Below are 143,150 nucleotides of genomic sequence, written 5' to 3' on the forward strand. Positions count from 1 at the left end.
GTTGCACAAGGAGAGGCTGAGAGCGTTGGGTACAGGAGGCTTGGTGGATTTTGCCAATGTGCCTAGATAACTGACAAGAGGCTATAAAGAGACTGGAGCCAGCATTTTCCCAGTGACAGAACAAGAGGCAATGGGCACAAACTGGAATACAGAAAATCCACCTTGAACATAAGAAAAAGCCTTTTTACTGTAAGGGTGATCAAATGTTGTAACAGGTGGCTCAGATAGTATAGTCTCTGTCCTTGGAGAGATTCAAGACCCAATTGGGCATGGTCCTGAGCAATCTGGTCTAGGTGACCCTGCTTTGAGCAGAGTGTTGGACTAGATGGTCTCCAGGGGTGCCTGGAGAAGTGATGAGCTTCCTGTAAGACCAGATAGACAAATCATGATGTAGTGTGTTAGGATACGTGTGGAGTCAATAAACCAGACTCTGAAAGATTTAGAAAGCTCTTCAGACAGGGGCACTGATGGCGTGAGGAAAAGCTGTAACGAACTCAGAGTGTTGCTAATTGTGTGTGATCATACAGAGGCTACTGGGTCACTCATGATTTCAGATAGACAACAGCATCTTTACCTTACCTGCCTGGTTGAGTGGCAAGAGGGACCGAAATCAAAGCAGGCAACATGGGAGGCTTAAGCTGTTCTAAGTCAGGAGTGGGAAAAGCAGACACCCACCGGGAAGCCTCAGAAGCAAGGTCTGGGAAGGGGAGTGGAACTGCTGGAACTGGGACAAGGAGCCAGACAGGCTGAGTAGGACACGTTGCAACACAGGCAAATTAGTATCACACATCTCAGGAGCAGCTTGGCTCTTGCATCATCTGTGTCTGTAGGGGACTTTGTTACAAGGAAGGCTTCTGTCGGGGTGCTATCTCGCATCTTTCGAACAGCTGGGTGATGGCTGGGTGATGGCTCCACGTTACCACATTAACTCTCCAGGAGAGAAGGAGCAGGTTTGGCTGTTTTCAGGCCATAATGAATATTACTTACAGAATAATGAGTATTACTTACAGAAGCTCCTTTTGCCAAAGTTTTTAATTGTTCTCAAGACACTTTAAAAAAAATCTGAAGCTTCAAGAAGCAAAACAATGAAGTTATCATGGGAATATATGCTAAATTTCATGCCTATGCTAAGAAATTAATTCATACCAAGAGAATAGTAAGAAACAATGCATCTTGCCTAAGAAATAAACCTAAGGTTATCTCTTCAGGAAGGCATCCAGAGAGCAAAAGCCCCTTGCCCTTTCTCCATTCCCTACATCTAGCTGACAAGCTGTTAAAACTTCCTAATAAATACATTCGGATGTTTGGTACTAGGGTACATCCTGTCTCTTTAGACTGTGTTCAGATTGGAAAACTTCAGCCTGGGAAGTTAACTCTAGCTTTCATATTTCTCCCCACATTTATTAAGGTGCTCTATATTTATCTCCATTTTGTTATATTTAGCTCCATTTTGTATTTAATGCAGGCAACTGGACCAAATTCTTCTATTTATACCCTCTCCCTCCCTGTCAAATACTGATCAGAGATCAATTTCATCATTCCCCATTGATCAGCCAGGCGCAGCCACCTTCCGGGCTTGACCCCTGATATCACAGGAGGATTAAAACTGCTCGCTGCCTTTCTCAGCAATGTGCTGACCTCAGTCTGAGGAGTGTCCTCCCTAAATGTATAGGTATGTGAGCTGGTGACCGTGCTTCATGCACACTTGCATCTGGGATCCATACATTGAGCTCTTGATAGAAACTACATCCCATGGTAGCTAGTCGCTCTGATTGACAAAGGGTGTGGAGCAAGGAATGTTCTATTAGAGAGGGACCGCTGCAAACACCGGGTGTTTGTGCCACGTGGGTAGGCAGCTCAGATGTTTTAAAAGGCTCTCCAGAGCATAGAAGTGTTTCAGCAGCAGTAGTGTGCTTTGCCCAGAAGCAGAAATGAGAGGACAGAAAGTTCTTCATGTTGTGGAGACCTCAGTAGTTAATTACCAAGAGCAAGGCGCTCCAGATCGTGGCCCTGACCACACCTTCGCCCTCTGGGCAAAGCCTAGGGAATCCAAGGGGACACAAGACAGCTCATTGAGCTGCAGTATGCATACGTGGAAAACTGCCACTGAAGTCATCCTTTTTTGTGCTAAGATCTGTTCAACTTACTGAGAGAAGTTTAATTCTTCCCATATACACATCAACAAACAACTGGATCCCACCCACGAATATGCAAACAAACGTATAAGTTACGCCAAGTATTTCTCCTCCGAGCTGCCAAGTAAGAAAGGGAGATTCTTACCGTGACTTCTATTTTTAAATACTTGGGAGGTACTCCAATACTACAGCTAGGGGGGCTGGATAATGCCTAGACTCAAGCTGAAAGAACTCCAACAGCGGCTCAAAGGCTTGCTGGAATAGCTGAGGGGTGACACTCTCCATCTAAATGAAGTTAGCAGGACTGTACCTTCTGCTTTAAGGGAACGCGTGTATCGACCTCCTGAAGCGTAGCCACCTTGTTAACTGCTAAGGGGCTGCAGGCATCCTAACTGCTGTCCTACAGCTCTGTTGCCTGTGAAAACCATCCCATGAAAACCTAGCCCAAACCTTGCCCAGCCATCCCCCTCCTTACTCCATTCTATTTTGGGCTGTGGCTAGGTGTATGGACCAAGCTGTGTTGCTGGACAGAAGCTTGAAGAAAAGGGCTGTTGTTCTGAATGGGAGGTGCGTTGTGTGACAGGCTGTGTGAAGGATGTGGGCTTGGAAGGGCTGATGTGCAGAGATCATTAGTAGGGTGTGTACAGCACAGTGGGGGGAACCCAGACACAGGAGGAAGGAGCCAGGGAGGGGTGAGCAAAGGATGATGAAGGTGGAAGTAGCAGGGGTGGAGGGACAAAGACAGTTATTTGGCTAGCGAAAGTCACTGCTGGATGTAAAACACCTGAAGATAAACTTACAGGCCTCCTTTAGGGTTCCTAAGGGTGTATGAATTGCTCTTAAATGCTGATTTGATCACCTTAGAAGAGCTAGATCTTCAGGCCCAAGTGAGCTGAACCGAATGCACAATAATCTGTGGTGAGAGTTAAATCTGTCCAAGACATCGTTCTGTTCCCTTAAAACTGCAGGGCTGGGATCCATTTGGCTCCAGAGTATTTAATCCCATAGCTTCTTAAAAATGGTCTAATATGTGTGGTCCTGCTGCAGAGGGTGCCTGAGGTCTGGCTCAGTCAGCCTCCTAAAGACAACCCAGTCTGGGTTGGGAGCAGGTGGCATGAAACATCTTTATACCAAACCTGGATGTCTCAGCATTAAGAAAACACCAGTTACTTGTTTAGAACAGCCCTTTGCCTTGCTGTTACAACATAAAGAGGTTAGCAGTAGCAGCCAGGGCTCAATTTGGCCCACAATGTTAACAGGAGTCTAAATCACAGAGGGAAGATTGTGCAGCAGGAGCAAACAAGAGGGTATAAGTTAAAAACCAGAAATGGACCTTGCTGTTTGCTCTGCCTGCTCCACACCTTTTCTGCCCCACTGCTTAGCTATACAGTGGCTCAACTCCTGGAACCACTAATTCAAATCCTGGCAGGGCTGACTCAGCCCCTCTGTAATTTTGAGGTTGAATGAAACTGTAAACCCAAAGATTTTGTGGCAAAGTGTTTGACCCAGTATGCTTGACCAAAATTGTCCTAATGCTTTTAGTACGTGGCATGCTGAGCTCATGGGTGTCCTCTCATTGGTTCTTCATTTCTTCTAGTGTATTAATTACTTTAATTACTTCCCTGCCTCAGTATTTCTGAATTAGGGTCGCAAATAGAGTCATGCACTTCACTCAACACAGAAGCAACATTTACTGATATAAACCAGTGAGTTAACAAAGTTCAATGGCAAATGGGACAGTGAATTAACAAGATGTGATGGCAAGGTACACCTGATTATTTACTGCATAGAGGATGGGGTCAGACAAAACTGTCAGGGAGACCCTCTTGTTGAGTCACAAGGGTCAGAAAGGATCCTTTGCTTTCTAAACACTTTCTCAGACAGGAGTCCATGTGTGGCTGGATCCAATCCTAGTCCCAAATTTGATCAACAGTTTATGTCTACAGGATTGCATATGTGCAATCAGCCCTTTATATCACTTAGCTAAGATTTCAAAGTCTAGCATACTCTTCATCACTGAGAATCTGTTGCAGCAGAGGATCTCTCAACCTCAAGGAGTAACCTTGAGAGCCGTTCCTTCTCAAGGGGAGATCCTGGCATGCTGCCCACTGCCATGCAGGAGACCTCCACTCTTTGTAGAGTAAAATGATTGACTTACAGTCATACTTGCATACCAGCAAGATGTCCGGGTCACTGTTCCAGATGGCTTTTGGCTACCACATTGCCATCCATCCCCCACAGTTCATAGTAAGCCGGATGCAGGCATCATGACCTCCACTGGTGGTTATGGCTTAAAGGGAAGGGGGGGAAGAAAGCACGCTGCCACAATTAATCATGTGTTTTGAGGGAGGTGGTGTAGTATATGTTTACTATCCATATCTGCAGCGAGTGCTAGCTAATGTAGTTCTACTGCCATTCCTGGAGTTATGATGGCTTGTAATGAGCTGAAGTCCTGCTCATTAAATATAACCATTAAAATTCACAACAGTGACTTGATTTCCGTTTCTAAGGATTATTACTCTTGAATATGAAACAGGCCTGCGGACACTTTTAAAAGGATAAATCTGAAATATCTTTTATTATCTGTCAGGTTGGAAGCAGGTTGGGTGGGGATTTTGTTACTCTTGTTTAAGGGGAAAAAAAAACCCAAACATGGTTGTCAAAATGTGACCCAACCCATGCTTTTTAAGCCTCTCTTTTAACTTTCTAAACTTAAAAACAACCTTCTATGTTTTTTCTTTGTTTTAATTAAATAAAATATTGCTAAAAATAGTCTCCTGACCTGAAAGCTTTGGCTGCCAAGATTCAAGTCTTCAAGTACATTTTTATAGCCAAGTTACAAATCCATGAAAAATAGATTTATCACCTAAGTAGAAATTAAGTTGGACATCCCTAAGCCAAGATCCACATGGTTCCTTTACATTTCAGGATGAAGTGTCTGCTGTTCTCCCTTTCCCCTCCTAACTCTTATAAAGCCTGTCTGTAAAAGCTGGGTATATAGACAAATGCTTTTTAAAAATATGTCATAACTCATGTTGTTAAAAGATAAAGGTCTGTAACATAAAAGCAACTCAAAGCAACTTATCATTCAGTTCTTTCTCCAAAGGTTTTCCAGGCTCTAAATGAAATGATGAAACCTAACTTATGATGTGGCCAAATCCAGTTGTGAGTAAGTGGACTCCTGAGCAATGGCAGCAGCAGCAGTATTTTACTTGTTGCTCAGGAGTCCGTTTAGGTCCATTTCTGCAAATAAACTTCTGGCCCAGTGGGCCAAAGATTTCACTCTCTAGGTCTGTGGGACTCCTGGTTAGAACATCTACATCACTCTTTTAATGTTCTCCTTGGGGGGATCCTGGCTGTGTACCAGAGCCTGAAGCCCCTTGGATTACAGTGTTTTTCCAGCACATAAAGCTATCTTTACACATACATGCTCCGTGTCCCAGTCTAGCTCATGTTCAAGTCTGAATTAAGAAATGAGCAGAGTCATTAACAATCAGCTTTGTGCACTAATAGGCAGCTGACAGAGCTCCTGGGGAGGCCCAGCACCCCTGCGGCCACTCCCTAGAGCCTGCTGCAACAAGTCCTTTCAAGTCAGTCGCCAAGGTCCTCAAAGTTCAAAGAGGCTCCACCAGCAGTAATCACTCAGATTTGGACTGAGCCACGGCGTTTCTAACAGTAAAAGTGAGGATTAGGAAGGTAAAGGTAATTGGTAGGCCAGTAAAATAACCCTAGTTACCTCCCATTAGACTCAGGTGTAACTGGGAATGCCCATCTTGTCTTGGAGCTCTCCTGCTCTTCCCAGCCAGAGCTCCTATCTACCAGTGCTCCAATCCCCTTCCTCTGAATAAACCCCAGAAGCTCCAGCCCCTCACTTGGCTCCTTGTCTTGGCTCCTCCAGCTCTGCCTGCTGAAACACTGTTGCCTCACATGTTGGCTCTCCTTGCCTGCTACCTGCTGCTGTCATACTACTGCCTGCCAGGCTCAGCCATAAATGCCAAAACTGTGGACCTGCTCTCATGGGAACTGCAGAAAATTTGGCTCAGCTTGTACTTGCTGTGAGTGTGCCCAGATGGGACGCTGGGAGAAGAAAAGGTGACATGAGAGGAGGAATGAGACCTGTGGTAGTTCTCTTCAAGAGCCTTGTTTGTTGGTATGAAGCAGCTTTTCAGAGTTGTAAAAGCTGTAAGTCTTTGTCTTTTATTTTCCCCCATCACAGTCCCTGCAGACTAAAGCTGTTTATAAGTATTTAAAGTATTTCTATAGCAACACCTCATCAGCATTAATTTTGCTGAAAAGGTGTGGTTTATCTGTGACATTGCGGTGAAGCTTGTGAAGTATCACCCACTGAAGGCATTTCGAAAAGCTTCTGAAAAAGGGAAATTGGGGAAGATCGCATTTGATCCAGCTGGATAACATTGCTGGCAGTTGGTAGCATAAAGGAGAGAAAGAAAAGAGAGGAAATAGATTTTTTTTCACATAAAACTACACAAGATTTAAGTAAGTGATTGTAGTTAGGGTGGGAGTAACTGTCTCTGTGTAGGAGGTAGCGAGGAATACAAGCTACTACAAGCTGTTTTTCTGTGTCGATGTGTCCATGTGGCCTTGGCATAGGCTGCTTTGGAAATGCATCAAGTTAAACCACAAAAAAAGGCACTTTTAGTACTGAGCAAGGGTGTCCACGTGGGTTCTTCAACCACAATAACTGGCAAGTGTCACAATAGCTTCCCCAAACAGTCACGCCTAATTCTTGCAAGCTGGGACAGAGGCTTGGAGGGCTGCTGCGATGGAGAGGTGGCTGGTGTCAGCTGTAGGCTAAAAGGGCTTGAAGCGACGGAAGAGGAAATGACTCAGGCTAGGAGAGGAAAATCATCCGATGGCACTGTTTGTTAAAGGAGGTGGAGGAAAAAGAGCCATAACATCATCAGGTCTGTGCAAAACATTTCCAAGGTATGAAGTGGCTAGTATGAGTTACGTATCAGTAGATCAGAGGATCCTGTATTTAGAACACAGATAGACAACAGCTGAACTTTATTTATATTTTCCTCCAGCCTGCCCCCCCCCCCCCCCCCAGCCTCCTTTTCTTCTTCTCCCACCCACTCTTTTCCTTCTCTGTAAACTTTGGTGGTTCAGATAAACTGACACATGGATCTCCCCTCATCTCCCATTAAAGTTTGCAAGAGGAAATATCTGCAAGCAAGATGTTGTAAACCCAGTACACAGCCATGTGCATCCTTCCTTTATAGTGGTGACTCAATTGTGGATTCAACCTTTTCAGGTTTTATGTTCTCAGTACCAGCAGAATATAAAATTTGAAAATGAATGTATGAACAGTTTAATTGCTATCTATTCACACCCCAGTTTGTAAATACACAACAGTGGCATAACTGCTAATGATAGCCTGAGATTATAAGCCACAGAAAGAAATGCATTTGAGTAAACAGAAATAGATACATAAATCATTTACAGAAATTCCTTCACACAAAGAGATTTCAGAGCCATCACTGCACACAATGTACACCTTTTGACAAAGGGTCGGTACATTTGCATTGCACAGACTTTGTAAAACACAGCAGTGTAGAACCTGAAGCATAGGGGTGTTTTTGAAGCTGAAACTAAGTAGGAAAGCTAGGAAGGCAGAGTGCATTTATTTGCTAAAGTTTGGACAGGATTTTGAGACTAAAGTTCCTCCTGCTAGGCTAGGAAAGGCTAGGAATAGGCTCAGAAGTAGGATTTGGGTAAAGGGTACAGTGATTTTTATGTAGGAGCCAGCCTCCTACTTGACAGGCTAAAAGGCAAATAGACAGTGAGTGCTCATGGATAAAAGCTACATCTAAGCATAAAACGCTGTGCCTGGAAGTTCTCACTGACACAAGCACTTAACACCAGTTTTGGTCAGTCTTTGCATATGGGGTAGCACACCCAGCTTCATTAAAATGAAGCTGGAAAATTGTCCTCCATGCTTTAATTAGACTTTGTAACAATGGCTTCTTTCCTCAGTTTTCTGAGCTACTTGTTTGCCACAAAACCCAGAAAGTTTCATTTATCCAAAGTTTTCTCTGTCTTTCATGCTCATTTTTTTCACGAGTAGTTGTGCCAGTGGAGGAGTGCGCTTCGGAAAAGCATGTTTGAAAAAGACAATAGCATCTCTTAAGGGCTGAGGAGGCAGTCTTGGTGTGACTTCATTAAATGCCACACAAAATATTTCAAAAATTTGTGAGAACTAGTTCTTGAAAAGCTGCTAAAGAAAAGATACATTCTTACCCTGCCCCCACACTGCTAAAACTCTGCTTTGCTAGGTTTAGCCTTTGTAGCTCATGCATTCAGTGTAGGATTTGAGTACCTCAGTTTACTCTAAAATACTCCAGAGAATTCAAGAGTAAAATTCCTTCTCATAGAACAGTTTGTTTGAATCAAAATACACAGTTGTTATTCTCAGCAAAAAAAAAAAAAAAAAAAAAAAAAACACCTTATTTCTACATTCTCATCTTCTACTTCTGTTCAAGACAGATTTTCCCTCACTACCTGCTTCTGTCCTAGTAGAACTGTTAAGACACAAATGCATTTCAGGAGAGTGGCAGCAATTAAACAAAGTATGTATTGATTTCACTGCCAAGTGGAGCCTGGATTCTTACTTTGGTTTGATCACGGTGTACACTGCTGTGCATATATAGCATCACTCAGAGACTAGCATCACGGCTGATAGATCACTGGAACAGATTGCCCAGACAGGCAGTGGAGGCTCCATCCCTGGAGATACTCAAGGTCAGGCTCGATGGGGCTCTGAGCAACCTGATCTACTAAAGATGTCCCTGCTTACTGCAGGGGAGTTGGACTAGATGACCTTTAAAGGTCCCTTCCAACCCTACACATTCTGTGATCTGGGTAAAACATGTATCTAAAACATAGGCGGAGCAAATGTCTGTGCATATGTGTGCACACGTGTGCATATGGACACAAGTGATCTGAAATCAAGGGAAGTCAATGAAGAGGCCAGTGCTGACTTTTCTGTGCTCCATAGTAAGATCTACTCCTTTTAAAATGGATTCATTCTCCTTCTTGCCTTTAGTGGGTTGCCAGGCAGGAACTGTATTTGTCTTTGTACAGTGTGTTGCACAACAGGCCTTTTGAGTAAGATTTTGCTATCTGATTACTGTATATTAATGAATGTGATATAGGTTTATTACTCACCTAGGCAGCCTTTATCTTGTTTCTCCTCGAAACAAAGAAACTGCAGATCAGAATAGGATTGAAGTCAGCTGAATTAGAGTTCTGTAATGCACTGTAATTGTACTATTTGATCATGTATATATACACACTGCCTTTGTTGCTGTCTGTAATGTCGTACGATACTAATACTTTCTCTGCCTTTGGTAAGCGAGTATTTTACTAGTGAACACTTAATGGAATGGATGGGCATGAGCTACAAAGTTCAGGTGCTAATATGAGTTTCTATTTTCAAAAACTAATGTTAATTTTAATTCAACCAAGTTTTCTTGCAAGTTTAAAAGACAAACATTGACTTAAAACCAGAAAAACATTGACTTGAGCATCATAGCAGAATGAAATTCCAGGCTGATTCTTCTCACAAAGCTCAGGGAAACTTAGATTTGCACTTTTTTCTAAGGAGCATCTCTCTGTTAAAAGGAAAGCTTTGATAAAAATGTAAGAGTGATGTAAGATGATACTGGTCCATAAGAAGCAGGGGCTGGAGAAGTATCTGTGAGACATGTTAAGGCTAAAGAAGAAGAAAATCAAAAGGCTTATGAAAGCAAGTCAGAAATTACTCTTTCATTTAGGACTATATGTGGCAAGGAGGAATTTTCATCTCAAAGAGAGCTATGGAGGAAAATAGCAAGCTAAGCTCATTCCCTGCTGCCTTCTCTCAGTCTGACTTCAGTATCTCAAAACCTGTTTGAAATTGTAAGATCTTCTAGCTTTAAGATGATACAGCAAGAATGAAGTGGAAGGGTGGAAGGTAGAAGGGAATGTAGGAAAGTAATCCTGCATAGCCTGCATGAGCTGTCAAGAAAGCATGAGTTAAGGGAACTAACTGGATAGGGGTGGGGTTCGATTTGTTTCTGGGATAGAAAATCTGAGAGAAAAAAGCCAAGGGAGGAGAGAAATTATTTTATTGCTTTGATTATTGCCCACTCCCCCAAAATCCCTTTGTTCTGTTTTTCACAACCACAAGCCCTAAACAAACACCAGCATCCTCACTAATTATGTATGTCAAGGTGCTCTGAGAAATGCCTGGAGGCTAAATATATTCCATGGTGTTCTGTGGTCCACAGTCACTCCCTCCCCATAATTGTAGGGTGATGACAGGGGTAAGTCTTCAGGGTCTTATTTTTGGTGAACGACACCATTTGTACAATAACATCTTGCAGTTCCACATCATCTTCCTTTCCTGACTCTGAAACAGATTTGTAAGCTTTGCCAGCAGTGATGCTCGAGAGGAATTTCAGAGGAATTCTTCAAGTCAGGAAGTGACATTCCTCGTATGTGAAGAATTGTTCTTTACAAAAAGCAGGGCTGTGCTGCTGTGTTTCTTTGTCTTCTCGACAGAAGATATACCAGTCGGCTCATACACTTCCACTGATCCACTGCTGTCTCCGCTTTTCACATCAACAGGCTTTTGCTCTTCCCCTTGGCCCATATGTGCCCCCTGGTGAAGCTGATCTCTCTCTGCTCGCCAAGAGCTGTTCCTTGCATTGGCAGCGCCGGTGGCAGGTGAACCTTCCCTGCCAAGCGTGCCGGAGGAAGGAACCTAAGAAATATATCTCCTGCAGAGATGTGTTTGCCTCGGCAGCTTTATCCCTTTACACCGCAAAGCCTAAATCAGTCCACGGCAGGAAGGAAGATTTAGGAGCACTGGTAGGCGATGCCTTTACAGGCGTGTAAAGCCTCCCAGACAAGCTCCGGGCTCGCTGCAGAAAGGCCTGGGTGAGCTTTGTTCTGCGCTGTGCGAGGGGTCAGGCTGGCCACCGCCTGCGAACTGCGGCAGCCGTATCGCTCATGCCTGTCAATGGTTTACAGGATTACTGATTACAGAGGGCTGCTAACCCACACACAGGGCCTGCTGGGGACAGAGAGCGTAAACGAATCATGAATGTCCCTTTCAGGCTGATCGGGGAATGTGTGTCCACGAAGACTCACGTGTGCAGAGTGCCACAGAAATGGTCTTGCCCCGATAAACCCATGTGGAAGCTCAAAGGGGGCTGTATGGAGCCTCTGAGTCCTGTTGCTGCCAGTGTGCTCAGGGGCATGCATCTTTATCTCCCTTCTCAGCTGTCATGATCAAGGCTTCCAAACACTTACACAGCACCAACGATACACAGCTCATCCCAGTCGAGAGCGAGGCGGTTCCAATAAGAAAAATAAACACTTGAGGCGTTCGCTAACTCTTTGGCTGTGTCCTCTGTAAAACTGCACAGTCTCTGTTCCTTAAACACCAGTTCACGTTAGTAACCAGAGACTACATCTTCCAGTTGGGCCAAGCGAAAAAGAAGCTCCCACAGTGAAGTCCACATCAGAAGCACAGACACTGTGTCTACACAGACGACTTAGCCCGACTCTCAGTTCTACAGATTGTTTTAACACTGTTTGCATCATACGAATGGAGAAAAGCTCCAAACTGCATGTTTAATTGCATTGCCTCAGCCAGTCCTCTCTCCCCACATCTGAGGTGCAGCAGGCCTGCGTCCTCCCTGATGGCCACAGTCAGGACTTGAGTTCCCACAGGACCAGCAGTGCCCCTCAGGGAAGTGCCCTGCTGCTTCCCACTCCCGGTAAGGTCTGGGTTCAGCCTCCCCGCAGAGGCAAGGCACAGAGGGGAAGAAGGTTGCTTTCTCAGGTATTGCCTGTGGGATCCCACTGCTCCTGTTCCTGGCGCGTGTTGTTTTCTCCATGATCAGCTGCCGTGCTCATCGGGAGCTGCGTGCGTCAGGAGCCCTGGCCTGTCACTGAAGTCAAGATCTTGCCTCTGTGAGGAGCAGGGATGCCTGCCATCTGGACAGACTTAAGACATGGCCAGAAGAATGGCTTGGCCACAGCTCGGTCATGCGCAATCTCAAGCTGAATGTGAGTGTGAACACAGCAGTTTGAAAGCTGTGTTCAACAAAACAAACCCAGCAACTCATGTTTCTTCCTTAATCACAACCTTTTCATCCTTCTACCTGTTCAGGGAAGGCCCACCCACAAGGAGCTGTTCTAGAAACAGAAGTTCTTTCTGACGCGAATTGAGATGGCAGCTGTTCACATGGAGTTACTTAGATGTCTTTGAAGAGTCAGGATGTGAATCAACAATTCAAAGGACAAATTTGGGATACAGATGGGCTTTATGGCAGGAGGACAATGTAAGGAATTAAGGGTTGACAGGCTAAAGCCTATGTTTGTAAAGGTGATTCCTCCAGACTCAGTCTTATGAAAACTTTAAGTGTGTGCATCCTCAGTGTATCTCCTGCAAAACTAAATTAGCTTATTTATGGTATTTCCTGCAACATATGTATTTCTATAAATGGCAAGTTTTTCAGGAAAGGCTGATCAACATCTGACAAGTAGTAGAGGAAATGTATTAGAAAAAAATTCATTCCCCCCACTCATTCTGGTGCACGAGAAATTTAACAGTATATTACTACAGTTAGTTCTGATCACACTTATGGTAGCATCATGGACTTCAATATCCTCACTTTAGCTTATACAAACAGATTCTGATGTGAACTTAATTCTAGCACATTAGTGTCAGTCTTCTGTTTCTTGATTATAATTGCAAAGTTTCTGCCTGCACTGATAGCCAAAGGCAGTGCAGTGGTTGTGTGTAACACTACAGTTCACAGTGCCTTTCTGGTGGCTTTTTCCCCCTTCTGTATTCTAAATGGGTACTTAAAGAATATTTTGGAAGTTACATTTTTCCAGATGTCACCAGGTTATGAAAACCTCTTTAGAGAGAAGTATTTCATTGAAGCTCCTGTTAGAATTACTGTCCCAAATACCATGTCAATTAAAAAAACTATACTACAGAAACTATTTCTGTCAGTATTAAGAAAGGAGGAAGACTGTCTTGCCTATTCTTCTGATCAACTGCAACTCTACCCTCATTTTGCTTAACACACTCTCTGGTGGTTTGTCTTGTCTAGTCTTAAAAGATTCATAGAGTAAGGCTTCAGTATCAGATAAGAGAGCAATAATTTCCTGGGACAAATATTTGGGAATATATATTACAATATTTAACAGCAATCAGAATAAATGAGGAATCTATAAACAAGTCATTTATTTGCTCGTTTCCTTCTTGCTTTGCTTAGGAAGCAGCTCCTTGAGGCTTGGTTCTTTTCTCATTGCCGCTTGTGTAATCCTGGAGCAACTCCTCTAAGTAACTGGAGTCACCCCAGAATAAAACTGACACACGTGAGAGCTGAACCAAGCCTGATGGAGCTACCTCTCCAAGAAAAGCAAGCAGCAGTCAGGCCTCAGCTAAAATATTTCTGCCCCTTCGCCAAACAGCAGCAAAGTTTGATGCCTTGTAGGTCAGGTTTCCTCTCCAAGAGCAGGATACAGAGGTGCTGACTTGGGTATTTCCTTAGGGTAATGTGTCTATTTAAAGAACATACAGACACTTGCTGATTACCCCAAGGATGCTTGTAAACAGCACAGAGTCAACTCCCCTTTGCAGAAACACCACAGCCTCATCCCACAGAATGGATACTTCAGTATCCCTTCTTCTTTCAGGGTGTTCACAAAACCGAGAGGCAGCTGTTGAGGCACATCCTGCACCCCTCTCTCTCTCCTCAGTCCCTGACTTTGAATGGGGGAAACCTTTGCCCAAAGCTCTGACCCCATGGTGTGGAAGAGTGGCTGGATCATTCAGCCTGGCTTTTATGTCAGTGCCCTGTTACACAAAGGCCGCTCAGAAAGGTCTAAATGCTCAGACAAAGAGGGGAGCTTCAACCCACAGAGTATCCTTTGCGATGTTGTGTGCGTGGTTACTGCTTGGGATTTTAAACTTTTCTGTGAAGAATTTTATCATGGGTGTGATACATCATGCGCAAACCATTAATTCCTTTCACCATAGCCATATATTTGCAAAAACAATAGTGCTCTTTATTAAAGCACTTAAAAATAGCATTCTAGTGCAAAAGGTTATCCAGTGCCTTTCTACTGTAGAGCATGTCAGCAACTCTGACAATTTGCAGTGCAAGTCAGTGATTTATTTGTGAAATTCCTAGAGAGCAGGGGCAGGCTGCGTAAAAAGTCTTGATGTGTCACATTCAATGAAGTGTAATAAAAAAAAATGTAACAGCTGATAATGCAAACATATTGAGGGGGTCATGAGGAATACACTTTTGGTCTGCAAAGCTGTTGAGAGTTGGGACCGAAGGACAAGCAAATGGGGTGTTGCAAAGCTCAAATTCTATTTTAAAGTGGTCAGGGAGGGACTTGCCAGGGTGCTGGAAAGAGAGGAAGAGGCTGACGTTCATTGACACGTGACAAGGGACAGGGGCCACTACCTGGCTGTACAGCTCCACTGCAGAGGAGAGCTGGACCTGATGCAGGAGCCCAGTAATGCTGACTCTTCGTAGGGCCTCAAATCGCCAGCTCTTGTAAATCGACACTGCTGTATCGCTTCCTATTGGTACAGGCCATGAGCTGGTTCCAGTCGTTTTAACGTAGCCTGCAGATTTGCACCAGCTGAAAACCTGGCTCCAAGCAGCCTGTGAGGGAATTTCCTTGACTTTTCTCCCCCTTCCCTTTAGAAATAAATTACTGCTGCATGTTTTCCATTTTCCTATAAGCTTTCTATCCAATGATCCAAACACTCCAAAATAAACACGTACATTTCCTTCCTTGGTACTCTGTGTCAGGATCTATTTAACTGCCTCTGCAAGAGCAAGCGTTCCTAAAAATCCCACCGTTGTGATTAAACAGAAGTTTCTTTTTATTTTTAGATCCATCTCTGAGTCTACGTGTTACACCTCAGGACTGCTTCCCGCCATTTTCGTATTCCTGTGGTGCTTCCTAGGCCTGTACACCACTACTGGATTTACTAATCACCATTAGGCAAATTTTCCTGTAACTCATTGGAATTCAAGCCTGGAGTAAATGCAGACATTCCTAGGTAATTCTGAGTGTGCAAGCTGTAAGTGTACAGTGGGATCTGAAACGAAATGGGATGAAAACCCAATTACAGGGCGGCAAAGTAGGACGTGATCTCGAGTACCGTGACCTTAAAATGAAGTTTCTTAAAATGAAATTCTAGCTTTGGATTGTGGGTATGTGTAAGGAAGCAGGTAACCAAACTGCTGCTGCTGCAGATGCAGATTGCTTCTTCCTGTGTTTATTTATTTATCGCTTGTATCATAGTAACAACCGAAGGTCTAAACTGAGATCGAAGAATTTTTAGGCTGCTATAAAATATGTACATTAGCATATATAATTTATTTGGGCTGGCTCTAGATGTCGAGTGAGGATGGCAGATCAGGATGTTAAGGGAAGAGTGTGGCCTCACTGTCTTCTTTTGCCCATGGCTCTGACAGCGTGTGGAAGCTGCTGTGCCAAGAAAGAGCTAGAATACGGCCCATGGTTATTGCGGATAAAGATGACTGATACTGGCATCCCCAGCAGTAACCACCGCCCCACACCTCCCTCTCTGCCTTAGCTGCAACAGGAACACACACTGCAGCTTGCCAGAGGTTTCTGTCCCAGTTACACATCCTTGTCTCCCACTGCGAGGGAGCAAGGCCCCCTCTGCCTCTGGCTGCTCTATCATTTGAGTTGCACATCTCAGTTTCACCTATAGCCGTGGGAAGCCCAGAACTGACTGCAATGGGCTATAGTGGTATCACTCCACACACACTATATTCCTTTATGCTGGTGGAGGGACTGGCCACGGGGATAGTCCCAGGCCATCTGCCATCAAGCTTAATGCATTATGGAACCAAGAGGTGCGAGCACAAAATTTGATATATTCAAACTCAGTTTTTGATTTATGGGATAATCTTCTCAGAGACCAGACGTGTTTTAAGTGCCCCATGACTGGGAACTTGGGTGCATGCTTGCTTCTCCTCCCTGGGCAAAATATCACCACTTTCATTTCGTGGCCTTGTAAATGGACCCTGTCCTCACAGATTTTGGCACTGGTGTGTGAATGCCGAAGTCACAGGGCACAGGGAGTCCAGGCCTGCGTCATTTGGATGGGCCAAAAATATCATTCCATGGGCCGTAGTCTAGCATTTGGGAGCACACTGAATGAAAATCACTGACAGGTCGTGAAGGTGCCGCAGCAAAATACGTGTGCTTCTTTGTAGAAAGGGCAGGACCACATCTGTGGGAAAGCCTGCACGAGATGAGGCCAGCATGCTCCTTGTCATCTGCATTCAGGGCATCCCAGCAGGAGTTAACACAACCCTGTGCTGACCAAGCTTCATCTGGCAAACAGCGGCATCATGACAATGGTCCCCATTGAGAAACAAGGATTTGCCAACCAGGAGTTTCTGTGTGAAAGTGGTGATTGCAATTTTACCTTCTTGCCTGCCTGTCCTTTGTCATGGGAGGATCTCGGGCTCCAAACAAAACCGGCAGTTCTCTGGACTGCAAGCCTGGGTCCCTCAGCTTTTCAGGCTCCAACATCTTCTGCTCTCTGGGAGGTCTGTGTACCACTGAGATCAGGGGGCTTCCATCTTTCCTTGAATCCACAAATTTTCCAGTGTCTCCAGTGGTTTAGTCTCCCAGGCTGGTTAATGTCCCCAAAATAGCTGACTCCCAAGCACAGCGGTTTGTGAGGAGGGCTGCCCTGGGATTCTGCTTCGAGTTCTCAGGGGAGCTGGGGAAATACATCCTGTCTGAGAAACATGTGAATTCCTACTCCTGCTGGAATGCTTTTTACTTCTTTGAAAAATGCTAGGTCTTCAGGCATTGTCCTGAGCTGTAGCAGCGTGCTCGGCTTACAGGTTTAGGCAAAATAGGCAAAAGACTGTTGGGGTGGGAAAAGGGACGTAGTTTCCAAAGTGCTGACAACATTTTGGGTTTTTTTTCCTGAAGTAAAATGTCTGCAGCAAAAGAGTAGCTGTCTTGGAAAGAAAATATTTGATTATTTTGCTCCTTATGCACCGTTTTAATATTTCTCCACGTGTTTCTGATCATTTCAAGGAGATGTATAGTTTTACCAAACTCCAGAGAAACAGAGCTCTCGGTGAGCTAGAAATCAGCTAGATCTCCAAGATTTCAAAAATACCAAGGGCTATGCGTGGAGGCTAGTGATGCAGAAGGGTAGGTGATGCTAACCTGTAAACCTGGGCATAAGCACGTGGCAGAGCTGCCATGTACTGAGAGCAGGACCGGACTCTAGGTCATGCCAAAAGGCAAAGTTAACCCAGTGCTTTACCTGGGTGTTGCTCCCAGGGTGGCTCAGCCATACAAGCAAATTCCTCTTGCCTGCAGACAGGGTGCTGTTAAGCAGGGTGGACTTAGCTGCAACCAACTCGGTGGTCCTCGTGCTGGGCATTGCAAGGGGCTGCCCAGGGAAGTGGTGGAGTCTCCATCTCTCGAGGTATTTAAACGGTGGTTATATGTGGTGCTGAGGGACATGGTTTGGTAGCGGATGGCAGGTTAGGATGATGCTTGGACTTGATGATCCGAAGGGTCCCTTCCAACCAAGACAATTTTATGATTCTGTGAATCTGATTCTGTGATTCTTCCTAGCACCCGAAAGGCATGGGTACAGGAGGATGGTGAACATTCACTGTGCCTAACACTCTCTTTCTCTCCCTGGAAGGCAGCCTTCAGTCCTTCAAGAGACCTGCTAGATATGCAGTGCTGCACACTCGGTGGGGTTTGGGTGCTGAACTGTGGTTTAGAGAGGTGATTTGGACACCCCAGCCATTTTTCCAAACATTTCTGGGCCTAATCGGAAGCCCATTAACTGCAGTGGGCTTTGGATGATTTCCTATATACACAAGACTTGAAAAATTATGCTTTAAAAGAAATGCTGAAGTTAAATTGGGAAGATTTAACAATTCTCTTTGTATTTTAATTTAGTGGCTATATGCTGATGATATAATTAGAGAGATGCTATGTTAATTAAAGCCAGATGACATTAGTAGGATGGCAAAAGCATCCAATTTTCTAAAGAACAGTTCACAGTTGAACTGTTCCTCTCTCCCCACCCCATTTCTAACAGAGGACTATTTGCAAAAAGTCAGAGACCACTGAATTAAACCAGAAGTCAAACCATTTACAACTCCCAGTAACGTGGTGTATCTTAGCACATAACTTTCAAGCCAAAGCTAATGTTGTTGCAGAAAAACACATTAACCCCATTTCCTTAGTGCCTACATACAGAAAAGCAGGAAGATTCCCAGGACTTTGCACTATTCTTGTATTTCAAGCAGGTAGTGGACAGCCTAGCTGGCACTGAAGCACAAGGAGCAGAACCTAGGCTCATGCTTTATCTAGCTGAGCATCTGAAAGGTAATTTTTGTCTTAGGGTTTGGGGATTTCTTGGGGTCCATCAGATAATTTGGAAAGGATTTGCACTGGCAAGGCAAAACATGTTCATGGTTAGTGTGAATGGATATAGGGTGTGTTCATATATGGTGCGAGTTCACCTATGTTAAGCTTTGATCTATATGAGTAAAAGTACTAGAAGGTCCATACCACTACAGGAAGTTTCATTTGGCACAAAAATGAACACCTCATGAGAACTATGGCCTTTACTTTAATATAAACTCACGTATTTGAAATTGCATATATAGAGATGGTCACTGTCTGCTGTCCTATGTATGTCTTGTAGGTCCTGTATTGAGTAGAGGTCGTGAGGTAAAAGTCTTGAGGATTGCAATTGCATCCTGCTGTCTCAGCAGACAAAAATCTGTAAGGGTGTTTGCAGTGCTCTTCATGGGGTGTAAACCCCTCCTTTGGGTGGTCTTAACAATGACAGGGCAGCACAATGAAGTTGGCAGGACTTACCTGAGTCTACATTTTCCTGGACAGAGAAGAGGAAAAGGTAAAAACTGATGGCTGGTGCATCCCAAATGACAGGAGCGCCTCGAATGCTGCTCCTGGGTGACACGTGGCATCTGGCACCAGAGCAAAATAACATGCCTGTGTGAAACAAGCCCCACGGCCAGCTCACACGGCTCCAGAAACTTTGCCACGTAGCCCCTTGGCGTGCACAGGCTGGCAAGGCAGTGTCTGTCCTTGTGCAAGGTGCCGTAATGGCAGCCTAAAAGCACGAAACCACCATGAACACCAGTATGGCGGCCTTTGGCTAAACCAGCCTTGGTACAACCGTCTGTTTACACGTGGCCAGGACGGAACCTGCACTGGCAGTTATCTGACAGCGTACGCATCGCTAATGGCCTCCTGGCCAGGGGCCCCTGCCCTACCTACGTGTGACAGAAAAATTCTCCTTGCTAACATTCCTAATTTGTGGTAGGCACCCTTGAAGTTGCACAAACCAACTCAGTTGTCTTCCTGCAGTAACTCTGCATTCACTTAGCATCTGCTTTGCATAGAGTCCAATGCCTGGAAAAGCCACGGGAAAATTAACTCTTGTCTTGGCTTGCTTGACACTCTCTGTTCACAGGGAAAGCTCACTATTTATGTGGAGGCTGGAGCCACATTCTGCATTTCCTCCCTCCACCACCACCACCTCTCAACTGCCAACAAGCGGTGAAAGCTCCTATATTCCCAAAGTTAAAATGCCACTGACTTTACTGTACAATATTTAGGGTTGGGCAGATCCGAGCTGTGTAAATATGTGGCTGGTGGGACTATATTTGGCCTAGCGCTTGATGTAAGGGATGTGTCTTGTCAGAGTAAGGAGCTGTGCCTGCTGCTTTGCCCTTGAGGATCCATATCCAGAGAAGATCCAGAACACTTGGACCGAAATATTTTAATGCAAATGTGAAGAAGCCTTTCACTTGATGAATATGCTTTAACTTAACAGAAATATTTAGCGCTAGCACATGGAAATGTTTTGGGATTTGAGGATGTGCCTCTTCTTTGCCCGTGTTCAGAATTCTCTGTGCAAAATGTACTGAAGAAAGCATCACTGGAATGACATCAGTAACTCATACAATGGCACCTCTGCAGAATTTAGGAGGTTTTTGCATCGCTTGCTCTGACTTTTCAGCGGCTTTTGTATCAGTGCAGTGTATGGGCTGGCACGTACTATTTTTGGTCAGCTCCTTTATTTCAGCTTGTTTTCAAACCACTTTACACCTAAGCCCAAGAAGATATTTCTAAAAGAAATTTGAACCAAAGGCAATTTTACAATAGACATTTACAAACCAATCTGTGAGCACACACAATTGTTTTAAAAAAAAATAATAATCAGGCTTTGCATTCTGTTTTTTCCAGAATCACAACAATTCGTTTTCCCTCCCAACTATACGCAGAATGATTGTTTGCACATTTCGTCTGGAGGTACAGCAATTCAAGCTGTCATCGGGACCTGCCAGCTTTCACAGAGGAGGTTCTGCTAAAGGCAGCTGCTCTTCGGATACTCTTCTGATCCGAGCTGGGACTGTGTGGGTTTAAAGATGAACAGCTTCTCCCCGTATAAATCCCTGCGGATGAGAAGAAACCATGAAAGCCCTTTGTGGAACAACAGCATTATGTGCAGATCTGGGCAAGTTTTGCTGTTTTCCCTCTGCATCAGGAAGAACCACAACACGCAGATAGTTTTCCTCGTTGCAGGGTGCAGGGAGGGGATGACACACAATGCCAAAGAAGTGAGGTCTGGCTATCCTAAAATTGCTGATCGGGGTGTTTACCTCCGTTACCAAACATCTGCCTGCAAATCCTCCCTTCTGCTTCCTTCACACCACAGATGGGAATGTGGGTTTCCCCACATCCCGAACTTGTGGGTTTAGCACCAGGCTACTTGCTCTTTGAACACAGGTCTGTCTTTCGGTTTCCGCATCCGCTCATGTGAGGTACCCACCTTAATGAGCAAACTGATTGGCTCAGTTCTAACTCTAACCTGCACGATGGTTTCACGTCACGCTGTCATATGTATTTTTGCAAGCCTTTTTTATTGAGGCTGTTGGGAGCCAATCTAATAAGAACATTTAAATCAAGAATGACCAGGCTACTGACACCCAAATCACTGGGAGAGGAGAAATGGGAAACATAAGGAGTTTTCCAGTGTAATTTTTCACATGATTCATGGCGATATATACCCTCCCAGTGCATACGAGCATCCTTACAGAAGCTCCCATAGGAGTCCATAGGACTTTAGTCGCCGATTTCAGTGACAGAGAAGACTTGTTTCAAGAAGAAAAGCTCATCTGATCTTTTGCAGTCTCTGCTGAAGAGATACCATTTTTCACACAACAGCTTGAAGACATGTTTGTTTTCCACCCGAGCCTTAACACCTCAGCATCAGGGAGCAGTGCTGAACACCACTGCAGGGGCTTTGGCTTATTTATGGGAATTAATCATGGGAACATGCTCTCTAGATTAGATGGCACCGTCCTGGAGGGTTAGTGCCTTTGGTGCTCAGCTGGGTATGGCCCAAGAGGAGAGCCCCTTAGATACATGCTGGGAGTGAAAAAAGCTGGAAGTCGTCGCACACCGGTTGCAGAGAACAAAGCTCCAGCCTCTTGCATCAAAACTCTTCTCGACCCCAGATGTGCAGGCACAACACATTCATTTTCTGACCTTCCGATTTGAAGAGGGAAAGTGAAACTGGCCAAACGAATCCCTTGCGTGCGCTGGTCAACACTGCCAGAGTTACGCTCCAGTAGGCCTTGTTGGGACGCAGTTCCCTTACCTTGGTCTCAGGGCTGGTGACATCTTTCAAAAAAAACCCCACAACAAACACCTCGCTGCTTGGGATGTTACACAGGCTTCTAAATGACGTCACAGGATATTAACACACGCCATTAGTGCCTTTCAATTACAGGGAATTATGTTTTTGGCCTTTTAATAAGAAAACGGGCCTCACTGCGTAATCGTTACATCACTGCCAGAAGAACCCGCACTCAGGAACTTCTCACGTGGGGCACCCCGGGAGCTAATAATACAGCCTTTCTTGTGCAACGGGTGCAGGCCAACCAGCTCTAATAGGCACCTAAGTTTCACAGCAGTTCTGCAAGGCCTCTGCTGACTTTTCTCCCCCTCCACTCTGCCCTGGTCAGGCCCCACCTAGAGTATTGTGTCTAGTTCTGGGCTCCCCGATATAAAAAAGACAGGGATCTCCTGCAGACAGTCCAGAGAAGGGCTACGAAGATAATTGAAGGCCTGGACCATCTCCCCTATGAGGAAAGGCTGAGTGAGCTGTGGCTGTTCAGCCTTGAGAAAAGAAGACTGAGAGGGGATCTGATCAGTGGTTTTAAATATCTGAAGTGTGGGAGACAAGGGGAAATAACCAGCTTCTTTTCAGTGGTCTGTGGGGACAGGATAAGGGGCAATGGCCTCAAGTCTGAGCATAGGGAGTTCCACACCAATATGCAGACAAACTTCTTCACAGTGAGGGTGACAGAGCCCTGGGACAGGCTGCCCAGGGGGCTGTGGAGTCTCCTTCTCTGGAGATATTCAAGATCCATCTGGATGTGTACCTGTGTGACCTGTCCTAGGGACCCTGCTTTGGCAGGGGGGTTGGACTCGATGATCTCTGGAGGTCCCTTCCAACCCCTACAATTCTGTGTGATGCTTTGATGATTCTCCTAACCGGCCACGGGTGAACACGCTTCCCGTGTCCAGACAGGCACTGCCTGGCGCCAGCACCGGCCCGGCAGCCGAGGCGCTCCCACCGGGACGAGCCGGTTAAAGAGCCTTACGGCAGCCGCTGCGCCTCTCTCCTCGGCCGCCGCGCCGAGGAGCTCCGGCGGTTCGCGCCGCGTCCCCTCCGGCGCCGAGGGGAGGGGGAAATGGCGAGGAAACGCTGGAATTGTACTTATTTCCCTTCACCGCCCTCGAGCGCTCGCTTCCCGGCCAGGCTTTCCGTCACGCTGCGACGCAAAACACCTCCCCCGAACCGCCGGTGCCCGCGACGGGCGGTCCCAACCCTTTCTCCGTCCTCCTCCTCCCGCCGCGCCGCGCCCGCGGAGGAGGGGGAGGAGGAAGACGAGCGGGGGGAGGAGGAGGAGGAGGAGGAGGAGGAGGAAGAGGCGGGAGGGAGGGGCCAGGGCTGCCGCAAGGGGCGGGGGAGCGCGGAGCGCATCGATCGCGCCCGCCCGTCCATCCACCCGTCCATCCACCCTCTCGGCGCTCGGCTCCCTCGGCAGCTCCAGCCCCAGCCCTCCCCGTCCCCCGCCATTTCAGACCGGGACGGAAAGGGACGCGGAGCGACCGCCGCGGCGGGGCGGGCGAAGGGAGGCGCCGGCGTGCTCCCGTCGGCCCGCTGCAGCGCCAGGCAGGTACCCGCCTATCCCTGCCCCGCTGAACCGGGACGAGCCGCCGCGCTTGCTTTCTTTCCCCCTCACCCTCCCTCCCTTTCCCTTCGAGGTGGGGCAGGGGAAAGCGGCGCGGCTTCCCGGAGCTGGGCACTCCCGTCCCCCTTTCCTCTTCCCGGCGTCGCCCCGCGGAGGGGCAGAAACGCCGGCAACCCTGGGGGGGGAGGGGAAGGGGAGCGCCTCCCGGCGCCTGTCCCGCTGCCGCCGCCGCCCCGCTGCCGCCCGCGGGGTTGCGCCCTGCCCCGCTTCCCCTTTGCCGGCATCCTCTGGAGCAAGCCCTCGCCGGAGCAGCTCTCGCCTGCCCCTCCGCCGTCCTTCCCCCGCGGCGCGGGCGGTGGCTCGGCGGCCGCGGGAGGGGGCGGCGGGACAGGTGGCCAACGCCCTCCGGGAGCCCGGCACCCGGCGGCTTACGCCGAGTCAAACCCCCCACCCCGCCCCGTTTCTTCAGATGTTATTTTTTTTCTCCTCACCCCTCCATCCCTTCCCCCCCCACTGCCCCCTTCCCAAATCCTTTAAATCACCCTGCGCGGAGCTGAGGCGGCGGGCAGGGCCGGAAAGTTTCGGCCGCGTCGCTGCCTCCTGGCTGAGGGGAGCCCGGGCGGGGCGGGCGGCGGCACCCCGAGCCCCGGGAGGGAGAGGGGGGGGAAGAGGAGGGGTCGCGCCGGGCTCGCCCGGGAAGAAAAGACCCCCACACCCGGGGTGGCGAAGCTGTGGTCGCAGCCGCCCCTGTCCCGGCACAGCCGTTTGCGGGAGGCGGGTTCCCCGGTTTGTGCTTCAGCGTGAGGGGCGCTGGGTTTGGGCCGGCTCTCGGTAGATTCCGGGGGGTGGGGGGGAGGGTCTCCCCGAGGCAGCGGGGCTCTGGGGAAAGCAGTGGAGGACGAAATCTTTGCCTCGCCAGAAATACTCTTTTCCCCCTCATTTTTTTATTTGTTTTTTTTTTTTTTTTTTTTTTTTTTATAATTTAGCGTATCCTCGGGTCTTTTTTTTCTCTCCCCCTAACCGGTTCCTTTCGGCTCAGCGTGCACCCTGTGTATAATTTTGTTTGGGAAACAGCATTCCCTCATGAGCTTTTTGTCTTGTCTTTCAGGGAGGGAGTTGCTTTCCGGTAATAGTAAAGGAACGTGATACTGAATGAAAACGCACCAACAGCATCCTCATTAGCCGGAGCCTGACTCTTTCTGCTTAATGTTGGTTTCTTTGTCATCAGGTCTGCTAAAAAAATGACAGAATATAAACTTGTTGTCGTTGGAGCTGGTGGTGTAGGCAAGAGCGCCCTGACAATACAGCTAATTCAGAATCACTTTGTGGATGAATATGACCCTACCATAGAGGTAAACAATTTCATCTTACGCTTTCTCTGAAGAGAGATTATCAGTAATAATGGTAGTTGTTTACTTTTGAACAGTTACCAGCACAAATGCACATTGAGGCTTTATAATAAAAAAAAAAAAAGAGAGCTCAAAGATAATGGTCAGCATTGGAGCAGCGTGGGAGAAGAAATGGCAGTGCTTCTTGATCTGGCTGTGGAGCAGCAACTGCAGTAAAACATTAACAGTTATAATCAGTTGAAGCATGGTGTTAATTGCCATATTTTGTTGGACAGTGTGGATGCATGTCTTTAGGATCATGGTGGTGACAAAGTGTTTGCCAAACTGACTTGAAAATGCTTGGCAAAACTCTTCATGGCTTTGCATGTGACCTCTTAAAAACGTGACTTTCTTTTCTTGATACTGAGAGGGAAAAATTGTAGTTCTGAAATGGATGCGACAAGCTTTCTCAGCTCCTGTCGTTAGGCTCTGTTTTACATGGTGAGAAGCGTGTTCTGGAATGTTATGGTGAATGAGGCAAAAGATTGGAGCCTGATTTATTTTTATTTTTATTTAAACAGACCAGTGTGTGTTTCTGTACCCATGAAAAATGTTCCAAGATAGCTGCTGTAGTGTATTCTTTGAGATACATGGCGCAGTTCCTCAAAATTGGAAATTGTATTTAAGCTTTAAAAGCTGCGATATTTTAAAGGTTTTTAATGAGCAAGCAAGCTCTGCCTTTTCAGACAACGCTAGTATTTTTCTTGTATTTAAGTCTCATGTGGATCATTGGATTTAATAACCTCAGACCATATAAAAGGAGAAATGACACTGTAATTTGCCCAAGATTTTTATGTTCCCAGCACTGAAGCTCTGTAGCTTATGACTTCATTTATATGTTTATACAGTGAGGCACTTGCAAGCTCACTTGAAGGAATCGCAGGGGTTTAAATCCAGGCATAAAATGGTGACTCGGAAAATGGCTGCGTGGTCATTTTCAGGTAGATATAAGCGAAAGGAGCCAGTGCCCTGTGATGGTAGGAAGCCGCCCTTAGCAAAGTGCAGGCCAAGTTAGTGTGCCCCAGGGAGAGATGTGGTGGTGCTGGAGTGTGACTTTCCCTTAACATGCCAGCCTGTTGCCGTGCGCTGTTGTGTGGCCAAGTCCCACCAGTGTGTGTGCTTGTAGAAGGCTTTGTGACCAGACCTATGGGGGGTGGAAGTCTTTGGCTCGTGCTAGGAGGGCAGGTCTTTGGATTGCTTAAGAGGTGAAATCTCAAAACAACAGCAACCCAAAACACGCTTAAAGACCAGCAAACACACAGAGCTCATGGAGAGGAACAAGCGAAGCGGGATCACGCTTTCTCCTGCAAAAAGAATGTTCAGGGATGTTGGTCTTTGTAGTGCCTGTCCATAGTCATTGGGGTTTCAAGTTAGAGGTGTGTTGGTGCGTCAAGAAGTCCTATGGAGGTTCTGTGCTGCAAGTTGCCATTTAAAGCTGGAACTGTGTCAACAGTTGAGGAATGCAATACCTTAAATGCCAGTATTCCTAAATCATTTCAGGCATTTTGGTAATCAGCAAGCTGAGTGATTTGAGGACTGCCAAATACATTTTAATGTGAAATAATAACATTGAAGTGCCATTCCTTATAGAAAGAACCTAAAATCCCAGAAATGTGGCTTTTATTTGGTAGTGTGTGGGATGACTCTAACGCTGCAGTGTGGTCCAGGATCAGTATGTTCTTCTGAAAGAAAGAACCTTTCATCTAATGGGTTTTACCAGCATCAACAACTTGTCGTGTGCAACAGTGTCAATCTTCTGCAGCTCCTACAAGTTCTTGTCTGAGCCCTGTCAATTTTTGTCTTGTAAAAATTCTTAAGACCTTGGGGATGGATACTGCCTCTTCCTCTTACCTGGTGAAACACCGTGTGCGCCCACGGTGCCGTAGGATAATGATGTGGGTAAGCTTCTAGGGGAGAAATAATTCAGCTCCAGTTCCAGAGAGTGGGCTTGTAATTGGGTTGAAGTGCTTCAGCCCTGGCCTGGGCAGCATCCCGTTCAGTTGAGAAGGGTTGCTTGATTGTGCTTCCTGCGTGGATGCAGTTGTCGTGGTGGGGGCTGATCAAGGAACAATAGCTGTAGGGTGTTTTCTATGCACTATGAGGAAATAAGGCTAAATTTTCTTTGACTGGTAAATAATAACGGCTAGGAGAGTTGGGAAGCATCACTACTATTGTTTCTCACTCACTGCTGTTTCTTTCTTCGCCATATGGCTTTTGCCAAAATGCTAATTTCCCCTTGTGGATAAATAATCAAGCTAAATATTTTGGGGTAGATAAAGAGTTCAGTGTTATCTGTGGTGGATTCTGTGACTACAGAGATACTGAATAATTTTGAATCTTTCCTGCAGTTACCCAAGTGAAACTCAGCCCCTCTAAAGTTCTCATGTTGTGAAGACATGCTGCCACTGAGGAGAGGAAAAACTCTGCTAGACTGAGGCACAGATGCGCTTACAGTCTTAACATTGTTGCAGGCCTCAGTGGAAACAGCAGACCTTAATGATTCAACAGATAACTTCTTTGGGAAATGTCAAGTTTCACAGGCTGCTTCAGTCTTTTATTTACTTATATCTGAGCATAGCAGATGATGGGCGGAGGGGAGGGGGGAATTAGGGAGTGCATGCTTGGGTGGCTGCTGTCATTCAAATATACGTGCTGTCTGTGTGTTTCACAGTTTCATACCTTACCTCAAGTACATGGCCAAGCACAGATTTGTAGCCAAGCAGTTTGAAGTGGTGCTTTTGTAACTGCATGGACACTAACCCTTGTAAGTCTGGCCTGATGCACAGAGTGGTTGGACTGGTGCCCTCTACTGGCTTTAGGTCTGTGAAATCTTTACTGGTGCTATCCTGCCTGGTAATTTCTTTTAAAAATATTATTATTAATTTTTAAAATTTTAGGGTTTTTTACAGCTTCAACATGTTTTAGGGCCAAATATATGCCATTATGTTAAATGGCCTAGAGAAAGAACAGCCTTCTAGCTGCCTGTCAGACATTTTTCAATTGGATTAGGGAAATCCCTTGACTGGTTTAGGAATACTGATATTTAAGTCTCTGTTCTTGGATGACCTGTGCACCTGTGAAACTTCCACCGGTACTTAGTAATAGCTTAGGTACCTGTGGTATTTTTATATTAAATCACTGATACAGTGGATCTTTACAAAATAATGGCTACTTGCTTAGAAGGGGTTTTTCAGATAAATTCCATATGTAACATATAGCTGAGATTTCCTATCATATTTTCATATCAGTTAAGAGAGAGAATTTTTACTCCTTTATAACATAATTTCTGCTAGGCTGGGGTGGTTTTTTTAAATTGCTTGCAAAAATCTGATAAAAGTAACTTAAGTGAAATTAAACTTTTTGATACAGATATGCTGCATCTGCATACGGGGGGAAAAATTGCAAATTCATATTTGGAGTCATGTTCTAATTCAAAATTAATTTATAGTTTGCATTTTGTTCTTATTTAATAGCCTTATACTGGGGTGTTTCTTCATTGTGCTCATTAAAGCTACTGGATTTTTATGAATTAGGAAATTTGTGGATTAGAAGGTTGGGTTTTTTCAGAATTGTAGGGGAGTTTGGTCATTTGGGTTCCACAGTTGTGTTTTGAAGCAGAAGTGCCACAAGTACTGCAGAGGCGTAACTTTTTGGTACTTTCTGATTTGCGGGGCTTGATTAAATTTTTACAGTATGGTAGCACTTAAATAAACAACTTTTATCTTGGGTCTGTTTACACTGATATTCACCATGATGGGGGTGGGAGTCCCGGTAGCCTGAGCTTTTAATGTGGTACTTCAGTTGTCTTTCCTACTGTGACAACTGTGATTTCAGGTTTGATGTTTTGCAGAGGGCAGGGGACAAAAAATACCCCCAAACCAAAACACACAGGCAAAAAAAGCAAAGTGTCTATTCTTTCAGTAGTTTGGAAGGAAATACTAAGCTTGAAATTTTTCTCCCATGTTTTTCTTTCCATCTCAAATCACCTTTCTAGTTAGTGGCAAAAATTTCTCTCCAGAAGTGGGCAGAAGAAACGTCATCTTAAAGTCTTCTTGCACCTGTGCTGTGCTTTGTGCATCTTTGCTACTACTGCTGACATTGTAGGCGTGCTAGAGCCAGCAGTTCATAAAAGTGATTTTCTTTTCTCTTAAAAAAATTTCTTTGATGAAAATTACTTAAAGCTTTTGTTTAGAGCTCAGTTGAGGGGAATTTCCTTGCCTTTGAAGTGCTAAGATGTAAAGGAATAATACAGGCTTTTCAAGAACTGTTTTTCATGTTTTTAAATCAGCAGTCAAATTGCAAGAAGAGAAAACGAAAGCTTTGCAACTCTGCCTAGCCTAATGCTAGAAGTTCCACTAGTGCTTCACTCTGAAAAAGGTGTCATATGGAAAGGGGTGTCTGGTATTGAATTTAAGGGACTTGGGATAAAGATGCATCCTTTGGGGGCGTGTTTGGGTTCCTGCTTAGGCTTTTTATTTATTTATTTAAGTGAGGAAGTAGAATATTAACCTTATTTTAATACAGGTTGTAACCTGTGTATTTTTCGCAGCTGTATCAATATTTAAACGTGGCTTATGTATTTCTAAAGGAAGTTACCTACTTCTTCCTTGAATGCTGAATGTGCACCTCTGTCACATATTTCCAAAATCATGTTGGAAGTAAAATTTTATCTGTAAGGTAAACAGTCAATGTTGTTCTACCTGATAGTGTTAAATGTCATCCAGGCTCCAGATAAATGGGAGATTACAGAGTTTGTTTAGTTCATGGTACTGATTCTATACAATTATCTCCTGCTTTGTTTATAGCATGAGCAACAGGAAAGAGAGCCTTTTATAAAACTGCAAACAGATAGAAAGGGCACAGGAGTAGGTGTACTGTGCCTTAAAATGGACACAGAGGAAGGAAGGTTGCTCTGAATTCGTCTTGAAGTTGGCTGAAGTTGCAGCTTTAATTCCCGTCCCAGTAGCTTAGGTTCGCTTCTGTGTCGTGTTGGAAAGAACAATGGCAATATTGTGTTAATCTCTAGCTAAAGGATCTGAAAGGTAACACTAAGATTTTATGTTTATGCCTCTGGTTTGTTACGAGTACTTTTTTATTGAGAATAATCCATGGCACTGCTCAATGACCTATATTTAAAGCTGATTGACATGCCTTTATTTTGAATATATAGATGTTGATAGAAAATACAGTTACTGGGAAAGTAGAGGGCTTGTGTTCTTACTGCTAAAACTATGTGCTTGTAGAAGCCTAGCAGCAAAAAGAGCTGTAAATAGGCATTAATATCTAGTGGCTTGGGAATTTGTACAGATTTTAGCCACTTGAATCAGTGACCTGAAAAGTTTGAATTGATAGCGTTGAAATAATTTGTTCCAACGTCGCTGCGAACCAGCCCATCAGGGCTTTTATGTGGCTCTGCAGTGGTCTGTCTAGGCTAAAAAGCCTGAGCGTCAAACATATCAACTCTGCTTTGGTAACTTCATAACAGATATCACTACACTTACATGCTTAGGCACATGAAACAGATTTCCAGTCCCAAACACTGTTGATCTCCTTTCAGTGTCATGGATTTTTGGAATTGTCTTACTTGTGATTTCGTTCTATTTTGTTATTTTGTGCCTTACTGTGGCACAGTGCTTTCATAAACCTCCATAGAAAGCAAGTCAAATTTCACTTAAAAAACAATCAATAAATTGAGGAAGCTTAAACAAAGCAAAACCTTTTACAATCAGATTACAAGTTTATGTAGTTTTTCTATTAACAGAAACAAAGGGGAAATGCTTTTGGTCTGGATCCAACTTGTGCTTTTTGTCCTTTTGTGCAAAAAACCTGAAATAATAACACTTTCCTCTGTGAGTGTGTGTGCACATGCACACATGTGCTGTTACTCATGGAAGGTCCAGTATACAGATACAAATGTGTCCTTTCAGTGCTCTTTCCACTTCTGGGTTACTGTATGCATGTAAACAGGCCACATCATTTTCCTACTCTCATTTGCACCTCTGTAAAGATGAATTTTAACTCTTAAGTGTTTTCAGTCCTGCTCAATTACTACTGAACAGCTTTAATATTCTCTGAGCTACAGGTGTTTGAAACCTTACTTGTTGTGTTTTTAACTATGGTTTATATGCTGGTTTTGGTTTGTGTTTCCTCAGGATTCCTACAGGAAGCAAGTAGTAATCGATGGAGAAACCTGTCTCTTGGATATTCTCGATACAGCAGGTCAAGAGGAATACAGTGCAATGAGGGACCAGTATATGAGAACGGGGGAAGGCTTCCTGTGTGTATTTGCTATAAACAATACAAAGTCTTTCGAAGATATTCACCATTATAGGTGTGTATATTGAAAGATAATCGACTGACTCATGTATTATCATAGATTCATAGAATGGCATGGGTTGGAAGGGACCCCAAGGATCATAGAGCTCCAACCCCCCTGCCACAGGCAAGGCCACCAACCTCCAGGCCTGGATCTACACAAGGTTGCCCAGGGCCCCATCCAACCTGGCCTTGAACACTTCCAGGGACGGGGCATCCATCACCTCTGTGGGCAGCCTGTATTAGGTGGACACGTTGCTTGCTCTTATGCTAGATAGTAAAACAATCTCTCCTGAAATAGCATCTGAGGGGAAATTTGCAAATTAGTAATATTGCAGCGTGTTTGTGCATTTGTACGTCTGTGATTTTTGGTAATCTGAAAATCAGATGCCTTGTTCACAAGTATCTGAAAGCTCTTCTGTTATAAACTATTGGGATTTAGTATTTCTGCCTGTCTGTAGTGAAGGCTTATCTAAAGATAAACTCTGCCCGTTCCATAAATAAATTTGTCTGTGAAGATGGAAAAATGTATGCAGTTGAAATTGTATGGACAATAATGTCAATTGTTAGCTTTTGTTCTGGGAATGGAGGGGAAATATATGTGCAGTGTTACTAGTGGACTAACAGGTGTGAGCCCTGAAGCTGAAGAAGTGGGGAGACACGCAAAATCTGAGCTCTAGGATACCTGCTAAAGAATAACCTCTTAGCAGTTTCTTCACATTCTCTTTAAAAGCTCATGGGCTGTTTGTCAGCTACACTAGTGTAGAAGTAGAAGCAGTCCCTGGTGATCACCATACCAGCTAATGTACAACTTAGTAGCTTGCTTTTCATACTGAGCTCTCCCTGGGCCTTTGGTTAGAAGGCAATGCAAATCCCACTGGAGATGGCAGAGTTTATGAGCATTGGTTTAAGGTTAGTCCCCAAGTGCATCGTGTCAAGCTATTCACAGTTAGGCATCTATAACCTATGTTGCTGTATGGTGGAGGAGTGTCTTGCTGTCAGTATTACCAGTATTATCCACAAACCCAACATCTACTCACAAGCTGAAGCTGCACATTTTTGTTGCACGTGGAAGTTACCATTCCCCCTTTAAGTTGGGATACCCTGACAGTTCCGGGTAGTTGAAGTCAGCAGTGTGGCTGCCCTGATGGTGTGATTTCCTTTTCTCCTGTATGCCAACGAGTCAGCTCATTTGACTGAGTAGTGTGCTGATGTGAGTGACTGAATGGGCAGATGTGGGCCTACAGAAATAGTTGTGCTGATTGCATGTGTTGGTACTGGTGACTTCAAAGAAAAAAAGACAGAAAGTGAAGAGTTAGCACAGCAGCAATAACAAATAAAAAAAACCCAAACCCAACCAGTGCCTATTGCAATCTCAGAGACTGTGAACTTCTCCTTGTTACCTAACCAGATCATTCCAAATGGAATTCCTCTGGTTGTAGAGGAAGAAGGGGAAAAGGTAAGATAGATGTTTATGTAAGGAGAGGAAGGAACATAGAGGCTTTTACGTGGAATTTTTTTGTTGCATGTTTGTGTAAGAAGGCCTTCCCTGGCTGGTTTTTTTTAAGAACGCTGTGAATTGAATGAGGGGAGTTCCTACCATGTGTCCACACACCTTACAGACTGGAGCTGAAAGGCTTCAAAGTTTAGAAACACCCTCCTGAATGCTGAGTCTGTAATGCTACGCTTAATTTAAAGAAAACAAAACCCACAAAATAATTCCATTCTAAACTGAAAAGATGTAATGATATCAGAATCTAAGTAGCTTGCAGAATGTCGGCTGGGGTGGGGTTTTTTATATGAGGTAATAAACTTGATGGTGACAGGATTGGTCAGATCTATTTTGTTTGTTTCTTTGATGGCTTCTAATAATGTATATGCAGTAAATAACACCATTTTATTCTTTATGTTGGAACTGGTTAAATTTTTTTCTTGTTGTTTTAAAATTACCATATAAACTTAATACCTGATAAGTACAATATGTTTCTTTTTCCTTTTTTCTTTCTTTTTTTAGGGAACAAATAAAGAGAGTTAAAGACTCTGAAGATGTCCCAATGGTGCTAGTAGGAAACAAATGTGACTTGCCTTCCAGAACAGTAGACACAAAACAAGCTCAGGATTTAGCAAGAAGTTATGGAATTCCTTTCATTGAAACATCAGCAAAGACAAGACAGGTAACGCTCGACACTTCCCAGACACAAATGCAGATCTCCCATCTTCGTTATCGTGACGTTAATTATTCTAGGTATTGACACTTGCTTAGACACATCAATAGATACATTTCTCCAGAGCAGAAATTCTGGTGGTTTCTCTTCCTTCTGTCAGCTGGCTGATAACTGGTAACTGTTTATTCACGAGTGATTCGCTTCAGTTGCGCAAACTCCACCAATGAGACCTGGGCCGCGGTTGCTCTCCTCTGTCAGGCGGCTGCACTGTTCTCAGCTGTGTGATAGGTTTTAGTAGAATAAAAGGCATCTATCTCTACTTAGAAGTGAAAGGGTTTGGGCTTTTTTTTTTTCCCTCAGCAAGAGGGTGAAGCAGACAAGCAGCTGGTTAGTTTATTCTGTCCCTTCATTTAAAAACAAAAGGAATTTTTCTTTGAGGCATTGACTCTGCCTTGGTGGGGCGTGCTCGATGCACCTTTTTACAGCAAAGCAATCGACCATAAATCTTGGTTTTTTGCAATTACCAGATTAGTTTCTTGTGTGAACTGATTCTCTTCTGAGACTCTTGAGTTCGCTGTTCGATTGTTGTACGCTGCTGGTACAGGTGGAAGAGGCAGGTGTGAGGGCCCTTTTAATGCTCCTCTCAGGGTTTGCTAGGACACAGGCACCTGTAGCGATACATCTGTGCATTCAGGAGAAGATAAGCTGTACACTTACAGATGAAACTGGCTCTGTACGTCTGGAAGAATTTTTTGAAAAATGCTGACTTGACATTTTTCTTTCAAGAGTAAAGACTTCTGTCAGTCCAAATCAGATCAGGCCAGAGTGGCTGAATAACTCCATGTTCTCTGCATAATCTGAGGTGTTATGTGCGGGTTATGAATTGGGAGTTAGGGGTAGCTGGAAGAGGCAAGCAAGCAGAATCCTGCAATTTGAGTAACTTCTAAATAGGTTCAGCAGCATCACTTGGCAGAGTTTCCTCACAGACGGTACACAAGTTATTTTTGGATGTAAGAAATGAATATTTTATTAGTGTAAATTGGCTACACCCACCCAAGTTCCTGACAAGTTGAAACCTGGACTAATTATGACTTTGCAGAGGAATTGAAGGAACGCTAACTTTTGGCACTGGAGAAAGTCTCTGTTAGGTAGGATTAAAAAAACAGAAGGGAGCTGAGTGGGAATTAGGCCACAAGAGCGTTTTGAAGATCATGGCACATAAGTGGACTGAGTAATCACAGTGTTCTTGTTTGGAAGGCCCTGTGTTAGTGGCTGTCAGCAAGGTGTTAAGATAAAAAAGCAAGAACTCTCTGAAATTACATTTGAGATTTGAAATAATAGTTCTGACTAACAACTAGATTTTGCTTTGTTCAGCCTGTTTCATAGAGCATCAGGCTTTGTTGGGGAAATGTTGTATTTGCATGGCCACTTTTATTAAAAGTATCTTGATTATGGTGGAGTATTTTCAGCTCTTCTCCCTGCCCCACCATACCTAGCCAAAAATCACTGCTGCTGCCCAGTGTTATAGTCTTTGTTTACACATTAGGATGTGCTTTTTTTTAATCTTTCACACCTTTAAGAGGTCTGCTGGGGGTCTCTACTTGTTTCACAGGACAATAGATCAGTTATTTGTGAACTGTCATTCTATAATCTGACACCTCTTATCCATGACTTTATATTTCTGGTGGTGCCAGCTGAAACGTTATGTAAGGGATGTGACCATTGGCTTTTGGTTTTCAAAGCTGAGGTTTACGCCCTCTACAGAGAAGTTCCTAAAGGTGTCTCCTGGATTTTAAAATAAAGATGCCCAATAGCCCCTCTTGAGGATGTTGCTTCTAAAACCTGGAACCACTGGGTACGGCTGCTGATTCTTTCGCAGTGCTGCTCATAGTGTGTTGTGTTAGGAGACTGCTTCTTAAGGTCCTGTGCTAATAAAACATTTTTGAGAAGACAGAAGGGAATTAGAGAAAGGACCCTATCTTTAATTACAGCAAGATCACCTAAATGTGTAGGTGATTGTGTGCATAAATGTGTGTACATATGCATTTATGCATTATTTTTTTCAGTCACCCATCCTATGTTAAAAATAGATGCATATATCTGTATCTTCTTCCAAAATAAGTTTTCTAACTGGGGGGATTCAAACAATTTTGTGAGCTGCATGCAGCCCAGGGACTATATTTTTATTGGGCAGAATTCAGTCTTTGGCTAAAAATAAATAAACAAAACCAAAGAAAATCGGTTCTCTCTGGTTACATGCAGAGCTTCCAAGTATGAACAGATGCAGCTGGTGCTCTGGTAACTTCTGGAGTCTGTAGAAAGTCTGATGTGACTATTTAGAAAGTGGGAACCTTCTTTTCTTGTGTGTACCTCCTATTGCACTGACACACCAGCACTAATGCACCTGTTGAAGGGGCCCCCACCATGTTCTTGCTTTAGCCCTTCCCTGCCACTTCTGCTGGAGCTCAGAGGGAATCAGAAGGGTTTGTAGGGAAGGAAATGGGAGATGGAAGGGAAAAGGAGTTGTCCATGTAGTCTGTTCAGATTGCTGAGCCACTCTTCAAAAATGATGGCATCACATGCTCATGGAGAAAGGTCTCTCAATTCCAACTAAGTCAGTTTGAAATTTTGCAGAAGTTAAACAGACAAAAGGTCAGAAATAAGAGAGAAAAATGACACTGAAATGAAGCGCTGAAAGAAGTAGTTGTAGAAGTTGTTGTGTTTGTTTCTATTCGGCTCTGAGTGGCAGTACAGATGTAAACTTCAAGTTACTGCAGAAAGGTGTTCTAAGCCAAATCACTGTGTGAGAGTTCATGCAAAACACTGAACTCATCAGGTCGCTTAGTGGACACTACAATTTGGGTATAAGGCTATAGACTATTATCTTTTTTAATTAGACTGCTGGCTGAAATGAATATAGTGTAAGTTATGAAAAATAGTCGTAGTCCTATTTCTAAATGTAAATATGTGTCAATACTGGTGGTTTTGTAAGGCATATTGCATGACACACACTCATACTTTCACAATCCTTATGCAGAAGGGTATGAATTTCTTAGGTTTATTCTGAGAGCTGGTTTTGCTCTTCTCTGTTGGACACCAGCTTTAAATTCAAATTCTTCCCTGTCCATGTGAGCCTATAGTTCCCAATATCATTAATAGTATCCCTGAGAGGCAAGCTTGATTGATCCCCACCAAGGCTGGGTCCTGTGTCCATTACTGGGCTCTATTTGCCTCTGAGTTACAGAAGGAAAAGCCGTAAGGCTGCACCCCAGATGTGGCTTGGCTGGAGGATTTTGTTTTCCTTGGAACACTTCAACTGTCCTGTTAGTATTGAATTCAAAGGAAAAACAGAGATATGGGCATTATTTTAAGCATCATAAAGGATTCCCCAGAGTATTCAGTCTCACTTTTGAGAATATATATGTAAACACACTTTTGAAGTGTTTAGTGAAGGAGTTGACCTGAATCGTCAAGGATGCCTTTAAAAAAGCGTTATGGTTATTTCAGCTGCCTGATGTACAATAATAGATCAGGCCCCAAACTTGGGATGAAAATAAGAGCCTGTGCTTGGAGTGATGAAGTAATCAACAAAGTGTTTACAGAACTTCACTTCCTACATCTCAGTTGTGTGATGAGCAACTGATAACGTGGTTTGCATCAGCCAAGGTGCCATTGTCAGGGGTTTGTCGTAGCTGTTCGATGATACTCTGTGTGTGTTTCACTCCCAGACACTTTCAGTGCAGTTCACTTTAAAACTTTGGTTTCCACTAGTTACAACTTTGTCAGACTTTCACAATGGAGGCTTGAGGCTTTTCAGGTCACTTTGTTGTAAGGTAAAACTTTTCCAGAAAAGCTTAGTCCCTCCCAAGAACGAGGCCCCGTTTTTGATTAATGTTGAAACAAATTCTGGCATCCAGTGCTTTGTTGACTCCAGGATGCTGGGGAAACTGGTTTATTACTTACCTAATGTAAAGAGAAATAGGTGCAGCAAAAATAAGGTTACCTGAGTACAATGAGTGAAATTCATGTAGGACAGACAGCTGTAACTTTGGCACGTCCTACTTTTGGAGTGATTAACTTTGCAATTTTAATCATGATTTTGTCCAGTATTTAATATGAATTTGTTGGTCTATGTCTGGTATTTAACCATCATGAGATGTGATCAGCTTAACACTAACTAGTGGAGGTTCTACATGTAGCTGAGTTGTAGCAGCTCTTTCCCAACACTCCTTTGAAGTAGTATGTCTGTTCATATACAGACCACAAAAATTAACCTTTAACCTGTAAGCTTAATGTTACAGGAGCTAGGAGATGCTTGCAGGTTTGTGTATTCTCCACTACTGGTGAAGCTGACTTCACCGCTGCAGAGCTTTATGTTGAGAGTGATTTAGGCAAGCGAGTAGCATTCTTTTTGCTCGTGTCCTCATGGGCAATTTTGATGTTTAGTTGTCTTAACAGTTGGTTTTAGGTGACCAACACTGATAAAGTGTATAAAGGTGGACACAGAACACTTGAGATTGTTCAAAGAAAGACTGTTCCAAATACATAGTCAGATTTTAAGCTGAATGTTTGGCCAAAAGCGTCTTGAAAACGTTTCCTCAAGGTCATGGGTTCCTTGGACTGTTCTTTGGATTTTGAAGTTTTTAATACCTGACAAAGGATATTTTTGCTTCCAGATCTGCCAGCTAAAAGACTGGTTAATTACATTTTAGATATATGGTCAGTAGTAACTTAAGGGAAAAATACTGAACATTCTTTGTATTAAAATGACTAAAGTTTATAAGACTGGCACCTGGCCCTTTAAAATGGCACCTTGTGACAGTGAAATTAGAAAATGTGTCTCTGTACAGATTTCTTTTTTTTTCTTTTTCTTCCAGAATAATTTCTTTCAGTGGGATTCATAGGGCTGTTCTTGGTGGTGGTAGTAGTAGCAACTGCTTTTCTCACTCTGTGTCTCTCTCTGCATTGCTAAAGCAAATTACAGCTCATATTGGTGATGGGAAAGTTGGCAATAAATAAATAAACCAAAGAATTGTTATCTAATTATTCATGTGAAAGCTCCATAATCAAATTACCTATTTCTACTGCAAAACAGTGGATTTGCAAAAGTGTTGATTCTTGTACACCTTGTGCTTTGGCACGTAGCAGTTGATCAATGTTTGTTGCTTCCTCTTCAGGAATAGACTTCCATTCCTTTCAGGAAAACATGGAAATATGAGCTTTACTTGGGTTTTTGGTTTTGTTTTTTTTTTTAATAGTTCCCTCCAGATTTTGCAAACTCTCAGACCTAGAACGTCAGACTTGTCACCTCATCAGTACTTCACTACATCCTAACAGGGCACCTTGGATATACCAGAGAAATACAATCCAAGAAATAATTCCAATGCCTTTAATCTTTAAATTCCAGTGGCTGTAGTTCAGAAGACCCCTCAAATGAGCAGCAGTGTGCTAAGATTGAGTCTTAAACATGATGATCTACAGCGCAGTCCATGTAACGTCACCCAGCAACCGTGGCAGTAAATGTTACGAACCTGATAACAAAAATAGCTAATGTGAAGATGAGTTGGAGAGGAGATTTGTGGAAAAAGCTGTCCAATACAAGCCCAGATTGTGTGTTTGGGTAGTAGTGAAGCTTTGAGGCCAAAATGGTTCTACTGTTTCCCGCGATCAGTCTGTTCCGGTTTTATTTTCAAATAATGAGTTTGCATTAATTTAACAACCCCCTTGATCTGACTGAGGAGACGAGTAATGAGATTGACAGTAAGGCAGAGGAGAAATCTGCTCTCCCCTTTAAAAGCTCCTGCTAAACCTTTTGCATCTTGTAATGAGAACATCCTCACAGATTTATCTCCATTTTTAAGGTTACGCAGTGGTACAGTCAGTGTAAATAACTTCAAGTTGGTGCTGTACCTCTGTATCTTGTATTTGCTTAAAGGTATCTTTGATCCTTATAAAACACAGGCCCACAGAAAGGTGGGGTGTGAGACCAAAGAAGTGTCATCTCTGGAATACTTGAAGAGCTCTTAAACCAGAGAGAAACCTGAGCAGCAGAACTGCATGGGGTGTTTGCACGTAGTGGCTGTGAGGGGACCCTTGTGGGTGCCTGAGTCTCCCTCTGGCTTTTTCTGCATGGAAGAATAGCTTCTTTAACTTCAATAAGTAGTTACTTTTAAAAGTTACTTTGAAACATGCTTCTAAAAAGTGTCTTGTCCTGACTCAAATATCCCATTTCCTAAATGTAATATAATAGTGCTACTTAAAAGCTTTAAAGGCCAAATCAATATTGCCCAAAATGTAGTATTTTTTGACAATTTTCTTTATAACTTCCCAGAGAATTACCTGGTTAGACTATTTCTGTATTCCATTAGTTTGTTCCACAGACTTTTGCAAAGGCAATGTCCCTTTCCTGTATACAGAACAGAAAATAAATGAACTGAACTTTTCTTTGCCTGTCCAAACAGAACAGGTTCTCACTTTGGCTAAGTCGTGAAAATAGATGTTTAACTGTGTGTGTTTATAAGTACCCCCTGGTTACCAATCCAATAAGGTTTTGTGCCTGCTGAATGCATCCACGCCCACAAAAACACCTGAAAAGATGCAGTACCACAAGAGGTATTATTTTCAGCACAGTATGCAATGGAAGAAAATCCTTCTTGATGTTTTGTTGTTAAAGTGTTACCCCACACAAGAAAAAAGGAGGGCTTGAGGCATAGATACTCGTAATAATTGGTAATCAATAAATTGAGTGTGTGTCTGTTGCTTATGTTAAAAAGTACTTGTCAAGCAGCAAATAGGCAAGCCCAGCATTTTAAATATATTTTCAGTGGTCTGTGGGGACAGGACAAGGGGCAATGGCCTCAAGTCTGAGCATAGGGAGTTCCACACCACTATGCAGACGAACTTCTTCACAGTGAGGGTGACAGAGCCCTGGGACAGGCTGCCCAGGGGGCTGTGGAGTCTCCTTCTCTGGAGATATTCAAGACCCATCTGGATGTGTACCTGTGCGACCTGTCCTAGGGAACCTGCTTTGGCAGGGGGGTTGGACCTGATGATCTCTGGAGGTCCCTTCCAACCCCTATGATTCTGTGATTAATGGCCATCCATCAGTTTCTCTCAAGTAAAGCTCATAATTTCAGTGGTTTTGTTGTGGGTGTTTTTCCCTGCTGTGGGTGTCCCATTACATCCTGATTGTTGATGAAGCAATTCTCAAGGAGTTGTGTTTTACAATGCAGAGAGTGGAGGATGCTTTTTATACATTGGTGCGAGAGATTCGACAGTACAGAGTGAAAAAACTCAGCAAAGAAGAAAAGACTCCAGGGTGCGTGAAAGTTAAAAAATGCCTTGTAATGTAACAGGGTAAGTTTTGTAATGTAACAGGGTAAGTTCTGTAATGTAACAGGGTAAGTCTTACCAATCACTTGCCAAATAAAAAATGATTGATATTTGTCTTGCAAATCAGACATTTTACGGTTAATTGATGAGATAATTTAAGATACAAACCGAGTGGGATTTCGCTATAATAGTCCTGAATGATATTCCTAGCAAGCACCCGGTGGATTTTCTTTGTTTTGGGAGGTTTTGATAAGCAGTTTAACAAGAAGACTTTACTGCATACTGAGCTCTCTGTCTGGGAAATGGAGTATGGAGAAGTTAAGTTTTATTTCAGATACAGTGCAGATATTGTTGAAGCAAATACCAATTGAATCTTCAGGTTGATGAACTGAGAGGAGAGGTTCATAGTATTTATAGTTGTTCTCCGGTGCAGAAACAGGAGGTCTCTGGCTGGCAGCTGGTATACAGGGTTTCTGAATTCTCAGGCCCCTTCTCTATGCCATTCCATTTTTCCCTTGTCTTCCCCCTGCTTAAAAAAATCACTCTTACTGTTCCCAGAAATGCATTAGTTTGTCAACTATGACACCATGAGTGATCCAGGTGTGGACAAAATGGTAAAGTGTCTTTGAGAGCCTTTACAAAAGGTGACAAAGGAAGCAACAGTGAAGTAAAAAAAGGCAAGGCATGGTGGGGGAGGATGACAACATGACCAAAACCAACAGGAACAAAAAAAACCAATACCCAAATTTTCACAAAAATCTGTTTCTTTTTTTTTCTTTTTAAATCCATACGCTGCACTACAGGAACAACAGGGAGAAGAGGGAAGAAGAAACTGTGATAGGGAATAAGTGCTAGTCAAAAGCACTTCCACTGCTTTTCTTTGAACAAACCATCAGACTAAATAGCTCTTTGCACATATTAACTATCCCATTAATTCCTTACCTCTAACTGCACCAGTGCAGAGACTGGGCTGTTACTCCTTGAGCCCTTGTCCAACAGCAGGATGACCTGGAATTTCCCATTGTGTAAAAGAAAATCTCTTTCCTTTTCAAGGTGTGTTTTCACAGAGATAGTGGGATTTGACTTGTATCCTGAGAGATTCTCACCGCTGCAGGAATATTCCCTTCAGTAAGGGGGAGCGAGGACGAATTTTGTATCAGTTTTTACTAGCTCTCAGGCTTGTTACATTCTCAGCTTTTAAGTGTTGAGTGACTGCTCTGAGATAATTCTTTAGATGTTTCCTTTAAAAAAGATACACCTTGTGATATTGCTTGTATCAAAGATTTCCTTTGCAGGAAACTAGAAACTTAATGAAACTCCCCGGTCTTGCATCCAAATATCAGTAAAATTGATGCCAATAAACCACCCTCTGTATTCTTTTCTTAGTTATCAAAAACCAACCTAACAGCAACTTGGCAACATTAAGTTAGATGAGAGTGTTGGATTTAAATTGCCCAAGCCCTGCTCACTTCAGCCTTCTGGAAACCAGCAGTGCCATTTCCTGCTTACTAACATAGCCAGACCTCAAAGTGGGATTTCTTTTTATATACCAGGACTTTAAAGATCCTGAATTCTGCCTGCTTTTCCTTTCCGTGGGCTTTCCTTGGGAGAAGGAGAACAGGATGGTGGGAATTGTGGTTTTGATTATTTTTCCACTGGAAGCATCTTTTCAGATTTTAAGGATTCTTCTTAATAGCTCAGCAGACACAGGCTTGCTTTCTCCCAGCTTCCTACTTTCTGTCTGTGTCCAAGAGAAGCGTGACTTGGGGTTTTTCTGTGCCAACAGTGGGTAACGTTGGAGGGGGTTTTTGTTGATTTGTTTTCCCTCCTCATACCCTGTTCAGAAAAAAGCCTTGGATATAACACTCTAAAACTTTAAGAGTGGCTGCTCAGGGGAGGAAATGTTTATCTGTATAATCAAGTGAATTCTATATACTGTTGCTAGTCACTCCAGCAGCTCTGTGTCTGAGAGGTTAAACTGGAGACTGTGTATTCCAGGCTGATTGTGGCACAGCTCTAGGCCAGCGCTGACTGTAGCGCAGTCAGAAACCTGGCATTTAAAACAGTCTGGCTGGTTTTACTTCCCATTCAGTTAGCAGATACGTTTTATTTCAGTCTGATCCCTACTGGATAGCAAAGGAGAACAGCACCTATTAATGTGAGTCTCTCAGATGGGATTTTAGATTTCAAAAATATTAATTATAGCACAGTTTGCAGTGAAAGTATTTATTTCCTTTTTCTTTTTTGGTCTGTGGACAGATAGTACTTTGCTAACTCTTGGAGCATTCAATTTATCTTACTTGCTGCTTGGGGAATACCTTTTTAGTTACATTAATCTGTTACAAAGTAACTGAAAACTTTGACTACCCAGATTACCAGTGCTGATGCTTTCCAAGAGGTTGGTGGTGTGCAGAAAGTACATGACATCTTTTGCTCCATTTGTAATTTCCAGCTATCAAGAAGAAATCTACAAAACGATGTAAAATCCTCAAAAGACCCCTCTTTCTTGGAAGCATTAAAGTTTTTAAGATAAGAAGCATAGTATAACAACGTTTCTCAGGGCCATAAATTAGACCTCTAGATAACGTAATTCATGCTGAGCTGGGTTAATAGTAAAAAGTTTGAATTACAAAAGTTCTAGATTTGAATTAAAAGCTTCTGAATTCTTGATTAAAAGTGGAATTTCATGATTTTTCCATAGTAGAACAGGGCGTAACAAATAATTTCTCTTCCTCAAGACTGATATATGGTCGTATGTATATATGTACTATATGTTAAAGTATATTAAGAAAAGACTCTGCAACCTAAAACTTTGTTTAAGGTTCTATTCTGGGGGCTGGGGTGTTAAGGAATTCTCAATTCCTTATGAATTGAAGGTTTCTTGTTGATAGCCGGGTTAGTTGCCAAGTCTCATCCGTGCCTGTAACCATGCAACCACGAATCCAGATTTCTCTGTGGCCAGGGGGCATGGGGTGCGCTGCAGAAACCCTGTAGCCCAGAGCTGGCCCTTTCTCTCAGAACGATTCTGATTCTGTTCATTCCCTTTGCCTTTTGTAGTTGCCCTTTGGAAAATGAAGCGCCAGGAGCAAGCTCTGTCAGGGCACCTTTTATTGAGGCAGAGTGGTAGATAGTCCTGGTTATGCACAGTGAATTTTGAGCTTCTGATCCCAAGCCTGGGCTTAAAGTGCTCATCCAGTACATTGAACGCTTTCCAAAATGCTTGCCCGCAGTAACCCCATTGGTGGAGGGAGGAAGGTCAGCTGCCTGCGGTCCCTTCTTACTGAAGGAAGTGGCCAGAAAGGTTGGCTGTTCTTTGGTCTTACGGTACCGATGGCTTTTGGGACCTTCTGTAAACAGAGTACCCGGTGCTTGTGTTTAAAACTTCATCCACAGTCTGAAGAGTGAAAGACTTGAGTTTATCTTGAGTTCTCCGGTCCTGGTTCACAAATACTCCAAACGTAGTTCTGTACGTCCTGTCGTGTTCGTTACCTGAATGTAAGAGGGACGGTGGCAGGGCCAAACTGCTCAGTACCTAACTCCTGATTTTAAAGGCTTCATCTACAGAGGCGTAGGTGCAAGGATGGAGGCTGGCTCAGTTCCCTAGTATTTAGTAACATGCGCTGTAAGATTGTCACCTTAACAGATAGAATAAAGATTTCAGCCTTAATTGTGAAGTCATGTGTTTAAAGGCACATAATTATCTCCAGGCATTACTTTGTGCAAGTTTGCTCTGTGTTTACTTCAAAGCCAGCTTAATGACAGGGGAGGTTGTTGGTCTGAAGACCTAAATTGCAATTTTTGTTTAGCATGTCTCATTTGAAGACACCACTGAGAGCCAGGGGGTATTCCTCCAACACATCAGGGACACCTGTGAAACGCTGGAAGGTAGCTGTGTAAGGAAACGGGAGCTGTCTTGGAGCAGTGCAGTGTGCAGAGGTTTTTCTTAGGCCATTCTTGTGTTATAAGAACAAAACTGTTGTTCTGCCCATTGTGTTCTGATTTGTAACTCTGTCCTCCCAGCTTGGCCGTCCAGGATGAGAACCACAGCAGATAGGATTGGAGCAGGGTGTTTTCCCTACACAAACGTTGTACATTAATGCTGAAGTAACAAGCAAAACTCACTAGCTCTTGGTAAAATAATACCAAGCGTTTCCAGTTCTCTGAAGACTCATGGGGGATGTGGACCGTTTCCAGAACTCAGGCTACTCTTCCATTAGCCATGCTACAGAAATGTTGCATTGATCAATAATGTTTTAAAATGTAGAATAAGTTATTTGCAAATGGATTTTGTACATTACAAGCCCTTGCAAAGGTGCACTGTTAGTCCTGGGAGACAGGCTGCCAGGGACTCTGATCCAGCACCTGTTACTTGTCAATGTTTGAACTTGAAATGGGAAGGTTTTTAAATAAGCTTACGTCATGCTAGGAGCATTGCTTTGTAACTGAAGCTATTCTTAACCCCTCCCTGTTGTTTGGACTTGCTGTATTCCACCACCATTTATTTGGTGTTTGGCTGAAACACTAATGAATTAGGTGGGTTTTGGCTTTCTTCTTTTTTGTTGTGTTTTTCCCAGAGTTCACTTGCAGTTCCCTTACTGAAGGGGGAATACAGGAGTAAACATACTGCTAATTTTTATTGCCAGCTTGAAGGCAGACTGTAGCCGAGGGGGTAGGAAGCTGCCTGCCAGCTGCAGGGCTGAATTTCTAGACCCAGTTCTGTAGTGGGGCTTTGAGCTGCTGTGATACATTAACATCATCCAGCTGTTTCTCGGCTGCCTGAAAGGTAATACAGGGTGTAAGGCAGCGAAGAATTAAGATTGGTTTTTACCATAATGTAATGACTTTATAACTGTACTCAAACTATTAAATGTAAAGGCAGCATGGGTACTTGATTGGGATTTGGAAGCAACCTGAAAAGTGGGTAATGAACTGGTTCATATAAATAGGTTGTTAAAAAATACACTGTGCAGTGTGGTACTTGGTAATGCTTTGTACCAGGCTTTTAGGTATGCTGGTCTCTTTTGACCAGAGTTAATCTTTGCCAGCTATAATTACGCCCTCTCCACCTTCCCTCACCCCTTCCACCCTCCCTCCAAAATATGAGAAAGTGCTCGATGTGAAGCACCATTATTCACTTTGGTGTCTGTAGCGTACCTATTGGAGCTGTGGAGATTTTTAAGTGACTCTACGTGATACAGCAGCATAGACAATGTATCTGTGTGTCTTTAATTATGTAAGTTAACGGAATGATTTGTTAAATGATAATTTGTTGGAAGATGGGATTGATTTGACTGATTTAAATCTGTAAATATTTAGAAAACTGTGGTGTGATTACTGTATCAGTGTGCCTGACTATGTAGATTAATCATAACTATCTCTCTGGTATTGAATTCTTGCTACAAATACCTATATTTACTTTTTAAAGCTGCATGCAGATTATTAAGGTGTAAACAAAGCTAGCAGATGCTTCACAGCTTTATTCTGTGGTAATAATATGCATAATTAAGTGTGTGGTACCTACAATGTTCTAGTTTGAGGTGGGGTAACACGCGTCCTCTTTGAGATGGAGAAGAGGGCCATACACTAGACTTGGAACTGGACCCATGGAGTATCTGTGGTCAACCCCTGGTCCCCTGGAGGCTGCTGTAGGCCCGGTTTGGGGAGCAGCTGAGAGAGAGGGGCGGGCAGATGCGAGCTGGGGCTGGCATCAAAGCAGTTGGTCCCGGTGGTTGTTTCGGTGCTCCTTAGAACTCCGGAGAGGAGCGGCCTGGAGTCAGGACAAAGTAATTGCTCAAGCAGTGGCAGCCCACTCCTCACAGCTGCTGTTCTGAGGGCCCCTCTGCCTGTGCCTTGCAGTGCAGTCAGGCACATTCCTTGCTCCCATTCCATCTGAACATCTTTTTCCGCCCACCCCTTCCCAAAACAAAGGAGAACTGTTGCCCTGATGATTCCTCTGACTCCAGGGGACGTGACAAAAGCCTCAGAAAGGAGAAGACAGCATTGGTCTCTCAGGGCAGGCACCAAAGCACACACTGCTGATTGAACACACTTCACCTGCTCGGGTCAGATGAAAGCAAGGCTGTACCTGACCAGGTATGTATGTCTGTTATCATGTGATTTTTAATGTGTGTGTGTGTGTTTGTGTCTTTTCAGGGTGTTGACGATGCCTTCTATACGTTAGTTCGAGAAATCAGAAAACACAAAGAGAAGATGAGCAAAGATGGTAAAAAGAAGAAAAAGAAGACAAAGACAAAGTGTATAATTATGTAAATACAATTTATCCTTATTCTTAAGAAGTACTTAAGTAATTTTTGTACATTACACTAAATTATTAGCATTTGTTTTAGCATTACTTTACTTTCTGCTTCATGATCCTGTTAGCTTTACCTGAATGCTTGTTTTAAATGACAGTGGAAACTTCATTCCTCTTAAAGTGCCAGTATTCTTTGACTGTTGGTTCTTGAACTAGCAATGCCTGTGAAAAACAAACAAACAAACAAAAAAAACAAAAACCACACACAAACCTGAGAACTGTCTTAGGACTCTTTGGTGCATGCACAGTTGCTAACTTCCTCTTTTTCTTACTGATTGTGAACTTCTGTTCTGTGTGCAAACCAAACAGTGAAATGATGCTCTACACATTCTTAACACCCCCTTTAATTTTTTATTTTGTTTTTCTTTGTTTTGTTTTTAAATCTGGTTGGGAAAAAGGACTAGTTAGCGAAAGAGACTTTCATTTCAGCCTTTCTTTTATTTTAGACTGACTGCAATAGAGAGAGACCAGAAGCCTTTATAGTCTTCCTGTAGATTTTGCTTCTAGGCATCTAGTCTTGTAGCATTTCAGATCAACTTTAATGAATGTAAAGATAATACTTTCACAAGAAGATTTTTCACCGCAATTTGTCACGGTCACTCCTTAAATACTCTATTTTTTCTAAAAAAAAAAGAAAAAAAAAGAAAAATTAAAAAAAAAAGAGACAACGATGCACATCTGGCAATGGAAAAAGTAAAAGTTCTAATTAGGTTGATTTGCTATTGTTAATGCATTGCTTTAAGACTTTTGCTAACTTTTTGTGTCTGGAGACCAAGGTGAAATCCTAGCTCTCCTGACCCCCGGTGGCAAACCTTTCAGTAGCTTTGCTCAGTAGGTACAGGATTTCACCTGTAGTGTCTCTAGGGAATACTAGAAAGCCTTAACAGATAAGTTGATTCAAATTCTTAGGTTAATTCATACATGGATCCAGAATTTACCGTGAGAATTAAATCAGAACGAATCCTAAATTCTACAGCAATGTTAAACCGTTCTTTTTTTACCCCCCAGAGCGGCATGAAATATTTCTGGGTGCCCATTTTGTGCAAAATAGGGGAGGAATTTTAAATTCTAGCAACATCAGATGAGCAAATGAATGAGTTGAATTTAGCTGCTTCATGCAAATAATTTGGAAATCCACTATGCCATAGAAATGGTGTGGAATTTGCACAAGCCGTCAGCATAGAACATGGTTTCCAGAGTCAGTGTTGTTTGTGTGATGTTCGTGAAGTACTAGTTTTGTTGCACAGATTAAATGGTTGGTGAATGGCATTCCAGTGTCTAGACTGTCATGAAGCTAGACCAAGATTTTAATGTTGTCTTTCTCTGTGATTAAGTTCTCTTGTGACATGCCCTGTGTCCCCCGCCACCACACACCTATTTCACCCTCCCGCCCCCAATTGGAATCAGTGCAGACTTGTTGCAGCAGCTTTTGTATTTGGTACTGCAGTAGTCTCCTTACTCTGCACTGAAGGAAGAGCCAGTCATTCCAGTGTTGCCAGTTCCTGTCACTGTCTCACAGTAACTGTTGCTTTGTGTGATGTTTCTTTGGGGTCCCAGCTCCTGAAGGTAGGCTGCTGCTTCATGCTACCTGACTCAGCTGCAGCGTAAAAACTGAGGCTGTGGCTGTGGTGTGCCCCAGAACAGAAAACACAAGGCACTGAAACAAGATAGCTCAGGACACTGGGAAGTTTGGAACAGGGAGTGACAGCAGCATTGCCCTAATTTAAAAGTATACCTGAACAATGGGGTGGAAACTTTTCACAGACCTGTGTGATTTGGACCGTCTGTATGATGTCAGAGGCGCAACTGCGTGAGAACAGCTCTTTGGCTTCCAGGGAGAAACCCAACCCGGTGCCTCTCGCTGGGGGAGAGCTGCCCGCCTTGCTGCGTGCTCTTTGATTTCAACGTGGCTGAGAGAAACGATGCCTTTCCCTGCCTCCGCCCCCCTCATTCCCCACCCTCCTCCAAAACCCAGGCACACACACCACCACCACCACCCCCAACCCCTCTTACAGCTCCGATGCGAAATTAACTATAGATGGTGAAATATTCTGAAAAACAGTAGTAGGAGAACCTGACGTTGTATTGAAAGGACCAATGAGGAATAAGAAGAGATTGGGAATGTCACAAAGCGTTTTATAGCTTCCAAGGTAAAACCGTTTTGGAGACAGGTATTTGCACATTTTGAGATGCTCTTGGCTATAGACGAAGAACGTAGGAAGAGTGGGTAGGATACCTTGAGCCAAATGAGAGTAATCTTAAGATTACACAAAGATTTTTGGTAACTGAGTCACACTGCATGTAAAATTAGGGCTGGTCTGAAGTTCTTCTATTATTTTAACTAAAAATGTTGGAGAAATTTTAGCTGCAATATCTTAATCATCAATTGCGGATCTATATAGCTCTGATGAAAAGCTATATATATATATATATGAAATAGGTTTTGTTTTGGGTTGGGTTTGTTGGGTTATTTTTTTCAGTAAATGTGATCTGTAGCCACCAATCTAATTAAATCAGTACAAAATCTATTTCGATTAGCCCTTTTTTACTTCAAAAACCAACCCCAATACACACATCCTTGCCACTGTTGTGCTGTTTTGTCTTAATATTTGTTGAGATTTGGTGAAGCATGTTGGATTGCAGCTTGCACAAGTTGATCTCCTAATTATTCCGTCTTTCCCTATTTGAAATGCTTTCGAAGAACATAACTGGGATGCTGTCCGTTCCGACAGCAACTGCTAAACAAACATGTGAATCGCTTACCACGTTACTACATCAAATTGCCATGTGTCAGGGAGTAACACCTTCTTGCAGTAGCTTTATGTAACAGGTAAACAGCTCTTACCATTGGTTGTCTCAAAACTGAATTCGAATTCCCTTGACCCAGCCTCCTCGCCCTAAGGTTTTTCACTAACTGAACGTTTCACCGCGTCGGGTCTCGTTACGGTAATGGGTTCTCTGTAACGGGTCAACAATGACACACAATCTTCTGCTCCTGTCTGTACTATGAAGCAATACAATTGTTACCTTCAAAGACCATCAAACTGTAAACGAATCGTTTTGTCTCAAGTTTACATAAAGCTACAGAGATGGTAAATCTTTCCTAACATTTCTTTATTCCACTGTCTTGTGTTTTCATGTTGAAAATACTTCTGCTTTTTCCTCTTGAGTGCCAACTTCTTACTAGAATGACTTCTTAATGTAATATGTTTACCTGGAATGTATTTTAACTATTTTTGTATAGTGTAAACGGAAACATGCACATTTTGTACATTGTGCTTTATTTGATGTGGAACATATGCAGTGTGATCCAGTTTTTCCATCATTTGGTTGCGTGACCTAGGAACGTTGGTCATACCAGACATTAAGTTAAAAAAAAAACAAAGCAAAAAAAGACAAAAAAAAAAAGACCACTGTTTGTTTTAAAATTTTTAATGTTTTTAGGAGTATGTGCTGTGAGGTGATCTGGAATTTGTCATTTTTTTGTCAAGCTGTACTGCTCCTATTTATTGTAATGTAATAAAAAAAATAGTTATTGTGAGTTTCTCTCCCAGTTCCCTTTTTCCCCTCCAAGACTTTCAGCGCCTCAGCTCTGTATCAGACCATCCCACGAATCGCGCGTCTCGGGCAGCTGTTCCCATTTTCGCTCCTGTACTTCTCATGGCTGGTCACAGAGCTGTTGGCTTTGCCCACTGGTGTTCCCCTTCCGATGAGAGGGGGGGCTGCCACGCTTTGACAACATGCTGTATCCTACTGACCCATCACCACCTCTGGCTCGTTCCGTGCTCTGCCATGAGCAGAGCCTCGCCCAGGGTGACGCTGCGCTTCTCGTTTGGCTGGGGCGGGCTGCTTGGCCTGCACCTTGTCCAGTGCAAGGGCCCCCAGCCCTTGCTTCCCTCAGCGGAACAGCAGGCTTGGTGTGAAGATTAGCCTATGAGTTCAAAGTACTCTGCGCTCCACGTGCATGTCTCTCTCTTCCATCAAATGCCTGCCATGAACTTAGAGAGAACACAAAAGACTTTGTATGGAACAGCAAAACTGCTGCTGTTCTACAGCTCACGCTTTGTTACAGCGTCTGGATAATCTTCTGTCAGTTATGGGCTGGCCAAGTTTTGTATAGATGTTCTTTGTTGGGAATAGGCTTAACTGCAACATGTTGTAGAAGAGTTGAGTTGATGTGGTAGGGCTGGGTTTTTTTCACACACACTTCATCACAAACTAGTGTACAGTCTAACTTGCCTTCCTTTTTATTTACACATGTAAAGACTGTTGCTATTCCCACCAGTTCTCCTGCAGCGATGTCTTACCTGTATGCCAGAGATTGTTTCTGTCCCATCTCCAGTATCATTTACTTCCCTGGAGGAAAAAAATTACACCCCACAACGTAGTATATGTGGAGTATCAGTTCCGGCACAAGTTCATCTCTTCTCCAGCCAATCCAAGGTCTGCAGCGTTAGCCATGGAGCAAACGCCCACAGTGGGGCTTGTCTTCTGGGGGAGAGACTGAGCTGCACAGTCCTGCTGCATTAGTTACACAACATCATAAACCAGCAGCAGCAGGAGTTGTCATTAGGGTTTCAGTGCTCAGTTGCTCAAATTCACCCCTCTCCTGACCCCTCAAGTCCTCTGGCACAGGAAGACGGCGCTGCCCACCAACCTACCGAGAGGATGCCGAGCACGTTACTGCAGGTGTAACTGAAAGCTTTTAAGCAATTACTCTTTACTTTGGAGAAGGTGTTTGTTTAAGGTGGAAACAAATCTTTAAATGTGCAAGACTTTCCAAAGCAGATTACTCTTGTGAAAGAAGTGCAGCTCCTTGAGTCAGCGTTCAGTCGCACGGCCATCAGGTGGTAACAAGCGGCACAGCGATACCCCTGCTCCGCATCTCTCAACATGAACCACAACAGACTCACACTACCACTGCTCCCTGCAAAACTGTTCTGGTACATGAGGATTTAGTTCAAGGGGGTCAAAAGTAGCTGAGAAAAACCTGTTTCCCAGAGAAGACAAACACCACATCCTTCAAGCAACTACTTAAGGGGGGGAAGCAAAGTCCCAGTTTGTACTTTGGATGGGTCAGAAGGATTTACATTTCATTTCTTCTGAGGTTGCAGCTCTTTTATTGTTTATTTTTACCGATTTGTAGTGTTACAGGCATGGTCATTAACACCAGCTACTGATTGTCATCGCTGTAGTACCGCTGCTTCATAGCTCTGTATTTCCTGAGAAAGTACAAAGCCTCCAACTCTTTTATAACAAACTCTCCTCGTGCAATCAGCTGCTTGATTTTTTCTGGATCTTTCACATCCTTATTTTTTAGAAAGGCTGCTTTCAAACGGCTTCTAAAGTAGTCTGCTCCTTGGGGATACTCCCTTCCGAGGAACAGCAGCTTGAAGGTGGGGGGAGGGAGAAAAAAGTAGTTTTTAATAGATGGAGCACACAGCGAAGGGGTTTTGTCTGGTTAAGGACAGCGCATTTGACACTTACATTTTTGTACAGATTCAACACTTCACCTCTTAAAGATTTGGCCATTCTCACATTTCGGTGAACTCTTTTTTTTTTTTTTCCTTGTCTGATTTTTTATTTTTTTAACCTGAAGAATAACGTTTGGCGTTAGCCTTCCGCGGGAGCCAGCAAGTCCCAGCCTCATCCTCCACAGGAGCTACGTGGCTCCTCACCAGACTTTATCCCGCCGCAGCCTCCCCCCCCCCCCCCCTCCCAATTCACTACAACTTGGTTATTTCCTGGGTTCTACCCCGCCTCTTCTTTTAATTTTTGTCTTTCCCTACTTTCTCCCTCTCGCCTCCCCTTCTGCCCGCCCCGGCCCCAAGCGCGGAACGAGCGGCCTCCCAGCCCTTTCGCTCCGCTCTCCCTGCGCTCGCCCCCGGGGGCTGGCGGTCCCTGCCCGGCTGCCTCCCCCTCCGAGGCCTGTCACAGACAAGGGAGGCAGCAACACACACAAACGCTGCGCTCACTATGCGTGTAAAAACGAACCCGCAGGAATCGCGGCTCTTTATGCTCAGAGGCCAGCGAGCGCGAACCGGAGCTTCGTTCTGCAAACAAAGCGCCCGGGGCTCGCCCGCCCCGTCCCCGGCCGGCACCAGCCGGGACCCAGCTGCCCTCCTGAGGCGCGACGGGGCCATGGCCCGTCCCTGCGGGCTGCCGCCTCCCCCTGCCTCGCCTGCGGGGCCGCTGCCCGCCTCCCTGCCCTGCCCTTGTCCCTGCGGCAGTCGGTGGCCCCCAGCCCGGCTGCCCCCAGGCCCAAACCCCAAACCCCTGGTACAAGGGGGGGAAGAAAAGGTCAGCAACACCTTACCGACCCCAAGCCGTAATCCTCGCCAGCGCCGCTTTACGACACAGTCATAACACCAGCCACCGCCCTTCGGCCTGCCGGCCGGCGGCAACGCGCCTGCGCCTGAGGGCGGGGCGGGGCGCTGGAGGGGTGAAGACACGATTGGCGGCGGCCAGCGCGCGGGAGGAGGGGCTGGTCGCCTAGGCAACGTGGTGGCGGCAGCGGCAGCATGGTGAGAGCGGGCCGGGGGGCGGCCCGGGGTCCGCTTACGTAGGCGGGTTGTTGCCGCCGGCGCCTGGCCTGGGCGTCCGAGCTGCCCGTGCCGGCCGCGGAGCCGCACCCGCGGGTGGCAGCGGGCTGGGCCCGGGCCGTTTGCCGGTGCGGCCGCGGGGCCTCTCGGGCTCCTGCGGGTAGAGGGGCGAGGCGGGGGCGGGCGGCGTGAGGCGCTGGTTGCGCGGGGGAGAGCCCGAGGCTTGGGCTGAGGCGTTCCGCGCGGCCTGCCGGCGGCGGGTGGCGGAGGCGAGATTTAAGGGCTTGAGAAATCAGTCCCCTGATCTGGTGCTGCACAGTCATGGGCCGGGTCGGGTTCGAAGGGGCCTCAGAGCCCACCCAGTTCCAACCCCCTGCCATGGGCAGGGACACCCTCCCCTAGCCCAGGCTGCCCAAAGCCCCATCCAGCCCGGCCTTGAGCACTGCCAGGGAGGGGGCAGCCACAGCTTCTTGGGCAGCCTGTGCCAGGTCCTCACCACCTGCACAGGGATGGATTTCCTCCTAATGACTAATCTGAACCCACCTAATTCCTCATGCTGTGGTTTGTTACTATGGCTGCCAGCTCAGAACAACTCTCCTGGGCTCCTGTCTCCCCCTTTCCCCAAAGTTAGAGAAACCCACCTGGCAATATTTAGACATGGCACAGAAAAGGTAACTGTTTGGTTAAACAAATAGGGGATTTGCTGTTGGATCTTTGGCTTCCTAGGATCTGTTTGCAATCCCCCAGTCAGTCAGAGAAGTTTCCTCTCGCTTTTTTCCTCCCCCATTTCGTGTGTGGTTTCCCCATGACTAAAAAGACCCGTGGTGTTTCTCTGCTCTTCGAGGTCATTAATTTCATGTTATCAGGAGTAGCACACCGTGTCAGCTGAAAAGTTCATCTTTTTTTGAAGTAAATTTTATCTGGAACTAAATTTGTTGTACATTAATATTCTCTAATTACACCTGAGTCCTCAGTACCTTGTTCTCTGATGTTCACTTTCCCTTTTTTTGTTTGTTTGTTTTGTTGGTTTTTGTTTGTTTTGTTGGTTTTTGTTTGTTTTGTTGGTTTTTGTTTGTTTTGTTGGTTTGTTTGGTTGTTGGTTTTTGTTTTGTTTTGTTTTTGGCTCCTCCTGATTTTCTAGGGTCCAAAAAAGAAAAAAAAGGTAGGTAGGCAGAAATACACTCTAGTTCACAGGCAGTGTTTGGTGCCTCATGGTGCTCACTGAGCCAGCGTGCCAGCACAGCTCTGGTACTCTGGAAGTTAAAGGAGTAAAATTACAAAGTGCTTCATACTGAAATGAAAAGAAACATCAGTTACTTCTGGGCCTAAAGTCTACAAAATGTTATTTTTAAGAGATTCTTTCCTAATAAAGGTTCTGTGACACAGTAACTGTATGCACATGTGCTTTTTAAAAAGAAAACACACCTTTTTTTTAAAATCTTCATTTCTTCTGAGCCACTTGGTCAGGCTTGGTCGAATTTGAGAGAGGACCAGGTGTCTCCAGGAGACTCCTCCTGGAGTCATGTTCCTGCAGATCTGCTAGGGAGCAGGCAGCAGGCGCAGCGGCTGTGTGTTATACTTGGCAGCGGATGTCCAGGGCAGAGGACCAGCGTCCTGGCTCTGAGCCACAGGGTGGATGCAGAACATGATGGGCAGTGGGGACAACAGGTAGAAGACCACAGGAATCTGGGTTGCATAAATTCATGTCGTGGATTATTCTTAATTCAGTGATAAGTATGTATTCCTCCTCCGAAAGAGGACACATTCAAGTGTATTCCTTAGGGAACTCTGCATCTCAGTTCGGTCAGCATTATGGTAAGTCATGAGTGTGTGAAAAGAGGTTGACTAAAAAGTGATTATTAGTAATTCAAACAAGCAGATTTTCCATTTTCTCTGGAAGAAAAGCAGTAAAAAGATTATTTTACTTTTTTTTTTTTTAAACTGGAGGGAATTGATTCTTCCCTGAAGTCTTAATGGGTGGAATTGTGATTTTTCTGACTCTATTCTGAAAGTTTTGCAAATAAATGCTTTGGTAGCAAATGTGACTGCATTCTTGTTAACTCTGCTGGATGTACATTTCTTGTTGGCCCTAAATTCTCACCATTGTTTTTCTGAAAGCTCGGTGATAACCTTTGTATTCAAAAATACATTTATGTATATAATCATTGCCTTGCAAAGTAGTTTAAAGTGAGTGGCTTTCCAAGTTTGATTAGTCACTCCAAGACACTGTCAATTCCACAAATAAACAAACACAAAACCCAGAATTAATTATAATAGAAAAATAAAACCTCATCCAGGAATCTTCTTGTTTGCTGGTGAGGAAAAAAAGCAAGAGGCTAAATCTAAGTCTTCAAATCCAAAGAGATTTTTGCTTTCCACATTGTAGATGTTTGAGTCACTTGAAGGCAACATGGCCTCATGTGCACAGATCCAATTATCAAAGTTTTATGTGTTTTATCAGTGAGGAACCTATGAATGCTATGAATTACAGGGCAAAAATGAATGTTCTATTTTGGTTTATCTGTTCCATGTCAGTAGATTTTTGCATGTTACTTACCTTGGCTTTTACATTTTTAAAATGTGTGCCCAAGCTGAGGATAATTTATAGAGGAAGATAATCTTTGAGAAGCCCCAGTTTAAAACAGTTATTCTAGGCTTAACCTGGAAGTTGAACAATTAACTGTCTTGAGTTATGGAAGGATTTTCTGACAGTAGAGGACTCTGCTGTTTTGTCTTGTGAATTAGACTTCTAAGTGCCAGGCTTACCTATATCCCAACATACATTTCCAAATATGTCCCAAAATGTTTGATATTCACTTCATTAGTAGATCTGCCTGATGTTCAGTTTCCACATTAAAACAAGATATTTTAATATTCCCCTGGTGTGGCCATGTTCAGGAGTGTCTAGCACAGACTAGTATATTAATTGTAAGAGCATATATTGCATCATGAAAACGAGGGAAAATTGAATCCAGGCTTTGGGCTGCCATCCTGGAGGCTTCACTGACTGTGTAGGGAGTCTAAAATCTTAATTCAGGGATCCAGTTAGAAGGGCAAATGTCTCCCAAAATGTATTAAACCAATGTTGACCTGTGTTCTCTTTTATTATTGCAAACATTAAGTCAGGAGGCAAAAAGAAAGTTAGCAACGCTGAACAACTGAGATTACAGAAGGAAGAAGAAGAAAGGAGGCTCAAAGAGGAAGGTACTGTGCTCTTAACTGATGGGGAATGTGATAGCACAAATCATGTATTTTATTTAAAAGGACAGAAAGTAATCCCCCAAACTATGTATGCACCAGTATCTGTGGCTGTTTCATCCCTGTTTTCTTGTGTGGGCCAAATTCTGTGTTACTGGTTGCCTACCACCTCCCACATCTCCCTTCCCTATTAGGGCCCTACCCTTTTCCCTGGTTATTGCTGCTGCGATTAGGAACTTGGGAAGGAGAACGGCTGGAAGAATTGGATTTTATTTACTGACTTATTTACCTTTTGAAATATTCTTATCAAGTTAGACCACCACAAAATGTTGGGTTTTTTTCCTCCATCTCCTCTCAAGTTGCCAGTAGTCAAGAGAAATTCTCTGAGAAGTACTTTTTCCAGAGAAGGCCAACAGAACGGCTGGTGTTCTCAAGGGGTGAGCAGTTAAGGTGACTGTCAACTAGGATAGATTGAGGTGTAGCTTGCTTGGGCTTCTGCAGCCTCTGAGTGAGTGATTCTCCACCCACTTCTTCAAGATTCTTCCGTATCCCTTCAGATGAAATCCCTGTTGCTTGTCGTACCTGTCCTCACCACCTGAATGTGTCTGCTTTTGCAGTGTAGGCACCCCCTTGCCCCTCTCCTAACGTCAGATCCATCTCTTCTACTTCCATTTCTGCTCTTAATCCAACCTGGTGTGGGCCTGGGCATGCTGTGACTGCTAGTAAGGGACTACTAATCACTGGTAACCTTTGCAGGTGGTTTCTCAGGGGAAGGCAGAGGGCTTGCTGATCCTTGTCTCCACTTATCACAGGCTGAGAGGGGTAGTGCCACCAATAGTGTGTTTTAGGACTATGATTTGAATTAATTTGGCTCATTTGGAAGATTCCCCCACAATGTAAAATACACATTTGTGTTGCTCATTATTATGGTTGTTTTCACATTACAGCTAATAACAAAATAATTTGTCTGGGTTTATTAAGCAAAATGTACTTATGCACTTGATGTATTTCCCAATCTTCAGAGGAAGCCCGGCTTCAAGCTCAACAAGAAGCAGCAAGACTTGAAAAGGAGAGAATTGAACAGGAGCAGATGGAAAAGCTTGAGGCAAAAGTTAGTTTGTACTCACTGAAAAAAATCTAATCCTGTTTCTAAACTTGAGACGAGGTCTGTAAAACATTAGTAATTGAGTGTGAGAATGGAAATTAATTTCCTTATGTCCTTAGGTTAGGAACAATATAAGGGGAAATTTCTAGCATCACTAGATTAAAATTAATAATGAAAAATCTGGCCAAGGTACTTTTATATAAGTTGAGAAGGTGGTGAGCTGGGTTAGTAGTAGAACATAATGCATGTAAAGCCAAGGGAAAAGGTGCTGATTTTGATTATTTTTATTTCCTATAGTGTTCTTTCACTGAGCAAAATATTTGGCTTGGTGTTGCTTGGATTCAGAAAAATTCCCTGAGTAGACGTAGTCTTACCTGGTTTTGATCCATAAAGATGCTGTGGTTAATTAAATGCATTAACTTTTGTGATATGTGATACTTCAGTTTGAATAAATCCCTCTTCTGTGTTTTTTCCATTTCCACTCTCCTTTCAACTGAATGTATTTTTTGTGTGCAGCTGTGGCAAGAAAATAAATTCTGTAAGTGATTACATGCTAGGGCAGATACATTGAGTTGTGTGTCTGCATGTATATGTGTGTGTGTGTTAGAATACATATCTATTTTTTCTGAGAAGATTGGAATTCATAACAAAAAGTGATTGTTAATATCTAAACATTTTTCTGGAACTTTTAAAAATAAGGAGATTTACTACAGTTTCCCCCCACCCAAAAAAAAAATCACTCTTGCCTGTGCCTTTTGTCCTTCACAGCACATTTGTTTTACCCTGGGGAGGAGAGGAATTTAAAATAAGAGAAATTATAAGGAAAAACATCACAGCATTGTGAGCATTATTCCAACATGTGCTTACACTTTTTTAGCAGCTCTCTTTAGAGCTAGCTCCAGGGTGATGCTGTAGAAACTGTTCAAGTGAGAGGTTAACAATCATATGACACTTTATCATATGGATAAGCAACTAATGTGATGGCAATAACATATTGCTTACTGCTGTGATCTTCTTAATTGTTTCATAAAACCCCCCCAAATTATCAGTGATTGTTTTTTATAACTCATTCAAATATCCTATTTTTTTTAATTGATATAAAGTAATTATAAGGACTAAATCAAATATTTTAACTCCTGATTGATATATGTGTTTTAACAGTATCAAGAACAAAGGGAGTCTGAACTAGCAGAACTTCGCTCCCTGGAACAGAAATTTTTGTCTGCACAGCAGTGGAAAACGGATTATAGAGCCTATGCAAAGGTAAGCTTGCTTTCCAAAATCTGCCCACTATTGTCAGGGTTCAACAATGAAGGGCTTTTTAGCTGTCTCTCCATTACAGGATCCAGGAGTTTCCATTTCTTGAGTGCTATGACAACATTTCAAGTTCCATCTCAAGGTAGTAACTGTCCATCCTCACTGTCAATTAACTTTTAAACATCTACAAAAAAGGTCTGCTGGGAGTTAAAAGTGTTTTTGTAGAACTTGAGATTCTGAGATTCCTGGATATCATAGGTCATCATTCAAAGAGTGGTTGGCCAGAATGTTGAAGGACATGGCACAGGTGTGGGTTGGATATCAGGGCTGGAAATACGGGAAAGTGCAGCTTAGAGTTAGTGTCTGCAGTTTAGGGTGACACACGTGGTGGTTGAATCATCACCCTCAGTACTATGTTCCTGTAAAATTAAATAGCAAGGTATGGGAATACCCTAGTAGAACCTTTCACTCGTGTGACTCCTTCATGCAGAAACATCATTCAGGAAGAGTCTGACAGGAGGTTTGCTCAGTTTGGTTCCAGGTGAGGCTGAACAGACTCCTGGGCACAAGGATTTTCTCCTTGCCTTGAGTGTCGCTTAGTCCTCTGTGGAACATGTTTAGGGTCATGGGATAAATCACGTTAGAAGGGATTCCTAACATTCATGTAGTTCAACCCCCTGCACAAAGCAGGGCAAGCTCTGAAGCTAGAACAAGGTGCTCAGTTGTGTTTTGGACATTTCTAAGGATACCACAGTATCTCTGGGCAACCTATTTGACTCTTTGTAAAGATTTTTCTGTAAATCCAATTGGCATTTCCCCTGTTACAGCTCGTGATTGTTGCCAGATTGTCATGACACATCATCCCTCTGCAACTCTGCCTCTAGCTTCCCTATAAACCTTCTCTAGGTACTAGCAGATTGCAATTAGTACCTCCCTTGGCTTTGTTAGTCCTCCCCAGACTAACAAAGCTCTGTCTTTCCTCACATGTGGTTTTCCCGAGTACCCAAAGCACCTTAATGTCCCTCCTCTAGACTCTCCATGGTCCTGCTCTTTCTCTTGTCCCATGGGACTCTGAACTGGATACAGCGTTCCAGATGTGGCCTCATCTGGAGCCCAGCAGAAAGAACTGGCAGGTCTGGGCACGCCGGTTAGGCTCTTCCAGCGTGCCCATTGCATTTGTTGCCACAAGGGTGCAGTGTGGGCACTTCACAGTTAGGTCTTGACATCTTTGGATGATTTTTATTAGTTTTTTCAATTGATGACAAGCTCTGACTTTATCATCCTTGTGAACAAGCAAATCAGTCTGTCATTTGGTAAGGCAGCAGTTGTTATTTATGGACGGCTTATGAAGAGGAGTCTCAGAAGGAGAAGCATAAGAATTTTTTTGTGTTTCGAAAAGGAATGGCAAAATAGAACTATTATTTTTAAAATAAATCTTTACATAAAATGCTGGCAGATTATGGGAAATACCAGAGCTTTTACTGGTCTGTTGTTATAAATATTTAGGGCAAAAGAAATATATAATACCAAATGCTGAGTTTCTACATCCATTTCCAGCAAATTTCCATGTGGAGTAACAGATACCCTGGCAAATTTTCATCAAACCTATCCTTTTTTTTTCAAAAAACATGTGCTGTTACTCTTAAGGACGTGCTTTCCTGAAACTGAAGCTTGCTTTCAAGTGCAAATGCACACAAAAGAAGAAAATGGATGTTTTAATTACTGAAGACTGATCAATCTGTTACACAAGAGCTTCCAGAACCCTCATGTATTATTGTTTGTTTTTTTTTTTTAAGTCAGCGTAAATGGTTTTGGAAGTGGTCGGGAATGAAATTACATGAGCACTTTGGCTTTAAAAGATCCATTTTGTGCTGTAATGCAATCTTCAGTTACATTATATCATTAATCCTCACAGCATGCAGAGGCAGGATTTCTTTAGTTTACTACATGAATAAAAAATTGCATTAGAGCTGTAACATTGATCCCATGAGACAATGTTAGACTTGCGTGCAGAGTTGGGTGGGTTTGGCCTGTGACTGTTGATTATTTCCCCTCCCCCTGCCAAGAGTGACCAGCAATTGATCTGAAAATAAAATTATTAAAAATAAAAATAAGTCTTTCAATCCTGTTCACATTCCCAGCAGAGAGTTCTGTAACAGCCAAACTGGTGCTGGTAAGGAGGAGGACATCTCCTTCAGAGGCAGTGAAAGGAGGAATAAACTTGCTGAAGTAGAAGTCACTTAAGCAGCTTTACTGCCAGCGTGGGAGTTTTCAGTTTCCTTGGCAGTGTTGGGTCTGAGAAACACGTCCTTCTTCCACCTGTGCTGGTTCCTTGCTGGTGTTCTCAACCATTTATCCTTTCAGTGCCACGTTTGCATCAGGTACTGAATTCATTCCTCTTTCTAGACACACAAGCTGCACCCAGCAGAGCAGAGACCACCGATAAAGGAGCAGCTGTGAGCAGCAAATGTTGGGTGGGCAGGGGTACTGATATTAACGTAAACCCCTTTTTTTTCTGGCATAATGATAAGCCAGATGCTGTTGCAATCCTGTTTAGCTGCAGGTGTGAATGCGTCACTATCACATATTCGTCCTTCGGAATCCTTCTTTATCCCTTAATAATGGTTGTCTCTTGCACCACATGCCTGTATCTCCTTTTCCTTGGTTTTTTTCCTGTAGTGGGAGCATTACCTCAATTGTGACGGAAGTCCTGACCCAACTGTACTGCAGGAAATAAATACTTTCATGAGCTTATGGCTTGAAGATCAAAATGAGGACATTCAGCTTGTGATGGAGAAGGGAGAACAGGTGCTAAATGTAAGTGTGAAAATGGTATTTTCCAATTTAAGCTTACCAGAACCTATCTGAACAGTCCCTTTCCCCCTCCTTTTAGGGTGGGGTTTTTTATGTGACCAAATGGCTGAAATTGGCTGTAGCCTCCAAAACCCAGGAGTTTTTCTTCAGTTTTTATAATTATTATTTTTTTTTTTTTATACTGATCTGTTGGTAACTCTGAAGGAGAAGACTATTACCTTTAAATATGCACTGCATTTAAGAGATTGACATATAATGGAGCTGTAGCATCCCAACATCCATCTTCCACTTCAAGCAGCCATGACCCACAACATAAAAGCTCATCCCATATACAGATGCTTCAGTGGACAGCAGCCTTATCATGGAACACAGCCAGCAAAGTGTCCTGTAAGAGCAGGGTTTCCCAAAATGCAGGTCACCAACCGTTGGTGTTTTTATGAGGCAGTGGCAAGCAATTTGTGGCTGCTCTGTCAATGCAGGATTTAATTGTAGTTTATGCTAACTTCATAGTGGGTTTTTTTCAGGAAGTTAAATGGGGTCTTCCAGAAATGGGGGCTGAAAGGCACATGCGTAATGCGACTTTCCTTGGGCTGGTTTGGTTCTGAGTGTTAAGAGTTCCCACCTTGCAATGCTGGCTTGGTGCTGCAATTGTTACCTTCTGCGTGCTGCCTTTTCCTGAGCTGCAGGGGAACGTGACAGTCCTTTCCAAGCCTGTCAGCAGGTGGCTCCTCCCTTTCTCTTCTGCGCTGCCGCCCAAGCAGAAAGCCTGAGATTTGCCTGCTTCTGGTCCTTCTTGCCTCTCTTCCTCCTGCTGTGTCATCTGTCCCATTTCCACACTTCCTTCCCTGCTGTGTGTTTCCCATCTGACACCAAAGCAGGCACAGCTGCTTTGGGCCTTGTACTTGCGTACGAGCTTGCGCCGTACTCTCAGCCGCGTGTTACGTGGTACTGGAAGAGAGGCGTTTGCCTCTGGCCCCTACTGGAAACGCAAGGTGATGTCAGAAACATTGTCTGTCTTCGCTTGGTGTAAAACACCCGAGCATTTCTTTCCTGTTCTCTGTGCTTTTAGAGGAAACTGTTAAACACTCTGAACTGTGAGGTCACGGAGGTCGGCAGTTCGGAGTGGACAGGGACCACCTCACTGTGGCGGTAGATCGTGTTGAAGGTACAATAAGACTGTAGCGGTTACGATCCTGCTGCTGCTTCGCCACACCTTTAATGAGCAGCAGTCTGCAACTCCACAGGCTAAGAGGAAGAAGAGTTTGGCAAGCCTGGAAGGGAGGCATGAAATATAATCTGATCCTGCCTTCCTCCCAGTGCCACAGGTCCCTTTAGCCAGCTAGGGATGTTTTTAGTTCTGTACAAGCATTTAGATGTGAAGGTATTAGTGTGTAGTGGAAGACAAAAACATTATGACAGCGTTACTCCAAACTTCACACTAAGTTCTGAGAATTAAAATGTAATTGCTGTATGCCTTCCTTTTTTAAAAAATATTTTTAAGATTACATAAATTGAGATTACAGCTTTATTTTGGTACCATACTTACTACAGTAATTAACTTCTCATTAAAACTAGTTTTTGACCAAAAGGCTTCTTTGTATGGCCCATCTGGTTCAGTAAATGATCTGTTTCATGAACTTAAGATTCCACAGCCCCCAGTTTAATGAATGAAGGAAGTGGACTAGAGGAATGAGGAAAGGCAGACTTGGGCCTGGAATATCCAGCACTTTGCATGGCTGACTGTCTATCCAACAGTGCTGTCAGCACAGTATCTAGAACTGTCATAGAAAAATATTGTTTCTGTGGCTAAGACGTGTTTAGGTACAAAAGCAGCGTGTTGGCCTCACTTTTTATTGCAGAACACACGGTGCATCAAGGGTGGTGTCAAAGCAGAAATTCTTTTCCCGCATATGTTGTCTTCCAGTTAATGGAGAAGTTGCAGTTTCTTCTACTGGACACGCCACCGAGTGAGATAACAGAAAAAGAGACAGTCCAGTACCAGGAATCTATTCTGGATTTGCAGAATCTGCTTCATCAGAAATACAATGGAGCTACACAGCACCTACTTAAAGTGAGATTTACTACTAACGAAGCTGTAATATGCACAGTGCACCCAAGTGTCTTCCTGTGATGGTGGTTTGTGTTTGTTTGTGAATTGTCACAGAGATTAGTAGTTAGATTCCCAAGTCATGTGTGTAGCAGGTACCAAACTTGTAATTCCTCAAAACACCTGAAATCTAAGCTTTGAAGTGGAAATTCCCACAGACTCACAGAGTGGTCTGGGTTGGAAGGGACCTCAAAGCCCACACAGTTCCAACCCCCTGCCATGGGCAGGGACACCCTTCACTAGCCCAGGCTGCCCAAAGCCCCATCCAGCCTGGGACCATGTCATTAAGACATTTAAGTTTAAATTATTGTGAAATTTTGTGAGATTTGGAGATGTTGAAAGCAAGGGGCGCAGCCTGAAATTTGTTTCCTGTTTTGCGTCAGTAATTTACTTCAGAGCTAGCTGACTGTACACAAAATTGCAGATGTGAAAGGCAGGACATCATAAGGTTAGCTTGTAAGTGTTTTGTTTAAAATAGGATCTTGGGAAGAGTAAGGAGTATTTAGAACATGAAAATGTAGTTCAGAGTCTGTTTTCTGGGGTGCATGTATGGGTAGGGATCTCGCTTGCTATTTTAAGGGTATTAATCCTGTATGTAAGTGAAAGACTATTGCTAGAGGAAACAGAAAAAGGAAAAGGAGTAAAGGGAATAGTGAACCAAGTTGTATTTTCACGATCAAGCCCCTCTGCAAATTAAGAGATGTTAAATTCTTGGTTGTCTTGACTGAGTTTTGGATTAAACTCCCACCATAGTTATAATTTGACAAGGTTTACTTGGATGAAAATGTAAAATAACCTGTGCAGTGATGGTGGGATAGGAGTGTGTTAGTGCTCAGTAAGTTGGGTTTTTTGATTTAACCTGTCCTGAGAAATGTATCTGAGGGTAAATGATAACAGGAGATTAGGCAGTACCGTAGAAGGGGATAATATAAGGTCCCATACAAAGAGATCTGAGTTTATAATTGCCATATAGTGCATAAACGCAACATACCTGAGCTTGTATTTTTATTTCTGTCTGTCTTTTTTTTACTTATTCAAGTGGAAATGTAAGTAAAGAGAAGTGGTAAAGAGGAAAACATGATTTAATTGGCTTTTTGCTTTGTAGACAGCTAATATGTCTGAAGATTCTGAAACTGGAAATATGCAGGCAGTCATAAAGGATAAAAATGTCACCTTCTGTATTTGGGCCAATCTGAAGAAGAAAGCAAGGTACAGCGTACTGCAGTCCTTAATTTGCAATGAGGCCTGGCCTTGTCTCCCCAGGTTGAGTAAACACCAAGAACCCATTTCTCATAATCTTTTTCATGTTAAATAGCATTCATTCTGCAGACTCCCAGTTGATGGATTTCATACCACCCTGTTGCTAAGGAAGGTACTGGTTACATCTGAGTTTTATCTAAGAAGCAGAGGTTTTTTTTAATATATGTATTAACATAGAAATATCTATATATATTTGTTTTGCAGAATGCTAGAGTAGGACCCTGTTGCTGCCAGAACAATGTTTAATGGCAAACAATAAAACTCATACAGAGAGTTTTTTTCCTGTATTTTCCTCTGGAAATATAATGTGTCTTGCTGATGCATTTAATAGTTTCTAAACTGTTACAGATGCTTAGGAAGTGGTGAATGATGCTCAGTTCTCAGTGAGATAAAAGAGCCTAGAGCCTGGGATACAGATATCCTCCATAGTGTGTTCTGAATCAAAGGTTGTTTCTTTTTATTAGATTACTGTTTAACTGATACATTTTTCAAAACTATATATATATTAAACAATATATATATATTTTTTGAGTGTAATTCCTACCCCCATCTGCAAATATGAGGACTAAATTGGTTAAAGGACTTTGTCTTGACTAAGGACCCCTTACTTAGCTTTTGGCTAAGGCAACTCAAAGGTTGGGCGCTGAGCAATGATGTCAGACTGACCTGCAGGAAGAGCCCGTTTGGGTTAAAGTCTTCTGGTCAGCAAGAGCTGCACTTGAAGTTTTCAGCCAAATATTAAAGAAGAGGTCAATGCTGCTTTACTAGAAGAATTTTAGAACTTGGGACAAGCTGATCTTACATGAAAACAAGTATTATTTGAGTTGTTCTGGGTTTGGTTGGGCAGGAATTGCAGTGAGCGAGAAACTTCTGCATCTGATGAAAGAATCCAAGTTCATAAGTTCGTTCCTTGGTCCTGATGCAAATTGGCCTCCTGTCCCTGCTCTCAGCCTGTTTCCTACACTGTCACAAGGATTGGTGGATTATCAAAATTACCTCTACGGTGGATTATCAAAATTACCTCTACCTCTGTGTCTCTCTTTAGGTTTTGTGTGGAAGATGCTGAGACTGATGTGTCAGAGTCAGTTGGTGACCTCACCTACATAGGATTTGCCCATAAATTAGTCACTACAGGAATGTAGTGTGTAGAAGACCTGCCATCTAATTCTGACTCATGGTCATCTTAAGAGGACTGACCATTATTTTTGCAGCTCCTGATCCCCTTAATGCAGTTACAGCTTTTCTGGAGGGGCTTATAGGCAGCTGTCTGTGCAAGACAGGAAGCATATCCTGACACTCCACTCAATTTCTTAGATTGTGCCATGCAACAATAAACAATATAGGTGACTTTTGGTGTAGAATGTAAATTTAAATAGGAAGACATATAAAAGTGTGTGCTGCCAATCTTACTAGGGAATGTTATTTTTTTAACTGTTTCTACAGGTTCAGAAATCACGTGTTTTGTGATGCACAGCATGGATTTCAGCTCCCAAAGGCCCTGGCTGTGACCAGCATTGCAGTTCGCATATTGCACACTCGCTACGATCACGTATCGCCCCTTTGGCTGCAGTGTCAGGGCGTGCCAAAATTAGAAGTCTCAGATAGTGAGGAGTTAACCCAGCCTTCCCAAGGCAACATAGAAGAACCAAAAGAAGAAGAAAAGCAAGCTAGAGAAGAGCCCAGTGTGCCCACTGAAGAAGTGTGTTCTGATGGGAGTAAGGTAGGCAAAAAATCTCTCACCAAGGATAACCTACGTCTCTATTACTGCTCAAAGCCCAGGCACGGTGTAACAACTTCTTAATGTGTCCAGAGAGCCAGGTTCTTAAATGGTTTCCAGAAAAAGGCAGCTGGGCAGCTTGTATTAATACAGTGCCAAAGAGCTGCTCAAGAGAGTGGAAAGATGAATGACCAAGGATAGTTTTACAGAAGGTAAGAAGGGATGTTTGGGCAGGGTGCAGTAGTTGCGGTGTCATTGGCAGATGTGGGTTGACATTTGGTTGGCAGTTTAAGAGTAGGATCCAGCGTCAGGAACCATTGTGAGATATGTCACAGCTCTGTGGAGATATGTTCTGCTTCTGGGAGACCAGCAGCACCGTAACATTGCTGCAGGAATCCAATATTAGACAAGTTTGCAGGGTGCAAAGCAGGATTCAGTTCAGTGGGGCTCGGTTGTACGGTTACGTAGCGTCCTGGTGTCTGTGGTGAAGCAGTGCCAGGAGAAGGCTTTCCCAGCACTGGTGCTGTTTGCTGGACTCCCTCATTGGCACTCCGCAATGGGGCATGTTGGGTTTGGGCATTGTGGGGGTTGCATGGGTTGATTCTTGATACTGGGTTTGGGTATTTCACTTTGGGTATCATCTGCAGCTACGGATAAATGGCTCGGGTTTCCACCCCAATACCTGTAAACCATCCTGCCTTATTTCTTGTTAATAAGCTTGGAGCAGCAAGCTTTGCCTTTTTGCTTTTCAGCCCCTGACACCTCACGGTAAATCAGTGCCTGAAATCCCATATTTCTTGGTTCCTTTCTTCTTTACTTACGTGACAAATCTTGTCTTTTGGCACTTTTCACAAACTTTTTCATTACTGTCTTCAAGCTCCTTGTTTCAGTCCTTCTCTTTTTCTTTTCTAGGTCTTACTCTTTCCATCCAGTTGTGAATTTTTTCTGTTCCCTCTGAAGAACTGCACTTCTCTCAGCGCCCGCCATGTCTCCTCCTGTCTGGCTCAGCCTTGAGTTTCCCCTCATTTTTGTGCGTAAACACTTCTTTCCCCTCACCTTCTGTCCTCTTTCAGGCTGAAGACTGCAAGCAAGGGTTCTGGCAGGGTTTCAGTACAGCTTTGGATTCGACATCAGCTTAAGTTTTCTTTGTGTCACCCTTCTAGCTGTAAAGTCAGTGTAAACATAACTTTGGAGTGCACACAGGCAAAGTGCTTGTATGGTACTTGGGGAGCTCGAGGTGGAATTCACTGTGGAAATGAAGTAATTATGTTATCTCTACTTATCTATCTGGTTACAAAGTTTGAGAGTACCTTTAACCAAAGCTAGTTTTGCTGGCTAGGCAGAAATGATTTCTCCTAAAACCTTGATCCTGGAGCAAAACCGACGCGAGTGTTGCTGGAGGAGTGGGGCTCCTCGAAGGAGGGTGTGCTCTCTTTTGTATCACATCTAACTAACTAATGATAAAATGTCTTCTGCTTTTTATGTAGACTGCTGTCCCATCCAAAGGAAAGAGCAACGGCATAACTGATGGAAACAAGACTGCAGCGGAGGAAACCAAGAAGTCAGAAACCTTGGACATACCACCAGAAGGTATGTTGTTAGTTTTTAATGCACAGTGTTGGAAAAATACTTTTTATAAGTATTTTATTTAATACATGGAAACATTGTAACACAGATCTCTGTGTGAATGGAACAAAGTTTACAAAGATATCGATGTTTTGATAACACTTGAGTTTTGTTGACACATCTATTAATGATTGTTAAATGCAGGGAGAAAATAGGACAGATAGATAGGAAAATGCATTTTGTCCCCATGCTTATTTTATGTTCCTATACGTATTGATTATGTTTGTGACGTTTGTGTATTATTATGCACACGTTTATGTGTGTTTATGGGTGAGAGGGGCAATCTGTGTGAATCTGCCAGGCTGAGACTGGCTTCCTCAGACAAAATGGTTCCAATGGATATGACAACAGGCACTCAGGCAGTGTAGGTGTTGCTGTTACTTAAACATGTGCTTACAGCAAGGTATTTGTGATGCACCCTGCTTAAAAGAGGGCCTGAACCTAGGAACTGTAAACTGGTTCTTTCCCAGATCAGTTAAGTTATGAATTTCTTCAGTGTTATGGTTCAGTCACTGAGTGCTGTCTTAAATAAAATGACCAGAAACTGTTCAGCACAGTTTAGCTGAAGTGTACAGACTTTTCTTTGTTTAAAAAAAAAACAACCCAAAACTTTCTGCTGAGCATAGTCCAAGCACCAGTTGTCAGATTAGACCCTAAAGACCATCCGAGCAAGATGGTTTTCAAGGGAACTTGGGCTTCTTTTGGAGGAATCTGCTATCTTCTTTCTGTAAGGCTTTGCAAATCCCTTTGCAAATCCATGAGGTAACATGTATATGGGCAGCAATGTAGTAATTATACCCGAATGCCCACAAGTTTGTTTATCTGCTTTAATAAGGAGACAAAAACTCCGCTTTTGCTGACTCCCTAAGGATTTGCAAATCCATCCAAGAACCCTTTCTTGAGTAGAGTTTGAAAGAGCACTCAGTTACTGCAAATCCAGTGAAAGCAGACAGACAGGTAGAAGAGAGGAAAGCCAGGGAGGCAGCGACAGGGAGAACAGCGAGAGCGACAGCTGGTTTAGTCTTCTCTGGATTTAACTTCCTTGTACTGGCGTTAGGAAGTAAATTTTGTTTGAGAGGAGGAATGGTTTCATTTAGAAAACTCATATGTAGTTTTCTATTATTATTTTTAAAAGCAAGTTAAGGCACAAACCACCACTGTGGCCGGGAGTAAAGCGGTTCTTAGCTTCCTCTGAGGTGTTTGCTTGGAATGATTGTAAAAGGACATGATATTATTGGGTGTGAATGCAGTAGAATAAAAGCTTTGAATAGTGCAACTACATCTGACAGCAGGATAAAATCAGTACCACTTTCAAGTGGTTTTTAAAAAGCTTGAAGTCAGATTATAGGGATATTTGCCATTTTGTAAGATTATCTTGCTCTCTGAAAGCATATTTTTGTAACACAGTAGCTATTTTTACATTACTGAACACTGTTTCTTGATCCCTGAAACTTACTTCCACCAGTGCAATGCTTTGTGAAATTTATTTTTTAAACACTAAAATACTTCTAGGCATTGTTGTCCATAGCATTTATGCCTTTGGTTAAATTAATATATATATAATGCATACACAATTATGCATGGAAAAAATATGACTTACTTACCTTTATCTGAAATTTTTGTTTCATGTGTTTAAAAATCCCTCTTGCACTTCATAAATATAATTTGCATTTCACTTTCAGGATGTGACCTGCAATTGCCTTGTATCTTTTCATTTGCTGCATTTCTTTTCTCACTAATACAATCTCAGCCAACTACTGCATTGCATACTTCCAACTTTCTTCTGCCCTTGATGGCGTGACTCAGCAGCAAAACCTTATTCCTATGGCAAGCATTTTGACTTGACTACAACGTTAGAGCAGAGCGAAATCTGTTAACAAGCTCAGTGCCACAGCAAGCAGTGCCTTTCCTTGTCTGGCTGTCCGTCTTTTCCCCACATTGCGATGACTTGTTGGAAGGTTTGGGAAACACCAGTAGATGGTGCTGAAATGCCGCAGAGTGGGAACTACCTCAAGCACGTGGCCCTTTCCTGCAGAGGGGAAAACCGTAGAGGTGGGGGGAGTTCGGCGCCTGGACGCGGTGCTTAAACCAGCTCACACGGTTTGTTTCCCAGTTCAGGATCCGCAGCTGCGGGAGCTGACGAATGAAGAAGAGGAGGTGATAACCGATGAAGGCGTCGCCGATTTGCAGCGGTTTGTGCCGGTGGGCGGTGTGTACCACATCGACGCGCTGCAGCTCCCGCCTCAGGTCAGGCAAGCCAAGGACTGGAGCATGGTGGAGGTAGGTGAGAAAAGAGGTTACTCCCCGTGCAACCCCCGTCCCTGCCACCCTTGAAGTGCTGGTCCTGAGGCGTGTCACCACCCTGCACGTGCCGTTACACAGCCACGTGAGCAGCAAGCTGAAGGGGCTGAGTTTTCTATTAATTTTTGACTTGCACTTGGCCAACGGTTGGGGCAGCTGTGGGGACCAGCTCAGCCTGCACACGGGGAGAGGCGGGTGCTCAGCCAGCACTCATGGGCTAACTGAGAGCTGTGTGTTGGAAAAATGCCCCTGGCCAAAGGAAAAGCAAGGAGAGAAGCTCTTTGTTTTTCACACGTGAAAGATGAAACCAATTTACTGCTAATTCAGTGCCAGGCTCTGCAGGATACTCAAGGACTGTAGTCCATGTGTTCTGGTTTTCCCACTCATGGAGCACTAACCTCCATCACAGTGGACTTCCATTGCAAACTGAGACAGCAGGACTGTGGGCAGAGCCAGAGCCATGGGATCCCCATCCCAGCTGAGCACACTGACCTCTGTCATTCCCTTTGATGCTGTGTGGGTGTCCTGGTTTTGGTCAGGATAGAGTTAATTTCATTTGTAGCAGCGGCTAGAATGCTGTGTTTGAGAGTAAAATGGGAGTAGTGCTGATAACACCCTGGTGTTTCTAGTTGCTGTCAGACAGTCAAGGACTTTCTCAGCTCTTCATGAGAAAGGAGGGGCGAAGCCAGGACAGGTGGCCCAACTGGCCAAAGAGAGTATTCCACGCCAGTTACGTCCTGCCCAGGATATCGGGGGTTGACGGGAGGAAGGCCTGGGGCGGCGCCGGGACGCGCGGTTCTTGGGGGACAGTCGGGTTCTGGGACGGCTCTGGGTGGCACAGCCTGAGTTGTGTGGTTTGGTGAGAAACTGCATTGTGTATCAACAGCTTCATATATTTTGCTTTGAAGTCCTGTTAGTATTGTTACATTGTATCTTTCTGTTATCGTAGTAAACTATCCTTATCCCAACCCACGGGCCTCTTAATTTCTTGATTTTGGGGTTATTTGCCCCTTTCTCTTCCTTTTCCCTTCCCTTACTTCTCACCCCCCCTCCCCTTTCCTTTAACCTGCTCTTTTCCTTAAAGGAGCAGGCAGCTGCGTGGATCTTGGCCCTCAGCCGGGTGAAACCACGACAGTGGGCGAAGTGGAATGATACCTGCTTTTGCCTCTCAGGTGCTCTTGGGGTGGTTCTTCAGGGTTTTTGGCACTGCCCTAAAGCTGCCTGCTGCAGCACATGAAGGGTTCAGAGGCCCAGTGGTGGTCACCCCTCTACTGTCTTCAGCTTTGCCGGTGGAAAGGTGCATTGTTCACCAACTGTTAATGCAGATACATTTTAAATGGGGTGTCAGGAAACTCCATAGGTCAGCAAGTGGACAGGGGAAAATAAATATTCATCAGCTACCAGTTTTTAATCAAAATGTTATCTGTCCTTTTCCCATCTTGGCAAAGTTACTCAATGGTGGACTGGAGGTGTACCCATATCCCCCAGAAGAGGCTGAAGATACCACACAGCCACCAATACGAATAACCCTCAGGCATCCTGACTACGTGATATATTTTGAGAATCCGGTGGTAGCTCGGTGGGATCCCTCAGGTACAAACTTAGGACATGAATTTATTTTAAATCTGAATGATGGAATTTATCCCTGACTTTGGGTATGTTCAGAATACAACTGTAAAGCTAAGAGCCAATTCAGAGCTCAGAAATAATTTGGCGATTTCAATGTTAAATGATTTTGGGTTGGGTTTGGGTTTTTTGTTGCTCAATTATTTTCTTTTATCCTATCCAATAATGGACTGGTTGTTGAGGCTTTTTTTCTGTAGCTTTTTCAGATGAATGGGAAAAACCACACACCATTTAATGGACAGTAATACAATTAAATACCACAAGTCAAACTTTGCTGGGGTGAAGCTATGTGAAGTTCACTTTGAGCCAAATCAGCTCCTGACTGCATGTATTAATATTAAGTTAAAATATGAAAAGTAAATGTTAAAATGTGTGATAGTTCAGTTAATGAAGAAATACAACATACCTCTGACTTGACTTTACATTCATGAGAGCAGAACCTATTAAAACAATTTCATGTCTGAAATTAGTCTTGAAAATGAGCTTGTGGACTGTGATATAGCAAGTAAGACGTGACAGTTATGGCAGCATTTGTATTTCTTTTGCTACTGAGGAGCTTTCCTGTCAAAATCAGCCCTACCTTTTACTTAAAGGTAATTAACATGAAGAGAGTTTTGGCCCTAAATTACTTCTCTTTATTTTGTGCCTAATATTTTGTCTTAGCTGAACATTATTTAACCCAGGATTCTTCCCCAGCACATACCATGGGGAGAAGCTTTACACATAAGCCTTTGTACTTTTGCATCCCTTTTTAAAGGCCAACGGTGGAGAACTGATGGCATCAGCAACGTGACGTATGACACGCAGGAGAAGAGTGTCACCTTTGAGATGGCTGCCTTTTACACAGTAGCCCTTCTCCAGAATGCTCACCTGAACCTGCCCTATCAGGCATGGGAATTGCAGCCTACTGGTACAGATGAAGCACTGCTTGTAGTTACTACAGTCTTTGCAACAATTCAAATACAAATTAAGGTACTGTAAATATATTTAAACCAAATATTTACAGGTTTTTTTTAAGAATTAGTGCAATGTCCTTTATTAAGAACTTGGGAAGGTTCAAGAAGAGCAATTAGAATCTTGTTTTCCCCTCGTTGAAAATGAGGCAGCATCTCTCCTTTTCCATGCATTGTAAGGAAAAGAACCAGTGAGTTAAATTTCAGCATCTGTATGGATGTTCTGCAACGCTCCAGCGAGTGCTCTGGTATTGATACCACTTTGCTGAATTCAAGATTGTACTTTGGAGGAGAGAGAAACAAACAAGCAGTTAAAGCAGCCTCCTACTACTGCTACTTGTTCCTTCTGAATGTTTGTGTTACCCATGCTTATCCCTGAGCTCATGGCTGTATGACTCAGTGCAGCAGCAGACATGATTTTAAGAGACTGCATGTGAGCATAAGCACAGGCCAGGAGACCAGTATCATTTCTGACATCCTACAGCAAAGCAGCTTTCTTCAAGAACTGGGACTGAAAGTTTACAACACTGAGGAGCAGATAACCCAAAATAGCAAACATAGTACTGCTGGTTGATGCCTAAAGCAGAAACTAGCTTGCATGACCAGTAATGCGTTGTGTTTTTAACTGGTTTGTACAACAGGGCAACCAGTGCATGTTGTCTTCAGTAGTGATGGAAGAGAAGGATGTGCTTTCCCATCTCTCAGGAAAATGGACAAATCCTGTTAACCTAAGAGTACTGTTGAGAAATGCTGGGGTGAATATTTTCCCAGGAGAGCATTCCCACAAGTATGTCTCTGTGACCAAGAAGGTGAGTGTAAGAGTAGAGGGGGTTCCTGTTGGGTTTTTCACTTAGGTAACACTGTCTTGTATGAAGTTCTGCTGTGCAGGATCAGGGGGCAAGTGCAGAGGTGTTGGGGCAGCTTAGCCCATGGACTGTAATTAAAGCAAGCTCTTTCTGACAAACAGAAAATATATGTATGTATGATTCAGTCTAATTCCCTAACTTGTACTTTGGCATTACAGGCTGCCCTAGCAGAAGTTAGGGCCTATCAACAGATGGCACTAATGGCATCTGCTTTTGCTTTCTCCTGGAGCAAGTGGAATGAAGAAGCAGGGCAAGAACAAGTAGTGTTCAAGGTTTGTGCATTTAAAGTAGACTTCTAGAGAAAACCAGCACAAGGACAATTTACTTCTGCATGATACACTTACCTCAGTGTCTTTAAGCTCTGTATACACTTTCAGTGCAGCAGTTTAAAGATTTAGGCTTGACTGAGAGTTTGGTAAAGCTTCAGAGCCTGTTTCTTCAGTGCATCACAGCTCCCACAGTCGCAAGATCTGTAACAAAGACATTTGCTACAGAAATGTGTGTTCTGGTAATAGGCTAGAAATGGGTAACTGACATGTCAGACATGGAGGCTTTAGCCAAGGCTGGGATGACACAGCTGGATGATGATTTTCATGAAGTATCCTGCTGCAGAGATCCTGTGAATAGCAAGCTGAGCTGCAAGTTCTTTAAATAATATCTGGGTATTTCTCCTTGTCCATCTGGAATTTCCTTGTTCCCTGCTGTAAAAGGGGAGTATTGATGCCTTTCCATCTGTGAACTAAACCAAGGTTGGTTAAAACTTGTCCCAGACAGACAGAAAAATATTCCCCAGTTGTGGCTGAAGATACATAACATATCAACATACCATACTGTAAGTCTTGAGCAGCTCTCCCCCTCTCTCAAGTTAAATGCATGTGGTGATAGGATAAGTAATACTTAATCCCAGGAGCAAGAACTAAAACAAACAATGCCTGTTGCACCTTGCTTACTCAAGGAGTCAGGAGCAGCAAGGAAACTTGAGGGGCCAAACCTTGCAATTTACAGAGGCAAAACAGAGGGAAGGATGGTGGTGGTACACCACCTGGTGCACAGACAGGCTGCTTGGCAGAGCACACTAATATTGTTTCAGGATTTCAAAGCACTCCATTACACTCCTGAATATACCAGAATTTAGAATTTCATACTAGGAGGAGTAAGTTCATTGGTGTCCTGGGCTGACGGGACTCTTATTTCCCTGTGACAGGTAAGTGAGCATCTTGAAGCAGATTCTGACAAAGACTGGTCTCTGTACATGTTTAATGGCCAGAAAGCACAAAAACTCAAGATCACTGAAACCAGTGAAGCTTTTTCAGAAGAGCTAGAAGAAGATTCTGAATTTCACTCCACACTCTACCATATGCTTAAAGACTCTGCCAGCAAAGAAGCAATCAGTAAAGTGGAAACAGCTAGCTTCCTGTTTATTGATGTTGTGTATCAGCTCCTCCTTGCCACAAGAGTTTTAACATACTCATAAATACTGCATGCTTTCCTTCAAAACTTTATTATCAAAAGCTTTCAATAAAGTTACATTTCAAGTCTTGAATCCTTTTCTATTCAAATCATTAGGACAGCTTCAATGACTAAAATGCAAGTAGTCTAGTTTTCTTAAAGCAAAATATGTTCTTTATTCTCTGGTGGCTAGACCACTTAGTCATATTTATTGTTAGGTACTTTCAAAGTTACTAACTTGAATAGAAGCAAGACCTTTTTCGGTAGTTACGAAGGGAACTCTTGTCAGAGTGGAAGAAAAAGGAAATCTTTCAATTTCAAGTCATGCTTACAAAAAAACCCAAACCAACCCAAACAACCCACAACAACCTTAAAAATTTTCTCCCAAAAAACCACTCACAACCCAGCCAAACTGACACGTAACCTTAAATACCCTATCTCAGCTTCTCACACAGTCATCCAGACCTCCGAAATACAGCTACAAAAGTCAGAACCTCTGTTATACTGGGGGTGGCCCGTTGTGTTGAAGTCCTGTGTACGGCCACAACAGTTGCTGTAGTGAAGTCCAGGAGTCCCCAGTTCCTACAGGCGCTGCATCAGCTGGTCTTTGGAGAGACAGCCCAGTGAGGAAGCTTGTAAGAGCAGCCAGCAGTACCAGGATGGACACGGAAACCCAGAGGGTTTTGTTAGCGTTGGAAAAGGAGGTCTTGAAATGGGACACCCACGAGGACATCAAATTGCACCTGCACAGAAGAGTAAGTCACATAATGGTTCCCTTTTTCCTCCAAGACTTGCAAGCTCTCTTCCCACCCCACTTCCCAACCCCTAAAGCAAATCAGAACCCACGTACAGATCTTTAACCATCTTGAGTGATAAGGTTGTTACTGTATTGGGAGCTGCATACAGTGGTAGCTTAGGTTCTGCGTTTAAGTAAGACGTTCTTGATCAGCTGTTTAGGTGACCGACCCAATTCAGAAGTCCACCCATGCTGCTTGTACCCCACACTATTTCTGAAGAGGAGCCACGAAAGCTGCCTTGCAGATTACCAAGACATCTTGCTAGTAGAAAGCACTGAAAGTACTGGCCTTAGATTTCATTGTTTTCAAGGGCTTTAGTGCCTACCTTGAGGTTAGGGAGAAGCCTTACCCTTACTATCCATCCAAATCCTAAACCTCTCATGACATTGGGTGCCTCCATCCTTCACCAAACAATAGAAGGAAAAAAATGTAGTTGTTCTTGCTGTCTTCTCAGTTTTGCAAGCTGCATGTGTCCCCCTTGATCTTGAGTGCTCACAGTGGGGGATATTCATGGGGAATAATAAGAATCTTTGCAGTGACAGCAAACTTCCTTTACTGTGAGGCAGGGGCTTCCAAGGGGTACTGGTTTAGGACACTACTCTTCATTGGCTTGAGATACTCAGAGAAATTTGCTGAAACAACCTGGAGTTAAGTTTCGTAACTACCTGTGTCTCCGCTGCTAAGTTTTGCACAGGACTCAAATCCTGTATTGTTTTTATGGAAGTAGTGGTTAGAATGACCTTGTAGCCTTGCTGTAACAGCTGTCACAGAATAACTAAAACAGGTGGGATCACAGCATCAGTCTCCTCTTTGCCTCACCAGAAGGAATTCATAAGGAATTCCTTGTGGGGCACATCTCTGGCACCTGAGATCACTCATTCACGGTGAGGTTTTTTTTTTAACCCAACCAAAGCGACAGCTTTGCTTCCTTGTCCCACATCCACCACTCAAACATGGCTTTACCTCACAATGACAGGAGAAAAAAAAACTTACACTGACTCTAGGCTCCATTTTGATGAATATTTTCCTTTTTCAGAGACACTTTCCTTCCTGGATGGTGGTTCTTGTGCTTCAGCAGGTGATTCTGACTGCTCATTTCTGTAAGCAAGCAGCAACAGTTCCTAAGCTTTTCCATCAAGCATTCAATTTGACAGAGCTCACAATAACTTGACCTTATGGCCCTGATCAGGTGGTGGACAGTTAAAGGCTCATTAAAACCAAACCAACCGACCCTGCACACACACCTTGGAGGCAGCAGTTGTGGAACTTACTTTGTTTCAGCATGTTCATCTTCATACTCTGCCCAGGAATACGTGCTAATGAACCGCTGTAGTGAAGGGCGCTTCTCATTTTGCTTCGCTCCTAGTCGACCCCTGTCATGTTTTAAACAATTTTCTCCATCAGACACATACATAGCAGGAACCCAAAAATTTAGCAGCAACCCACTTGTTTGGGTAGGCCTTAGACAAATATGTTTCAGGATCAGTTGCCTGAAGTTAGGATTCTTTTAACAACATGCCTGCAAAACCCAGATCCATCCACACCAGCTGCCTGCATTTTGTATTTTAGTTGTAAAGCAAGAAAGTGGAGGTAGTTTTTTAAAAGTCTAAACCCTTAATAAAAACATACAAATAAAAAGAAGAGCTACAACATTTAGTCATGAATGCTTGTTTACCTACTGAGGTGTGAAAAATTAACGTGAAAGATGCTCCATAAGCTGCTAAATACAGGCTTAGTACAGGCACAGTTAGAGCTGAAAAATATTTGACCCTGTTTAAAGACAAGCCTGAGTCACTTTACCAGCTGCTGGATCTCCTGTTGAATTTGTCACTCCATTCCTCTCCATCAGGTTCATGGAACTGGGCCTAGAGGAGAAGTTTGACACACTCAGGGCATGGGCATTTTCACGCCTCAGCCCAGCCAGCTTTGAGTAGAAGGTAAAGCACCTCACCATCTAGGAGCCCCTACTTACCAGCGGCAACCCAACACCTGCATTTCCAGCACTCCTAGGCAGTGTTGCAATGCTAACTCTTCGCAGGGTTGACGAGGGCTATACAAATAAGAGGCATTACTGACTCTATCAAGGAATGACCAGACTACCCCACTGATCACATGAAACACCATCTGTTTTTATACAGACTGTATAAAACAGAATAGATGCTGATGCTTGAAGTGACACGCAAGTCGAATCATAAGCAGAGCCCAAACCGTATTCTTTGAAGTGGCATCTTCCCACATTAACTGCTTTCCACCACCACCCTGCCTCAAGCACCTGCAGTGAGGTTGGCTGCACAGCTTCCAGCAAAATACCAAAGCTCAAGGTATCTAAATTCTCCTACTGGCACTCGCAGGGATTCCTGCTGTCAGTTTGACTTGCTCCCATCTATTTATTTTTATCTCTGTGCTAAATCCTTCTTCTGTATCCCCAGTGAGACAACCATACATGAACAATATTTCTTAACCACTGTATGAGAGCTCAGCCATTTCAGCTTCTGTGAATAATTCATCTTTTAAGCGGGACCACATGCAGGTTGGTGAGAGGGGCATGCATGTTTGATGACATCAGCCCATATTTGAGACAGAAAACTACCAAGTGAAGCATGTAGCAGAGCATCAGCACACGACAAAGCAAAGAACCACTGTGCCCCCCTGCACACACACTTAAACACACTTGAAACTTCACCTTAAGCTGTAACAGACATTACCTTAAAAGGATTTGGTAGCTTTTTATTTGTAGATTCATCTGTGGAGAGATCAAACAGAAAGGCTTGCAGGAATGCAGCGAGCTTGAGTTGCAACTAAAGGTTTGACTTTTTTTTTTGCAGTCTGAGGAGTGCGTCAGAGTACTTTTAGAAAGCAGAAATGAGATTTAAGGAAAAAGCTCTCTCTTTCATGAGATAAGTTCAGAATATTCACACATTATACATCCTCTACAAGCATCAATTTCTGTCACTATCATAAAATGTGTTGTTCTGGTATCAGGGCAGCATCCCATTACAGGGCAAGCTTTGACAGTCAGGAAAGGAACAGCCTGCAATTCAGAAGGCTCCTGCAAGGATTTTACTAGTGTGCAACACTGCCCTTTCTGTTTTGAAAATACATGCTCTATTTCTCAGAAGAATTTAATCCTTCTCTGGCAAAGCCACAAGTGCACAGTGCCAGCTGAAAACCTAACCACTGTACCATCTGCTTAGAGGGGGAAGTTCAGAGCACCTGCACTTATGGAGTAATTCATACATAGAGAAGAGCAGGAAGCAGCTGTAGACAGCAGCTAAAGCTCAGCTACCTAGAAATGGCCACTGGGAACACTCCAGTGTGAGTGAGCACCCAAATTTACTGCTCACAGGGAATAAGATTGTCACAACCACATACATTGCGCTTCTCTAAAAGCCAGAATTACTGCTGCATACTTGCAAGGTTTCCTCCTGCACCGAAATTCATTACAGTTCACATACAAATTTAATTTCAGAGAGTTGTTTCAAATACTGCTCGGAAACTCCTATTTTTTCCCCTCTATTTGTAGGAAAGGAGATACAAGAGTCATACAAGCCCTCCACCTCATACATTAAGCTTCAGTTAGACAATAGCGTCTCTGGCAGGTGCTAGGAAGAGTAAAGATGAAACAGCTTTACCTCTATCTCCGAGAGAACTGAAGGATCTCTCATTCTGGAGCAGGACCTGTTTCAGCTCCTCAAGCTCTGCATGCTCTTTTGCATACATGCGCTTCAGGTTTTCCACGTGTTGAATCATCACTTCCACAGCCTTGCTGACACGGCTCTCCTAGCGGAGCGAGTACAGCAGCAGTGAGGAAAGAAACAAACCATCTCTTTAAGGAACTGCATCACTTTTAGCGTTTAAGGCTTTTTTTATCCCCCCCTTAACAGTCTACTTTCACCTTGCATCACCATGATGCAACATCCTCTCATTTTTGTCCATCCTTTCGACGTTTCACTACAACCCATCTCTCAACACATGCCCAAATTACACAGGTCTCATTTCTCCAGTGATTACTCTTACCCTAAAATAAATCAGTCTTCATTTTCTAAGCACTTACAACTCTCCTCCTCTCTTTTGCTGATCTACAGCCTCAGCTGCCACCACGCATTTGCTAGCATTGCCAAGTCATATTTTCATGCTGTTCTTCGGCATGATACACAATTACACATAGCATCTGAGTGGGACTTTGTAAATTTCCATAGATTTAGCTTATTAGCTGCCCTTTCCATAAGGCACAGAATTACCATTAGAGCATCGAGACTACTGTTGCCATGTTGCATTCCTGTGCTCTCTACTGTACACATCCCTCTGATGCAATGCTTTTTTAAAAAATAAAAATAAAAACTTCTGTTTCTTTGTTTTAAATCATATTTCTGTTGTGTGTTTTCACTACAACATAGCTGCTCTCTCAGTGCCTGGGGTCCCTTGTTACGATGCAACCAGTGACCGGAGGAAGAGAGAACTAAGCTGGGCTGGTCAGCCTGCAATACATACACAAGACTCTGAAATGTAATTATTGAACCAGAAGCCTGAGCAAAACAGAAACTGCTATCCCTTTACATTTAGCAGCTCTTAACTTTGTATGAAATACATTTACATGGAAATAGTTACCTGATTAATAGCTCCCAACATCTCTGCTTTACTGGCAACTCGGGCTGCATACTGGCTAAGGAACTGCAAGCTTTTCTGCAACTTCTTAATGATCTCCTGCGCTTGGTTATCTTCTTCACACAAAGGAACTAAAGCCTAAGAGGCGTATCAATAATAGAAATGGTGTAAGTTGTTAGTAAAGAAGGGTAAACCCAACTGATGCCACTGTGAGGTTGTGTTCCAGCCCACACAGTCACAAGATCAGCACCCAACATCCTGATGATCAGTGTCATTTGAACACAGACCTCCAGCGGGCAGAGTTGCCAAGCACAAAGTCAGCTGAAGACATTGGGGGTTTTGCCAAACCCCAACATCCGTGCAACGGAACAGCTCCCCACTGCCTGAGCACACAACACACTCAGATGACAGCTGCCATCATTTATAAAAATATTTTAAGTGCATCACTTAAGAACTCTGTTCAGAGTTGCTTACAATGAATTGCACACAAGTCCTAAAGAAAGGTCCTGTTAAGATAGATCCTTCCACAACCATTCATCCCACCCACCCTACCAGCACTGGCCAACACTAACCTCCAACATCTTTAGGGCATTTGTGATCTCCTTTTTCAAGTTTTCTTCAGCCAAGTCTCGGGACCTTTCTTCAAGCCTCACTCTCTTGTCCAAGGTGAACAAGTCACATTTAAAACCTAAAGAGAGCCTCAGAAATTCAGCCTGTTGCAGAAGAAAAAATTTCAGAATGACCCAAGCAATGCAGAAGGTTTATAAGCAGATTTGGATACTGACATGGCATTTGGGACTACACCCCATAAACAGTTATAGAGGAGATATGGAAGAGAAAGCAAACAAGGCCAATTTCCACAAAACCAGTCTTCCCATCTGTAGTGATGGGGGAAAAATAATCACTGCAGCCAGAAAAGGCCATATCCTGGTAGCACACAGAGTGCCATCTGTGTCTTGACAAAACTGTCTTAAATCAGCACATTGTGCCTGGGAGGAGGTCACAGCTATGCTCCTCCAAGCTTGCAAACAAACATTTTAGTAGTGACATATCTTTTGTTCAGGCTTAGAGATCACTACCTTTTCTCATCCCTTCCCTTCCAAAATTTCCATTGGGTTTAGGACAGACAGATTTCAGAAGCCAATTTATAGAAGTACACTCAGCTTAGGCTATTCAGCATTTTTCTTTTATGTAGGACAATATATTAATCCGGGCTTATCTATAAGATTTTTCTGTTGCCCAAGGTACTTAAGAATAACAAGCAGTCAAGACATACCTCCACTTCTTTCTCATTAGGAGACTCACTGTGGGACAAGAAGAAGCAATCATGTAACAGCAGTTTTAAATTCATACCTGCAAGTGGTCGTTGAAATGCAAAGCACTTACGCCTCATTTTGCTTTGTTTTATCTGCTTTAATGCCACCTGTGGTGGGTGAACTCCCTGAGAAGAAAGAAAAAAGTGTTCTCAAACAGAAGTGAAAAAGCCTCCCAAATAACAGCTTGCAGAAGTCTTTTGAGCTCCAACAGAAACCACTGTTGAAGATTTCCAGCATTAAGCTCTTGCCTAGAAAAATGGTTTGTGTCCCCCAGAATACACTAGACTCAGCATCAGTAAGGCAGATCAACAGTGTCACTTGTACAAAGCCACAGAATTCAGTTGTTTAGTTGGTCTCAGCTTGCATTTATTTAGTATGGGAATGTTTAGGTACAGGTTTTGGTTTAAATCCCCAGCCCATAGGTTCGGGATGTGTGACTTACTACATCAGCAGCTTTTGATGAACTCCAAAGGCAAAAGGTGAGGTGATCAGAAGAGTAGAGTTCAGTAGAAGCAGTTTAGTGGAAACATCACCCGTGTTTATCTATAGCACATTACCCCAAACTCTAGCTAGGGTAAAGGATGCTGCTTTTCAAACATTTGGGGAGGACAGGCACACCAGAAGCATTTCAAATATCCCAACTCCTATGCAACTCCTAAACAATTTTTCCTCCTGTTTACTGGAAGATGAAGCTGGTTACAGCAGCATCTGCAGAAACCAGCTACAACCCCTTTAAAACAAAATCCCCTTGTAATAATTGGCATGGGGCAGGCAGCACTCTGCACCTCTTTGCAGAGGTTTTGGCACGGGTGACCACAGCGTGTATTCCAGTGAGTTACCCTTGTGTCTTCAGCAAAAGCCTCTTACCTTTCCTAATGGAAACCACAGCTGGTGCTTCCTCACTCTGCTCCTTGTTATTTTTCTTCTCCTGGTCCACTTCCTGGGGACATACCAGAGCAGCTGTAAGCAAGGGAACAGCCACAGCAACACTGGAGGGGATTGTGCCCTCCCAGAGTGTTTTCCTGTGTCACTGCTCAGACAAACTGGTTCTGAGGACTCTTACCGGGCCTGGCTTTAAAACACTTTGAAATGCAGTTTTGTGGTCTTCTGTCACAGGGCAGGATTCCTTTGCAGTCAGATCCGCTCCTGGGGAGAAACATTCCCAAACACAAATGTAGCAACAAAACCAAGCCAAGCCTCCACCACTCTGTGTAGTAGCCATGGATGGACAGGGCTAAAACACTGCAACACACACCTGGAGAGGGCATTGAGAAGGACAGGCAGCAGCAAAAAACACTCTAAAGGCATGCAGGAAGAAGCATTGATGATAAATATGTTCGGATTGGGGAAAAAAATCCAATAAATCCCAATACACAGTGTTATGTGTCTACAGGTGAGACTGTTACTCCTGGTTATAGCTGCTCTAGTTGGAAGTTGCAAGAGTTACAGTAATATTACCTTGGACAAGTGAATGTCATTATTTTGCTACCAGCATGGGTGTTTGGGGTTTTTTTGGTTTTGGTTGGGTTTTCTTGTTTGGTTTTTTTTTTGGGGGGGAGGGGGTGGCATGGTGGTGGTATGAAGGGGAGAAGGTGAAGGTGGTGAGGGGTTGTGTGCTATTTAAAGACACAGTTCATAATTTATCTATATTTGGAATTCTACAAGCACAGGGATATGTAAAAAAGTAAAATCCCATGCATAAACTAACAAAAATGATGAGCATTAGCAATTCTTTTCTTTCACATTACAGATTAAAAGGTGAAGAAATAGAAGCCATTTTATCTGCTGTTACAGAGGACCTTGAGCACAACCAGGCCATGACGCACGTGCAGCTGTGGTATTTCAGCTGTCCATAAGCTATATAGACTGGTACTTGGGCTGTCCTTTGTACCTTAAACCTGAACTAGCAGGGTACCTATAAAGCCAACAAAATCTCTCCCTGTAAGATGAGTGGAGATGAACTGCTAAGTCCAGGAACTGATGATGCCAGTTCAAACGCAACACCAACTTTCAAGTGCCCCAGATTAGAAAAGCTTTAAAGCAGCCAAAAATAACCTCCAGGAAAACAGCTGTTAAGAAGATTTAAAAAGGAAAATATTTGAGAAACTGAAGTAAGTCTGAGAGTTGCACTAATTTCTTGTGTATCAGTAACTCTGGTAGCTATTTATACCTTGTGGAACATCTAGATTTTTCTTTTTTTTTTTTTCTGTTTAGGTAGTCATACACACACACCCACACAGATGCTACCCAAAGAAATGGCACAGAAGAGAAAAAAACCCAACCCAAAACACCAGTTTCAGGTTTGAAATACTTTCTCTTTCCATCCTTCGCATGAGCAACCTCAGCTTAGCACCCCCTTTTGTCCCTGCTGATTTTGGCAGCAGCCCTACATATCTGACCTGGCTCTCAAACACCTTTACAAGACCTTGTGGGGCTCTAGCGAAAACCACAAATGGAAATTCATCAGTGTCTCTGTTCTAATACTAGAAACACTTTCTATTCAGAGATGTATGACAGGCAACAGGATTCTCAGACTTTAAAGCTGTGCAGGCTCTCTGTGATCCATTTTGCATATCTGCTTCCTCCTTGCCAAAGGCACCTAGACCACATATGAAAATTAATGGTAGAGGCAACTTAGTAGAAAAAAACATGCCTGAGAGGCCTGAATTAGGTTTCAGCAACAGAGTACTAAAGAAAGAAACAAAACAAAAATGGCAAAAAAGTCTTAAATTTGTGTACAGGCTAAAAATAGTTACAAACAAGCACATACACATTGTTTGCTGATTCTTCAAGTCAGCTTTTTCAAAAAGATCTTGAGTGCACTGTGTACACTTACTCCAGTCTTGTTTTGCTTTTAGTCTTCAAGCAGAGGGAGCACCATCAGATCTGGCAAGAACAATTCTTCTGGGTGCTTATTGTTACAGCAAGAGACAGAACCATACACAAAGGCCCCTGTTCTCATCTTTCCTCTTGACCCATCTCAGCTTCTTGTACACTGAGCATCAGTTTAAAAGTAGAGGAAATTTTTATTTAGCCTAGCTAGGCCACTAAAATTTTTAAAACCATGAAAATGTTCCCTCTCCTCCCAAAACTGCCTGGAGTTTAGTACCCACACAACATTTTACCAGCTGAGAAAGCACTAAAATTTCACTGTTTTTTTTCACAGGTACTTCTTGCAGTGCTGTAGGCTACCAGCCTCCTACAAGCAGGTAAACCTTTATTCAGTCTCAGTTTCAGGCAGGGTTGAGAGCACTTACAGATCAAAGTATGCTCAACAAGAGAAAGATCACAAGTTGTCATTAAGTTACTCTTCTTACTCAGCTTCCTCACTTCAAAGGGGTGTTGGAAGCAAGCCATTTCCTCATCGCGTGAGCGCCCGCGTGCTGCAGCCGTTTCCATACCTGATACAGGACCAGCTGGATCCTTATCGTTTTCTTTCTCCGTTGCTACAGAAGTCGGCACATCTTCCTCTTTTTCATGTGAGGACTTGGGTGATTTCTCCTCCATAACAAGGCAGCCTACAATATCAGGCAACAGAAGACAGAGCTCATGCTGTTCAGTAAATACATGGACTTGAGCATATCTATTTCAAGACTTCCAGTGCAACACCTCACACACCTCTGTCCCAAATTAAGGGCTTACCTGTTCCTGGCGCCGTGCTTTCCAAAGAGGATGTAAGAACTTCTCGGGGTGAAGACGAGCGATCACTGCCAAAACAAAACTCTTTCAGGCAGTTGTTCATATAATACAATCTGGATAAAGGCTTTAAAGACTTGCACAAAACCTGACCTGGATGGGGCGAGACCTGCTGGTAGTGATGGCTCTGCACAGTCGGTCTTAACAGAAAGAGAGAAGAGTTACCATCAGCAGAAGGATTGCTGTGAGTAGAAAACTCATACATCAAAGTTTTAGTAACTCCCCAGCTGTGTCTAGGTTATTTCATCAGCAATGAACTAGATGCTAAGGGCAAATAAATTCTTCTGCTAGTCTAAAGACATGCACTACATACAGTATTTAGCTTAGCATGCTATCGTCACTAGGAGTGATAACTCTGTTTCTGCAGAAATCTTATCTCAAAAGTATCATACTTAGAAGCAAAACATGAAGTCAAGAACCAAAATACATCTCTAAAGCACGTTTTCAAGTGACCGATACGCGTGTTACCATACCACTCTATCTGAATTCTGTGCATCAACATACATCCATTTTCAAGGTCTTGACCTCCAACCCCACAAGCGAGGCGCACAAAACTTCACTGGGCTATACATGTCAAACTCTTTCAGCTAAATAAAAAGTGTTGCTATTAATAGCTTGACCAAGAGACTGTTCAGAACATAGCGAATTTGCATGTTGTGCAGTAGGTTTTAGCGCCTGTCTTTGAATGACACTACTTTTCAGTATGATCTGCAACAAATACCTAGCATTTCGGAAGGCTTCAGTGAACAGCAGAGAGAAATTCAGAAGTTAAAGGTTGGTAAACAGTTTTGCTCGTGTTTTTAGCCACTGCAGTGTGGTTCTGGACCAGAATCTTATCACATTATAGACAAAACCAACATCCTGTGAAGTTTTTCAATGTGAAAAGAGAGATATGGAACCAAAAATATCCCTCTTCCTCATTTCATCCTGGATAACTCCAACTCAGTTATTCAGTTCATAGCTTGGTCTCTATGAGTGAAAACACAGGCTGAAACAGAGGTTTAAAAGGTTAAGTCAGCTAAAGAGTACTGAATAGAAAAAAAAAAAACCACTCAAACAACCCAAACCTATCTCCAAGCACAGAAGGTATGAGGCTAACCAGCTCTGGGTAGCCCCTTACATCAACTATCCAAGACACTATTGAAGTGTGTGTGGGAGGACCAACAACAGCAACAAATAAACCATATCATTGACTGATCATCTATGATCAGGTATCGTTCCTTCTCCCTCAAACATTGTCAGAGGGCCCAGGAAACCCAGCAAAGTTGAGAAAGAGGTGACCAAGGCTCTCTGGTCATTTCCAAGAGCAACCAAGTGCTCCCAGCATCAGCAAAAACCGTCTCTCTCCTCTTTGCTCCTCCACCCATCAAAGCTTGACTGCACTCAGAGCCTTGCCCCAGCCAGACGGATGTTTCCTCTAATGCAAATCCAGGCTATTTTTATTCTTATTTGAATTACATATGAAGCTTAGGGAAGTACAGCATTGCATTTGCCTTGTTCAGACCATTAGATCAAGGATGTCACAGAAGGTGAAAATATATAGTGTGTTGGAATGAAAATGAAATCTAAAGGGCTGTTAGAACACCTCACACACCCCACACCACCCAAACAAATAAAAATGTCCTTGCCTCACCTGGAACTGACTAAAGCAATACATTATTCTACATGCCCTCTCCTTTCCCAGGTAACCACATTGCCAGTGGTTTCTAATTGCAGTAAAGGAAAATCCTCAACTCAGTTTTTAAAAGCCCATACTAACTATCATGAGCTCCCATGGGTTGCATAGGGTACGCTTCAGGAGGAAACCAAAGAACCCCCACATTCTAGATTTCCTAATAAAATATCTTTGCATGAGGCTTCAGAGAATGGTTCTTCCTAATAAAAGGATTGTGCCAAAGATGATCCTGCAGCACAACCTTTATCACTCCCCCCACCCCCCCATCCCTCCAGCTAGCATAATAATCCAAGGACCCTCTATCACAGCAGACAAATTCTGGCTCCAGTCTTGCATAACCCCTCCCAAACAAGCATTCACATTTAGAAGGCCTATCATCTGGCTTTTAGGCTGTGATACCACTTTCACATTAAAAAAAAAAAATCAAAGCAAAGCAAGTACCTAAAGCAGAAACTTCATCTGGCTCTCACAAGAGCTTCTTCATTAAAGGGTCCCCTACACTCCTATGGTGACAATACTTTGACAAAATAGTTTGAGCTACTTACATGCTGGAGGGCTTGATCTGCTCAAAAACGTCTGCAACCACAAGGCAATAAAAACAAAAAAGACTCCCAAACTAGGGAGACCTTTCCTATTAAACAAGGATATTCAAATTCTGCCGCACGTCACAGTTTTTACAAGATACTGGGACACAGCTCATTTGCCTTTCCTCTGAGGCAAGGTTTATCATCACTTTCATTTTTCCCTTCTCTAGAACACTCACATGGAAAGTTGATATAAAAAAATTAAAAGCAAAAATGGGAAACAGCATTTCTGAGCCCAGCTGGAATTACACAAAGCACTGGAGTAGTGAAGCATGGGCGCTTCAAACAACTTTGCAGGGCTGTTGGTTTCCAGAAGGACTGGATAAAGCAAGAGCCCTTAGGATTATCCTCTTCAAGGTAGTTTAAGTCACAGCAACACAAGCAAGGAGTTCCTCCCTTACTCTGCCCTGACCACACAATGGGCTGGAACCACAGGCAGCCCCCAATGCCCTTACCCTCACAGCACTTGATGCCTTGATTTGCTGCTACAGCCGGAGCGCTGCTGCTCGTGCAGGTACCACACACCAGCTAGGGTGGGTCTGAGGTTGCCTGTTTGTCAGTCTCGCAGAGACTGATGTTCATTAGTCTTGCAGAGACTGATGTGTCTGTGTTCACAGAAACCACTTGCAGTTCTTCCATCGCCACCACCAAGACTGGAGGTTGCAGAGCTCAGGAGAAGCCGTGCGTGGCAGGGCTGAGGTCTGGATTTCGGCAGCGAGCATTGCGGCAACGAGCACCAGCCATGCTGTTGCCATGAGGAACCTCCCTGACAAGTCAAACTGTAGGAAGGGGCACTCCACTAGATGCAGGATTCAGTATGCCAGTGAAGGCATATCTGTGCACACCAGCTGAGGGAAAGTTGTGGGTTGATGTAGTGGTTTTTTTGGTGGTTTTTTTTTTTTTAAAAAAAAAAAGAGAAAAAGATGTTTTTTGTCAGCTGTCTGACAGTAGCTGTGGGAGAAAGCTCAGAGAAAGGTGGCATTCACAACTAACATGTCCTGTGGCTTCTTGCAGGTGGATAAGAAGAGTAAAAATCACTCAGGCTTCCCTAGCAGAACCAAGTATCACTGCAGAAAAGCACTGCCTCATGCCTTGAAACTACATTTGAAGTATCTCCTAGCTAACAGGATGCTCACATGCACCTGGGTCATCAAGACATTTGCATTTCTAACTACAACAGTCCAGAAGCGTGCCCAAATAGAAAGGATTACCCCATGCAGAATGAAATGCCACAGCACCCTGCTGACTGATGCCAGCTCCATTGACCTTGAAACAGTGCTGATTTTTAGCTGCTCTGTCTGGGTAAGGAATTAAATGCTTGAACCCATTCAAAACCACATCTCAGGCAAAGGCAGCACTCACCTCAGAAACTGAAGAGTCCATCATTGTAATGGAAACAGGAAGGTCTGCATCAGTATAGTTACCAGCAGAGCATATTTTCCACCTGGCGATACACATTTTATTTGCATATTGCCCAACCAACAGTGATATATATTGCCCATTTTCCTTAAGCACATAGCAACTGAAGTCACCACTATCTGTATAGTCAGACAGCTGGCCTCTCAGAGAAAGATAAATCCATTGCTGACATCAATCCCTCCTCCCCCAAACAGCAAGAACCACACCACCAGCCCTCCCAACCTCCTCCACACTGCACAATTCTATAGAAAACCAGTGGCAAAAGCTTCAAGAGCTGCTGAGTCTTTTGCTGCAGCCTGCCTGCCTCTGCATCTTCAGGAACCTCCTTATCTTTTAAAATATTCACTGACAATAGTTAGCTAGCTTTCATAATCTTAAGTAGTTCAATCTCAATTTTAAAGATCTAAGGAGGGAGCTTGGTAGGCAAACTGCTGCTCCCAACACAGGGTTGGGCAGGGAGGAAAGCAGCTCCTCAAAGCCAACAGGATATTGAGCCCTAAAATGGAAGTATCAGTTGTGAGTTAAATACTGAAAATAGACAGAAAAACACCTACATCATGTCTCAGTTCTGCAGCACAAAGTGCAAAAGCCATCACTGCATTTGGCTGGTGGTCATACCAACGGTTTCAGTAAGAAGTTTTAATGTTGCTTCAGTGAACAGAAGCAAAACGTTACCCCATAACACCATTAGCTGACCACCAAGTGCCCAGCATTTCCTGTGAGATGGCCCTGCTGCTGAACCCAGCATCTGCTGGGGATACAGCTTTCCCTTGGAACCTCCTAGGATCCTGCAGACTCTTCCGCCCTTCACCCCAGAGAGGTTATTCTGCTCTCATACTTGCTCCCAGCTGACTTCAGATCCGAAGCGGGTGCATGTCCCCGCTTGCTGCGCTCAGCCGCGCATCTGTCAGAGCTCCGTCTACAAGGCCAATCCCAGCCACGCGCAGGAGAGTTATTTGGGCATGAAATTTCCAAGGTCAGAGCATCTGTTAAGAGACACAAGCGTGAAGAGTGATGGTCAGTGGCAAAATTGTCAATTCGTAGCCTAAAACAATCAAGAATCAAACCAAACAAATGCAGATTTAAGAGAAGGCAGTTTCCACCTTGGTGTTCAGGGGTTATGCGACCCTAACACATTTTGTAGGTGGAGAGTCTGCAGCACCTGGGGATGGGGATTTTTCCATCCATCAGGTTACAGAAACGGCTGCCAAGGAAAGCTTTTTTGTTGTAAATTGTTTTCTGTGGCAGAGAGGGGCTAGGAAAAAGATCTTCTTTTCTATCAATACTCGATTGGTGCAAGCCAAGAACATCTGCATTATTTGTGGCTGGATCATGATACTATTGCACTGAGATGGCCCACGAGACAGCCCTTTCAGAACACCCAAGTGCTCTGACACCAAGGATGTGCAGTCAAGCAAGATCTTCCATGTCCCCCAGTATGGCAGAGAAATGCATATGAGATCTTATAGTTTCTGTGAAAAGAGGCTCTGTGTTGTACTAGGTTACTACTGGAAGAAATGCTTTCCCCATAAAATCCCAAACACAGCCTGCAGTTCTATGGCCCTGCAACAGGTCTGTGTCAGTGGTTGCTTTTCATACAAGGCTCAAGAGCTGCAGGGAAGTACAAGCACCTCATGAATGCAGGAGAAATTTAACAAGTACAATTATTTGGTTCTCAGTAGCTCTGTTACCCATTGAAGTTTCTGAACAAGGTCTGACCTCAGCTCAGTAGCAAAGTAGGAGGACATTGTTATCTCAGTGTGTCAGCAGGATGAATGAATGGGAAGAACATAACTCAAGCCCTCTTGATCAAGACCAGCAAGCACCTTGTCAGGAACATATCTGGATTTATGTTTTATACCAATACTTGCTTAAATTTTTGTGGACTCCTGTTAGGCTGACAGGCAGCCACTTTTTCAGGCCTTTTAATTGTAAGCATTATAAACATGGTTCAGCATCCTCAACTCTTTTAGATGTGGTGCTTAAGCATGTGGCGTAGCGGTGGTTGTCAGGTTAGGGTGATGCTTGGACTTTATGATCTAAGGGTCCCTTCCAACCAAGACAATTCTATGATTCTAAGATTCCTGGATTACATGCAGAAATAGGTTAAAGCTAGCAACAGATTTTCCACAGTGTACCAGCACATTTAGCATTGTCAATCCTGTTCTGTCAGCTCCGCCTATATTTCAGGAGAGATACAAAAGTGACCACCACCACCAGGTCTTACCTATCAGAGTTGTACTATGCCAGTAGGAAATGTCTGAGTGCAGGGTCCTGCACAAGGTGGGGCCTTCACTCCACAGTTGTTTAGAGCAGCCACGCTGTGAATTGAAAGATACAAAGTGCCCTATTCAGGCAAGCTGAAGGCATTAATGGCACCAACTCTCCCCACAGAGAAGCAGTTACATCTGCATAATGTAATATTAACAGTTATACAAATACATCAACTGTAGCTTTTTTGTCTAGAAATGCCCACATCCTTAATGGGCAGAACAGATACAGGAAGAGTTAGAATAATTCAACTTTGCATTTGCAACAGATGTGTTGGTTCAAGCTAGGTCTGGAACTAGATATAACAACGCCAGGCAAAATGAACAGGACAGAACAAACCAAAAAACTCAAACCAAACCCAAAGAACCCCCAACCCAAAAACCCAAACACACCCCCTTCTACAAACCTCACCTCAAACCCCATGAAAATCTAAAAAACCCGAACTAAACAAACCTCCCACCCAAAACACAACCTTCCAGCCAAGCCAACCAGACAGGCTGAGAAGGGGGATGTTTAGCTAGTGTCCAGCACCTGCCACACAGGTCTGGTTTCCCTCAATAGGAGTAGGAAGGCACATCCAGATCTGCTGCAGGAAGACAAAGCACTGCTCCCATCATCCCCTCCCCCACATGCACATCATTTTCTGGCTGTAGAGTTGTCATCTGAAGATGGCTAGAGGAAACTTCTGAAGGAACTCTTACACAGCTGTGTTTGACCTAGTGTTGCTGAAGCATTGAAAAATGGAAGAGAAATTAGGAGATATAGCCCCATCTTCAGCCTCTGATCCTTCTTGAAATGCAATTTGAGGCACTTGTATTTTGTCATGTTGACTGCTCAGAAGCAATAGAAAACTGGTTTTGCAAGAAGGTTTTGGATATACTTTTGTATGTATGTATAAATATGCATGCATATATACATAAACATATATCAAATTATTTTTATGGAATGTTTAACTTGGCAATGTTTCTCACAAGCAAAGTCCTTTGTTTCCTTTGGGCTCATAAAAAAAAGGACAAACAAGATTAATGTCATATTTAAACAAGCTCAGCAATGGTCACAGCAAACACACGTACCTTCCCCTTTAGTGGCTCAGCTGATGTGGGCAGCAGACTGTAGTCAGATTCTAACTCTGCGCAGCACTGTTGCAATAGAGAAACAGTTTAAGGCAAGCAGATGTAGAAGAAAAAGAGGCAACAAAGGGTACAGAAAGAGAAGGAATAGTCTACTGATTATGAACAAAATAAAAATTTTATCTTTCCAATGGAACTATTTTCAGGTATCAGGAAATCCATGCAGTTGCTTCCCCTTGCTACTTTCAGCATTTCATTCTGCAGACATTCATGCACAAAAGTTTTATTTGCGTGCAGCTAGCCTACAGTTCTGATTCTGCTCTTCTGATGCCCCTGTTACAGCTTTGGACACATTTTAGGATCTTCTGTTTGTCATTATAAACACCTTGTTATTCTATATTAAATCCAGGCCATTCAAACCCTGAGCTACAGCGTTCCTTGCTAGAGCTAGGCAGAGGAAGAGTCTTCCCACAGCATCTCCCCCTCCACCTCCTTCCAAACTTGGAGAAAATATTTTTATTCAATGCAAAGTACTCCAGAGTTATATAATTTCCAACATATTTCCAAAGGGACATAAAGATATTAACTGTTTCACTGCCTATTCCAATGCTTGGATACTGAAAAATATTTTATTTTAAAGGTCTCAAACATTTGTTTTCAAGACTGTCTGCAGAAGTGAGAGCTGATGGTGAGGACTGTGAGCTTCCTTCAGCTCTATGTGATATGTTCACCAGCAACTGCTTCTAGTGAAGACCAACACCACACCCACAAGTTCTAGCCCTTTTTTTCCAAAGCCTGAAGGAGGAAAATGGTGTGTAGGTCAGTACAGTTTACCACATCCAGAGTTATATGTGTGTTGGAAATCAAATGCTGCCAGATTACTTGCAGTCCCTCTCAGCTGTAGATGTCCTTCCACCAGAGCACCCCCTGTGCAAGCCTACCTTTTCTTGTCCCACCAGACAAGCATCATACCTGACACAGCAATTCACAGAGTCGCCTTTGAAGCAGTTCCCATCTTAGCATGTTAACAGTTGCTATGAAAAGACATTTACAAGTCTTACAGGGTTCTTTATAATTTGATAGCAAACAGTCAGATGTTATAGTGTCATTAAACCTGAATTACTGCCTATCACAAACCCATTACACTTTACTTTAGTCTAGTTATACCTACAACAGTTCTTCACAGGAAAGTGAGTTTTTAAAATGCTTTTTGTTTTGTCAGTTCCAGAAAACACTGGGCCCTTTTTCTTCCCTGTGTTTCTCCTTGCTCTTAAAAGGCAGGGAGGGAATGCTTCCCCACTTTGTCAGCATTAAGGTGCCACAGTTCCCCACGGAGATGGACAACTCCATTAGAACTTAGAGGGAGGGAAGCATTTGTTCTTCCAATTTGACATCCTGTACAGAAGTTTTAAAGTGGATGGGCTTTACATTATAGTTAAAAACATTCTTATTTTGAGTTTGGTAATGCCAGAGTTGCCTCTGGTGACTTCTACCCTGCTATAAATCTAGCATAGTTTTTATGCCACAACTAATAACAGGGAGGTGAGGGGAAAAGGAGATTTCATTAGCACCATCACCTCAGAGCCCAACCAAAAACTGAAGACAGCTTTCAGTAACTTGCTCAGCTTTTTCACTGCACAAGGGCTGCAACAGTTAGTGGAAAGGCATGGTTAGACACGTGAAACATGGAAGGAGCTGTGCCAGGCTGACCTAGGTTGAAGCAGCCTTCTTGGCCATCAGGTTCCCTCATTTCTCCTCTCTTACCATACATGTTGTGGAGGGAAGGAGAGGAATGGAGTGGAAAAGAGACTATAACCCACCCCTTCATTCAAAAGGGGCTCTAGACCTATCTGGCTTTCTGTGGAACTGATATACAGCATCTGTCCTCCCACACTCCCATCTATGCTTGTCAGCCCTGTTTCTGTGTAACACCGTGCAATTTTTCTATGCATTTACCAGTTTATTTTTAATTTATCTACAGAAACATTTCTACAAAGTTAGTTAAAGCCAAAGTCTCAGACATTTTCAGGGTGGTGGTGGTGTCTGGGGGTTTGTTCAGGTGTTTTTTTGCTTCTTGGCTTTTTTTTTTTCTTGGTTTGTTTTTGTTGTTAGGTTCCCCCCCACACACATATACACCAGCCCTTTCACATGCCTGGAGGTTCTCTCTCTCTTCATTTACTCTAGCTCACTTTGCAGAAGAGCTTTATCTATTCAGAGCTGGAAAATGACACACTATTTCCATTGTTACGTCTCTATGCTAGAAAACCAGCCCCACAGCTTGAAGGCAGCAGTAAACGTGAAAGCATCATGAGCGCACACACAACACCAAAACAGCAGTCAGAAGTCTGCAAGCACTGTCCTGAACCCTTTCTGCCACACCAGTGTATAACAATGGCACCTGAGAGCTGAGACACAGGGTCCCACGCAATTTTTCTTAAAAGCCAAGTTGTAGCTTCACATAAAGCTGTCTACAAGGCACATATATGCTGTGCATCAGCCACATTGCCCTCAGAAATGCGTACCTGAGGCACAACATTCACTGGGCTTAAGTCAGTCAAAATCTTTTCCTATAAGCAACTGGCACGCACTCCAGAATTTGGAAAAAGCTATATGTGTGCTGGAATGAAACCACTGCATTCTTTAATTGCCCAAGCTTTTGAAGTGTTGATGTTAGCAAATCAGCAAGAGGTAGTATGAAGTTTCCATGGTTCCGTACACATGCAACTTTTGCTACGATGCAACAACACGACTGCTTCTACTAAAGAGAACAGCCTAATACCAGGCAGTTATTCAAAGCACAAAGCAAGTGCAAGCAGAATGCAGAATATAAAAAGCCAGATTTATTTGGTACAGCAAGCCTGAGAATGAGGGTTGACTTTGGTAAGAATAAAGGTAGGCTATTTGGGTGTGGGAACAGCACTTTACGTAAAGGAGTGCCAGTGTACCCCATGGAGTTACTAACCCTTCCTCCCTAGGACTGGAGGCTTTGTTAGGAGGTTCTTCAGTTTTGGTCCAGCCCAACACCCACTCACTGGGATCCCACCTGATTCTCAGCCCAGATGCCATAGTTACAAGTCTCTTAAAGGAGAAGGAAAAGAAAAAATAAAGAAAAAGAAAAAAGCAAAGCACCCTCCACAGAGCATTTCACCAGATGACCTGCCGATCAGTCCTACTCCCCCTTGCCATACAAGCCATAAAGGATTTGCCTGTGCAAGAGCGAATGCTGGCACCCTGCCAGTAGTTACTCACTTTTCTGGTCTTCCACCTTTTCTTGAAGCAACTGGCAAGTGCTGGTTAAAGCTGCGTTCACATGCTTGAGTTTGTGCTGCTCAGAAATGGCTTCCTCTAACTTGCATTTCAAGGATGCGGCTTCCTGGCAGGCAGAGTGAAAGGCTTCAACTTGATCCTCTGCCTGAGCACAAAAACAACATTTAAAAAAAAAATAAAAAAGAGAATGGAATGAAAAAGAAAAAAATTCAAGCAGCCTGGCTAACACAAGGAGCCTCTACAGTTCATGTAAGAGAAACCAAACTGCATCTGTTCTTTCTCAGGAAGCGATAAAGCTCCCTCTGAACTTCTGTATTTTTACATTGGGGTGGACTGTGTATGGAAGCTATTTTTGGTGGGGTTTTTTTTTTTCTGTTTTCTCTTTTTTTTTTTTCTTAAAGCCACCACAAATATGCAATGCTGTCTCTTTCATCAGCAAACTGTTGTCACCACCCCCTCAAATTTTACTTCCTCTGCTGGTTCCACTTTTGCAATGAGGCACTCCATTCCAAACAAGCGATTTCCTTTCCCCAAGAGCAGTGATGCATGGTACGTAGCCTTTTGCATCTGCTTGCTAATTTCTTATGTCCCTTACCTGTTTGTTGGCGTCTTCAAGCTGTTTTGTAGCTTTTTGAAGCTCTAAACCAAGGGCTTCTGCCCAGCCAGCAGTTTCTTCTTGTAACTGTTTGACAGTTTCTATCTCACGTTGTCTGCAGAGTGAGAGAACACAAACCACAATCCGTTACTGACATTTTAGAGCAGGCATGCCTGGGAGATGACACACGTTAGTTGTCAAGACGTGCATCAAGAACCACATTCAGCTATTACATACTGCAGCTCCCCAGGATTCAGCACTAGGGACTTTGTTCTTGCTAAGCACAATTCAAACCAGTAGGGAAGACAAGGCTTTTCTACAGCAGCTCCAGAATTAGGTGGAGGATGAAGGTTTTCCCTGGTTTCTGTGCCAGCCCCAGCCAGCTGGGTACCATAGGAGAAGTTTGTAGAATGTCCAGAAAATTCTCAAAGACCAAGAGCTCAACATGCATTGTGTCATGTTTGGGAGAAATAGCAATCTTGAAGTCAATCATTCTAGAAGAGATAACCTGGAGCCTTTACTGCAGATACACAAGATCAGATTAATTTCCAAATGTTTCACTTGGCTGCAAGCAGATGCCATCAGAACCAGTGCTACAGATGAGTCTTTCAAGAAACCCCTTTTCCACTGCAGACACCCTTTGCCCATTTCTTTAATTCACTTCTTTTTTTCTTGTTGCTACCACCACAAAAAATTTTGTTACAGAGAGGCAGCTGTAAGAAACCAAACCATCAGTATTTTTATCAACTTTTCTGAGTGAAAGGAGAGCACGTGGGAGGTCTACATTAGCAATGTTAAGTGGAAGATAAGTCAGGCAAAAGTGCAGTATGACTGCTCCACATTAGCTCGCAGGGATGCAAAGCCCTAGGAAGCTGCTTACACCCCAGACCCAGGTAAAGGCATGTATGCAAAAATTTACATTTAGTGTAGGATGGCAGAAGGCTGACACTATGAGTAAGCCTCAGTTCCACAGACGACAAATTCAGAGTAGTTCTTCTGGCAAAAACCCCCCTTGACTAGCTACTTCCCTGAATGTCTGAGGAGAAGAGAGAGTGCAGGCAGGCAGAGGTTTGCATCTGTCGTCTTTCGCTCCCGTATTTGTAACATCAAAACTCATAGTGGGAACCATGTGCCAATAAACTAAAATTTGAAGTTTCATTTTCATATTTAATGAGATAACTCACTGAAGCTATAACCTTGAGAAAGAGAGACATTATATTGTCTGAGAATAGCAATTGTCTCCCAAAACATTAACACCTGGAGGCATATGTTTTACAGGGCTTCTGCTTCACAGAAAACCAGCAAATTAATGGTCAGATCAGCCAGATAGGCAGTACCCTCTTGCTTTAGCTGCTCAGTCTGTGGGGTCCCAGTGTTTTCAAAGACATCTCCAAGACCGTATGTTACTTCATACACAACCCTTAACTTCCACATAGCATGTTCAAACCAGATTCACTCTCCAGAAGAGCAGGTGTGAAAAAAGGCCTTCAGAATTCAGTAAACTTTGATCCACTTGACAAAAAAACCAACCGAAAACAAAACCCACCACCAAAGAGCTAAGCAACCAGTAACACCACCTTTCTCCGCCCCACCCCCCCAAATACCAAACCAAAACCAAACTAAGCCAACCAACCAAAATAAAAGTAACCCAGAGACATACATACTTTGAAGACATACCTGGCAGAGAGCTCCTTCTTTAGATGAAGTTGCTCTGTCTTGGTTCTCCTCAGGTTGCCTGCCACCTGAATAAAATCCTTATCTAGGGATTCTTTGTACTTTTCCAAGAGATGAAGTTTCTGGATCCAAAGATGTCTTTTTTCTCCTAGCTGTTGCTTGAGAACCTGTGGAATTTTGCCTTATGGTTAGGTGAGGAGCAGAGTCAGAGACAGTAAACCAGGAGCCGAATTTACACAATGAAAATTAGTTTCCCTGCTACACCATTTAGTTTCATCACCTACATCCAACACTATCAGCAAGAAAAGAGGTGGATGATTGACAATATTTTGTAATCTACTCACACAGCATCTGGTTGGGAAAGGAGAGAGAAAAAGGAGAAAAAAATATAGTTAAAAAAAGAAGATACCATAAAGGAGAAATGGGTGTCTGTTTTGTACAAGACAGTGCTTTGTGTAGTTAACAAAGCTAGCTAAACTTCAAACCAGTGTCTCCTGTATCTGATGGGACGCAGGGGGACACAGGCTAGACTCCTGCTGGGTGTTAGTACTTTAAAGACTTTAAGGTAGAGCAGTGCATAACAGATTGCACAAGAAAACATAAGCCTTCCACACTCCAGTTCAATGTGGCAAATAGCTCCCACTTTTTTCAAAAGGTTACTTCTAAGTCAAAAGCTACTCAATCTTTCTTTCTGTGAAGACCTAGGGTACAGAGTCCTCTTTCTCCTTATTCCTTGTAAAACAAATGTATAGTTAGCAAGCATTCACAGTAAGCGTGGCAGAAGACTACATGGTACAGGAGGGACCATGTAGACCATCACAACTTAAGGCAGAAAACCTCCATCACAAGACGCCCAGATACAGCAATGAAAAAAACATATAACATAGGTGGAATTTTTAATAATGACCAGCTTGCAGGAAGTCCCAAAATTGATAGTTTAGACTTCTGTGACCCTTTCCTCAAAGTACAACTAAATCCAGTCACCAGTTTGAGTTTGTATTACAGAAAAATAATTTTTAAAAACCCAAGCAATAAGGACATGTCAGTTTCTCATACAAGCTTAGCAGATGAAACCTGTCTAAGGCTGACCCCTTTGACAAAGGCTCTCAGTTTTACCTCTTATTTGTAGGAAGAAAAAAGGGAAGATGATAAAAATGAAGTGTTAAGTAACTGCATCCTCTGCATTTTTCTGAACAGTGACTTGCAATATGTAGCTCTGAGAAAGAAGAATCTATTCTCAGTCTCACTCAACTAAACATACAAGAAGTCCTCGGCTTTTAATGGATTCTTAATGACAGTCAAAATTGGTCACTTAAGAATGCCATTCTTATTTCTTGGATTTTACATTACTTCAAAGGGGAAGAACGTAAGTCCTACAGAACACAGTACCTATTTACTAGTCTAATGCTGTTCAGGAACTTGAAACAAAACACACATCAAGCTCATGCTATAAAAAGGAAAAAGAAAGCACACCTGAGCATCTTTGCTAGATAGGTTTGCTAGGATGACATGGGATGTGACAATGTACAGATGTCCACATCCTGAAGATCAGTTTCTCAGTCAAGGCATGCAGTTCTTAGAAGTACCAAGGTTTTGATGCCTAAGTGGTATAGGGTTATCAGAGCACATGTGCCAGTCTTATCTTCCAGCAAGAGAAGAGTGAAAATTCTTTTACTGTCACCATCTCTCTACACTTACACAGAATCATAGAATGGTTTGGGTTGGAAGGGACCTCAAAGCCCATTTAATACCAGCAACCCTACCATGGGCAGAGACACCCTCTACTAGACCAACTTGCCGAAAGCCCCATCCAACCTGACCTTGATGCTGCCAGGCCATATATATGTATGCACACAAAACCACAGGCACCCTTAATGTTTACTTCATAAGTATACTGTAAAACATGCCTGAAAACTCTAAAACCCAGCAAAACACATTGATAAAGGGTAGGAAAGTGTTTAAGTTTCAAGTCATGGTCAGAGGTTCAAATACTTTTTCTACAACAGCTTTCTCTAAGGCTGGGAGAAGCTACTTTGTGTCTTTAAGGATCTAGTGTTGTTCAGCCCCATATACCATATTTCCCACATAATTGGCTTGTGTTAGCTAGGTGAAGACAATGTTTGACATGAAGTCACTTTCCATCACCACAGGTCCTAGAACAATGCTTTAAAATTAAGAATCTTATTCTTCCTTGATCCTCTGTTGTCTCAGTTTCCAAAGGCATCAATATCTAGGAGCCAGAGTAGGATTAATTTTCCATGATCAACTCTAACACTCACACCAAAAGTCTTTAGCTTCATGTGTTTAACAAGAATACAATCCCAACACGAATGGTAAATTAATGAGCAATTTTTCAGCTGTGACAGCTTTAAAAGAGGAGGAAGTTTTAGCCAAGATAAAGAAAAGTTACAGCAGTGCATGAGCCAGCAGTTTCCTCAAGTCTTCCTAAGGTTACACCAGGGTGAAGAGACTGAGGCACATGCACCTTCTCCAAGGGGAAGCTTTCAGGATTTACATAAAAAAAACCAAAAGAGCTGGCTGCCAGACTGGACACCTCCAATAAATTGCCCCTGCCTGCCCAGGAAATACAAAGAGGGCCAGCTACATCTTGCAGCACTAGAGGAAAAGAAGGGTAGCTTGCTGCTTAAAAGCCAAGAGCTTTAAAAAAAAAAAGGCACATACTGTGGTGCCACCTGCTATTACCAAATTGCAGTGAACTGAGGCTTTTTTTTTCATCTATTGAGGAGCCAAAAGACACTATTTACATACCATTTAGTGCTTCCTGTAGCAGCATTCCTAACAGCAGGTTGGTAGGAAGGAGCAGGTTAGAGAAGAAAGCTACAGCCAGTAAAATGAAAAATTCAGAAGCTGTGCTGTTACATGGGAGAGGAGGAGGAGGGAACAAAAACAAGAGAATTGAGTTCCGTCCACAGACTGTTGCTACCACATGGGGAAGTTATTTTTGGCAGTTACCTTGAGCAAAAGTCTTTACTTTCAAGCCTCAGAAGAGGTATGAGGAATAGTAAAAGTACATTATGCAAGATTAAGTTGTAATATATGGTTTTGTAGAAGCTTTTCCTGTGGAGCATGGTCAGCAAAACCAGAACTCACTATCTTTCAAAAGAAAGCTAGTTTTGATTAGAAATTTGGCTGTAAAGCCACATCCCTCCTCCCTCTTGGTGGTGAAACCATCTTCTATTGCATCCAAATTCAGAGCACAAGGGAAAGTGGGTGCTTGAGGCACACAGAAACATACAGTGGGCAGAAAAGCTTCATAACTCACACAATACAGCATTGCCAACTGACCTCATTTTCCTCCTCAAATCAACTTGCTTCACCTACCCTTTCCTTCAAGCATAGTTTTAACAAAGCAAGCTCTTGCACAAGGTAAGGCAGGAAAAGCACATCTTTTAAGTGAAAAGCAATCATCCCTTTCCTCCTCAAAACCAGAAGAAGTTACAAAATGTATTTCTCTCCACACGGCCATCTCTGAGCCCCGAATGGAACGCTATGAACTCAAGTAATTAACATACATAACATGCAGCAGGAAGATACCTACCTTAAGAGTTTTGCACAGCCCCACAATTTCATAGAATAGCTTCAGAGAAACTGTTACTTACCACAAGTTTTCTTTCCCAAGCCTGTTGCATGTTCACATCAGGATCTTTTAGCCATTGTAAAGAGGTCATGACAAGCTCCTCTGCTTCAGAGGCTTCGTCTTGCTGAAAAAGATCCAAACACCACCACCACAACCCCATAAACTCAAAATCCTGGCATTTCTAGCACTAGTCTGACACATCGCTCCCCAAAAGTACCCAGGGATATAAGTGTTAGAGTAGATACCAACAGATTTTGTTAGAGGAAGTACACCCCACTCTCCACCCCAATGAGCTATTGTTTTTTTCAAAGGGAGTAAACACAATCTGATCATCAATGCTTGGAGAAATCCTCATTAAAAGGTTGATAGAAGATCACATCCTTATTCATATAAGCTCTGTCACTGACCAGGTTTTGCATGACAGTCTTAAATTTTTCTCCAGTGTATTCAGGTCCCTGAAGTAAAAACAGCACTTCACGGTCCAGTGTTTCATCCAGGGACGTCCGTTCAGTCTTGGTAATCTTTGAAGAGACAGAAGAGGCTGCTAGCTTATTTTGACATCTCCTTATTACAAACTAGCATCAGTGACATTTAGACTTTCCTGAAGTATTCCTGCATCGTATTTACCAGAAGGTCAGAGCTACTGAAACTTGAAGCTTGCAAAAGGTTTTCAAACCCATCATGTCATAAGGATTAAAAAAAAAAAAATTAAAAAAAAAAAAAGAGGCAAGCCAAGCAAGCTGCTGAGTGATCCAATGTAAAAACTTTCATGTCAGGAGTAGGCAGGAGGAAGTCAATACTTAGTTTTATTCAGAACACACTTTTTACTAGCAGATCCCTTGATTGCTTTACAGTTGATTAGGTGGAATTGTGCCTCATTATACCATTGAAGCAGTAAACACCATGGCTCACTGTGGTTGTGGGGAGCTATGATAGCAGACAATATATTACTTTTGAAGCTTCCTAGCCAAGTACTTTCCTTTCTGGGCCTGTAGCTTTAGTCCATGAGAATGTTTCTCCTGTTGCTGATGCTAACTCTGTGTAAATGCACTACACATAAAAGCAAGTAGCAGCACAGTCTTACAAGAATGACGACTGTGGTAGCATATTTGTTATCAGGTCTCTTGCATAGCTTGCATCTCAAAGGAAGAGAGCACTGTAAGGATGGATGTGACTCCATCACATGTCCGTAGGGAAATGGGCATCTTGGGGAAAAAAGTCTGAACCAAAAACATAATGTACATGTAAATCATTTTGTTTGTTGGTTTGCTGTTTGGTGTTTTTTTTTCCTCCCCCCTCCCCCCCCCCCCCCCAGTAGTTCTCCATTGAAGTGCTGGAGAGGTATGAGAACAGTAAATTAGAGACCAAACTTCCAGTTTTATGTGGTCTGATTAAAAGCATAGTTCCCAAAAGTTACCAAACCACCTGATAGGTGCTCGGCAGATGATGTGAGGGACACTACAATTTCAAACCAACAGGCTCAACTGCAGTACTAAGACTTTGTCAGCCTGTGCCAGACTCAGAGGGATGCTCTTCCTGTCCTCCTCTGAGTCACTATCCAAAGACCTCAGAGATAGGAGGGAAGAAAGAAAAAATGACCACAAGCACACTGGAGAGGACTCCATTGTACCTGCTGAGGGGCAAGGGAAAGAATACCTACAGACAGATGCTAATCTAAGTTTCTAAAGAATAATTTAGATGAATACTCTACAACCTCCTCAAGGTGCCTACTCGAATATTAATTTTCTTTTCCACTATATTAGAATTCTTTCTTCCTTGAAGTTTCCCCTCCTGCAATTGAAAGGAATTGTCTGGTATAGGTAGTACAGAAAGAAACAGACTTAATTTCGCCAGCATAATAGCCTTCCTATATTTGAAAGCTTGCATCTTCTCCTATCAGTCTGTTCTTCTGCCAGCTAAATGCATGACCCTAGTCCTTCCAGATTTACTTTGTAAAGATCTGAATGTTTTGTTTGCTTTTTTTTCTTTGTACTTTCTCCAATGTACTTGTGATAATATTGTAACCTTCACATTCTATGCTTGCGTTCAGGGATTAATGGCTTCAAGTTCAGAGTTATCTAATGATCTACAGGGAAAAAGCTTTGTTCTTCCTTTACTGCTGCAAGACAACCAGGATGAGATTCAATAAAGATTTGATTCATACCTCAGAAGACTGAGCGAGTTCCAGTTCACAGTGCAGCGAATTCGTCCCTTCAGGAATATTACTGTTAAATTCACAGAACAATGGGAAACTCAAAACATTTCTAAAAAAACCAGGGTGGGGAAGGGGTGTGTGGAAAAAGCATGTATCAGCCCTTTCTGACTTCTGGTGAAGTGAGTTTCCTGGGGCTTGTTCACAATACTCACGAGATGAGCTCTTGCTGTATGTGTTGCATGTTCTCCAGCAGCTTCTTTTTTTCTGCCCGCAAAGTCTAAAACACACATCAGACCCGGTTAGACTGTTAGTTTGTCATGCAGAATAAGCATAGGACACACAAGCTTTCCCCTCACATAGTCAGGAAATTAACTTTGTCCCGTACCTCTATTATCGAGGAACACTCCACAATGGTTAGCTTCAGTTCTTTGATGTCCTGCTCCTTCTGCAGACATTGTGGAAAAAGGAACCTTTAAAGTACACAGCCCAGCAACTAAAACACTGAGGCATATTTGTAACCCTTATAGCTATTATCCTTTGTAATCAACACTATGTGGAATCCTACATCACAACAACAAGCTGTATGATTTAGATTTGAGCAGCAACCTAATTTTGTTAAACAAAAATATTACAGTTCATTACATCGCATATTGGCTAACAAGATACCCAAGAGACCTTTCATATGCAACTCCTGAATTTAAGGAAACATTAAAACCTCTTTCCAGGTGCTGTGTATTAATTTATTACTTACCTGGTCTCCGTACCAACGGTAGCAGATTACTTTAGACAAACATTCTCATTTTAACTGCAAACCTGGACAACATTATGACTGGTGTGAGTTTTAACCTCAAATGACCCTTAAAACAAGTTGCAGCATTCTGTGTTTATTCTCATTTTTTATGATTAAAAGGCAGAGGTTGTAGCACTCTGCAGATTAAACTCCACCTAATTGAAGTGATATGTTTCTATCAGCCCTCACGGTGAGGCTGAGGAGACTGAGTTAAGAGAAGTAATAGCTCTCTTAACATCAAACTAGTAATAGGCTTCAGTCACATTATACCGTTACAGTAGAAGACACTGCACAGACAAACAAAGCATTTCTTAAGGAAAAAAGGAACTTCAAGTAGGAGCTCTGGTTCTTTCACTCCTTTTATGACTTCTTCCTCCTCCTCCTCTGTAAAAATCGTTTATGTTTGAGAGATGAAATATAGAGAATGTTAAGCACGGAAAATGGGATCACCAAACCAGGTTTCCAGCCATGACAAAGACAACATATATAAAGATTTAAAAAGGACAAAAAAAACTAAGCCAAAAAAAACCCCCCAAACCCCAAGCCCAAAACCAACCAACCAAAGACCAAATGTTTTTTTGGTTTTTTTTTCCCCTGTCTTCATATATATTATGCAGGCCTGGAAAACAAAGGCTGCATAATAATTTTCAATGGCCATCAATCCTATCCAATCTACCTTTATCTAATGAGCTAAGAGTGGGTTTTTAGCTTATCCCACATGTCCTAATGCCAACAAGCTAAGTCAGTTTTCCATACTTTTTTCTTGAAGATTATACAAACCAGCCTCTATCAATAAAAACATGTCATCTATCAGTCTGCTTTCAAAATTCCCATTTAGTCAATAGACTATAAAAGCCTTTTTAAAATAAAAGGATACTACAGAGGCCATAAAAGCTTTGTATCATTTGAGAAAGAGAAAAAACCAAACCCCAAACTTAATTCATTCATATCCTTGAGCTGCTTCAGGGAAACAATAAACCAAACCCAACCAAAACCCCCACTCTGAATTATTATCTGGACCACATTTAAGTTAGGTTCTCTTGTCACTATTCAGCTGCACTCATTTTGCAGATTGCCTAATGGCAAAATATTTCATTAGCTTTAGATGTTTCAGATTTAGAACATGGTATGCTGAATAGAAATTCCATTAACCTATGAGGCTATTTGCATAATTCATTAACACAGAGAATGCTAAACACTCCTGTGTATTCTTAGGTCTTTGTTTTCAAATACAAAATAGAAGTTTAAAAACAACTTTAGAAACGTTTACTCTTCAGCAAAGCCCAGGTAATTACAGCTCAGTAATATGAAAGCACACATTTTCTTTTCCACTGGGCTCTGTGTCACCATTTCTAGCTTGACACAAAAATTAAAGAATTTAAGTAGGATACATGAAGGTAAGGATCTTCTGCAGGTACATTCTTTCACCAACTGTAGAAGGCAGCAGCCTTTAGAAGTTTCTATACCATTTCTGAAGTCTGCAGAACTTTGGTTTGGGTGTTTTTGTTTTTGGGGGGTATTTTTTTGTTAAAACAACAAAACCCTGAAACCTTTAATTATGCTGACTCATAACCAGGTCCTAAAGCAGATCTCGCCTACTTTGAAGCCGTTTATAGGATCAGGTTCTGTAGCGTGAGAACAGTAGAAATAGAAGTGCCACAATGAGGAGCATTGCCTTGCCTTTTAACAAATCATCCCACGGTCAGTATCTCCAGTCAAGACTGCAGTGAAGTAAAAGCAACTAACCTGGATCAAACTTGCCTCTTTAGTCACCACAGTGCTCTCATAGATATGTGCCTGGATCTAAAGAATAAGAAGATCAAAATCATCAGTATGCACTATAATACAAGTCCGCTCCTGTCTCCTGGTTGGAAAAGTAAAAGGATATCAGCATTCTTTGCTTAGAAGAAGTTAAATTCTTCATGGTGCATGTCAATGTTCAAGTCTTGCCTCCACTTAAAAAGTGAAAGCATTCTCAGCTTTCATGATCACCTTTGTTTCCTCTTGTTGCTGAAACTATTAGACTGGACAGACATTAGCCATAACATGACTTTTAAAATGTATTTCCCTCAAATAATGGGGCAAGAGAACTTTCCTCCAGGTTAAAACTTCTGGGATACAACAAAACTGTGGATTGTTTATATTAGCCTGGCACTTAGCCTCCAGGCAGCAACACCCTTAGTGAAAGCTGTTACACACTCCAAGTTACGATTGCACTACAGTTCTTCAAGATGGACAGGCTCAGAGCTGTCTACCTTCCAGAGGCAGACATTTCACTCACTATACACAAGTAAACTGTAGGATGTCTTTTTGTTCCTCCTAAAGTTGAGATGCTTACTTGAAGTTCTGCTGCATTTTTAGACAGGTCCAAAATCTTCTTTTGAAGTTCATCAGTGTCCATGCTATTCCTAATATTCTGAACAAGATACAGAGTGTTTAGGCACAGCTAAATGGATTGACAGCTTCTCCTGGAAGAAACTAGGCAAAATGACATCTCCACCCCCAAGCTACTGCCTACACTAAAGATCTACCAGCATTTATGCACATATATTTTATGTGCTTGCCCCACTGAAACTGTTTCTGCTACTTCCCTCCCCATTTCTCCACAGCACTGTTAAAAGAGAAACCCTCAAAACATGATTTTTAAACACTACCAGACCTAGAAAACTAAAGAAAATCTTTCAGGCCTGCAACATTGGAATTGTTTTTGGGAGAGATGCAGTTTAATAGCTACTTGGACTTTGAAGTTTTTCGGAAAGACTAATCTTAAGCATGGCAAACACGCAAAGAATGGTCACTACCATATTGTTCTTAATAGATAATACATTTCTGAATCTATGAGTTGCTTCTTTTCATTGCTATGTATGATATAGCCTGTTTCATGCTATATAGTCTAAAATACAGGCTGTAAGACAACATTAAAATATTTTTTCACTTGATAGAAAATGGTTTATAAAATATTTACTTTAATGAAGTAAATAAAAGAATGAATGGCTCTCCTCTGGGGGAAAAAAATAAACCACCAAACCCCACACAAAATTAAAATAAAACCCCAAAACCCTAGAGATATAGCTCTATTAGCAGTATGTTCCCTGCAAGCATCCTGTAGGTACTTGGCCAGTGTCAACAGATTTATCTATGATTATAGCCCCCAGCCACTGCATGTTTTGGGGTGCATTACAGCTCTCTACAGAGCTCTTCCTTTGCATCTTAAAGGAGGGAAACCAGAAGTGAATAGGAAACGAAAAAGCATTATGGAGATTTTTTCAATATTATTTGTATATTTCTAGCTGTATTAACTACAAGTATTTGGAATTTGTCTATAAAGCTTTGAAAAATAGGGAAAAACAGCTACTTGTCCCTGGCCCCCATACTTTAACCTCATATCCTTACTTACCCAGCAAATGGAAAGTCTGAAGCACAGTGCAACTTCAAGTTACAAAGTTTTATGATAGGTCATCCTTGTAAAATGCAAGATAATTTTGATAACCTAATTAGCATTTCAGGCTTCAAAGTCTGATAAACATGCCATTTCTTAATGCCTTTTGTCCAGCTAAAAGCTCACATGTACTTGCAAAGTTATTTATTTTACCTCTTCCTGGAGAGAAGTAATTTTGATAAGCAGGGACTGATTTTCTTTTTCCTGAACAGGTTTATTACATAAAAAAAAAAAAGAAAGAAGAGAGAGAAAGGGGGAAGAAAATAGTTGGTTTTAGCACATTCAACATTCAAAGCCAGTCTAAGCAAAAAATCCAACCACAAACAGACCACAAACACATCCAGAGCCCAGTATAAAGCTGTGGCCTTGTATTCCTTTGTTTTAAGCAGAAAGCACATCAGAAAAGGGAGTGCTGAGGCCGGTACAGCTCATGGACCCTCTCTAAAGAGTTTGACACAAGCATTTCAAATCAGAGTAAGACTCAGACCACCAGATGACAGGAAGGAGGTATTTGAGACCAGAGTGAGCAAGTCTGGTTGCACTCATGCTTAAGGCAAATCTGCCACGCTGCACTTTTTTCATATCAGACATGAAGAAAGGTACTAGTATCCCACTCGGAGCCTCCACTGCACAGGGAATAGTAACTAAGGGACTTATTAGAAGTGTTATACTTGTGCCTATAATATTTCTATCTCCCATCCTACCTCCTCACAAGGTGAATTATGCATGTAGTCTCAAATGAAAGCAAAACAGAAATACACACAGACTGCAGCAAGATAGCACCAAGAAAATCTTGTGTTCTTGCTTGACATAGAGACTTTTTTTTTTTTCATTTCTAAATACCCACCATCAGCAGCACACAGCTGTGGAACACCAGTTTACAGCTACACCCACAGAGCAAGACACAGAGATGGTGCTGCAGTGTGAACGACATGCATGGCAGCAACGCAAGTATATGTTCTCCAGGAAGCCTACGCTCTGGTGTCTGGCAACACCTGCTAATGCTGCAGCCACATCAGCCTTCTTACCAGCCTGCTCTACACCTCTAACAGTCACACAGGCTTTGCTACTCTGACACCTGGCTTCCAGCTGTCAGTCCAAAATAGGCAGGTTTCTGACAGGCCCTTGTTATATCTGCCAGCCTATACAGACCTTGACAATAACCTAGGGGTGTTTTGGAAAGTGACTTTTATGTGGACATGTGAACTGAGTTTCTTATCTTGGTTGTAGAAAAGCCACAAGAATTTCTGGCAGAACATCACCAACTTCAAAATAGATAGGGCTTCATGATGGCAGCACAAGAGCTGTTATCTTTAAACATAATTATGTGAGACTGGCCCTTTTAATTGTTTTCTTCATTGTAACTGATAGTAGTTAAAGAAACTTCCATGCAAAAACTTCACAGTATTTTCATCACACTAATAAATTACATTTCAAACATCCTCAACATCTCTCAGTACCCATTGGCACAGAGAATGCCAAGCTGGTGATTTTTTTTTTTTTTTTACACTCAGAGCAATCGTGTCATTGTTACTGCAAAGTATGACATGCTGTGCAATGCAAGCCAAGAAATAAGAGCACCTACTAGCTGCTTATTCTGGCAGAGAATCTGCTGTCTCTTCTCTTCAGAAAGGTTCAGATTGGTTTTTGCTTCTTCTAGTTCTTCTTCCAGTGATTTGGCTTTCAGCACAGAATGCTGGATGCTGTGTGTGGGGAAATAAATCCAGAGAAGCTTTTTTGAGTGACTGTTGGTCATTAGAGAGGCTTGAAATACCAAGGACAGTATTTTTAGAAGCCACCAGGGACTTATTCTTTGGCAAAGATACTTAAACTTGATTGTTGTTCTTCTGTTAAGCCCAGCATTTTGTTCCAGTAAGGAAAGGCTCATGGACTTCCATTCCATTTATCACCCCCTCCTGCTCTCACAGTAATGGATGAGACCCCAGGCAAACATAGGACACAAGATAGTTAGGTGGACACAAACAAAAGCATGTTATCTAGCTTGTTAGTCAAATACATCAGGTTACCTGAGCACATAACCTTATCTTTACAATATTTCATTGTTAGCAGTCACAGAAAACATTCCACAGTTCAGTTTTCAAGGATAAGCTCTACATCATTTTCTTATCATAACCTGATACCCCAAACAATGTGTATTTAACCAAAGGGGAAAGACACTTCACCTAGCTAGTTCCAGGCTGCCAAACATCCCAAATTCAACACGAGGGCACATGTCCTATACAAACCATGCTGCAGAACTCTTGCCTTGATCTTCCCAGAAGATACTGGGAATGGTTTGGCAGTTGACATAACTATATTACATTCAAATTATTTGAGTCAAATGAACATTATGAACTCACTGTGAAAACAGGCTCATACTCATGGCATTGGTGGGTCCCCAGGCTGCAGCAGTACTAAGCTAGTGAAACAACTCACTTCAGTTCCTCAAGGGACTAGCAAAATAGCTCTTATATGCTGATTTCTCCTCTGCTTGGCAGCAAGTATGTGGTCTAAGATTGGATGCCTTCCAGTTCTTGGCTGTTCTATTGGCAATATTAAGCCTTTTTTTTTTTCATCTGTGTGTTATTTGTTTTGTATAATTCTCCTTTACCTTAAGATTTCACCTGTGTGCACCCACTGCTCCTCACGCTGCAAGAGCCACACTATGATAGACTGATTTTATAAGAACCAGGAGATACAGAGCAGAAGAGTCAGGCAAGAGGGTTAAACTTCACAGATGCTACATTAAGTCAAGAAAGCTGCTGTCATGAAACACTAACAAGGCTAAAAGCATAAAGCAAGGCTGGAACTTGGAAGAACATGTACCTGCCCATGGCCATTACACCATAGACCTGGTGCTACCAGGGTCTCCCACCTCTTTATTTGCTGACGTAAATCCTCATTGTCTGCCAACAGCTTATTGTTGGCCTCATCCACAGCTTCCAGTGTGAGTTTCAGCTTGTTGTTCTCTTCCTGAAGCTTTTGGTTGTTGTACTGCAGGTCCGCAACACATGTTATCAAGTCAGAAGTCTCCCTGTTGCAATAACAAAACCAGGAAAGATTGAGAAAGGTGACTTAAATCTAGTTTATTTTTTTAAAAACCCTGATCTGTGCTGCACTGATTACAAGTCTGAGGAGAGCCTGCAGAGGACTTGTAATTCTGTAATGTACAGTCATTTGCTCTCCAGAGATATCAGGTCATTTTGAGATCCATTCTCTAATTCTATGAACACCAGGAACTGTTTTGTTTTTATGCACTTTATGCTCCCTGTAGTTCAAGTAAACCACCAGACAGGTGCTACATCTGGATGTCTGCAGGACAGTATCTTAAACCTTTGCTAATCACCTCCTAGGCCATTGCTAGTTTGCTAACTTTTCTGTGTCCTTTTGTTTCCCCCTAAACAATCCCTCACACTTTCAACTGAAGCTTCAAGCATCACCCTCTTGAGATCCTGAGAAACAATAGAGAAGCATCAGAAAGCACATCTTAAGATTTTTGACTCTGCATCTGTTGCAAAAATTAATTTTGAAACTTCTGGTGTTAGACTCCTTTGCTATTAACAGAATCTAAGTCAGTCATGATTACAAAAAAGTGATAAAACCCCCAAACATACACACACCCCAACCCCCCAAAACAAAACCAAAAAAACCCACCCCAGAAAACCCCAAACAAACCAAACAAGCCTAAGGACCAGATTTTCAGGGGATAGTGTCTCTTGTCATACACCTAAGAAACTGGGGGATAGAAGGAAACCATTTAAAAAGGAAAAGAAATGTATGGCACAATTCTGACCACAGGAAATCAAAGAGGCAAATGGATGCAGAGGGACCAAGATATCAGCAGGAAAAATTACTACTGTTTTTAAGTCTAAGCAGAATGTACTAGCTCTTGAAAAAGAGTGCCAAGACGGTTTCCTGAACAGTGGTTCCAGGGATTGCTCTCAAGTAATTCAAATCTAGGAGTACTAAATTCTGAGAAAGAATTTTTTAATGGACTTACATATCTCCCTTAGACACATCACCCCCAAAGGCTTCCAAACTTCCTGATGTAACATTCATCTGGACATGCATCTTTTTTGCTGAAAGAGATAGGAGTTTCAGATTTAGAGTAAAAAGCTGACTTTTCCTGAAAAAAAACAGAGTAAAATGGTCTGCACCTTCAGAGGTACTTCTATGCACTCTAAATTCCAGGTCTTCCATGTTTGTTAGTTCCTCAGTGGCACTATCTTCCCTGAAACAAGGAAGTATCAAGAGTCAGAAAATCAGCATGACATTAGATTGTTTATCAACTTTAGAACATTTAAGTGCTTTCAGCCAAAGCCCACACTGCGGTCCGAGTGTCCTGATGTCATCTTTGTTCCAGAGTGTGGAAGGAGAAAGCCAAAGGAGAACTTTCCACTCTTCTGTTTTCACAGAAGCTTTTATGAGATTTACTGATAAAAAGCTATTACCATTTTCTCTTACAGTCTTCAATCCACTCTTTCATGATGGCATGATATGTTTCCAGGTCCATGGAGACATCTTTCTGATCCGGGTCAAGCATGTTGCACAGCTCTTCCAGACCACTGTCTTCTGATCCCCGACTAGTTGTATGTCTCAAATAATCAACTATCTTGGAAACTGCTACTTTTCCTGAAAGAGATACAGGCATCCATATGCCAGCCTCTGAAGTCTAGTAGGCCATTATAAAAAGCAGTAAAAGGACGTGCTACTGATCTGCAGTACTGTGTATTGAATTGCCCTTGAGAGCTGTAGACAAGCAACTTGTCCCTGCAGTTCTAGCATGACCTGGACAGGAATAGTTTTGTGCTTATGTTTGGCTTTGTTGTTCTAAAACAGAAGCTTGAAGTCCAGTTTACTAGTTCTGTGGACTTCAGTTTAAGCACAACAAACTCAACACGTTTGCTACACTACTACTTTTCAGATCTCAAATTGGGCAAACCCCGAGACTGACATTATCTTACTCTGGTAGGTAACTCTTTTCATTACCAGTTTTTGTCATGTTTGAGGTGGAACTCAGAGGAATTGTCTCTTGCTCTGAAGTTTCCCAAGTTTTTCTTTTCTAACACAAAAAAGCCTAAAAGAAATAAACAGTCATTTCCAACAAGGTTAAATGCTAGAAGCCTGTTGCTCCTCTACTTCCTTTTCACTAAAATACAGCAAAAATGAGCTGGAGGGGGGCAGGAGGAGAGAAGGGATAACCATGATGCAAGAGAGGCACAAATATTTATTCTCTATCTGCCACACATACATGCACCTATCTAAGGGAGCCAGTCAAAGCTTATCACAGTCTGGCATGTCTCTGGAACACAATTTTAGCCTTGAAGATTTGTCAAGAAGAGAACAAAATGGAGCAAAGAAGAGCCATTGGCAAACCTGTATGCTCTATGTCACATGCAAAGAAGATAGCGGTCAGTAGGTCTTCTTCACAGATCAAGCTTATATCATGCATGTTGTCAGCTTTGTACCCCAGTGACTGCTTCCATCCTACAAAGAATACATTTGTTAGCATCCAGCTTTATTTGCTTATAGTAACTGTCATGCACCATAGCTTCTAACTACAATATTATGTTTGTAATAGCACAAGCACACATAACATACCACATTTTAAAAAAAATATTAAAAAATTAAGACTATTTAAAAAAATAATGAAAACCAACCAACCAGCTTCCTCCTCCCACAATAAAAACAGAGCTTTTACTGCCAAATAACACCAGGAACTGTTCAGCTGGACCCTCTCAGTTAGGAACTGGCTTATGCTTTTACTTCTACACTTATATTTTTGGCAAGTCTGGCTATTCTTTTGCATGAAGTAAAAGAATATAAACCAGAACATTTTAAGAAGTCAGGTATTTCTTCCCTCCCTTCTAGATATACTGTAGGGAAGTCATCATGGTCAGATTAAGCTATTAAGAAAACAATCCTTAAAAATCCCCTAAAACCACACAACCAAAACCAAAAGACAAATAGCCACACCCAAACTCATGTATCTTCTTATATAAGAAGGCAAACTAAATTAAAAGCCAAATGTATTATCAACAAAATGGAATTGGCAAGTCTGAAAAAAATTGTGATTTATTACTTTCTCACTTCTTACATTCATACTTTTTAAAAGAAAGACTGAGATTTTCCTTAGGTCTTTTTGCAGTCTTATTGGATTTGAGTGATTCTAAAAAGTACTATTACTAGCTCAAGTAGTAAATCAATGTCATCTATGTAGGCTGAATGTTCAGATGACTAGGACTTTGGATTGGGAGGGTAGTGTTTTTCCAGGATCTTTACCTCTTTCACTGGAAGATAATCTCTTTGGTAGAGGAGACTGGGTCACAGCACTTTCTGACTTTTTATCAGATGGGAAAAAATATAAGTTTGGGCTTGATGTAAAGCAAAGCAGATCTTTGGATTCGATATTGGCTAAAGCACGCAGTTTATCCTGGGTATTAGCCTCTCTGGATCTGAAGTAAGATGGAGAACAGTTCTCCATGGGACATACTGACATCCATGAGTTGCTGGATCTCTCTTCACTCTTAATGACTGAGTACATAGCATCAGCAGAACGGGAGTCAGAGATGTGCCTGAGGCAAGGTGACTGCAACTGCAAGTCTGCTGAGAAAACGCTGTTACTGCTGGGACTGATCAAGTCTGAACCACTACTATCATGGCTTCTGTAAGTTCTTTTCTTCAGTATTTCTTCCAGATTCTTCCTGATATTGCACTGTGGACTGTCGAAGTTCCTGGACTGAAATTTTGGTATCTGCAAAGCAGGGTTAGAGACTTGGTCCATCATTTGGATAGATTTGATCTTTCTGCATATACTGTCCACTGGGTTATGATGCCGTTTGTTAGCTCCATGTTCTGAAGACATTATCAGTTTGCCTCTTTCACAAAGTATCTGGAAAGGATAGGGACAAGAGATAAGAGTCAGAATTATAAACATACATATATTCTTTAGGTCACTTTTTCCTTTCAGCAGACAACTTGGAGCTTTGGTATCAAGCAATTTGAAAATCTTTGCTTCAAATGCAGCTGGGACAGAAGCCTCTAGTCATGATGTTCAGTTCTCCAGAGAACTAGAAGCAGTGTGGATTTGGAAAAGGCAGTGAAGAAGGAAAGAAACACTTTCAGAAATCTCATTGCATATTCTTAAATACAATAACCACGTCAGGGATTGCAGGGAACAAAAATAAGGACTGAAAAACATCCTGCAAACTAGCAGTTTACTATCTTTTAAAAATAGCACTAAGGAATATTACTCAGACCAATTTATCCCAAATTGTTTATTTCTCTTTATATAAAAAAGCAGTCATTAAGCAGAAACAAAAACCTCACACAGCTTTTGTAACTATTACTTCTGTTCACATTTGCAGCATGTATTTCCTTCCCCAATTCCATGGTTAAAGTCTAAAAGCAATTCAGGTTTAACAGCAGAGCTGTCAAACTGTTTACTGGGGGCATCTCCTGCAGCTGTAAACATTGTCAGGTTTTTGTTCTCTTTTAATGGCCTACTAGTCAAACCCTGCAGCCACAGCCACTTTAGTTGAAGCATTCTGAGCCTGCAGCTTCCTTGATACCATCTTGTGACAGGTTTCAGAGGCTGAGATTTAAATGAAGTTTAACTTCAGGAAAACATTAGCATATCTTTCTGGATTTGCTCTGTGAGATTTGGGAAGGTGGGAAAAGTGAGTGCAACAAGTTTCAGCAATTGAGTCTACAAGAACAAAAAAACCCAAACCCAGCTGCTTCTTTTACTAATTAGCCACAACTACAGCTGTCACACTACCACACAGGGAATTACCCAAGAAACATACCCTACAGAGGCACTTCAGGTCTATTTGTTGTTTTTATTATCTATTCTCCCAGACAATAGTTAAAAAGATATTTCCAATAAGATAAGCAAGTGTGTATGACCAAGGCACGAAAAGAACATTTTGCAAGTATAAAGCCATATTTCAAGCGAGATACCCATCTCTAACTTTCTGTTTGCTGCCTCCTCTTTTCAACAGACCAGTTGGGAGCTTTCATTTGACATTGTCCCACTGTGGGCTTCACTCACAGTTCCTCACCCCAAAAAGAGCATCTGCTGAAACATCAGCACTGAGAAACACCATCCACCAGCCAGTGTATCAAAGTGAACACGATCAAACTTGAACAAAACTCTCTGGCAGGTCGACTGAATCTTTGTCATTGGAAAGACACTAGAGGGAAACAAGCAATACTACTGGAAGAGAGCTATGCCATTTAGATCATTATTAGATTTTTTTTAAAAACTGCACCAGATGAAGCCAGCTGAAGCACCTAAGAATCAGATTAACTGATACTTCGCACTCAATATTGAGGCCGTATACCTACCTTCCACCCCTCTATCACTTAAACTCCTCAGTTCAAATTACCCTGTATGCTTTTATCCAGAAGATTATACACAATGTTAAAAACCAAAACCCAAACCACACAAAAAACCCAACACTTGCTTTGCAGTAAGACTCCAGTATGTTAACTGGATAACATACATGGCCACCAACAAGCCCTCAGATCCTCCAAGCCTGGGTTTTACTCACAGCCAGCCTATCCTTCAAGCCTGGGTTTTACTCACAGCCAGCCTATCCTTCAAGCCTGGGTTTTACTCACAGCCAGCATATCAGAACAGTACCATTACAGACCTGACCTCTGTTAGGGTTGGAGGAAGTGGAAAATTAAAGAACAGCTTTATAACTAGAGCTCACAAGGTAGGGTGTGCACATGAGAAGGGCTGACGTGGTTGCTGCTGGGGCAGAACATCAGACTCCTTGTTGCTGAAGGGATTTCCCCCTTCACAGTACAAATACCAACTTGCCCCCAGAAGGATATAGACTTCGCTGAACTGTGTCTTTTAACTTAAACTGAGCATCAAGCAATGAAATGAAGTGACCTCCCCAGGAAGTTGGTTCCCTGCTATTCTTTTAGGTAGAAAAATTTTTTTCTCAAAACCAGCAACACGTTTCTCTAGCATTTAGTACAAGGGCTGCCACTTGTATAATTTTGTGAAGCAAAGAGGAAAATCACATATAAACACTTATTAATCCAGATTATAATAGATAAGTAGTCAGTGTTTTACTTAAACTAGCTCATTACAAGCTTTCTGAGTCCCAGCAGCTTGGTTTATATATACAGAGTCAAGAGCCCACAGTGTATTTTTTTTGACCATTGTTTCTGTAAGTAGTAATATTTACCTTAACATATAAGTCCTTAGTGGCTAAGGAATACTTAAAACAACCCTGCAACAAACAATAGTAAGAATCTCAGAATAATTTTGGAAGAGAGACTGCTTTTTATTACTACAACTGTTTTAAAAGATTTACTCCTTAATAAATTCCAGGAAGCCAAAGCAGTCTCCTACATTAGAATGTCCTACATTACAGAATGTCCTTTAAAAGAAAACTTTAAAAATTTGCAGCATGTTCTGTAAACACACAAAAGGTATCAAGAAGATATAAGTAACCCTCCATTACAGAATATTAGCCTTTTAAACTACAATGTATTTTTAAACATTGCTTGTAACTCCCCACAAAATAAACCAGCCTAAGACCTTATACTTACAACAGCACATGGAAAAAATAACGTCCTATTCCTCTCCAGTACACCTAGCACAGGATAGCAAAAGCTACTTTAGCTGCCCCTCTCAGGGGGGCTCACTGAATAAACTTCGGTACTCAAATTAGCAGAGGGCTCATTTGCTGGTAAATCAGCTTTCCAAGGTACACCTGGTGCTGCTGCCTCCCACTCAGCTTGCAGGCTGTGAGGGGCAATGAGCTGCAAGAGCTGCAAATTAACAATCAGTCTCCAGCCTTCCAACCCTTCTATTGCCTGAAATTTCAAGGTGTCTTGAAGTCATTCTGCTTTTTTTTCTTTTTTTTTTTTTTTTTTTAACAGGGAGGAAAAGCATCATATAGCTCCCTGCTGCATCAGAACTTGGGTACCTGACATGTTTATTAGCAGTTCTGATAGAAATGGTTTAGTGGGCGACATCCCCATGACAGGGGGTTGGAGCTAGATGATATTTAAGGTCCCTTCCAAACTGTTCTGTGATTCTATGATTCTTTCTTACTTTTCCCACCTACTGTGAATTTTCAGGCAGGAGCAGATCTCTCCCAGTTTCTTCTGTGACAATTTGAGCAGAGAATTCAGAAAGTACACAAATTTCATGGCTCTTACCACTTTTTAAAAGAAGGCTGAAGTTGAAACCTCTTGGGCTGATGGTGTCTCCATGTTGCTGTCTGCTCTGCACTTGGTTCTGTGAGCAAAAAAAAAAAAGTTTTGTCTTTAGAACTGTCCTCCTGTTAATATTAAATTCTCAAACAAGAGAAGTGGATGTTTAGGCATACTCTGTACAAGTAACCAGGCATAGAATAATGTTGCGGGATGAGAATGTTGTTGAGGGAGTACTACTGCCTGCCCAGTACCTAATAACTGCACGAGCCATCAGACCTCTCCAAATGGTTGGAGAAATGGCACCTCCTAATCTCCCATGGGCTATTTCAGCACTTTAGAAAAAACAAAAATGTAAGAAGTGCTCTTACAGCCTTTTTGTGATTAAAACCCAAAATACAGCAGTGAGCTGCCATTGCTGTTTCCTGTTTTGTGGGAAAGCCATTAAATAAAGGTGTAAACTTGGCACTGTCATCTAGCAGCATTACTGAAGAGCATGGAGCTGGTACAGTTGGTTCTGGTTTGCTTAGCAGATGGGTGTGTTTTTGACTAGGTACTCCTTCTTCCAGGAATAAAGTGGACAATATAGAGGTAACATTTCTGAAGAGAGGCTGGGGGAGCTGGGCTTGTTCAGCCCAGAGAAGAGAAGGCTGTGGGGGGATCCCTGAAGGGAGCAAAGAAACAGGAGAGGAATCAACTTTTAAAAAGGGTAGGCAATGGCAGGACAAGGGGGAATGGATTAAAGCTAAAGGAGAGAAAGTTTGGATTAGATATTAGGGGGAAGTTTTTTACAGAAAGAGTGGTGAGGTGCTGGAACAGGCTGCCCAGAGAGGTGGTGGATGCCCCGTCTCTGGAGGTGTTCAAGGCCAGGTTGGATGGGGCCCTGGGCAACCTTGTGTTGATCCAGGCCTGGAGGCTGGTGACCCTGTCTATGGCAGGGGGTTGGAACTCTAAGATCCTTGAGGTCCCTTCCAACCCAGACCATTCTGTGATTCTATGGTTTTATGATCAAACCTATCCAGGTGAGGATTTCTTCTCTTTTCTCTTACCTTTGAGAGATTTTTGTGTATGGAGAGATTTTTCACTTACTGGTTTATCATAGAATCATAGAATGGTCTGGGTTGGAAGGGACCCCAAGGATCATAGAGCTCCAACCCCCCTGCCACAGGCAGGGACACCAACCTCCAGGCCTCAATCTACACAAGGCTTGAAGAGACAACCTCCTACATTAAAACGGCACACTTGTTTTTGTCATGCCTTGACAGGAGCAAGTGAATTTTACTCAGAGATTGCCTACCTCCAGGTAATGATGTTATTTGTGCTGCTGTATGGCTAGCAGAGTAGGCATTGAGCAGGTGCAGGAGCAAATGGCTGCTGCCTGTAGACCTTGCAGTCTAAACTGAGAGAGATGGAGAGAAAAGTAGGGGGGCAGGAATCAGTGTGTCATTCACAGGTTCTGAGATTATAAACTAGATGCCTGAAATACTCCTAAAAGTTTTCCTTCTCCTCACATTGATTCAGATTACAAATGCCTGTGGACTTTGTAAAGACTTAAGTGTTACTTTGCAACAGCTAAACTGTTAATTATTCTACTTAAGTACAAACTCTGGTAAAACAAAATTAAACCCAAAGTTTTTAATTTAAAAAAATAGCTGATCCTTTCCTTTGTATTCCTTCAGGGCAGGCAGAATGACAGACTTGTGCTATTTTATGCAGCTCTTCAAAAAGAACTACTTGCAATTTGCTGTGAGACCATGATTCAGCAATGTGGGGGATCCGGCAGGAGGGAATTCCCATCATCTCCCATTTGCCTAGAGTGCAGTTGAAGTCTGTGTGTCTCATGGCCCATCTTTGCTGCACTACACTGTGTACTGCTTAGAGCTTTGCTGTAGGCTGGGATGGGTAAGCACTGACAGACCCAGTTGAAGTGGTTTTGCACCCACATTGGGAAAATCTGGAATATCTGTCAGTTCTGATGACATGGCACATCAGGTAGAGCTATTTATTCTCCCCTGAATTTGACTTCTGCCTCTAAAACCAAACTTTGTTTCAAACAACAATGATGTTGGTTGTTACAGCAGTGTAACACGAAAGAATACTCTTATTTTACTAGGACCCCTATTCCCTGCATGGTGGGATTAAAATCCATGCTCTTCAAGGGCAAAGTGTATCTCATATTCAGTGTGCATGGGCAAATATTGAGGACACATGTTTTCAAAGTTTAGCAAATCTTAATGCAGCAAAGTTCGTAAGTTATTTGGTTTGTCTTGCAAATACTCCCCAGGGTTTCTCTTCAGGCTTTAGTAACATTTTCCCTTTAAAAAAAGACTGGTTTTCTCTATAAAAGTATCAACACTTTCCCATCCCTTACTCTATGCCTGGGTAAGGAAAACCAACTCAAGAGGCTGCACGTTTTATGGACCATGCCCACAGAGGTCAGGCACTTTGAGAACATGGAGCAAGTTGTTCCAGTCTCCGACACCTGGCTGATTGGTGTCTCAGGGTAACTTGCCTTTTTCCCTCTCTCCCAATTCTGTCCACAGCAAAATGTCAGCACTCAGCTGCCCAGTAGCAACATGGATTTCTTGCCCAGCTTCATGAGTGAGACTGTGTGACAAACGTATGGTTCAGCCAAGAGGAGACGACTGCATGCATAATACTGAGCAGAGTTTGTAGCCCACCAGGTAGCTTCTTGACAAAGACAAAAATCCTCTTTGCCAAGTTCATGGGGGTGGAAGAAAAGGTCGGATGACTCCTTGGCCTTTGGTGCTTCTGTCATTACAGAAAGGGATGTTCTGTGAGCTAGGTTCAGTAGTGTCTGCCTGTCTGAAGAGCTGTACAGCTTCTGCTAACGTACTTTGTAAATGCCAATACTTAGATGGTGATGTCTCTCTTTTCCAGCTTGCAACTGGGAGAAAACTGTTTTCCTGGTCTTTTATTGCTGGTGTTTGCTCCAGACTTGTCCTTGCTGAAAGAAAGTGGACCATCCCATGGTTCACTGAACTTGAGAAGTAGTACCTCTTTCTGTGATGTTTACACCTTCCAAATATTTGTGGATTTCTACTGTCCTGACATTTTTAAACATGCCCCACCCCATGTAATGTATTTAACTTTTACTTTTATTTATAACTATCCCTTGAACATTCTTCTCTTTCATCAATACACTTCTGAGAACAGTAGTGCCTGGACCTCAACATCACCAAAAGGCTCTGTTACTTCTGTTGTGTGAGCCATTTACATGATCCCTAACAGTCCAGCTTTTCTACAGCTTGTTCTGTACCTTAGGTAGCTTTTAGAAGAGTTCTTCTCATACAGTCTAGAGAAAAGAAGAAAAGTGACTCTAGTAACTATGCAGTAGTACTGGAATAAGGCCTGCAGACATTATGGTGCTGAATGTGCAACAGAGCAGTTAGATAAATTTTAGGCCAGGAACTAATGATCTCTGTAATTATGAACCTGGTTTACGTCAGAGAGTATCTCTTCACTTCAGAGTTGCACCATCAAAAGGCAACTTCCCAGAAAAGCTGAAGATGTCCCTACTAATTGTATGGGGTGTTGGACTAGCTGACTTCTGAAGGTCCCTTCCAAACTAAACTATTATTCTGTAAGTTAGGGTCTATTCTGAAAAAAAGTACTGAAAAACACGTTTGTGTGACATAAAGTGACATAAAATGTACTGATGGATTGCACGTATGGTTTGATCAGTTAACTGGTTATATAAGGCAAATACAGAATTTGGCAACAATGTTTCCCTTAGTCTGAGTGGGATGTATGGGGTTAAAATACAGAATCAGTTTTGAAAGATCACAGAAACACAAGAAACAAGTTGTTAAGAGGTCCTATGGTTCATCATCATGGTTCTGAGTGGGATCAGTTTACTGATGAGTCCTAAGAGGGGTTGGCCAATCTGTTCTCTGAGTTTCTCAGTGATAATAGATCTACAGCCTTACAAAAGAATCTGTTCATATTTCAGTGTGCTTCTGTTAGAAAGCTTGCCTTACTATCTAAGTTAAATCCCCTTTTTGCACATCAAACACAGAATTATTCGTTCACCATTTCCTAGTTTGCAGACTCTGCCATGATAATTCCCAGCCTACTAAGATGCTGTGGTTAGCATGTATGAGCCAGAACTGCACTGTGCTAGGTGCTGTTCAGATGCCAGAGGAAGTGAGGTGTACTTCCCAAAGAGTTAACAAACAAGCAGGAAAGCACTGAAGAAATGAGAATAAGCACAAGAGACAAAGTTCATAAATCTCAGGAGATGTATACCCTGGCACCATCAGAATGCCATACTTACTGACATACCTGCTGGCCACCTACACATGACAGCTACACCTTTTGCTCAAGAGCAAGCAATGGATCACTGGTCTCCTTACCAGCAGTTTAAAAATAGGCACAATGACTGTAGCCGATATTTTTTTGGGAAAGATTTGGGAAAGTGCAGTTATGACGCAAGTCGGTGATGTATGTTTGACCCCACTAGGTAAAACTCCACCACACAAGAAGTTTGTCACCCACCTCAGCACTGAACTTCAATCCCAGAAATCGGCTTTTTATCATTTACAGTGTCAGGATAAGCAGTCTCTGCCCTTTAGATCATCTTTAAGAATAAGAATAGGTTATGTTCATTCTAATAAGGGGTCCTGCTGCTACAGCAAGCTTCACTCTACTTCCCTCCCTGAGGCTATTGATTACATGCCAAAGCTACTTCCTCATTTAAGTGAATCAGCTGAGAAATGGCAGGATTGACCGAGTGTGGTTCATGTACAGCTCATCATCCTCAAGTGCTGTAGTTTTTTAGTGTGTTATGATCCATAACCCAATTATAGTCTACTTCATTTTTCAAGTGTATAAGCTTACATATGCCCATGCACGTCCACATATCTCTTTTTGTGAATGCAAGCACTCCCCACACACACATTTCCTATTGAAACTATTGCCTCCTGCTGCTGTTTGCAAATAAATCATGTCCCATATGCCATCTTAAAAGTGGTTAGACTTCTGGGAAGAGTAAGATGGCAACCTTCTCTTAGGATGAAGGCAAGAGAGACCTACAAAAGGAGAAAAGTCTGTTTGTATTTTAATCAGTGAAGTCAAATTGACACACCCGGAGTTCTTTGTTCTGTGTGCAGACTTCTTACAGATTTCCAGGGAAGTGCTTTTGAAATGTAAGTTTTTTTAAATGCCAAAGCAACAAGTTATAGTAAAAATAAATGGATTTAGGGACCAGAGTCACAAAGACACAGAGAATTTAAGGGTAAAATCAAAAAACCTTTGGAAATAAAACTATGGAAATTCAATTTGGGATCTGGTTCATTTCACCTGGTGTTTTCTGTGTCCAAAGACAATGAAGATACACAGGCATCTCCAGAGATTTCAGTCATCGTCTCTTAATGCTCTACACCTTGTCACCAGAAGGTGCTCTTTGAAGTCCTATTTTTCTCCACTCTATAGGAATGATCCTAGTCAATAGCAATTAGTGACATTTGAAGTGCCCTAGGGATCCTGCTTGCCTTTCTGCTGCTTCTGCACAAGTCTTGGGTCTCTTGGAAGCCCTGTGTCACAGCTGGCAGTCCAATCTGCATTTTTCAGGTGCTCTAGATGGTGTTTGGGCAAGATAGCCTGTCTCTTACCAGTGGTGGAAACTAAACACTTTACTTCTAGACAGCTTAGTCTCATTGAGCCATCTGATGTTTCAACACTGAAACTCTTTAGTTTAAGAGGATGCTGCCAAGGCCCTGCATCTTTTAAGCTGATGATCACCTGACACTGCAGTAAACCAATTCAGGTTCTGACCTGTCCCATTCAGCTCGCTCCTACCCTCCAGGCAGCCTCAAACAAGCCCTGGTCTCTACAAAAAGGCAGGTGGAACTCTGGCAATACAGCCAGGTTTGGAAGAGAGAGTGAGACTCCAGCAACACCAACTCAGAGCAGCTCAGACTTTGCAAAGTGGTCAAAAGATAAGAAAAACTGAAGTTGTTGTTCTACAGTGTAGTAACAAAAAAAAAATCTTTCCCCATACCTCCCATTGTCTTCCCCTTGTCCCCAGTTCCAACAGAAGCGGCTGAGATGGTTGACTTCACAGTTTATATTGTGTTAACTTGTCTCATTAGAGTGGCAGGACAACCAGGGCTTATTTTCAGTGTCAAACACGTTCTGGTTTTCCTACCAAAAGCAGAACCATTATGAAGATAATATACTTTACACTGGCCAATACCAAAGGTAGAATGTTAATTTTCACAGACTCAGTTGTATGTTTTGATTCTGGCCCTGTGGTCTATGCATAAAGCAAGGCTCTGAGGTTGCTGCAGAAGGGAACAGATGAGTAGCTTTATCTTTTCCAGGTCTCTGCTGGTTAAACATCTCCTGAATGCAATGCATAGCCCCTTTCTAAGGCTAGGGGTTAAACATCATCAAGAAATGTCTCTGATCTGTCAGAGTGAAAGGAAAAGAGCAGGGAAAATGTAAACTTCACATTGAAGTAGATGCAAATAGAATCCTTTCTGCTGGGTAGGGTGCATCTTCTTGAAGGATAGTGGTATAACAGCAGTTCCCTGCAATCATGAAAGCTGCATGAGGCCAAAACCTGAAGTTGCCTCTCATTTCTTGCATCTATACCAGAGTAAGCTGCAGCTAATGCTACATCTGTGTATTTGATGAACAGTTCTGTCTGGCATGATCAGAGAACAGAGCAATACTCTCCCGAAGCAGGAGAGTGATTGCACCTTCTCTAACAGTGTGCTTCAGACCAGTCTCTGTAGACACGTCGTGTCAGCAAAAAGCTCGTAACAAGCCTTAGCAGTGCCTGTCTGCACACTCCTCACTCAGATTCCACATCTTTGAGCATGTCTTGGTCACACATATGGGCTGACCTGTATTTTTTGTTACACCACAGGCTAGTCCTGCTTGTCAGGCTGCTGCAGTAAACTTTCTACTGGCCAATCTTCTAATCACCGAATTTCTGGTTCCCTGTTTGCTTTGCTTCCCCTTCTGCTCCCCTCTTCCATTTTACAAAGGAAAAAAATGAGGGAGCAGAGATGAAAACCCTAGCTATAGAACCAGCAAGGCTGGATATCAAGTGTGATTAGCTCTTTGCCTGAGGACCAAACCTGCTATACATGACTGTGATGAGTCCAACAATCACTTAGCAGTAGCATATGGAAATGCCTTCTCTGATTCCTGCTTCCTACTTTTTTTGTGTTTACTGCTCCACTGCTTGACCTATTCAATCTGGGCTTTTACTCCAACCAATCTATAAGACAGACAAGTCTTTCTGACTATTAAGGGTTGGGGTGTGGGGTGTTTTTGGTTTTTTTCTTTTATTTACTCAGCTTTATATTTTTCTTGTGTGTAAGAAAACTAGATAAAATATATTGTAAGAGAATCAAGTAAGAGGCTGAATCCTCTACATGTATGCTAGGAATAACCTGAGGCTGGCAACACCGGATAAGTTAGTTTTTTCTTTATGTTGGCACATTATGACTGGAGACTAATTTACAAACTTTTCTAGCTCCCACAATGGATAGCAATCTGATATATGTTAGTTTACCCTGAGTAAACACACATCATCCATATTAATACCTGCTTCTGGCTGTGGTTATCGATCATGTAGCAAGAAGTGACGTATTGCAAATGCACAGGGCTGATGCTGATGTATTCAGAAGGTATTCACCTGGCTAATGGGGTGCATCTCCAAGTGTATCCATCTTTCAATCATTTTCCTGACTTCCTGCAAGACTACAGGTTTCCCTCAGGAGTCATCAGACCTTCTACTTCTTCATCTACAGGGCTGACAAGAAAGCCCTTTAGACTCCTCCGCCCTGACACAGAAGGGGAGGGTACCTTCACTCTGAAGATTTAAAAAGGGACCCCCAAACCTGTAGGAGATCTTGTGACACATTATCCCAAGAAAAGAAGACTGAAGGTTTGCCTCTGAACTAAGTATGAAGGTGAGTGAGACTCTTTTGGTGTGCCTGTATGAAAGATTTTCTTTGCAATTTATGCTTTTTCATGTAAGTATGATATTTAGGAACTGCAGGGTGACTTTACAAATTTTAGTGTAAAAATAACCTGAGAGGAATATATAGTTATATTCAGTGTGCTTGAAACAGGAGCATAAAGAAAAATTAATATCACAATGTGCTCTCAAAACCAGGATGAGCTAGACCACTGTGAATCATGTTAGATGCTCTCTGTTGCCCATTGCTGTTATCAATGCATGAATGCACAAGAGAGGTGCAACTTGTTCGCAGAGGATTCATGCTCAATGCTTTCATTTGCATGTGTTGCAGCAGTGAACAAACTCCAAGAATCAAACTAGCCTCTGTGCAGTCATGGTTGATGCAAATAGGATGCTAAGTTTAAAACTTTCTTTTCCTGAGGAAGCTGTGATTTGCTCTCTTGGTCAGTCGGTTGGTTGGTTTGTTTGGAATGGCAACATTTGTGTGTCATTTAAACTCTGTAATTCAAAGTTTGGTAGGAACAAGATACATTTTATACCATCTTTCCCCCTTAGTTTGTACATTATTCTCTATTTCAATTTTTGAAGGATCTAATGTTTGTGTAAAGGGGTGCACAAAAGGTGCCTCCCCTGATGGCAGTTCTTACCAGTATATAACCTTTACAATGAATATGAGTGAAAAGAATAAAGTATGCTTGATTTAACATTCATCCTCCCATCAGATCGCTCTGTATTGAAGCTGAAACAGCCACAGAGCTAGAGGAGATTTGGCAGAAAGACAGGGAGAAAGGAGCAACTGGAAAAACCCTCACATTTAGATTTGAAGTTGGGAGGACCTACAGGTCTGAAAGGCTTTTTCTGTACCTTGTGGTTCTTTGTTGTGCACAGGGACTGCGAAAACTGACAGCATCTGCAATGGCACTGTTCCTGGCAGCATCGTTCATATCTTTCTCCTGGAGTGCACCTCAGGTAAACAGCTTGTTCAGGCTGAACGTGCATCATCCATGAATCTCATAGGTTTGTGCCATTTAAACATTTGTACTAGTTAGTAACAGCACGTACCATTGACACGTCTCTTTTCTCCTTTTTGGCATAAAGGTTTATTTCCAAAGGAGAAACTGGACTCCTCAGGCTATGCTCTATCTGAAGGGTGCACGTAAGTCCCAAGCTCTATCCATTTTGAGGAGTTAACTTCCTCTACCATTGGATTATTCCTGTTCTGCTTGGCTCCACCCAAGCAGTAAATGCCTGCTGGTGCTGTGGATGTAGACGTTCTGAGGCCTGCAGGGATGTGCCAATTGTTATTTCTTCTGGTCTCTGAAACAGTGGCATTGGCAGTAGTATTTTTATTTTTTAAAGAAATCAAGGGTTGGAAGAAGAAACGCAAACCAAAGTGCTGCAAATGTAGAGAGTTTGAAGTTTGATTGTAAAATCTAATGGAAAATCAGTTTCTTTATCTGAAATAATCTTAAAGGGTGTTTAAGACACACTGGATACAGTTGTAATTCCTTTTTCTCACTCAGGCTTTATTAAAACATCTCAAACAATAGGAGAACACACATTCCTATTACAAGGATCTTGCATCAGAGTTGGTATTAAGACCACAAGCAACCTCTTCTGAGGAGAGCTTGGATGAGAATGTATTATCTACACTGTGGTGTTAAGGTTGTGCAAATGACCTTTGAGCTTCTATTTTTAGTCCTGAGTTAAATAAGCATTAAATATAAAGATAAAATTTAGAGCCAAAGAGAGATATTGTCCTTTGCTGCAACCTCATGAAATGTAACAGAAATATTTTAATTTTTTAAAATTTTTAAAAATTCTATTCCAAATTGTTGTTTCAAAATTAAAAGATATCAGGTAGTTAAGTATTAAGAAAGCAAGAGAAATGGCTTTCTTGAAATTAAAATAAAATACTGAGGCTTACAATCCTGAGAGAAATGCAAAAGGGAGACAAATACAAGTAACAACAGCAGAAAATAAATACAGGCTCCAAACAACTGTTAGTGTAACTGAAAGAAATTCTAATGATATTAATAAAATGATTTCTACTCATAACAGCAAAGAATTTGGCCCCTTTTTTGTTATAATTAATTCTTACAACTGAATAATAGATCGTGTTACTTCTGTATCGTTCTTACTGATGCATAGAAAGTAATGTGATTTTGGTTGTTTTCTTCTTTTTAAATAGAAATATCGCTTTAAAAGGGAATACTTCATAGTCCAACAAAGAGATTGAAGGCTTATCACTAATACAGCAATTGAGAAAAGAGTGAGGAGAAGACAGTAAATTTTTCCCTACATGGGGTTCCGACACCAGTTTAATATCAGAATGAAAAGTGCTGAAACACTGGTTCTATGGGATAAATTATGTCTGGAGTGTTCCAGTTTAGGATGTGCTATGACTGGGGGATGAACCCAGGATGGATTTGTGCCTCCCATGTTAAGTATGATGCATTTTTGTATTTTGAAAAGACTACTTTAGAGATTGTAGCACAGGAATTACAACAGATGTGGGAGGTTGTTTTCACCCTTTTCCCAATGCTTTTGTAGAGGGACGTCGATTCATCTCAGATGAGAGCCAGCGGAAGGATCTGTATGGCAGAATGCAGCTTGGTAAGTACACGTGCATGGGTGTATGGAACACATCAGTCTTTCCTCAGGTTGTGGAAGAAATTTTTGGAAACAAGAGGATTTGCTCTCCTGGAATTATGTTCAAGGAAGCAATTAAACTCCCTTTTGTTAATTACTTCATTCCAAAAAGCACTTGATAAAGACTGACTTTCCTCTCTTGTGTGCATGTGTGACTTCATTTACACAAGTGATCTTTCAGACTGCCCTGGCTGTTTAGTGAGATTATCAGTGGTACTTTTTACTTTCTTTTTCCACTAGAAAAAATCAAACCAGACTATTAATTTTGCTGAACCAACAAATAACAAAAGTAGTCAACATTAATCCATGCTAAACAATGTTTATGGAGGAAACGATGTGGTAGTAAAGTAAGGAACATGTGTGAAAATAAAATGTTCTCCTTACCTTCTAAGGTACTTTAAAATAGCCCCCTTTTAAAAAAGATTGCTAGTGTTCTGTGGTAGATATTTGGCAGGCTGGTTTTGAGCAGAGAAAGATACAGAGCAAAGGAGACAACAGTATTTTTTTTCTCTTTGGGTCTCTATTTATGGACATAAAAAAGCAAAGAACAAAATAAAGAAATGCCAGTAAAGACTAACAAAACATGAACTTCTCATTTTATAATTCTAGAAACACGCAGCCAACACACAAATCCTTTATCTTTTTCTGAAGCTGCAGCACTGTTCCTCAGTTCCTTACGGAAAGCACAAGAAGGTAAATGCATGTCTTGCCTTATTCTAACTTTTAAAAAATGGGTTTATCAGTATTTCATTTACTAATCAATTTAGTAAATTGATCTAAAAGGCCTGGTTTGAAATGAGATATTATTCCACAGATTGTGTTGTATTAGGGTGTACATTTACACAGATTAGAACATGAATCAGATAAATGATAGTAGGTAAAGTTTTGCATATTCTGTTTTTAATTTGCTTTTCAGATTTCTATTGACTCTATTTATATTCAACAGAAAGTCTATTTTGAATTGAATTTTCCAAAACAAAACTCTACCAGAGCTCTTTTTTTTCTGCAGAATATTGTTTCTTGTGAAATGGTCATTCCTTCTTTGGCCCTTACATCCCGGTGCAAAGGCTCAAAAGAATCCTAAAAAGCCTCAGCAGAGTTGCCAGGGATTCACATCTGGCTCCTGAGAGCTCTGTCACTGGTACAGCTAACAAAGCATCCCAATGACATTTAGAGGCAGATCCCTGAAATAGCCTGAAAAATCCCATAATTCATCCACGTGTTCCCAGTGTCCCAGAAATATTGCCTAACCCTCCCAGCTCTGTCTCTTTACCACCTGCTTCATCATCACCTGCTACACGCTTCCGGTTCTCACTTCAGAAACTCAGAACCCACATCTGCCTTCCACAACACCCCCTAGCGTAACCCAGCTGCCCAGTCAGGCTTCAATAACTTGCATCCCCTTACTTTCATATCACACCCCCATAGATGACGACCCCAATTTTATATTCCCCACCTCCCTCACCCTGCTATAATTCACTTTTCCTCCTTAGAATCATAGAATAGAAACATAGAATGTGTAGGGTTGGAAGGAACCTTTAAAGGTAAGTCATGTAGTTCAACCCCTCTGAAGTAAGCAGGGACATCTTCACTAGAGCAGGTTGCTCTTGAGCCTGACCTTGAACATCTCCAGGGATGGGACCTCCACTACTTCTCTGGGCAACCTTTTCCAAATATTTTTTTCCTAATATCCAACCTGAATCTCCGCTTTTCTAGTTTGAAACTGTTCCACTTCATCCTATTGCTATGTGCCCTCGTGAACAGTTCTTCCCCAGCTTTCTTGTAGCACCTTCCAGATACTGGAAGGCCACTATAGGGTCCCCCCAGCCCCTTCTCTTCTCCAGAATGAACAAGCTCAACTTTCTCAGCCTGTCTTCATAGGAGAACTGCTCCAGCCCTTTGATAATTTTTGTGGTCCTTCTCTGGATACACTCCAACAGGTCCATGCCCTTCTTGTGTTGCGGGCTCCAAAGCTGGATACAGTATTCCAGGTGAGATGTCATCAGAGCAGAGTAAAGGGGCAGAATCACCTTCCTTGATCTGCTGGCCACACTTCTTTTGATGCAGCCCAGAGTGCAGCTGGCCTTCCGTGTTGCAGGTGCACATTGGTGGTTCATGTCCAGCTTCTCATCCACAAGTACTCCCAAGTCCTTAGACCAGCTTTCCTGCAAAGCCATTATCCTGAACCCCTCATGTATGCATCTGATGTGCACATATCAGGCTGACACCCTAAATCTATGCTATCCATGCCCTCTGTCTCATCTCTTCACATACATAGACTAACTTTTGGAAATGGAGCTAGGAACAGGGAAGTGGTAAAACAACAATACACCCTACAGTGCTGTGGAAAGTCTGTGGTATGCTTTGGCCCATGGATGCTGTGGTGGCTGTTGCAGTTTATACAAGCCCAGGAGTTAGTCTAAGTTATGCTCTTCCCCTCAGTGGTTCTGGACAAGGAGGAACTGAAGGTTCCTTTGTTTCTTATTGCCCCAGTCGTGAGTTCCTTATTCAGACTCTTAATTTCTGTCATCGTGACAGGAAGAAAAAGTGCTTTACTTGAATTAGGAAATGTGAAGTAAAACCCTAGTAAAATATGAGTAGTTTTTTTCCCTTTCACACAGTCAACTGTTAACTGACTAATTGCCTTTGATACCATCAGCAGTGGGTAATAAAGAACTGCCTTGCCATCTTTGTAATATCACTACATCACCTCTCCTTAGTTATCTAAAGTATGCAGCTTTCCTGAAATGAAAAGAGGATGTGAGAAACACCTGACAATTTACCTGGCGTTTGTGTAGATACACATGAATCACTTCTGTCTTCTCTGCTTCCTAAAATCTCTCACTGTACCTCACATAGCACTGTGGCTCTGTGCTCAGCTGTCTCTTCCCTGCCCTGGCAGAACTCCATTAACGAAAAAAAAATAGTGTCTTTTTGACTGAGAAAGGCAGAATTAAAAATGAACATAGTGCTTTAGACAAAAATATATGAGTTCTAAAGATAAATGAAAGAAAGTGTCATTTGTGTGCTAACAAAAAGAGAAAATCCACTGAAGATCACAATTCATAAATTCTAGTGGTAATTTCCTGCCTGATATTGCTATTCCACATGAGACAGTGAACAGAAACAGCCGCCTAAGAAGAAAGGTGACATATCTGAGAGCCCTAAGCAGAACTAGCAGCTTGTTTGAAAAATTCTTTGTGGAATAACGTTGCCATCATTGTAGTAAGGAATAGCAGTCAAGGGGAGACAGTCAAACCTGCGTAAGCTCTGCACATTCAGAAGATCACTCCAGATGATTTTAAAATCCTCTTGACTGAGACAAATGCAGAAAAAAAAAGAACAAATGCATTATTTTCTTCTGCATGAAAAATTTGTGCCATGTGCTAAGATATCCCCCTGGATATGGTTTTTCTCTTTGCTCTTCAGAAAACAGAAAAATTCCTGCATTCAAAATGAGAGAAGTTATTATTTCTACAGATGCTTGTGTCTCTTAGCTAAGCAGTCACATTACACTAGGGCTGTGCCTGAGGCACATCTGTCTCCTGAAAACTTTGGTTGTCAGAACTTTCCTTTGTCTACAGCTTATTTTTCCCCATTGTGTTTTGTCTTACAGTTGAAGAAGAAAACAGCGATCACCCTCGCTACTTGACAGATAATCTATCAAATTGGTGAAATATTTAAAACTTCTTTAACATTTGTATTGCATATACCCTAAAATCATGGTTTGTGTAAACAGAACATTTCATCCATCCTCACTTATGTTCCCAAAGGATGATGCATATACTCACTGCAACATTCTGAATGCAAACTGATTAAAAGTTATCAGTTCAGCTAAGGAAATTATTTATAAAGTTTCTGCTTTGTTTAGTCCATTTTGTATATCTCACCCAAAATCTAAAATAAATTGTACCATCTTACCTGAAAAGATGATTAAAACTGTCTCTTTGGACAATTACTTCATTAAAAACAATTTTTCATTGGAAAACATTTTACTACCTTCCACTCAGCTGTATATTGAAGCCCTTTTATTTCTGATAAAGGCAGATTCCTTCACCACTTCACAGCTGGCCTTGTAAGCTGCTGATGGTCAATAAAGTCAGTGAGATACTAAAGCAATCCAGATACCTTCAACTGCGAAGCAGGTGGTTTTGGGTTTTTTTTTTTCATATACCTGTCACCACAAAGAGTAGACAGCAACACTTATTCAGACCTCAGTGCTGCCCCAGTTACACACATGAAGAAATGCATACTCTGAACAGTTCTACTAAGCCAAGTCTCAGCATGTATAGATAGGTGGGGGTAGGTCTTAAAGGATCAGAGCCTCCTTAAGGGCTGTGGTATAGTCGCTCCTGCTGTCAGGAGGTGCCGAACTGCTGGAACTAGTGGTGGTTTGCTAGGTACAAATCATGTCATGCATGACAACAGGCAAACAGAATATTAATGGCATCATTATTGGGGTTTTTTTGTTGGCCTGCTTTTGGAGTTGCAAAAGTGGAATTATACATAAATAGGTTGATTATCATTCCATGCCGATAAGGATATATTTAACATCATTTATGTAGCTTTGTGGTATTACTGGAAAGCCCTCTGTATTCCTCATAATTAAAAGTACCCACATGATTCTTGTGTCCCAGCAACTATGTTTGTTTTTTTTTAACCTTTAACCCTAGTCATGCTCTTCATCTTTTAATACTGCTTTTCTCTGATCTTTCTCATGACATTGCTAATTAATTTTGTTAACTCACACTAACTATAATGTTGCTTCTCCTTGACACAAAGAAACACAGCTGAAAGAACAGGAATTCCTTTCTATCATGGGAGTATAGCCACTTTCAGTGATTGTTTATCATCTACGTGATTTCATGGAGGAACATCATCTATATCATTTAATGGAGGAACATAACTGGTGGAATCAAAATGTCCTTGTTTGATGATTTTTAAGCACAAACATATCACTCAGTAGCAGTATATATTGTCTGACAGAATGCATTCATGGTGAACTTAATCTGAAGACCAATGGTATCCACCAGAATCTTTTCACTGATGTAAATACTTCTTGCTGAAGCATACTCTGAATATCTCAGGTACATCTAAGCTATTTTTTCAACATATTTTACACGATAATCAGCCCACCTCAGACAAAAAGTAAAAGGTTTACTGATACCATGAAATTCATATGCCTTTAAACTTTCCAAAGATACAAAGCCTGTATTAATCACGCTTGCAGTTGACTGATTTTTTTATGCATTACTGATCTAAATTCACTAGCTTAAACGGTTCTTTGCAAATATCATGAATCAGAATAAACATTCTGCCTTGTCGGTGAGCTATTTGGGAAACCCTGGTGTTTTCAATCTGCCAGATAATCACTTATGTAACAGATAGCTGCTACCAGGCTTGTCAGATGTCAGTAACTGTTAGAAAAGTGTGGCATTTAAGTTAGGCAATCTGTTACCTTGACTGAATGAAAAGCCATTCCCTCTAACACTGTAAATTCAAAAGGCAAAAATGTTTTGCTGTAGTTAAACCGCCTTGTTACTGACAGCTAGTCCTAACATTCAAGGCAGAAGTAAAATAAGCCCAGAGGCATCAGGCAGCAGCCATGGCAGGACCATTTCTGAGAAGAACAAGCACAGTATTCACAAGTCTCACCTCAAAAGCTGTGCACTTTCTGTCACTGGGCAGGTGCTCAAAGGACATGAGCATGCTGAAACTCAAACACCCTAAGCACATCCAAGAGAACCCACCACCTGGATCATACATGCTGCTTTTCTCCTCCAGGACTCATCCAGAAATAAAAAATATTAGTTGTTTTATTGCTACCCTAGCAAAACCTTTCCACTTTTGATATTGTCTGTGCTGTGCTTCCATCATTTAGCAGTATTTACACTACGTGTGTAGTGATCACATCTTTTAGCACAGCAGTGAAGCTGAGTCTGGAATGATGATAAACAGATGTTCACCAGCCTGTGGCTGCTAGAACATTTTTAGTCAACAAAGGGAGTGCTGGATTACTCTCAGATGATGCTAATGCAATTTCGATGACAGGGAATGAGGGATGAAATGTTTTTTCTTCAGTGCAACAGTACTGAAGGAAAAACATCAATTTTTCTGAAAGAATAATTTACTGAAGAATAATGTCAAATTTCTTGACATTATTTTTTTCTTGACATTATTTTTTTCTTTTATTTTTCAAAGAGAACATTGACTACATACATCAGTGTGTGCTTTAAGTGGTCTTTTGTTGGGACTCTCATCCATTACATGATTTGACTTTGCAAAGAAACTTTAATTAAAAGCACTTTAGGAAAGAATATGCATTTCCAAACTCACAAAATGCCGTTGTTCTCCACTTAGTAAGGTGTATGAAGGGAAACATTTGCAGTATTTTTTTCTTTTCTTTCATAAGAAAAATAACTATTGTTTTACTTTTAAAATTGTAGAAATTAGTTATTCATTTAAAATTCAATCAAGATTTTGCCATCAAAGCCTGAACCTGTCTCACAAGAATAGTTATTCTCTCAGGTACCCAAATCAACTTAAGAATTGAAGTCCAAAAAACTGATTTTAGGTGGCCAAAAATACAAATAGGCACCTAATTTCTTTTATTCTATAGGGCCTATAGTAACAACCACATCATCAAATGTTGGTCAAGCATTTGAAAGGTAGGTGTCTAATCAAAGTTGGACATCTAGGGTCCCCATGGTGAAGGTAAATACCTCCAAAGCTTGTATCATCCTAGCTACTGAAGAACAGGATGAATCAATTCCTAGAAATGTCTTCTTGAGAGAATTTCTTGATGCACAAACTTCTAAAATAAGAGATGAATCTCCTTCCTAATGTCTTCATGTTAAGATCTGTTTCTGAATAACATGTTCAGGCACTCTCTGCATCTCTAGGTAGTGAAACACTTTTGAAAGCTTTCTGTAAGGCAAATGAAATGGACGGTTATTGGTTTGAGGTTCAGTTATTCTCCAAACACTTTGAATTTCCATGTGTTTTTCAAAATTATGTCATGGGCCAGATGCTTAGCATTATTTTTTATGATTAGGGCTCTTCTAGAAGTGAAATAGACCATGGATTTATGGGGTAATTGGAAGAACTAAAGTTACTTGTCTTTGAATGTTGTCACGTTGCTCTACCGCATGTAGGTTTGTCTCTGGAGGAAAGTATTACTTAAGGAACATTTGTTGCCCTCTTTAGCCAAGTCACATTAATCTATTCCCAAACTGGTTTGTTAACAAACTTAGAATCTAAGACAAGATGAAAAAAATAAGCGACATACCAGAGGAATCAGAAAATAAACAGTCTGCTGTTTATTGTGGGTCTAAATGACTTCAGAAAGATGACTTCATTTATCTCTAAAATTTAAATACCCACTGCATAAGACTTTATATTGTTCCACAGGAAGAATGTTTTCGCACTGGATCAAGACACTGTGCTGTAAAAAAATGTTTTAAATGATGTAAATATACAATAAACAGCATAAGGAAAAAAAATACCATTTTCTTTTCAGAGTACCTTTTTAACCCTGCCAAGGTTTCTCCAGTATAACACATTTTTCTGTAAATTTTATGAGATCTGACTTAAAGTTCATGTAAGTTTAGGAGGGGAGAAAGGGAGAACATAAACGAAGCATGAATTCATTTGGGACACCCAGAATGGAGCTATCAGCATAGACTATGATTAATATAGATGATCATGTAGACGAAGGTATGATCTGCAATTTGTATAAGCTTCCGAGGGGATTGTTGCATTCTCTAGGTTTATTAAGCTTGAGAAATCTCTTCTACCTCAAAGGGGCACAGAAGAATTGTCATTTAAACTACTTCCAAGGTGAAATAATATTAGGCTTTCCAACAGTGTAGCTTCTTAAGTAACATTTAAGATTCCCCTAATTATATGACACTGCCCTTAAGACAAAGCTTGCCAAGCCTACAATACAAATTGTTGAATGGATGGAGAGACGATGACAGCATCAAATTCAGTTCCTGTACTCTCCATGCTGCTTCTTTTTTCCTTGTGGCAATACTCCAAGGGAAAAGGGAGACTTGATGTTTTGCCTGTCTCTTTCAGCTTCCTCATCCTCATCATATCTTTCTTCCTCATCTTCATCTTCGCTATGCTGAGGGGTGGAATGCTGAGAGGCAGAAGGTGATGGTGGCACTGACGAAGGCCTAGGGTACCTGAAACCTTCCGTCTGGCAGAGAGAGAAGCAAGTTGTATATATTATCACAGTGTTCTTCAATGGGTTGTATACAGCAGTTTAAGACTATCAGTACTTCAAAGGAAAATGGTGGCGGGATGTAAGCTAGACCTGCTCTGTACTCCTAATTCCCTTGAATCCAGATCTCCTTGGGCCATCTCTGCCAGTAAGTAGACACTTGTACTGCAATGCTCTGTAGCCTGTGCCATAAAAGCATGCTGCCCTTCCAGCACTGCTTTTTGAAAAATATGACTATCCTTTTGAACCTTAAAACTGTCAGCACAACACAAAGTCCTTCTGCACTCTGTAGTCAGAATATGCATGTTGAAGTTCAGAATTCAGCCTGAAGTTTTAAAACAGTTTTCAATATAATGTCAATACCCGCAAACCCAGAAACAAGCAGACTTTGGCCTAAGTGAAAAAAAAAAAAAAGTTGCTCTTTGGAGGTGTCCACAGATTTGTTTTCAAATAACATGATTCTTACATGGGATCTGAGCAGCCTTCCTTCTCAGGTTGGAGCTAATATGCACTATGCAACAGCTCCTTTAAGGTGGTGACCCATTGCAGTTCCAGCAACAGCCTCCTCCTCACATACCATGTTTAGATGAAGGCAATACTATGTCTCACTTTCCCTTGAAAATTCTTTCTTGCTCTCCTTCTATTTGGTTTGTGCAAAACATCTCCATGTCATTTATCACAAGCAAAATTAGAAGCTGACACTCTTCTCATAGGAATTTCAAGGACCAGTTCCTCAGCTGGTCTAAAGCTGCAGAGTCCATCCAGGCCAGTTCACCCAAAGAGTCGTGCCTGTATCACACCTGGTATCCCTAGCGTTTGCATCTGATACTATTACAACTCCTGACTGGAGCTTGGGTCTGTAACTATGAGTTGCTACTTCCCTTCAGCTAAAACAAAACTTCCTAGGTCTCGTCTCGTCTCCCTCATTCTGTCTCTCTCTCACACACACACTCTTCTCTCTCCTTGTAAAGTACATAAATGTAGATGAACTCATCTCCAAGACCAGACATTACCTTTGGTGGAGCACTTGGTTCCATCTCAAATTTATCTGGGAATGTTCTGCTGAGGGCCAAGTGTCTGGCATGCATGTAGTACTGCAACATAAAAGAGAAGCCTTTACAAGTCAGGAAGTCTTGGGTAGATTTAAGAAGGAAGAAAAGGAATATAAAATGAGTAACTTCTAAAAGATGATGCTGAACAGAGGTTAAACATGTTTCAGCTAAAGAGAATCCAACTGATATGGTTGCTTATAACGAACACATTGCTGTGAAGTATTGAGCCCTTCATGTTACGTTCACACTGAAGTAGAGTCTGGAACAGAAGCTGAAGAAAGTTTCCCTAAAACTGAGATGTATCAAGATGGAAACCTGTGTAGTTCTTATTGAGTGATAGTTATTCTTTAATCCTCAAGATACAACTGTCTCTTTTTTTAACCAGGAAAATTTACATTTTTAAGCGTGCATGTGTGTACACATAAACTTTGGACTCATGGGAAGCATGTGTAACAGTTACAGAGAAGCAACATGACTTCACTGAGGCCTCATATTTTGGAATTTGACAAATATACTTATGGATCCACTATCTTCATGAGCCTCCATTACACACAGGTAAAAAACCAGCTTGTGTGTCAGGGTTTTATGCTGTGTTGGGAACCATATACACAGAAAGGTTCTCACACAGATATCAGAGCAGAACAAGGTCCAAAAGAGTTACAAAACTGATATATGTACCTCCACTTCTTTTCTGCTATGGACTTGAGAATACTGCTTTGCTACTCTCTTTAGTAGGCTGTACTGTCGTGTTTTCTATGACAAATTAGGAACACTATTTCTCCTTTAAGGCATAGAGGTAGTTTAGGAGTGTTTACAAGCCACAAGGCCCAGAAGCATTTTAGGAAGAACAGTTGAATTTTTTGAAAGAGTTCAGATTACTTTGAAGGACAACTTCTACTTAGTGTAGGGTTGCCAGTGTTGTCAAAGACAGAAACTTTTTACATTGTCTTTAGCACCAGGAGTACAAAGAGCTCAGTGTGTCTGGCTTCTGCTCTAATGTATTAAGTTATAACTCTTCTTACTACTGGAGAATGGAAGCATTACACTGAAATGTGAAGTCAGGCTTTGCCTTTAAGCACCTTTGAGAGATACTTTCCAGATCAGGGATGTCTCCTTTTATGATGCTGAAGACTGTTTGTTAGACCTATGTGTCTGGTATTTTTAATACATAGTTTCACATACCCTTCCTAGGTATCTCCAGTCCAGCAGGTCTGAGAGCCTCTCAGTTCGGTTTCTTTGGATGATCCTCTGGCGACGGGACTGCTGGCAAAACCCATACAGGAACTGAGTCAGCTGATTGCACGATTCATCAGGAGAACGGAACCTCCTGTCAACTATGTAGATTCCTGAAGGGCACAGAAAAGGTGAAGATGAGTGGAACTGAAGATGGGATCTGACCTCTTATCTTCTGCCACATAGTCTTATAAACATTACATGTATATATTCTTTTTAGAAGGCAGCTATAACAGGAACATTTGTTGCTGATCTGATGGCATGGAAAGATGCAGAGAAATATGTATTTTTTACTTTAAATTTATTTGTCTTTTGGACTGAAATTCAGCAAATTATTCAAAATTCAGAGTCTTTATTGTCCAAAAGGATTCACACGTTTCTGGATAAATACACATCATTTTTATCTCCTATAATATTTTAAAAATTGACAGTTTAAAAAAAAATCTAGTGCTTTCCTAGTTTGCAGTAGAATTTAGAAGTGTGGATGGCCAGAGTCAGCCTGTAGGAGAGAGGCTGTGTGTTCTGAAGAAATAAGTGTTTCCATAGAGACAGCTAACTCACATACATTAGTCATTATACAATTCTGTCAGGGAGAGGGCCAAGGCAAATTTTGTCTTTATGTGGTTTGCCAAGATCAGTACTTTATTCTTGCTACTCTCCTTACACCACGGTGTTGGTTAGAAGAGGGTACTAGACCTCAGCCTTGTTAATGGGCAAGGCACAGCTTCCTTAACTGAAGTGCCCAAAGTTCCCTAGGAATGTGCAGTAAGTCAACGTCAATGCTTGTATCTATGTACTGTCAGGGAAGAGCAAGTGACCTTTGCTCATGGTTTGTGACCTTTCTAAAGGGACTCAAAGACATGTCTACCCAGGCTGGTGTACCTGTATTTTGCAACTGGCTCTATACCTTTCCCTAGGTCAGGACATAGTTGGTACTAATGCAGAGCTGTCATTGCCTGATTGTGCAGACAAGCCAAGGTACTTAGAAAGTGGCCCTTTTTTGAAGGAGAAATTTCAATGTTGTCTTGACACACCATGAGCTGGCTACCCGCCTCCTCACCACATGCTAACCACTGTAACCAGAGGCATTAAAGGGAAGTGGTGGGAGACTCAGACTGGTATACAGAACTCTGAGTTTGGAAGGGTGAAGCAGGCAAAAGGTCAAAGAGAGACAAAAGAGAGAGAATGTGGAAAAAGGTTTGGATAAATATGAAAGCTTGAATGGTGTGTTCAACACAATGAGATATTAAAATATCTGAATATATTCCCTCAGTGAACGCCATTCCACCAGTGAAAACATGAAATTGAGGAGTCACAGGATTGCTGCTGTGCTTTTTGCTTTTCTAACTCAGAGGTGGTATTTTGATCTGGCCTGAGAAACCTTACCGTAAGCCGCTGGATCTGCAACATGTTCCTGCATGAAACAGCCAAATCCAGAAAGATTTGTAGTTACACTGGGAATGCCCATCACAGTACATTCAGCTGCCAAAAGAAACAGACAAAAAGCATTTCAGGGCAATGCACTTTGAATGCTTTCACCTTGAGAGGAAAAAGGAAGACAGAAGGTCACATAACGCTAGAGCTTCTCTGAAAGCGTCAAGTAAAACCTATTATGATCTGTTGCAGATATAGAGAAAAAGAAAAAAAAGTAAAAGAAATTTTAAAGATAAAATTTAGCACAGCTTTTTTGCAAACATGTCTTTGTGTTTCCCAGCAGATAAACTACAAACCTTTTGCATGCCAGTGTTGAAACAGAAAACCCCAGTGTATGGTCAGGACTGTTTTTTTTATTTTAAATTGAAGCCTGTTGAACACATATGTTCATTAATCATTCACAACTATTTATAAATTTATATCTCAAGTCCAGGAGTGTTTTAAACTTTATATTTTAATATTAGTGTTTGTAAACTAGTCCCTATAGGAAAGCACCCCTCCGCCTCAACAAACCCCATCACTAACTCAGAACTGCATTCAAAGTAGACTGGAGCTAGTCTTATTAAATTAGATAATGTATGCATCATTTGTAGTTATTTCTCTAATCGCTGTGAGTAAGGATAACTGTTTACTCAAGCTTGAAGAGTTCCTGCCAATGAATTTAAGCCTAACCTAAGGCAGCATGCAGATAAAGTAGATACTCTAGTCTTTGAAATGCTGAAAGCGTGGCCTTCATTCATTTGACAATAAAACTGATGTCTATAAAACAAAGCTACAACTCTACCTTAAAAAACCCACTTTTTGTTTCTGGGAGAATTAAAGGGGCATCAACAAAGAGAATAATTTCTGCTTCAGTAAATGAGAAACTACCCTTTTAATTCATGTAAATCATAGCTTTCCTCAAAGCTGCTAAGTACAAGTCTAACTTTTCTGTCCAGGTTTACATTAATATCCACTTCAAAATCATTCCTCGTTGTGACGTTTTCTTTATACCCCAGCTGAGAACAGAACAGGAAGATAAATTTCCAGAACGCAAGACAGTTGTCTCACTTGGAATCAAATAGCTTTCTTAATTGGAGAGAAATAGTTCTGGAGACTGACTAAACTTGGGAAAAAAAATCTGTTCTGATTCTTTGGCTTACAACAAATGCTCTTCAGAGGAGCAACTCAACTTTGAGATGTGTATCAAGACTACAGATGTATTCTGCAGGACATAAAACCCCCAGGCATGTAGGCTTTGATCTTCACAGCTATTCAAATTCATAGTTTGCACTGATTTCATCAGGTGTTAAGTGTCTTTTGGAAATCTAGGCTGATTTTTTTAAGTCAGAAACTACATGATCGCTGTATCTTTTGAAATTTCCATTTAATTCTCTGAGGTTCTCTATCACTGCATGTATTTGTGGTAAATATCTTAAATATGGTGTTACATAATTCTGTAAAACTTGTTATCTTGAATTAAATCCACTCAAGTATGTTGGCTGGTAGCATCAGATTTCTTGCTCTGTTCTTTTCAATATGCACGTTCCCTTTAATCTTCTTTTCAAAATCCTTGAATCAAGAATTATTTTTTAAATTTTGTTGTTGTTGTATAGCCACAGAAAATCATAAGATTA

At 42.3% G+C, this 143,150-nt stretch overlaps 6 protein-coding genes across 7 annotated transcripts in view; 3 read left to right on the forward strand and 3 right to left on the reverse strand.

Moving 5' to 3' along the window:
- The first annotated feature begins 23,412 nt into the window (after positions 1–23,412).
- Positions 23,413–47,143, forward strand: KRAS (KRAS proto-oncogene, GTPase). Its single transcript, XM_084279215.1, is given in 6 exon segments — positions 23,413–23,494; positions 24,618–24,861; positions 31,050–31,228; positions 33,227–33,386; positions 46,863–46,932; positions 46,935–47,143. Coding segments are annotated over 5 exon segments (588 nt in total). The 5' UTR covers positions 23,413–23,494; positions 24,618–24,750; the 3' UTR covers positions 47,003–47,143.
- Positions 47,144–50,438: 3,295 nt separating this feature from the next.
- ETFRF1 (electron transfer flavoprotein regulatory factor 1) lies at positions 50,439–53,433 on the reverse strand. Of its 2 annotated transcripts, none has more exons than XM_084270512.1 (3): positions 53,343–53,433; positions 52,510–52,615; positions 50,439–52,411 (listed from the first exon to the last, which is right to left on the reverse strand). In XM_084270512.1, exons 2-3 carry the CDS (start codon positions 52,552–52,554, stop codon positions 52,196–52,198), a joined length of 261 nt encoding a protein of 86 aa, XP_084126638.1. In that variant the 5' UTR covers positions 52,555–52,615; positions 53,343–53,433; the 3' UTR covers positions 50,439–52,195. The 2 variants fall into 2 exon arrangements, with proteins under 2 accessions (XP_084126638.1, XP_084126637.1); XM_084270511.1 differs by having other exon boundaries at positions 53,339–53,432.
- A 452-nt stretch (positions 53,434–53,885) lies between these two features.
- Positions 53,886–75,902, forward strand: DNAI7 (dynein axonemal intermediate chain 7; the record flags this gene model as incomplete). Its single annotated transcript, XM_084268987.1, has 17 exons — positions 53,886–53,894; positions 54,706–54,726; positions 56,687–56,768; positions 57,744–57,873; positions 58,384–58,405; positions 59,029–59,130; positions 61,804–61,941; positions 63,863–64,009; positions 65,151–65,254; positions 66,749–67,025; positions 68,510–68,612; positions 70,762–70,928; positions 72,398–72,542; positions 73,333–73,547; positions 74,170–74,337; positions 74,553–74,666; positions 75,599–75,902. 17 exons carry the CDS (start codon positions 53,886–53,888, stop codon positions 75,866–75,868), a joined length of 2,214 nt encoding a protein of 737 aa, XP_084125113.1. The 3' UTR covers positions 75,869–75,902.
- A 71-nt stretch (positions 75,903–75,973) lies between these two features.
- IRAG2 (inositol 1,4,5-triphosphate receptor associated 2) lies at positions 75,974–115,659 on the reverse strand (the record flags this gene model as incomplete). The annotated part of the gene is made up of 38 exons (XM_084269103.1): positions 75,974–76,586; positions 77,634–77,738; positions 77,912–78,013; positions 78,441–78,505; positions 78,613–78,690; positions 79,346–79,383; positions 80,273–80,420; positions 81,249–81,383; positions 81,818–81,958; positions 82,522–82,549; positions 82,632–82,686; positions 83,429–83,501; positions 83,625–83,707; positions 85,963–86,079; positions 86,204–86,397; positions 86,979–86,994; positions 88,478–88,508; positions 89,879–90,022; positions 93,280–93,345; positions 94,249–94,310; positions 96,526–96,688; positions 97,139–97,253; positions 98,816–98,979; positions 102,433–102,534; positions 102,800–102,931; positions 104,575–104,674; positions 104,778–104,842; positions 104,951–105,010; positions 107,102–107,158; positions 107,694–107,771; positions 108,948–108,998; positions 110,380–110,497; positions 111,670–111,828; positions 112,795–112,873; positions 112,952–113,025; positions 113,246–113,426; positions 114,171–114,281; positions 115,077–115,659. 38 exons carry the CDS (start codon positions 115,657–115,659, stop codon positions 76,343–76,345), a joined length of 4,317 nt encoding a protein of 1,438 aa, XP_084125229.1. The 3' UTR covers positions 75,974–76,342.
- An 11,260-nt stretch (positions 115,660–126,919) lies between these two features.
- Positions 126,920–133,263, forward strand: SPX (spexin hormone; the record flags this gene model as incomplete). The annotated part of the gene is made up of 6 exons (XM_084269213.1): positions 126,920–126,925; positions 127,825–127,905; positions 128,035–128,092; positions 129,490–129,552; positions 130,198–130,281; positions 133,205–133,263. 6 exons carry the CDS (start codon positions 126,920–126,922, stop codon positions 133,261–133,263), a joined length of 351 nt encoding a protein of 116 aa, XP_084125339.1.
- Positions 133,264–136,884: 3,621 nt separating this feature from the next.
- The window catches only part of GYS2 (glycogen synthase 2), a gene marked incomplete at its 5' end in the record, with an annotated part of 42,203 nt that continues 35,937 nt past the window's right edge, over positions 136,885–143,150 (reverse strand). The window contains 4 exons of the mRNA XM_084279551.1: positions 136,885–137,791; positions 138,829–138,909; positions 140,050–140,213; positions 141,487–141,582. Of these exons, the coding sequence (XP_084135677.1) occupies positions 137,576–137,791; positions 138,829–138,909; positions 140,050–140,213; positions 141,487–141,582 (557 nt within the window). The 3' untranslated portion in view covers positions 136,885–137,575. The remainder of the gene's footprint in view (positions 137,792–138,828; positions 138,910–140,049; positions 140,214–141,486; positions 141,583–143,150) is intronic.

Source organism: Gallinula chloropus (genome assembly GCF_964237585.1).
Source record: "Gallinula chloropus genome assembly, chromosome: 1".
In the NCBI taxonomy this organism is placed as follows: domain Eukaryota; kingdom Metazoa; phylum Chordata; class Aves; order Gruiformes; family Rallidae; genus Gallinula; species Gallinula chloropus.

Coding starts and splice junctions, on each gene's coding strand:
- ETFRF1 (XM_084270512.1), bottom strand. CDS start 52,554: ATGGCCAAATCTTTAAGAGGTGAAGTGTTGAATCTGTACAAAAAT. Junction 52,412..52,509: donor TGTTGAATCTGTACAAAAAT/GTAAGTGTCAAA, acceptor CCCACCTTCAAG/CTGCTGTTCCTCGGAAGGGA.